Source organism: Dermochelys coriacea, chromosome 18 (assembly GCF_009764565.3).
Source record: "Dermochelys coriacea isolate rDerCor1 chromosome 18, rDerCor1.pri.v4, whole genome shotgun sequence".
NCBI classification, from domain to species: domain Eukaryota; kingdom Metazoa; phylum Chordata; order Testudines; family Dermochelyidae; genus Dermochelys; species Dermochelys coriacea.
The window spans coordinates 4,102,432-4,246,610 of NC_050085.1; the positions used below are offsets into that span (position 1 = coordinate 4,102,432).

General features: G+C 46.6%; 1 protein-coding gene across 11 annotated transcripts; it reads left to right on the forward strand.

Annotated features, from left to right (window-relative positions):
* The first annotated feature begins 45,352 nt into the window (after positions 1–45,352).
* Positions 45,353–111,801, forward strand: ZBTB40 (zinc finger and BTB domain containing 40). 11 transcript variants are annotated; one of them, XM_038376726.2, is made up of 19 exons: positions 45,353–45,507; positions 57,115–57,921; positions 58,587–58,720; positions 75,429–75,645; positions 76,246–76,388; positions 84,636–84,828; positions 89,466–89,602; positions 90,080–90,278; positions 91,765–91,898; positions 95,440–95,608; positions 99,396–99,812; positions 100,472–100,678; positions 102,702–102,866; positions 103,493–103,707; positions 104,490–104,652; positions 105,289–105,375; positions 108,544–108,770; positions 109,228–109,354; positions 109,771–109,906. In XM_038376726.2, exons 2-18 carry the CDS (start codon positions 57,177–57,179, stop codon positions 109,336–109,338), a joined length of 3,663 nt encoding a protein of 1,220 aa, XP_038232654.1. In that variant the 5' UTR covers positions 45,353–45,507; positions 57,115–57,176; the 3' UTR covers positions 109,339–109,354; positions 109,771–109,906. The 11 variants fall into 11 exon arrangements, with proteins under 11 accessions (XP_038232654.1, XP_038232656.1, XP_038232651.1 ...); XM_038376728.2 differs by having other exon boundaries at positions 75,450–75,645; XM_038376723.2 differs by lacking the exon at positions 109,228–109,354 and having other exon boundaries at positions 109,771–111,801.
* Positions 111,802–144,179: the final 32,378 nt, after the last annotated feature.

Below are 144,179 nucleotides of genomic sequence, written 5' to 3' on the forward strand. Positions count from 1 at the left end.
TTTTTGAGTGCATAAGCCACTTCATCTCCATTTGGGGATTTCACCCAGTAATGTGCTGGATGGAAACTTCTATTTTCATTGTGTGGCAAGATGGCTGATTTTAGTTTGGTGGGTCCTGTGCTTTTCTTGGCAGGGAGCTAAGATGCCACCCTTTACCCCTGCTCTTGGGTGCCAAGGGCCACACTACTAGCCCAGGAAAGTGATAGAGAAGGGAAGCAGGGGAAGGGTCTGGCTTTGCTCCTTGCTCTGAGTCCCAGCCCCTCTGGGTTTCTTACCCTTGTCCCCTTTAGGTAGGGCTACCCTTGGTCCTTAGATGCTGTGCAGGAAGGGAGTCTCCCTGTTCTGCTAGGCAGGGTCTCCCTTACATCAATTCTCAGGTCTTCCAAATCTCTCAACACACCTCCACACTCCAGTTCTTTCTCCTCCTCCTTTGTCTGCCTGACGCAGGGGGTTTTATTAGGTTCCTAACAGGGCCTTAATTGACTGCAGGTGCTCCAGTTAACCTGCAGCCAACTTCCCTAGTCTACAGGGAACCACGCCTTAATTAGCCTTGAGCTTATATATCTCACTGCTCCCTGGCCCTCCTGTATCACAACTGTCTTTGGGGAACATGAAGTTTTTCCACTTGCTGTGGCTAATGCAGTACAAGGAAGTCCCTCAGGCTACTGCTCAAGTGGGTCCACAGTCCTGGATCATCTAGACTTAAGGAACTAAACTCAGCAGCAGCAGCAGCTGTTTCTTGCACTTCCACCACACTCTTCTCTGATCTACACTTTTCTTCAGGAATGTGCATGGTTACATCCATTTGAGATGGAGATATGGATGATGCAGTAGCTGCCAGGTCACCTGCACTCTGACTGACTGGAAGATCAGGCATCTCCTCACCACTCACATCCTCACTGGGGCCAGAAGGTTCACTGTGAACATATGTGTCTATGTATCTCAGGAGAGCTCCTTCCTGCTTAGATAGAAAAGCTTCCTTTGCTTTCTTTCTTTTTGTGAATGCTGCCCCAGAGGGGCATTTTCTTCTTGCACTTATGACTGCTGTTCTGGGCCAGCTATAGTGGCTCTCAACACTCAATTGAAAGGGACAAATAAGCAGGTTGGTAGCAGGGTCTGAGTGAGGGAAAATATCAGTGTCTTAAGGGACTAAAAAAAAAAGGGGTACTTGTGGCACCTTAGAGACTAATAAATTTATTTGAGCATAAGCTTTCGTGAGCTACAGCTCACTTCATCAGATGCATTCAGTGGAAAATACAGTGGGGAGATTTATATACACAGAGAACATGAAACAATGGGTGTTACCATACACTGAAGTGAGCTGTAGCTCACGAAAGCTTATGCTCTAATAAATTTGTTAGTCTCTAAGGTGCCACAAGTACTCCTTTTCTTTTTGCGAATACAGACTAACACGGCTGCTACTCTGAAAACTGTAAGGAGAGTGATCAGGTAAGGTGAGCTATTACCAGGAGGAGAGCGGGTGGGGGGGGCACCTTTTGTAGTGATAATCAAGGTGGGCCATTTCCAGCAGTTGACAAGAACTTCTGAGGGATGGCGGGGGGGGGCATAAACATGGGGAAATGGTTTTATTTTGTGTAATGATCCATCCACTCCCAGTCTCTGTTCAAGCTTAAGTTAATTGTATCCAGTTTGCAAATTAATTCCAATTCAGCAATCTCTCATTGGAGTCTGTTTTTGAAGTTTTTTTGTTGAAGAATTACCACTCTCAGGTCTGTAATCGAGTGACCGGAGAGATTGAAGTGTTCTCCAACTGGTTTTTGAGTGTTATAATTCTTGACGTCTGATTTGTGTCCATTTATTCTTTTACGTAGACTGTCCAGTTTGGCCGATGTACATGGCAGAGGGGCACTGCTGGCGCAGGATGGCCCCTGAGGTGGCCGCCTCAGATTGCCTCATGGTAAGAACAGCCCCAGACAGGATACTGGAATAGATGGACCATTGGTCTGACCCAGTATGGCCATTTTTATGTTCTTATCTACTCATCTGGGATGTAGGAGACCTCAGTTCATGGCCCCGCACCTGAAGGCAAGCAGGAATTTGAATAGGGATCTGCTACCTCTCTGGAGAATGCTCTAAGGAGGGATATTCTAAAATTGGGGGTGCTCCATCTCTCCTGTTGATGCTGCTGCCCTCTGAATAAATAGTTACAAATATGTTATTGAAGCAGGGAGCAGTGCTCTAGCCCGCAGGGGACAGAATTATTCTCCTGCTTGTGCTGTGCCTCTCTCTTGAAGAGTCTTTTGAGACAGAGAGAGTGTTTGCTTGGCCATATTTTATGATTAGCTGAGTCAAGTGAGGCCTACCCTCAGGTGATGGCATCTCTTTGTCTGTCAAAAGGTCAGGGAATAGCCAGAAAAATCATTCTGGATTCAGTGAAGTCCCCTTGTCCCCCAGCTCTGGCCAGTTCCCACAGCTGGATCCCTTATGCCCAACTCCATCCTTTCCCCTGAGCCAGGCACTTTGTCCCCAAGTCCAGCCAACAGTCCCCCCCCCACCCACCCCAGGCCTCCATTTGCATTTAAAAAGTTGGCTAATACACAGAGCTCAGAAGACATGAGCAACCAAGTGTATGACATGCTGATTCAGGGTTTTATATAATTGTTACATCAGCAAAGACATTAAACAAAATATCCTGTGTTGGGCAAGGGACGTCCAGTGTGAAATTAACAGATGATCCATTCAGCCACATTTCAGTTGTGGGAACTACACTGGAGAAAGAAAAACCACCAGCAACAGCCCATTCCAGGCACATAATCACACAGCCGTCTTTCCCAGCAGTACCATATAAGAAATAGACAGATCTCCACTCTGACTCTGCTCAGACTGCCTGTAAGGGATAAAAGGAAAGGAGGACTTGTGGCACCTTAGAGACTAACAAATTTATTTGAGCATAAGCTTTCATGAGCTACAGCTCACTTCATCGGATGCACTTCATCAGATGCATAGTCTCTAAGGTGCCACTAGTCCTCCTTTTATTTTTGCAGATACAGACTAACATGGCTGCTACTCTGAAACCTGAATAAATGTACCCCTTTTGCAGTAGATGGGTTAGATACTGCAAACTTTACTCATGTAGAGTAGCATTTCTTACCCCAAGGGGACTGCTTGGATGAACTCGCAGGATTAAATAGAGCTCACTGCTACTGAGGGTTTCAGATTAGGGCCCTGTACATTCCAGCTATCCATCTTCGAAATACAATTGAAGATGCTGGGACGTGTCCAGGCTTAGAACCACAACAGCTTTAAAGGCAAAGTGAGGAATAAAGCAGTTTCCGCAAGTGCAGAAAGTGCTAGTTGAGGCTGCAAAGCTATTTCCATTTGAATCCCCCCTTTTTTCAGGTTGCTCATAATCTGAATTATTTTCCTTTGGGAACAGAACTTTCAGCCCAATGGGAACTTTTTGTTTCTTCATTTGGCAAACATATAAAAAAAAGCACTTTTCCCATGTAGAAATACTCTCTGCATTGGTTATTTTAGACACCAAGCGGGCTAAAGTACCATGTTTGGGGAATGAGTCCTTCATGAGCAGGGCCAGGGCCAGATCTGAGAAGGGATCAGCAGTCGAAACATTGTTTCTGAGCATGCTCAATGCCTGACACAGCCCGGAAGATTTTAGCAAAACCCTGCCCCCTTTCTGACATCACTACGCAATCACCCTGCAAAGCCTAACAGAAGGGGGATTCCTGGGCTTCCATTCAGTCAGAGACAGATTTCTGCTTGCAGTTACTTTTGTCCTCTAGTTAGGTTGTTGTAATGTCTCAGGCTGTGATTTGTAGGTGCAGATTTGGACCCCAGTTCTTCACCGGGGTCATGAGGGTCTGTTCAAACAGGACCCATTGCAGGATCAGGGCATTTGATAACTGAGTGCTGGCTCCGATAATTGCAGCTTGAGAGCTCAATGTATGCCCTTTGCTGTTGACAGTGCAGGAACATCTGTGCAAATGGGTTTGTATGCACACAGATCTGTGGGGAACAGCTGCTCTTTGCGAGGTTACTGGTATTCACCTGCTGGCAAGAGAAGCTGTGCACAGACCAGGGGATTTGCCATCCATTAGTTACTTTTTGCCTTCCATTGCCCTTCTGTTTAAAAAGTTTCAGTCATCCAGTGGATGAGCAGCTGCAGCAGCCTGTTATTCAGAGCCCAGGCATGCACCATGAGTAATGAACAGCGAATGGGTGAACAGTTCTAAAATAGCACGAGGCTACCCGTTATTTGCCCACAAGGTTTGACCCATAGCCACGAATAATGAATCCACTGGCAGAAGCTGGGCTCATCTTGGGAATGATTCAGAAAAGAGTGAAATTCACCAGATCATTTCTCACAATGAACAAGTCAGGCAGCCAAGCTTTCCTGCTTATCCAGCCATGTATTTCAATTGGTATCATACCTCCAGCTGAGTGGCGCTGTGTTCCAATAAAATACAAGCCTTTGTCCAACCCAACATCTCTAGACTTAGGACTGGAGACAAGTCAGGTGGAGAGTTATCAAAGCACATGACTGGGTGATGATGGATCCCAGTTCCAAATACAGAAATGACACAGACTAGTAGCAGTCACATCATGAAGCCCAGGTGCTGTGGACCCCTCGAGGAGGCTGTCAACCTTCTACATTGTAACCACCTGGGACCCCAAGAACATCACTTGGGAATGAGAAAGGGACACATTCTCCTTGCTCTGTAAAACAAATCAGTAACCCAGGGGTGGCCAAATCGTGCCTCCGGAGCCACATGTGGCTCTTCAGAGGTTAATATGCGGCTCCTTGTCTAGGCACCGACTCCGGGGCTGGAGTTACAGGCCCCAACTTTCCAATGTACTCGGGGGGTGCTCACTGCTGAATCCCTGGTTCTGCCACATGCCCTGCCCTGACTCCACCCCTTCCTGTGCCCTCCCTTGAGCCTGTCGCTCCTCCCTCCCAGAGCCTCCTGCAGGCCACAAAACAGCTGATCAGGAGGTACGGGGAGCGGGGGAGACTCTGATCAGTGGGGCTGCTGGTGGGTGGGAGGCGCTGGGAGCAGGGTAGGGGAGCTGATGGGGGGCTGCTGACATATTACTGTGGCTCTTTGGCAATGTACATTGGTAAATTCTGGCTCCTTCTCAGGCTCAGGTTGGCCACCCCGACCTGTATAACCCAGGTGCCACGCTTCTCAAATAAGCTTCCTCACTTGCAACTCTAACAGGGTATCTTCCTGATAACTGATCACTCAACTTACACCAGGCAATAGCTGGTCTGTTTTATGAAGAGCCATAGGTGCTGACTCCATGGGTGCTCTGGGGCTGGAGCACCCATGGGAAAAAAATTGTGGGTGCTCAGCACCCACCAGCCACCCACCGATCAGCTGTTTGGCGACAGGTGGGAGGCACTGGAGGGGGCGGACCAGGGGGAGGAGGTGGGCAAGAGTCCAGGGGGCGGGGCATGAAGAGGTGGAGCAAGGGTGGGGCCTTGGAGAAAGGGGAGGAGGTGGGCAAGGGTCCAGGGGGCGGGGCATGAAGAGGTGGAGCAAGGGTGGGGCCTTGGAGAAAGGGGCGGAGTGGGGGCAGGGCCTTGGGTAGAGCAGGAGAGGAGTACCCCCACTCAGAAAGAAGAAAGTTGGCACCCATGTGAAGAGCACTAGGTTCTCCACAACGTGTTGCAATCCCAGATCAAACGCTGTCCCCAGCTGGGATTCAGGCTGTAAATATGTGTCAGTAATTTAGGAGACAAACTTTAGAAGAACACTTGTGGGTTTAGAAAACTGAACCCTGGCAAGGCAGAGAGCCCCAGTATGGGTGGCGTGTGAACTGCCGGCTGGGGGAGGCTAGTCCCCAGCCCCCACCCCTTCCATCTGAGGCCCCAGCCCTTCCGCACTCCCCACTGGAGCCCAGAGCACCCTCCCCACTACAGCCGCTGGCCCCCACCCCAGGCTAGTGCCCCCAGCCCCGGAGTGCTCCCAGCTTCCCCCACCCCAACCTCAGAGGATGCAGATGGCTCCAGTCCCCTGAGCCCCAGAGCGATGGGAGGACGGGTGGTGCAGCCCAAGCTGGGGCCACCCCCAGGAAGACTAGAGGCGCCCTGAGCAGAAGCAGAAAGGGGGGCCTGGGGCAGAGCATAGGTTGGGCCACGTCTGGCTGTTTGGGTAGGCACAGCCTCCCCCAGCCTATGATACCCACCGCCCATTAGCCCCAGCAGGTAAAACCGACACACGGCCTAAGGACTGAAATCTGGCAAGGCTGAGCCAAGGCCCTGCAAACAACACCCCGAGCTTTACTTCGCCCGTATCGGAGTCCTGGAGAACGTCAGCACCAGTAATGTGAGCCACATGCCCTCACTAGACTGGATATAGCACAGCAGTAATGAATGCACCCCTAACCTGCCTTCTCCCTGGGATAGCAGGACCACAGTAAGTCTGTCTACATTGGAGCTGGAGGTGTAGTGTCGAGGCTGGGAAGACATATCCACACTAACTCTCATTGAGCTCGCACACTAAAAATAGCAGTGGTAGCAGGAGTGGTGCGAGGGGCAAGCTGCTTCACATATGATCCTGTCTGGGACCCTAGGCACAATCTTGGGGCTGCTATCTCATCTGGGTGCGCTGCTGTGCCTGCGGCTACGTTCTAGTTTTATCACTGATTGAGCTAGCATGGGTCTGGTTACTCGGGTTGGAAATTTTACCTCCAGCTCCAGTGTAGACATAACCTAAGGATTAAATTCACCTCAGGCCATGGGGGCCTTAGCACCACACAAATCATAGTCAGGCCCTCATTTATGTGGTGCATAGGACTTGTGCTACATGGTTGAACATTTCATACCAAGGCCTCTGCTCCCCAGGATGCGGGGAAGGAGACAGAATGTTCCTCTCGTCCTCTTTCTCCCCGAGGCCAGGCCAGCAGTAACAAGCGCTAAATGGCCCCTGTTTTTCTTTCTAAATGATACCATGAAGGTTACTGTAAGTCTCCCATTCAGGAAAGGACTCTTCAGGAGAGAGCCTGGCAGGAGACCTGCACAGTTGAGTGATAAGCTACTGTCCGGCTCAGTAACTCATGCAGTTACTAAGCCCACTGCTGCAACAAGGTCGGAAAACAGACCCTCTGGCCTATTTCCTCTCACCGAGTGTGTGTGTGCAGCAGAAGTCTGTCTAGCAGTACTGAGAGCTCTGGTGTGTACCACATTCACATTGTTGTCCCACATGCTGCTTGTGGATGTGGAGCCAGTTGTCAAAGACGTTGTAAATGTAACACAGCAAGAACTTCTGAAAGCTCTGGAGACTAGATGCCTTGATTTAGCCAGGGGAGAGATGCAGCCTGGACAGAGGCAGGGCAAACTTCCCACCCACATCCCTTGAGGCTCAAGCCTTCACCTATTGGAATCATCCCCGGGGGAGAGGGGAGGTCAGTCCTCATGGGCCAGTCAGTCCTTGAGCTCTCTGCTGACACTCCCAATCAGAGACGTGTAGAATTTCATCGGGATGAAACTAGTGGGGACCTATAGATATTACACTACAAGCCTATAGAATTGAATAGAAAATAAATCCTTTCCATGGGTGTTTTTAAAAGAATTCTACAGTAGAGCCAGAATTCCCCATTCAGTTCTACAGGATGGTTCAAAATCCTGTCAGGTAGGATCTCATCCTCTACTCAGACTATGGGACTTTTCCTTAAGGTGGGGAATGATGGTGGCTGGACACTTATCCACTAGGAAGTGAGCTGACTCCCAGATCAGCCTACACCACCGTCCATACCACATGCTGTGTGTGCCTAATGGTGTCTGTTTGCCTTCTGGATGAAGAGCTTTTCCCTCGAGATTACTATTCCCACAGCAGCCAGTACTGGGAGTTGAAAACATGAGTGACTCACAACGAAAGGACCTTTTATGAACTGTCTCAGCTCAGTAGAGAAAGCTACCATGGTTTTAATCCCAGCCAGGGGAACAGCAGAGGTGTGAGGTGTGATGGCAGTAACCTTGCTCTGGAGTCAGAAATCTCCCATCCAGATGTGCCGAACTGCTGGTCCCACATTGGAAAAGAACCTATCTCCAAAGTGAAGATAACTGTTGGGTCTAGAATGGGTTCATGCCAAACCAGATGGAAACAAAGGATGGTGAACTCCAGCTGTTGTAAAGAAAAAGAATTCAGTGCCAAGATCATAGGTGATCAAGAGCAACAGTGCAGAGTTCAAGAGAAACCATCAACATCTACAGTTTGCTGCTCAGAAAGAACAATCAACAGAGCAGACTCCACAGATGCCGAACAAAAAGAAGACTCAGAGATTCCAAACTGACCACAGCCAGTCGTTGCACCGAATAGACAAGCAGATGACCAAGTTGTTACATGTTCAGGTTGTGAAATTAGAAAACCAGTATGATTCAGAGACACTCAACAGTCGGATCCGTACTGAACTTCAAAGACAGTGTAATATTGTAAATGACAGGAATGTAGAATGTAAAGGGGCAGATGTAATAGAAAGCTACACTGTTCAGCCTCTAGGGGGGCTGCATGTGACATCACTTATTTATTTATTTATTTATTTACTTATTTATTTAAGCCAACCTCAGCCCTACCTGGCAGAGCATTCCAGGACCTCATAATGAACACATCTGGTGTGTATCTCTGGGAAGGATGCTCTGTGGCCAGTCCATAGCTGGTGCAGAAGCCTGACCTGCTATTAGCAGCCCTGCAATCTACCATGTACAAGTTGTACATGAGCTCCCTCCTGCTCCCCCTGTGAAGAGACTCCTCCCCACTCCCTCATTGCAGATGCCCCCAGTGCAGAGACCCCTACGACCCACCAAAGTTCAGAGACCTTCCCAGCTATCCCAGTGCAGAGACCCCCACCTACCCCCCCCAGTGGAGATACCCCCAGTGCTGGGATAGGAGGTCCTATCCCCACCAGGGTTAATGGCTCAGTAGAGGGGTTGGGGGTGGGGGGGGCTGGCTTTCCTGTCTTCCCCTGGGACTGGCCAGCAGCTCCCCAAGAGGCAGGCTATGGAGGGGTGAGAGGACTCTCTCTGCCTGCTCTGCTCCGGAGCCCTCCTATCTGCTGGCTGGGGCTGGGGCAGGCCTGCCCCTTAGCTGTTGAGTTGGCTCCTTGCAGATCCCATAAACAGCAAGCAGGGCCCTGACCTTTCCCTGCACACATGGCTCTGCTAAGGCTGGGCTTTGCAGACTCTGTGCTTTGGGACCTACTGAGTCATTCGTCTGACTCACTCGGCTGCTGAGTTTCCAACACTCCAAATTACTCTGATTTACTAATCCTGAAATCTCGTTCCCCAGGAACCCTCTCCCAAAGGCAGTGAGGAGCAGCCCCACAGCTCTGTTAGCAGGCAGGGAAGCGGCTGAGAAATGAGTGAGTGGTTCAGCTGCAGCACGCACAGAGCTCTCTGTATGCAGCTGCCACACACATGGGCCATCAGACACAGGCTCAGGGCTGGGCAGTCCCTGCCGCCCAGCCCGCTCCACTAAGGCTCTTATCGGGGGAGCCCTGTCAGCTGGCAGACACACTGCCACTGTCCCTGCAGAAGGACTAACTCTGCCTCCCGGTGCCGATGGAACAGTGTTAACTTCCCACAGTGCACTGATGGGTCACCTGACAGTGCTTAGCAGGGGTGGGGAGCTGTGCCAGGGGGCAGGTCTGTCCCCTGACAATGACCATGCAAGGGGTAGGGGTGGGGGTTAGGAAACTGTGCGGTGTGGGGCAGGCTCTGTGCCTTGACAATGACCAGAAGGGGCAGGAGTGGGGCTGGGGCAGCTGTGCTGGGGGAGGGCTGGTTTCCATGACAGTGCCCAAGAGAGGGTGGGAGGAATGCCATGTTTTGGAGGCAAATACTAGGACACTTACTCACTGTTGCACAAACTTCTTTAACAAGGTTATTTGCAGAGAGGCTTGACCTTGTTCAGGTGTGTGCAGCGTTGGCAATGCTGAATGGTGCGCCCCTGACAGTCTGGGGAGCGAAGCCTGTTGTTAGGTAAGGGAATCTCCTCTGAAGCCTGCCTGTACCTGAATCCATGGGGACGTCCTTTCGGAGCCCCCGAGGGAGCTCGCTCTCCATGGCCCGGCCCTTCTTAGCCTCTGCAAGTTAATGCAAAGCACAGTGGTGAGCGTGTGACACGGGCGCTGGAACTGAGACCCACCAAGCTCATGCCATGTACAGGCCACCAAACATCCATGAAATGGAAACAACCTTCAGCACCTACTGAATTGGGCTGCGTTCCAACTGGTGACCCCAAAGTGAATGGCTCCATGAGCCATTAGCATTGCCCTCAGGCAGCCATGTCTCCCAGCAAGTGCTGGCTTAATGGGGGGATCCCAGAGCTAGATGGAGAAGTTAACTTCTAAACTCCTCGGACTGAACAAACAGTGGGGCTGGGAGGGCAGCACTCAGATGCTGGTAAGCACAAGAATTAAGGTTACTTGGACCACCTGAGTTCTGCCCCCTCGTGCATATGCTTTAGGAGACAGTTTTTAATGACAGGGTCTCGTGCATTGGTGGGTTTTGAGCCCAAAGACACAGCGCAAGCGTCTAACCCTGAGCTAAAGGAGCAGGCTATTATCTCTGTGCACCAACCCCAGAAGGACATGTGACCCACACTCCACCAGTAGGTAAAAACTGTTTGCTAGACAGCCATGGAATGTTGGGTATCAGGACTCCTAGGTTCTACTCTGGATGGGGAGTATGGTCTAATGGTTACATCCAAGCTCAGCTATATGGCACATTCATTCCACAAGGCAGCATCACTGAGGGAACAAGACTTGCATCGGCCATAAAACAGACCTGGTTACTATTCCCAGCTCTGCCGGAAATGACCTCCCAGTTCTCTTAGTTGTAAAATGGGGGAGGGGGGAATGTTTGCTTCTCTCCTATGATAGGGATATGAGGTCTTGCTCAGTAATAAGGGACATGAGGTGCACAGAAATATTAACAGCAACCAGTGGGAAAAGTGAGACCAGAATTTCTAGTGTCCTAGCTCCCAGCCCAATGCACCTTCCCCTGTGCTAACTGACATGTGGATGGGGAGCGTCTCTTTCTTGCTAACCCGCACGAATCACAACACTGGAGGGATGGCTCTGCCTGCCTTCGAAAGCTCCATGTCCCGTGCTCAGGTTAATCCACCTGAGCTCAGCTGCCCACACTGTTCGTTAGCCATCTTCCTGGTGCCAAGGGTGGCCACAGACTTCCCAGGTGGGAGCTGCAGTTGATGCTGCAACTGGAGCTCTAAGTCCAAACAATTGACCTATCTATGGTACTCACCTAACCCCCATTACCAGGTTGGAATGAAATCTACCACCTGGTCCTTCATGCTTTTAAAGAATCACCCACTCAAGAGAGAGATTTCCAGGTTCTCCAGCCAGATGCAACCATACAGTCTGTGGCAGTGATGTACTGTTCTGTTTGAGTTTAGGGGCCACTCTTTCCATTGGGCTCTATGGAAAAGGTCCCACCCAGTTCTTATTCTCCGCGGTCACCTCTTTGGGGTAGGAACTGTCCTGTCGTTCAGTGCCTGGCACAGTGAGCGCCTGGTCCGAGACTGGAGCTCCTGGGTGCTATCACAAGAAGAAGAGGAATGAGAGGAGAGTTGGGTTCTTTCATGGCCAGCCCCTGAGGTCTGGGAGCAGGGTCTCCTCTCACTTTGCCTGCGCTTGGTCAATCTCTCCATCAGCCCTACAGCAGAGCGCCTGTGGCTGCCCTTGTATCTGGGATTTCCCTGCCAAGCACTTCCCGGGCTGATAGCAAACACATTGCGCTCTGGGAGGGGAGATGGTGCTGACTCTTATCTAGCTGGTTTGAATTAGGCGGCGAGGCTCTCTGGAAACATTGTTCTCATTAGCTCCCCGCGCCCGCCCTGGCGCCAGCTCGCTCACGTTTTATTGTGCAGTTTTTGTTACAAAATGTTCACCAGACCCCACAAAAATGCAGCCGCTCTGCATGCTCGCCGGGCCCTGGCCAGAGCCACAGACATTGCTGAGGGGCAGCCAACATGCCCTCTGCTCTACAGGCTGGCCGAGCCCTGCTAACTCAGCATCCTGTCCAGCCCAGGGTGCCTGCCCACAGCCCTGCCCTGCCCCAAGGCACTCACCCAGAGCCCTGCTAAGCCCCAGGGCAGCTACCTACAGTCCTGCCCTTTCCTGAGGGCCTGCCACAGCCCTGCTCTCTCCAAAGGGGCTTGGCCAGAGTACTGCTGCGTCCTACAGGCCCTGCCCTGCACTCTCTCCTAAACCGGGGCCTGATGGCACCACAGCTTAACACTGGGACCCGCTGCAAACCACAACTCACCGCTGATAGCTGCAGAGAATCGTTGCCTGGGTGCACTCACCACAGGGATCCTCCAGCAGTGGCGACACTGTAGACAGTGCTGCTGTCACCCTGCGATTAATTCAGAGCCCCGGGTGCTTGGTGCTGCCCAGATGCAGCACAGACAGGCCCTGGCCAAGAATTTACACAGCAGTTAGGCGGCACACAGCCATGAAGTCAGAGCTGCCAAGGCCAGAAGGGACCATTGTGATCATCTAGCATGACCTGCTGGGTAACATGGGCCAGAGAGCTGCCCCAGTGTCATCTCTAGAGCATGTGACAGGAAGGGACGACGCACCAGACTTCTCCTTTCTTTCCCAGTTCATGTCTGTCTCTGTTGGGTCCCCTACGCCATCCCCACTCTCGCTTGGTTTGTTCTAGCCTATTACCCTCCCCACAGTTCCAGACGAGCAGTCATTGCTCAGCCCTTGTCCCAGATCCCTTCCTAGCCCACTTCCAGACAGCTCTCGGCCGTGCCTGGCTCCCCCACATTCATGAGCACACTCACAGAGCGACAGAGCTGCTGGGCCTGTTTGGCTACTGGATTCAATGACTGGCCCATGTCAACACATTCTTGCTCCTGCTCTGGTGTCTCCCAGGCTCTGGTGGTGACTGTGCTGGGAAAGTGCAGAAAAGGGACAGGCTGCTTCCCAATTCCCCGGCTACTCCTGGCTGCTGCTGCTCCCTTTGAAGGAGCCTAGGCTGGTTGGGGCTGCCCTGGATGGATGGTGATGGAGCTGTTGCCTCACACGGAGGAACACAGTGCCAAGGGCCCGGGGTGCTGCAACAATGTGTATAGTGGGGGAGCTGAAAGCCATTGAACCAAACTGTAAACATGTATATGATGGAAACCACTTCAAGCCAGGGGGTGCAGCAGCACCCGTAGTTCCAGCCCTTATGCTGGGGGCAGGCAGGGAAGAGGTGCCAGTGGCTCTGCTCTCTCCCCAGCTCCTGTCGGCAATTTACATGCCCCCTTGGCTCGTATGCAAAGCTCCCTCCACTGGCACATAACACAGAAAAACATGCCAGACAAGGCATGTAGAACATACCCCTATGTAAGAACATAACACCCAGCACAGCTAGGACATCCAGAGGTAAGGGGCAAATGTCTTCTTGTCTGCATATCCCGTGTGTGAGCTATAGCAATACCTGAGCCCAGGTGGAGGGATTAAGGCCCAGTGCTAGTGTGCAGTTACATAGCGCAGAAATGTCCCCCAGCTCTCAGAAGCTAAAGTGGAGCTGAAATGGGTGAGCCCCCAGCAGCTTGGGAAGGGGCTGCCCATTCATTCAGTAGCTCTTCTCTCTAAGTTAGAACTGACTAAATGCTCCCCCTCCCCTGCCCAGCTAGGAGAAATGGGACCAGATTCTGCTGTGCTGCTGGTGGAACCCATTGCAGTCTCTGGGTTAATCTGGTGTAACTGCAAGCAGGGTCTGGGCCATTGCACTGTTTCCTGGAGGTGCCACTTCTGATGTAGCCATGGCCTGCAGGTCTGTGCTCTTACAGCCCTCTTCACAAGATCAGGCTGGTGCTCTCAGTAGAGTCCTGCTTGGTTAATTAGATTTTGTTTCCCTAAATCCATCCCAAGCTGCTGGGGGCACCAGCCCCGTGCAATAGCTGGTGCATTTCACCCCATCCGCACCGGCTATTGCCTTAGGGGAGGAAGTGGGCGTCTCTCTCTCTGTGACACAGCTTGACAAGCAGCTTGGGATCCCAGGAGAAGGAAAGGAAGGGATCCTCTCAATTCTGTTTCCTGGGCCTCAGTTACTCCAGCATAAATCTGGAGCCAATGGAGTTGATCCAGATTTATACCTGTGTCATTAAGGGTCAAATCTGGCCCCCTGTGTATTGTGCACTGGGTTAGAGCCCTCTGGCCAGAGTCTCCCTTCACCCCATCATGACTCCAAGTGTAGAAATACCCATAGAGACCAACCCTGCCCTCCTGCCCATGAACATCAGCAGGCACATGGATTTCACTGAGAGTGGGATCTGGCCCTAACCAGTCTCTGCACTGGGCATGAGAAATTATATAAAAGGCAATGACTCCCCAGCCTTCCCACTGCATTTCATTTATCTTCTATGCTTAGGGTGGGCTGTTAGAGCTCTTGGTTCTGGCTTAGCTACCATTCCAGCCTGGGAACTGCTGGGTTCTACATTAGACCTGTGGTTGCCACGTGTATATTCTAACAGAATACTGGTTCCCCTGTTACACTGATTCCATCTCAAAGGAATTTTCAGGACAGATGGTGAATTGGTCATCGTACCCCGCTGCCCAAATCCCTTTGGGGTGCATCTACACACAGCTGGGAGGGTATTTCCTTGCGTAGGTAGACACCAGGTGCCGTGCTGTGCTGGAGCTAGTCTGCTGATGTAAGCAGAGTCAGGATGAGCTACCGTGATATCTGGTGGCGAATTATGGCAAGTTGTGGAAAAGAACTTCAGGGGCTGATCTTGTTTGCATAGGCACACCCACCCTGCTGAGCATGAGCCCACAGCAGCCCAGATGGTCACTTGGGCTGCTGTGGGATCCCCAGTTTCTCTATTATTGGGGCAAGAAGAATAAAGTGTTGTTACCCTGATTATGTGAATCAAGGACAGTGGAACTGTTTTATGATGGAGGGATTCACCATCAACTTAGTCGTCCTCGCTAGACAAGGGACATGGGTTCCAAAACCCAGTGAGTTGAGATGCACTTGTGGCTTTTTTTTTTTTTTTTTTTTTGAGGGTCTGAAATGCTACTTGTGTTGCTTCTACTCTCCACTGTGGCATATCAGAGCTAATTTTGATTCTATTAGGAGTCTAATAACAGGCTACTGAGTTGAATTCATGTTGGACTAATAGTACAACCTTACTACAAACTGAAATCACTAAAGAGCTAACATTGCTAAGTGTGAAAATTCCTGAGTGCTGTGTTAAGTAATAGGGGGCCCTGAAGCTACCTTGCTAAGTGGCTGGCAGAGCGGGGCAGTTTGTGGGACAACTGGAGTGGCTCATGGGATGGCTGGTGGAGCGGAGTGGCTCATGGTGAAGGCTGCAGCAGAACTCCCTGGAGAGGTGGGGCAGCTGGCCTTTGACCACATAAGGTGCCCCTTAACACCCCCATTTTCACACAGACTGGGAGGTACGACTCTGCAGATAAACTTTTGAACTCTGAGATGGCACTGACCAGGGACAAATTTTTGGTTATTGTTGGACTTTTGGGACTTTGGGTGATTTTTGGTTGCTGGATTCAAGAACCAAAGGGAAAGGACATGCCCCAATTTGCTGGGGTGGGTCTTTGCTCATGGTTTGGTTTATGAACCCTAGTTGCGGTGTTTTCCCAATTTAATGCTGATGTCGTTTACCTCATGCTGTTAAAGATTTTCTGCTATACCGAGACTCTGTGCTTGCGAGGGGGGAAGTATTGCCTCTTTGAAGCATCCAGGGGTGTGTGTAAGATTTTCCCAAGTCACTGGGTGGGGGCTCGAGCCAGTTTTGCATTGCGTTGTTGAGAGGGAACCCCTATGCACTGAACCTGGCCCTTGCTGCTATCAACTCGGTCTTGCAGAAGGGTTACACTAAGAATAGCAGCATGGCCATGGTGGTCTGGGCGGTGGCTTGGGCAGTCACTGAGGACGTACTCTGGGGGCCAGGTAGGTTTGTACTCAGGCACCTAGGTCGAGCCACTGCCTGTGCTGCTGTGGCCTCACTGCTCTTTCTAGCCCACTAGCTCGAGAGCAGCTAATATGGGTCTGTCTGCACCCTGACCGCTGTGCAAACTAGCTTCAAACCTTTGGGGCAGGGGATTCAAATGGGCCCAGGCCAATGTGCTCACCACTCTGGCCTTACAAATGGGAAGATTGGCTCTGTCATATTTGTTTGTTTCATGTTCTCTGTGTGTGTGTATATAAATCTCTCCTCTGTTTTTTCCACTAAATGCATCCGATGAAGTGAGCTGTAGCTCACAAAAGCTTATGCTCTAATAAATTTGTTAGTCTCTAAGGTGCCACAAGTACTCCTTTTCTTTTTGCGAATACAGACTAACACGGCTGCTACGCTGAAACCTGTCATATTTGTTGTGGCTGTGTACGGGACAGAGGCATATTTTCCCAGAGCTATAATGGGCTGAGGGGTTTAAATCCCCAAGCCTGTAATGCCTGGTATAACATTGTTCTCCATACAATGAAATCTTCCAGTGAGGTCAGCGCAAGTAATGAAACCTACAGATCCCGGAGGGGGCTCCTAGCGACCCATTGTGAAGGGGATTCCTAAGAGGTCAGGAGGTTCAGCTCTAGCACTCTACGTGCCTCTGACAATTCATTCAGATCACAAGAGACTGATATGATCCATGGAAAAGGAAGTAGATAGCAGCCACACACAAAAACCCCAATTGTCGTGGGCCCCAAAGGAAGAAATTCCCCATTTCCCTGACTGGCACGTTGTCTCTCAAGCAACACTCATGCTCTCAGAAGCCTTGCAGGATATCTTCAGAGTTAACAGTTCTGGGCTATTTTGGACCAAGAGGAGTGCACCACAAAGGAAAGGTGCTCTCATGCAGAACAGCCGGCAGCTCCCTGTCCTGTGCACTGGTGGGGTTGGCTGGAACACCTTTGTGGAGCTCAGTGCAGCAGTAGCACACAGAAAGAGAGGTGTCTCACAGGTAGGAAGGGCCCAGGCTATTTATGGCTTTCTAGGTCATTACCACACCTTAAACTCTGCCTGTAAACCAACAGGCAGCCAATGATGAGCACTGAGCATCCAGAGAATGGTTACAACTTCCTAGTCAATGAGAATGATAGAAAGATATCTTGGCTTCTGCTAAGCGATGCCCATCTCATGATAACTGGGAATCTACCCAGATTCCGCTCCTTGGAGACACCTTCAATGGGTGGAACAGATACAATTTTTGTCATATCTTTTTTTTGCTTCCCTCAACCCAACCACATAACCTTTGTCTTCTCTGGACTGAGTCTCAGCCAGTTCACTCGTGTCCATGTCCCAAACGCTCCTGGAAAGGGCACTCATACTGCACTATCTATAGAGACTTGGGAGTGCATCAATTACACACGGTAACTCGAACCCCAGTGATGGTTTGAGTGATACAGAAGGAAGTGTGTATTTACCATAACCTGTTGCTAATGAGCATCGTGATCTATTTCTGGATGTCCCATCTCCCAAGGGGACCTGGAAGACAAAGTTTGGATCCAGGTCATCCCAGGTGAACCCCTATCCAATAGGGTAAGGCAGATCAGAGAATAGGGCAGTGAGCATGAACAGCCGGTAGGAGGCTGGAGGCAGGCCAGGAAGCAGAGCCTGATAGATGGCAGAAATAGAGGCTGGACTATCTGGAGCCTAGAGGAGCAGCCCTGCAGGTCTGGGGAAGTGTTGTGGTGGTTGCAATCGGAGGTGTGAGTGAAGCATGTGTAGACATACCAGTCCAGAGCTAGCTTTGATCCAGCTAGAGCGAGTACCAATAGCAGTGAAGCCATGGCAGCCCAGGCTAGCTGGCTGAGTAATTACCCAGGGTACCTTAAGCTGGCTGTGCTGCTGCAGCTTCCCTGCTATTGGTACTCACGCGAGCTGGACTAAAGCTAATTCAGGGGTATCTACACGTGCTACAATCACACATCAAATTGCAGTGTAGACATAATCTTACAGCAGTGCTGGGAAGGGGAGTCCAGCGGGGCAGCCACCTAAAAAGCCATGAGAGCCCCGGGGCTCCTGAGGAGGACCTAGAGTAATCTGATTAGACACCCCCGGAAAGCATCTCGATCACCCCAAAGAAAGGCCAGCCAGCCCTGCAGACACGAGAAACAGCCAGTGTCCTGGGACAGGCACACTCCTCCAGGGCCCCCAAAGGGCTCCAGGCACATGCCTCCACATTGTTGGCAGAGCCATGGGAAAGAGGGATCAGTTTTGAGAAGACGGGGATCTGATACAAGGTGTGAGTCAGCTGGGTCAGGTTCACCGTACACATGGGACAAAGCACTGAAACCCAGGCCCAGAGCAGAGGCCAATGGGCAAGACAAGAGGCTGTCAGAGGAGTTTCACATGGGAACCACAGGTGCTGAGTGACCTGGCAGGTAAGCTGGGGGCACAGTCTCACTGCCATCTATAGGAAAGAAGCTGCCAAGGAGAATTATGGGCCCTTGATGTGGCCAATAAGTAGGGAGACAACACTAATGTGACCAGAGGTGGGGTCAAACCTAGGCCTGGAGACCAAGGGCCTAAAGAACCATCTTCTTCCAAGGGACTGGTAGGCTTGAACAAGCCTTAAAGGACTTTGCATTGTCCTAGAATGCTGCCCCTAGGGGCCTAGTTAGGAATTTCTCTACTTTTTTTCTGCAAAGAGTCCTGTGGCACCTTATAGACTAAGGCCACCATCCGGCAGGTAGTAATTGATCTATCGGGGATCGATTTATTGCGTCTAATGTCGACGCAATAAATCGATCCCTGATCGCTCTGCCGTTGACTCCGGAACTCCACCATGGCGAGAGGCGGAAGCGGAGTCAACAGGGGAGCGGCGGCCGTCAATCCTACACCGTGAGGACGCGAAATAAGTGATTCTAAGTCGATCTAAGATACGTCGACTTCAGCTATGCTATTCTTATAGCTGAAGTTGGGTATCTTAGATCGATCCCCGCTGCTAGTGTAGACCAGGCCTAACAGATGTATTAGAGCATAAGTCTATAAGGTGCCACAGGACTCTCTGCCACTTTTACAGATCCAGACTAACATGGCTACCTGTCTGATACTCTACTTTTTTCGGTATTTAAGACATGAACATAAGAACAGCCACCCTGGGTCAGACCAATGGTCCATCTTGCCCAGTATCCTCTCTCCAGCACTGACTAGTGCTAGAGCTTCAGGGAGAGAGTACGGAACAGGGCAATTTAGAAGAGATCCACCCCTTAGTTCCCCTCCCAGCTTCTGGCAGTCAAAGATATAAGAACACTCTGAGCATGGGGCTACATCACTGACCATCTTGGCTATTAGCCATTGATGGACCTATCCTCCATCAAGTTATTCAGTTCTTTTTTGAACCCAGTTATACTTTTGGGCATCATAACATCCCCTGGCAATGAGTTCCACAGATTGACTGTGTGTTGTATGAAGTAATACTCCCTTACTGTTGCCTATTAATTTAATTGGGTGAGACCTGGTTCTTGTGTTATGTGAAGGGGTAAATCACCTTTCCCTATTTGCTTTCTCCACACGATTCATGATTTTATAGACCTCCATCATGTCCCCCTTAGTCGTCTCTTTTCTGCGTTGAACAGACCCAGTCTTTTTAGTTCTCTTCTTGTATGGAAGCTGTTCAATATCCTCATCATTTTTTTTGTCCTTTTCTGCATCTTTTTCCAATTCTAATATATGTTTTTCTGAGATGGGGTGACCAGATCTGCACACAATATCCAAGGTGTGGCTGTACCATGGATGTATATAGTGGCATTATGATATTTTCTGTCTTATTATCTCTCCCTTTCCTAATTATTCCCAACATTCTGTTCACTTTTTTAACTGCTGCTGCCCATTGAGTGGATGTTTTCAGGAAACTCTCTACAATGACGCCAAGATCGCTTTCTTGAGTAATAACAGCAAATTCAGAATCCATCATTTTGTTTGGGATGATGTTTTCCAGTATGTGTTATTTTGCATTTATCAACATTGAATTTCATCTGCCATTTTGTTGCCCAGTCACCCAGTTTTGTGAGATTTTCCTGTAACTCTTCACAGTCAGCTTTGGATTTAACTATCTTAAATAATTTTGTATCATCTGTGAACTTTGCCACTTCACTGTTCACTCCCTTTTCCAGATAGTTTATGAATATATTGGACTGCACAGGTCCCAGTATAGATCTTTGGGGACAGGCCCATCAACAGCAATTCCAGGCCCCAGGGCAGAACAGGGCAGAACAGTCAACTACCCACCTAGAAAGCAGCTGTCCAGCCCCCCTGCCCAGGGAATATCCCCATGGTGGGGTCATGGTGAGCCACTCCTCCCACACAAAAAGAAAAGGAGTACTTGTGGCACCTTAGAGACTAACAAATTTATTAGAGCATAAGCTTTCGTGAGCTACAGCTCACTTCATCGGATGCATTCATCGGAAGTGAGCTGTAGCTCACGAAAGCTTATGCTCTAATAAATTTGTTAGTCTCTAAGGTGCCACAAGTACTCCTTTTCTTTTTGCGAATACAGACTAACACGGCTGCTACTCTGAATCCTCCCACACAGGATCATCTGGTGCGGGGCCAAGCAAGACAACACTCCGGTTAGCTGCAGCCGAGGAGTAAGAGACTATGCCTGATGTAAGGCAGGAGTGAGGCCAGGGGCAAGGAGGAACTCACCAAAGGGGCCATAAAGCCCCACCCCACCCCAAAATACCCCCAACACAGGGGCCTCTGTGGCAGGTACAGAGCCAGTTATAGCAGCTCTGTGCTTCCCTCACCAGATCCCAGAGACAAGGGAGCAGAACCAGGGTGTTCCAAGGCGGGGGCAGGAGGGGAGGTGGTCCAGGTCAGCCTATGTCCTGGCTATTCCCAGCTACCTCCAGGCCCATGGGGCCACGGCAGCCAGAGCAGAAGAGAGGGCAGTCCTCAGGGCTCCACCCACCAACACTGAGGGCTGAATTGTGGGGAGGCACAGGCGTCACCCCTCGGACCCTGCATGGAGTGGGTGTGACCCAAAGGACCCGTGTCCCCAAAAGTGGGTGGATCTGAGTCCCAGAGGCTGTACTCCCCACCTGCACCATAGCAGGTGCCTCTGAGGCTGGAGCACAGTGCCCCTCCTGCGTAGTGGGTGCTGCTGGCAGACTATGCCCCTCTCTGCTCCCAGCGGGGAGATGAATAAGAGGAGCCATGATTCAGTGACACGGAATAATGACTGGGACAGAGACAGTGGCTGGACAGGAACTGGGGCCATGCAAGGAACTGGGAAGAAGAATGGCAGGAAATCCTCATCCACACAATGGCCTGTTTCAGTGCTGGGGTATATACTATAGTTAGTAGTACCCTAGCTCGTTCTGGGGACATCACTGCTAAATTTATCAGTTTGTTCCCAAATCTCTTGTACTGACATTTCAATCTGGGCCAGAACTTCCGATTTATTGCTCAGAAACAATAGATCTGATGTGGGTGTGTCCCCCACATCCTCTGCAGTGGAGACTGAAGTACTTGGTCCCTCTTTAATGCCAGCCCCAGTAAACAACTCTCCTTAGTTCATAGATGGGTGCGTGTGAGGGTTTATTGGGAACTGGCTACACAGCAGAGGGTCAATGGTTAATTACCCTCTCTAAGACTACAAAGAAGATAGATAGACAGACAGATAGATAGATGGATCTATGTTGTATATAAAAGATAGCTAGATCTGCGTATATGGAGACAGTTCGAATAAAGAGTGCTATCTACAGGCTCATATCTACAGGCTCGTATGACTGCAGACATGCCAAGTCTGATGAATTGCTTGTGAGAGTCACGATTTCTAGGTAAAGTTAGGCCTGTCTCATGGTAGAACTCTCAAAATGTCGGGATTTTTTTTTCCAGACGTGGCACATTCTTAAAATGTGTTTCCAGTCAAACAAGGGTTACCCCACCCTAAACAAAAGAAGGTGATTTCTCCATGGGGCAGTGACTTCCAGAGACAATGAGAATTCATTTACATGTCAGATAAACAAAGCTATCAGGCTAACAAATGGGGAGAGAGACAGCATAGCTACACCCCAGCAGGGAAGAGAAACTTCATCTGAGAGGTAAAGAGGTGAGGGAAGGCCAAACCTTAAATAAGCGATGGAATCAACTGATTGCATACAGTAATACTGTACCATGTAACATAAACAGTGAGTTATATGCGCCCGTAGTGCTCGTGCTCCACCAATATTCAGGAATGTGGGCCCAGCTCCACCAATGTTTGGGCTTATATTTAATCAGAGCCGTCCTGTCCATAGGACAGACTAGGACTACTGCCCTGGGCCCCACGCTTCAGGGGGACATGGGGTCCAGGGCAGCCTGAGGGGTTAGCGGGGGGTCTGGCGCCAGCAGCAGCGAGCTACCTGGCCCCAGCCTGCTCCGTTCTGCTCCGCCGAACCCTGCCCTGCTTCTTCCCACCCCTGCTCTGCCCCCACCCCACCCCCACTCTACCCCTTCCCCCAGTCCCCTCCCTGCATCTTCCTGCCCCTGCTCCACCCCCATTCCACCCCTTTCCCCAAGCCCCTGCCCCATCTCTTTCTGGCTTCCACCCCTTCCCCCAAGCGACACTGGGAGACAGTGGGGTGGGATGGGGCTGAGTCTCTCACTGCTACTGGCGCCAGACCCCCCCGCTAGCCCCTCAGGCTGCCCTCCACCCAATGTCCCCGTGAAGCATGGGGCCTGGGGCAGTTCCTTGCCAGTCTGGGAAATGGGAGAGAGGAGACTCCACTGCAGCCCCCCAGGCCTGGGGATGGTAAAGAACCCTACGGAGCAGAGGTGAAGCTGCCGGCTGCAGTGGGGCTGAAATGAGGAGGGTGAAGGCTGATGGGGTGGGGGGCTGTATTGATGGTGGGTTGTGAGCAGATGGGGCTAAGTTGGGAGGGTGAACTGAGGGCGGTGGGAGTCGATGGGGTGGTGATGATGGGGGCTGGGGGACTGAACTGAGGGGCAGCTGAATTGAGGGGGATTGGGTGGGGAGAGATGGGGACCTGGGGGGACAGGGTTACTTGCTGGGAAGGAGAGGAGCATATATGGGGGTGAGAGCCCTCCTGCAGCAGGGGCCAAAATCACCTTACCCAGTACATGTGGGAGTTACCAATTGTAACTTGCCCACTCCATGAGATGGGCAGGGGAAGTCCAAACATCAAACGACTGACCGAAAAAACACAATATGAAGTTTAGGGCCAATCACATGATGGTGGGGGGGAGGGGTCCAACTCCTCATTGTTGATCCCTTGAAGCTGGCAATCCTGTGACTGTATAGTATTGTTCATAGATGTGTAGGTTCAATAAACTTGCTGTGTGTTGTAAGTGCAACTCTTAGCAATCTAGGGAGTGGGTTTTAAGTGCTGTCCTGGTCAGATGAACAACCCGCTCACTGGCCCATCCGGAGGGGTCTAATGCTCTGATCCATTTCTACCACTCCTTTATCTGTTTCCCTCTGCATTCCCCAGGCCCATGCATGCACAGGGGCTGGTGGTGCCCAAAGTATCAGCCCCGTGAGTCGGTGGGAGAAGGTTGTTCCAGGGGCCGTGATAACCCAGGATAACACACTCAAGTCCAGGACACACAGGGCAGGCCAGCCCAGAGGCACTAACACAGACTGCTTACACAGCTGAGGGTGGGCAGTGGCCTGTATTCAGGGAATGCCCCTTTCACTGAGCGGTGAACTCAACAGGCCAGGCAGAAACACTTTCCCTTCCTTTCAAAGGGCTCCTGTGACAGACGGACTCTTTCCAGGTCCCTGCCCAGAGCAACCCCAGAATAAATATCCCAGTGGCGTGGAACAGCTGCTGAGACACTAGCGGAGTGAGGAAAAGTTGCCAGGAGCCAGGCACTGGCTCACACGCACCAGCCCCACACACAGGCCATTCACACAGATCCACACTGTTGACAGAGCCAAAAATAACTCCAGCGATCCATTTAAAAACCCTCCCTCTCTGAAAGGGGGAGCTTCCCGGAGGACAATATCAATATTTATAAACGCTGTGACTTCCGTGACCCGGTGATTTATACGGGAACTGGGCTGTCAGGCTAAATTCCTGCAGCCCCTGCCCGGTAGCTATTAATAACCTCAGTCAGGCTTGCTGCCTCCAGGGGAGATCTGCTGAGCGTTAGTAGGGAATGGGGTTCTGCAAAGACTGACGCTTGGGTGGGGAGGCAGGAGGGGAGGGAGGGGAGATGACACTAAACTGGGAGGAGAGGTAGATATGCTGGAGGGTAGGGATAGGATACAGCGGGTCCTAGACAAATTAGAGGATTTGGCCAAAAGAAATCTGATGAGGTTCAACAAGGACAAGTGCAGAGTTCTGCACTTAGGACGGAAGAATCCCATGCACTGCTACAGACTAGGGACCGAATGGCTAGGCAGCAGTTCTGCAGAAAAGGACCTAGGGATTATAGTGGATGAGAAGCTGGATATGAGTCAACAGTGTTCCCTTGTTGCCAAGAAGGCCAATGGCATTTTGGGATGTATAAGTGGGGGCATTGCCAACAGATCGAGGGACGTGATCGTTCCCCTCTATTCCACATTGGTGAGGCCTCATCTGGAGTACTGTGTCCAGTTTTGGGCCCCACACTACAAGAAGGATGTGGAAAAACTGGAAAACGTCCAGCGGAGGGCAACAAAAATGATTAGGGGACTGGAACACATGACTTATGAGGAGAGGCTGAGGGAACTGGGATTGTTTAGTCTGCGGAAGAGAAGAATGAGGGGGGATTTGATAACTGCTTTCAACTACCTGAAAGGGGGTTCCAAAGAGGATGGATCTAGACTGTTCTCAGTGTTAGCAGATGACAGAAAGAGGAGCAATGGTTCCAAGTTGCAATGGGGAAGGTTTAGGATATTAGGAAGAACTTTTAGGATATTGGATATTAGGAAAAACTTTTTCACTAGGAGGGGTGTGAAACACTGGAATGGGTTCCCTAGGAAGGTGGTGGAATCTCCTTCCTTAGAAGTTTTTAAGGCCCAGCTTGACAGCCCTGGCTGGGATGATTTAGTTGGGATTGGTCCTGCTTGGAGCAGGAGGTTGGACTAGGTGATCTCCTGAGGTCCCTTCCAATCCTGATAGTCTGTGATTCTATGATTGCTGGGTGCTCTGCCTCCTGTTCTGCCGGACCCAGCCTGCAAGATGGAGGTGTTGAGTGTGCTCCACTCCCATTGGGACTGGGCACTGTGCCGGGCCAGGAGGACAGCTCCTCACATCCTCAGGTCTCCCTCCCACTCCTGAACTGTCTTGGAAGAAACTCACATCACAAACATGCGCACCATCCACAGCCAAAAACCTCTATCTGTGTGGTGTTATTTCACAGAATTCTGGAGCCTTCGTGGGCAGATTCTCGGAGCAATTGAACAGCCCATGGGACCTTTTCTCCACTGGGAGCTGTCTGTTGCTCAGCCCTGGTCGCTGTGTGTGGTTAGTTATTTGTCAGCTGGATCCTTGGCCCACCCTCTGGCTGCTCTGCACCAACAGGGCAGCTGGAACATCCCCAGCACAGAAGGGGTCAGGGCGGGGTGGGAGGTGACTAGGATAAAGACAGTTGCCCAGGTGTTCCTGACTGGTTGAGCAGCCTCTAGGGCAGTGTTCCCCATACTTTTCACATTGCGCCCCCCTTATCCCTGTCTGCGCCCCCCCGCCCAGGAGGCAGGAGTGTGGTCATGGCTTGGGGTGGGGGGGAGTGGCTCAGACATGAGTAAGGGGGTGGAGGCTGGGGCCACAGTTGTGGCTGGGCTGGGAGCCAGGGACCGAGGCTGGGCATGGGTCTGAGGCCAGGATAGGGGCTGGGGCCAGGAGCGGAGCTGCGGTCAGGGGCCGAGGCTGGGGGTAGTGCTGCGGGCCGGGACCAAAGCTACAGCCAGGCTGCGGTTGGGGCCAGCATCCATGGCCACAGCCAGGTGTGGAGCCGCAGCTGAGCCAGGAGTCAGGGACCGAGGCCAGGGCTGCAGCCAGGAGCCAGAGCTGTGGCTGGGGGCAGAGTCGAAGCAGGGGTGGGGGCAGAGCAGGGATGGGTGGCTCTCCCTCTCTGCCCCTCGTGGGGGCTGGTCTGGGCCCCCCAGGCTCCTCCGAATGTTCCTCCATGCCCCTCTAGGGGGGCATGCCCCACAGTTTGGGGACCAATGCTCTAGTGGACTGTTCTTGACAATGTAATTTAGTTACACTTGAGGCCGGAATGGCCCGTGGCCAGGATTGGGAAAGAACAGCTAAGCCAGATGCAAGGATCTGGCCCCAAGGAAGCAAATGTTGGCTGTGACTATTTACTATTTTCAGTGTGAAATTTCTCACCCAAGTCACATGATATTGCTTCTACTCCCTCATTGGATGACTGAAGCATTTAAAATAGAATGCGGAGTGGCGATAACAAAGAATGCATGCATCATCAGTTAGACTCAAACTCATGGATCTCTTGGGATCAGTGACAAATTTCATGCACACCCCCAGTATGAACAACAAGCAACATGAGCCAGCAAGAACTGGGGAGAGTTTGCTATGTGGGCAGTCACAAAGCATGCTTCCTATTTGCTGACTAGCTCTAGTTATACCCACACAGCAGTGCCTGCAGGGTGAGCTCTAAAGAGGTGACTTGGCTCAAGCCTTTGCCCTCTTGAGAGCTGGGATCCATGTAGCAACCTGCATGGAATTTGGAGGGAGGAGCATAGGTTGCCGGAGGGCAGAGTTTGGTGGAGACCCCACGAAGTCAGTCTGTGGGCACGTGGCTGGCATGCTAGCTGCAGCTGCAGCCTCTCTGTCAACAGTTCTCTTAATAAAGATCCAATTTAGTTTTAAAAACATGGAATTGTCTCATGTTATTACCCATCACATAGTACATGAAACATGGAAGCAGTAGTCAGTCAAGTCAGTAGTGTAGCCAAGGGTAAACTTCTTATTTGGGGAGTTAGACTTTAGGTTAAGTTAATTTACCCACTTCTTTTTTTTTTTTTACCTCTACAATCCTGAATCTAGTGAGACCCACAGCCAGGAAGAGAGTGGGATTAACAGGCAAAAAAGTAGCAGCTAGAAACAGAACAAACAGGCAGTAAGGATGACCCAGACCACCAGGAACAGACAAAAAAGCCCTGCCCAAGCATGGAAGCAAGAACTGTGTCTGGCTACAGAGCTGACAATGGGGGATAGAGATAAGAAAATGAAGATAATTTTCTTTCCTAACATTGAGAGAAAAGGACAAGAAATGAGTGAGACACAGTTGCCAGAAATAATGCTCCAAACCCTGGAACAGCTAATAAAGGTGTCTGATGAGAACTGTGACCCCAGAAATAATGAGATTGTAGAGATAATCAGGTTTCTTCCCCGCCCAACCCAAGAAGCAGGTATTCTACCAGAATAGAAGGACATACTTCAAGGAGATGGACAGCTGGAGGCCAAGCTGAAGTTAGAAATAGACCCCAAGTGCAGCCCAGGAGATGAGTGACACACAAGTTCTACATTACATTAAAGAGATGAGAGCTCTGGCAACCACATGTAGCTTTGGAGACACTGAAGATTCTTTAGTAAGAGACAGGCTCATTTGTGGGACCCAAGATTCCAGCTTACAAGTGAGATTGTTGAGAGAAATAGTTCTAACCTGAAAGAAATGCCTCCAAATAGCAACAGCCGCTGAACTGTCCAAAGAAAAACAATGAGGAGTCACTACCCATCGGTCACTACAAAAAGTAATTTTCCCTCGGCTGATACTCACACTTTCTTGTCAACTGTTGGAAATGAGCCATCCTGATTGCACTGGCCTCATTAGCACTACAAAAGTAATTTTCCCTCCCTTGATATTCACTCCTTCTTGTCAACTGTTAAGAATAGGCCACTTCCACCTTAACTGGATTGGCTCGTTAGCACTGACCCCTCACTTGGTAAGGCAACTCCCATCTTTTCATGTGCCATGATATATATTCTGCTTACTGTATTTTTCACTCCATGCATCTGATGAAGTGGGTTTTAGCCCACAAAAGCTTATGCCCAAATAAATTTGTTAGTCTCTAAGGTGCCACAAGGACTCCTTGTTGTTTTTGCTGATACAGACTAACATGGGTACCACTCTGAAACCTGTCCAAGGAAAGAGCAAACCAATGACAACCATTGGTACCTACAAGTACACAAGGTCCAACTAAAAAACCCAGGTGGCAGGATAGAGACAGATTGACCGAGAATGCAGGCTTCATGATCCAAGGTATGTACTGTGGAAATGCCCAGCTTATGTGTGAGGGACGTGGGTAACAGAACCACTTTACGTCCCATTGCCATGACTACCTGGAAAGAAAAAGGGAACAGAACATGCTGTGACTGAGGATGTAGAGACTTGCACTGAGGAGGAGGATATTTGCAGTGTAACTTCAACAGATCCAAAGACTCTCTGTGTACACACACTGCAGATGAAGGCTGCCAGCCATTCAACTGCTGGTTTTGCAACTCTGTTATTAGATCAATTGCAGCTGCACTGTAGAACCAGTTCCAATGTAATCCCAGCAACACGGATAAGCAACAATATTAGACTGGAGAGATGTGACCACATGCTGGTGATGTACAATAAAATCATTCTGAGGCCACTGGACAAATACAGAACGTCGATAAGAAACCCATGAAAAAAGAGATGTAATCACCTGGAGTTTAGAACAGCTGACACATGGGAGAACCAACAACTGCTGAGTAGCTGCAGTGCAAGTCATAGATTTGATCACAGCTCAACACCAGAATATCCTCAACAAGAGAGAGGAGGGAGAAGAGTCACTGTGGGCCTAGTCCAGCATTCTGCCAGAATAGAAGGACATACTGCAAAGAGATGAAAAAAGAAAAGGAGTACTTGTGGCACCTTAGAGACTAACAAATTTATTAGAGCATAAGCTTTCGTGAGCTACAGCTCACTTCATCGGATGCATTTGGTGGAAAAAACAGAGGAGAGATTTATATACACACACACAGAGAACATGAAACAATGGGTTTATCATACACACTGTAAGGAGAGTGATCACTTAAGATAAGCCATCACCAGCAGCAGGGGGGGGAAAGGAGGAAAACCTTCCATGGTGACAAGCAGGTAGGCTAATTCCAGCAGTTAACAAGAATATCAGAGGAACAGTGGGGGGTGGGGTGGGGGGGAGAAATAACATGGGGAAATAGTTTTACTTTGTGTAATGACTCATCCATTCCCAGTCTCTATTCAAGCCTAAGTTAATTGTATCCAGTTTGCAAATTAATTCCAATTCAGCAGTCTCTCGTTGGAGTCTGTTTTTGAAGCTTTTTTGTTGAAGTATAGCCACTCTTAGGTCTGTGATCGAGTGACCAGAGAGATTGAAGTGTTCTCCAACTGGTTTTTGAATGTTATAATTCTTGACGTCTGATTTGTGTCCATTCATTCTTTTACGTAGAGACTGTCCAGTTTGGCCAATGTACATGGCAGAGGGGCATTGCTGGCACATGATGGCATATATCACATTGGTAGATGCGCAGGTGAACGAGCCTCTGATAGTGTGGCTGATGTGATTAGGCCCTATGATGGTATCCCCTGAATAGATATGTGGACAGAGTTGGCAACGGGCTTTGTTGCAAGGATAGGTTCCTGGGTTAGTGGTTCTGTTGTGTGGTGTGTGGTTGCTGGTGAGTATTTGCTTCAGATTGGGTGGCTCTCTGTAAGCAAGGACTGGTCTATCTCCCAAGATCTGAGAGAGCGATGGCTCGTCCTTCAGGATAGGTTGTAGATCCTTGATGATGCGTTGGAGAGGTTTTAGTTGGGGGCTGAAGGTGATGGCTAGTGGCGTTCTGTTGTTTTCTTTGTTGGGCCTGTCCTGTAGTAGCCTGTCCTGACTTATGGGTACTCTTCTGGCTCTGTCAATTTGTTTCTTCACTTCAGCAGGTGGGTATTGTAGTTGTAGGAATGCATGATAGAGATCTTGTAGGTGTTTGTCTCTGTCTGAGGGGTTGGAGCAAATGCGGTTATATCGTAGCGCTTGGCTGTAGACAATGGATCGAGTGGTATGATCTGGATGAAAGCTAGAGGCATGTAGGTAGGAATAGCGGTCAGTAGGTTTCCGATATAGGGTGGTGTTTATGTGACCATCGCTTATTAGCACCGTAGTGTCCAGGAAGTGGATCTCTTGTGTGGACTGGTCCAGGCTGAGGTTGATGGTGGGATGGAAATTGTTGAAATCATGGTGGAATTCCTCAAGAGCTTCTTTTCCATGGGTCCAGATGATGAAGATGTCATCAATGTAGCGCAAGTAGAGTAGGGGCATTAGGGGACGAGAGCTGAGGAAGCGTTGTTCTAAGTCAGCCATAAAAATGTTGGCATACTGTGGGGCCATGCGGGTACCCATCGCAGTGCCGCTGATTTGAAGGTATACATTGTCACCAAATGTGAAATAGTTATGGGTCAGGACAAAGTCACAAAGTTCTGCCACAAGGTTAGCCGTGACAGTATCGGGGATACTGTTCCTGACGGCTTGTAGTCCATCTTTGTGTGGAATGTTGGTGTAGAGGGCTTCTACATCCATAGTGGCTAGGATGGTGTTTTTAGGAAGATCACCAATGGACTGTAGTTTCCTCAGGAAATCGGTGGTGTCTCGAAGATAGCTGGGAGTGCTGGTAACGAAGGGCCTGAGGAGGGAGTCTACATAGCCAGACAATCCTGCTGTCAGGGTGCCAATGCCTGAGATGATGGGGCGTCCAGGATTTCCAGGTTTATGGATCTTGGGTAGCAGATAGAATACCCCAGGTCGGGGCTCCAGGGGTGTGTCTGTGCGGATTTGTTCTTGTGCTTTTTCAGGGAGTTTCTTGAGCAAATGCTGTAGTTTCTTTTGGTAACTCTCAGTGGGATCAGAGGGTAATGGCTTGTAGAAAGTGGTGTTGGAGAGCTGCCTAGTAGCCTCTTGTTCATACTCCATACAAAGAGATGGACACCTGAAGGCCAAGCTGAAATTAGAAACAGACCCCCACATGCAGCCCAGGAGACGAGTGACACACAGAGTTCAATTAGCCCTGACGGAGCAGCTGAAGGCAAGCCTGACATTCTTATTGCAGGAGAAGTAGATGTCTCGGAAGAAGCAATGCAGGACTCAGAGACTTTAAGGACAGAAGGAACCATCATGATCATGCCAAGCTGCAGCAACTCTGAAACTGTTGCTGGGCGAGGAACATTGGCTGAATGCAGACGAGCTGAAGCTGAGAAAGACCGTGGTCCTTTGCATTGGACATCTGTTGACTTCACAGGGACTCCAGCCAGATCCTGAGACACAGAAAGGGGATATGCTCAGGCAAGAGCTCCTGGCTGGGCTCTTTGGAACAGAATGATGCCATCGGCTCTCTCTGGGCACCAGTTGGACCTGCATTCTGAGCAAAAGCCATTAGAAAACAGCATGAAGAAGTCGCTACTTTGGTGCATCCAGCAACTTCAACACATCCTTGCAGCTCCAGTGCGACGAGGGGAGGATAAGGCACTGCCCTGGAAAGTCACTGCTGGTGGCAGATACCCGGAGCAGGCCAGGCCTTCCTGAGTCCGACACAGAGGGCTCTGCAGGACCAGAGATAGAGTCAATCAACATCCTGCAATCCTACTGCATCTCTGCTAGGAAGCTCCAGGAATCTAGCCAAGCTCCACACAGGATAGCGTGCCATGGACAGTGAACAATTCACACTGCAGGGCCAACCAGATCACAAGAAGCAAGTGCCCCAGGAGGTTCCCCCTACCGCCAGGGGAGGGATGAAGTGTGTGCGCAAGATGGGGTTTTGTTTCAAGGGGACTGAGCAGTAAGGTGACTAGAAACGGATACATGCCTCACACCTGGGGATAGAGCCTGCCTGAGACCAGCCAGGGAACATATCTACTGGCCAGACATGACAGCCCAATTGAGAGTGTATATGGAAGAGTGCGAGGTGTGCCGAGAGTGTAGGGATAGACAACAGAAAATGTAACAACCCCAAAAAATTCCAGCCTGATCTGGGAAAAGATCAGAACAGATCTATTCACTTTTAGTGTCAGGAACTATCTGGTCCCAATGCATCACTGCTCCAGCTTCCAGGTGGTGGACTATCTGGAGGTCACTTAGGCAAGATCTGTGATCAGGAAACTGAAGGCACATTTTGCTGGCATACCTGACACACTCTGCTCAGACAATGGACGCAGTATATAGCAGCAGAATTCAATGATTCGATAGCACATGGGGATCTGAGGAAGTTGTCCCTGGGGAACTCACAAAGCAACAGGAAGTCAGAATCAGCAGTAGAGACAGTGAAGAAACTGATGGCAAAGAAGACAGGAAGAGATCCCTACCTGGCAATGTTGGACCATCATAGTACACCCTCCCAACAACCAGACAGTAGCCCAGCACAGGGACTGATGGACTTGAGAACCAAGACTCTGCTTCTCAGGAGGGGTAGTCTACTGCAGCCCAGGTGAGGAACAACAGAGAGCACACAGAAGGAGCTAAGAGAACACCAGCTACAACAAAGGAGGGAAGGACCTTAGGCCACTCTGCACAGGTAAGCAAGTCGGGTTCCAATCACCAAATAGCCACACAAAGCAATGGCAAAAAGCAACAGCCCCAGCTGCAGTGGGACACAGCTCAGAAGTGATAGGGACAGACTCAGGACAGCAATGCAGATGAAACCAAATACAATTGTGGAATAGCGGCAGACACCCAGCACTCCTGGACAGACGGGGCGATGGTCAGGACCAGAAGAACTTAGAAAGAGCCTCAGCATCAGCTGGCCTGACGTAGGACAGTCAAAAACACCAGGTATATGAGCAACACAAAGGGCCAACAGAACACCACCCAATAGAATGAAGGCAGCGACTGGGTAGAAGCAAGTCCCTCTCCACACAGTGATAACACAAACAAGAAGTGGGAGACTGGTTCGAAGTCCAGCACACTTAAAGGATTATAAGGCCTAACAGGACCCACTTGATGGGCAGCACAGGCCATGTCCCTAGGGTGGGTCTTAAACTAGTAACCTCTGGCTTGCCCTCCAGCAAATCAGCAAATGCTGGCACTGCATGGAACTTGGAGAGAGGAGCACAGATTACAGAAGGGAAACATTTAGAGGAGGCACCAGGAAGTTGGTCTGTGTGTACATGGCTGGAATGTGAGCTGCAGTTGTAGCGTCTCTGTAAATAGTTCTCTTAATAAAGAGCCAGTGGGGTTTTAGAAATGTGGCATCTTCACATGTTATTACATAGCACATGATACATGGAACAATCCAAACCAGTTAAGTTCACAAATGAAAATAAAGGTAATGGGCCCAGATCCCTTCATATGAATATTTGTCCATCCCACAAACTACCTCATAGCTTAGCACTGATTGAAACCTTTGCTCAGCAGAATGCCAGCGCTGGACTAGCAGGGCTGCTGTGGGCCAAGACTGAGACCCGTAAGCACAGCTTGGGAGAGCAGTGGCAGGCAAGGGCAGATCCAGGGATGCTGCAGGTTGGGTTTGAGGGGCATTGACCAGATTTAAGGGTGCAGGGAGGCAGAACTAGAGAAGAACAAGTGGTGATGCAGAATTATTACGCATAAGACAAGCTGCCAAAGCAGGGGTAATATGGGCTAGAGCTGAGGTCCATGATGCAATGCTCTCAGCTCTCTGTTCTTAGGAATCACACTTTGATTGTTTTGATCCTAAATCAGATCGCTGGGGCTGGAGATGAAATTGTCACAGACCTGGAAGGGGAGTCTCCTTCTAGTCCATTAGCAGAGGTGTGAGTGAATAAATCTGGATTTTGGTACATGGAGAAGCATAGAACATGCACTTTACTTGGCAACCCAGAGTGTCTCTTTGGATCCATTTGGAGGGCTTGTTCCTGGTGTTCCACTCCATTAGAAGTTGTGTTATGCCAGCGAATGTAAATAATTATTCTGGCACTGCTTCCCCAATGGAGTGTTGTGTGATAATCCTTCTGCACTGTCGCAGAACTGACCCTAGAGCAGCCTGCACTGCTCCTCTGCTTCAAGCAGAGTCTGTTCTCAGCACTGCTGAGGTACTAATTCCCCAAGGCTACTGGCTTTGCTGCCCTGTGGGAACTGCACTGAGACAGATTGCTGGGTGTTCTCAGAAAAAGCACATTTCCAAGAGACCAAGCATGGGGCCTTTTCAGATCTGACCCCCAAGAAACGGATAGTGGAAAAAAAAATCTGAATCTCATTAAACTCCTCTTTTTTGTCTGAAAAATGGAGACACTTTAAAAACAAACAAACCAGTGTCACTGAGTTGAGATTTTCTTTGCAGAGATTCGCGTAAGAATGAATGCTCCTGTCTGCGCCATAAACCCTTGGAAACAGAGAGGTTTACAGTGGAAAGCTGAACCGTAAAAAGGCTGAATGTCCCCCAGAATATGGGGCTGCATAACCTGTGTGGTATAAATGAAACAGACCTCTCACAAAGTCATAGAAATACCCAATTTATTCAAACTCCAACAGTGCCCTCCAGCGTTGCAAATGGGGTATTACAACCTAGTAATGGGAATTATGTGTGCGGGATGGGCTAGCTGGACCCAGCAGCCACCCAGATCCTCACTTAGCGTATGTATATGCTTTGAGCTGCGGGCACGACTCCCAACAGGAGGAGACATACCCTCGCTAGCTGAGACTAGCTACTGAACTAAAAATAGCAGTGCATCCACAGTGAAGCTAGGGGCTAACCGCCCCAAGTACAGACCTAGTGTGTTGAACAGATTCGTACTCAGGTGACTAGCCCTCCCATTTCTTGCTCTGAAGCAGCGACACTATTTTCAGCACACTAGCTCGATCAGAGCTAGCTTGGGCATCTACTGAGGTGGGAATTACATGCTCAGCTTTTCTGTGATGATCTGACAGAATGTTGCAGTGACCAAAGCCTCTGCTGGGTGAAATGTATATCCGTGCCGGCGGAGCAGTAGTCAAAACAGGAATGCTCTAAAGGCGTGAATGTAGAAAGCTTGACACACAGGGCCAGCCCCAGTCATTCAAACATCCTGCACCTGCCCCGCTAGAATCTTGAGATTGGCTTACATGTCATGAGAGTTCAACAAATCATGCATCTGAGGGTTTTTTTTATTTTCCTTCTAGTTTCTGAGTCTTCAAGGTGTACTTGGGTCTTACCTGAAACCATAAGGGTACAAGGAAAGCTCAAATTCCCATATGAGTCCAGGAGCTGGGGCTTCAAGAAGATAAGCTTTCTGTGCTTATCAACACCTAGGAGATTATCTGAACCTCGAGGACCTGGCTAATGGGCAGGAATGATACAAGATCAGTCATGCCCCCCATGCCTGGCGAGACTCCAATGAAACAGGGGCAGGGGGTTAGGACGAGAACAGGCTCAGATCCCCAAACCTACTTTCTGAGTCGCCCTGTGGCCTGCATACATGCTAAGCTCTGCAGGCAAAGCCTGCCAGGGCCAGCAAGAGGGTGGGTAGGGTGTCAGTGGGGAAGGGCACTGTCGGCATCTGGGTCTTGGGGAGGAGGGAGATCCTGAGAGAATGGGGTGAGAGGAGAAGGGGAATCCCAGGGGAATGGGATAGATCATGAAGTGGTGGGGGGACAGGTAGTTCCCAAGGAAGGGTGGAGATGCTGAGGTCTCATGTCTGGCTGCACCAGGCCCAGTGGAGGGTGAGGGGGTGTGTCCCGGGGAGGGCCCTGCATTAAGCGATGTTGTGATGAACAAGAGCCAATGGGTCACAGCAGGGAGCTGGATCCAGCCCTGCAGGACAGGAGCCACCACCAGAGGGTGATTGTGGGGCAGGCTCAGTGCCCCTAGGAATGTTTCACCAGCTGCCTGTGCCCAGCAGCGAGTGAAAAGTGTCCTGGTTAGCGTCTGGTAAGAGCTTGGGGCAAAGGGTCTGGTTTCAGCACAACCAGTTCAGACCAATCTGTAGGGCCTGATCCTGCTCCCAGGGACTGCAGCAGAATCAGGCTGGGGCACGTGGTTTCCAGCTTGTCTATTTCGTGTGACACAATTGTGACACCTAGTGGTCAATCTGCAAATACACCCTTATAAATGGCTACCCTGAAAACTGGTCCCATTTCCTTAGCTGGGTGGCCTGAAAGCTCCCAGCATGGAGCAGCAGGTGGGTCTCTGGCATTGCCAAACCTGCAAGTTCTAAACTCCTGTGACACGTCCAAAGGCTCAAGAGAGTGACCTATACAGCAGATGTATTTAAAATGTCACGGTCCCTTGTCGGTCCATCCTCTGATGGTCTAACTCTCTGACCTAAGCCCCTGCCCTTGTGTGTGTGTGTGTGTGTTTTTCCAGTAGATACACAGACTGAAATGCATGCACCATGCCTCTCTTCCCTCTGGTGGTGAGTGGGGACCTCTTCCTCCTCCCTCAGCATCCTTCTAGGCACTGCAGGTTCCCTCGAAGCAGTGTCCCCTATCTTACCTGGATATGTTCCCATCAACTTCTTCCAACCACCGTCCCCTGCACCCCTCCCCATGGGCCATTGCCCCGGTGTTCACGGGAACTACCTTCGGCCCCCTATGCACAATCCAGCAGTTGCAGGGGGCAAAGTGCATCTGGGCTGGCAGAGAGCTACTCCTCTAAAATCTGGAGAAGCAGGGAGATTTAGGAATGATGGAGCTGGGAGACTGGATCTGGGAGCAGGATGAGACTAAGACTTCCTGACCAAGGAGACTGGGAATAGGCTGAGAAATCTGAGGAGTGGAAACTGGTCAGGGCCCTGGGTGGGGATGGAGGAGAACCAGGTACGTCCCAGCTCTGCCTGACTGTGAGTGATCTTGAATGAAAAACTCTGCTCTGAATCAGGCAGAGTGAGGGACAAGGTAACCAGGGTACCAAGTATATAGGCATGACACAGCAGGTTATGCTGGCAGGGGAGTGGCACTATATGTGAAAGAAAGTATAGAGTCAAATATAGTAAAAATCTTAAATGAATCAAACTGCACCATAGAATATGGATGGAAATTCCATGTCTGAATAATAAGAGTATAGCAGTAGGAATATACTACCGACCACCTGGCCAGGATGGTGATTGTGAAAGGCTAAGGGAGATTCCAGAGGCTACAAAAACAGAAAATCCATAATAATGGGGGATTTCAACTGTCCCCGTATTGATACAGAGATAAAACTTCTAGACACCATTAATGACTGCTTCTTGGAGCAACTAGTCCTGGAACCCACAAGGGGAGAGGCAATTCTTGTTTTAGTCCTAAGTGCCGCACAGCATCTAGTCTAAAAGGTGAATATAGCTGAACTGCTCAGTAATAGTGACCATAATGTAATTAAATTTTACATACTTGTAGGGGGAAAAATACCAAAGACACACACCACACTATCATTTATCTTCAAAAAGGGGAACTACACACAAATGCGGAGGCTAGTTAAACAGAAATTAAAAGGAACAGTCACAAGAGTGAAATGCATGCAAGCTGCATGGAAACTATTTAGAAACACTTCAACAGAGGCTCAAACTAAATGTATACCACAAATAACAAAAAAGCAGTAAGAGGACCAAAAAAAAAAGTCATCATGACAGAGTAAAAGAGGAGATTAGAGACAAAAAATCTTTTAAAAAGAGGAAGTCAAATCCTACTGAGGAAAATAGAAAGGAGCATAAATTCTGGCAAGTCAAGTAAAGTGTAATTAGGCAGGACAAAAAAAGAATTCAAAGAGCAACTAGCAAAAGACACAAACACTAACAGAAAAATGTGTTTAAGTACATCAGAAGCAGGAAGCTGCCAAACAAACAGTGGGACCCTTGTACAATCGAGCTACTAAAGGAGCACTCAGGCAGAACCCTTGCAGAGAAGCTAAACAAATACTTTGCATTGGTCTTTGCTGAAGAGATTGTGAAGGAGATTTCCACACCTGAACCATTCTTTTAGGTGACAGATTTGAGGAACAGTACCAGATTGAGGTATCACTAGTAAAGGCTTTGGAACAAATTGATAAATTAAACAGTAATAAGTCACCACGCCCAGATGGTATTCACCCAAGATTTCTGAAGGAGCTCAAATACGAAATTCCAGAACTGTAATATCTAACTTACTGCTTAAATCAGCCTCTGTACCAGATGACTGGCAGATGTATTGCCAATTTTTTTAAAAGGCTCCAGAGGCAATCCTGGCAAATATAGAGCGGCAAGCTAACTTCAGTAGGCAAATTGGTTGAAACTAAAGTAAAGAACAGAATTATCAAACATATAGATGAACATAATATGTTAGGAAGGACTCAACACAGTTTTTGTAAAGAGAAATCGTGCCTCACCAATCTATTAGAATTCTTTGGGGGTATCAACAAGCATATGGACAAAGGTGATCCAGTTGATATAGTGTACCTGGACTTTCAGAAGGTCTTTGACAAGATCACTTTCCAAAGATTCTTAAGCAAAGTAGGCACTCATGGGATAAGAGGGAAGTTCTTCTCATGGATCAGTAACTGGTTACAAGATAGGAAACAAAGGGTAGGAATAAATGGTCAATTTTCACAGTGGAAAGAGGTAAATATAGGTGTTCCTCAAGGATCTGTACTGGGACCCGTGCTGTTCAACATATTCACAAATCATCCAGAAAAAGGGGCAAACAGTGAGGTGGCAAAGTTTGTAGATGATACTAAATTACTCAAGATAGTTAAGTCCAAAGAAGACTGTGAAGAGTTACAAAAGGATCTCACTAAACTGGGTGACTGGGCAACAAAAGAACTAAAAAAGAGCCACTGTGGCTTAAAAACCATGTAAAAGAAGCAGTGAGAGATAAAAAGGCATCTTTTAAAAAGTGGAAGTCAGATCCCAGTGAGTAAATCAGAAGGAGCATAAACACTGTCAAATTAAGTGTAAAAATGTAATAAGAAAAGCCAAAAAGGAGTTTGAAGAACAGCTAGCCAAAAACTCAAAAGGTAATACCAAAATGTGTTTTAAGTACATCAGAAGCAGGAAGCCTGCTGAACAACCAGTGGGGCCCCTGGACGATCAAGATACAAAAGGAGCACTTAAAGACGACAAAGTCATTGCGGAGAAACTAAATGAATTCTTTGCTTCAGTCTTCACGGCTGAGGATGTTAGGGAGATTCCCAAACCTGAGCCGTCCTTTGTAGGTGACAAATCTGAGGAATTGTCACAGATTGACGTGTCATTAAAGGAGGTTTTGGAATTAATTGAGAAACTTAACAGTAGCAAGTCACCGGGACCAGATCACATTCACCCAAGAGTTCTGAAAGAACTCAAATGTGAAATTGCGGAACTATTAACTATGATTTGTAACCTGTCCTTTAAATCAGCTTCTGTACCCAATGACTGGAAGATAGCTAATGTAATGCCAATATTTAAGAAGGGCTCTAGAGATGATCCTGGCAATTACAGACAGTAAGTCTAACGTCAGTACCAAGCAAATTAGTTGAAACAATAGTAAAGAATAAACTTGTCAGACACATAAAAGAACATAAATTGTTGCGCAAAAGTCAACATGGTTTCTGTAAAGGGAAATCATGTCTTACTAATCTATTAGAATTCTTTGAAAGGGTCAACCAACATGTGGACAAGGGGGATCCAGTGGACATAGTGTACTTAGATTTCCAGAAAGCTTTAGACAAGGTCCCTTACCAAAGGCTCTTACGTAAATTAAGTTGTCATGGGATAAGAGGGAAAGATCCTTTCATGGATTGAGAACTGGTTAAAAGACAGGGATCAAAGGGTAGGAATAAATGGTAAATTTTCAGAATGGAGAGGGGTAACTAGTGGTGTTCCCCAAGGGTCAGTCCTAGGACCAATCCTTTTCAACTTATTCATAAATGACCTGGAGAAAGGGGTAACCAGCAAGGTGGCAAAGTTTGCAGATGATACTAAACTGCTCAAGATAGTTAAGACCAAAGCAGACTGTGAAGAACTTCAAAAAGATCTCACAAAACTAAGTGATTGGGCAACAAAATGGCAAATGAAATTTAATGTGGATAAATGTAAAGTAATGCACATTGGAAAAAATAACCCCAACTATACATACAATATGATGGGAGCTAATTTAGCTACAACTAATCAAGAAAGAGATCTTGGCATCATCATGGATAGTTGTCTGAAGACATCCATGCAGTGTGCAGCAGCAGTCAAAAAAGTGAACAGAATGTTAGGGATCATTAAAAAAGGGACAGAGAATAAGACGGAAAATATCTTCTTGCCCTTATATAAATCCATGGTACGCCCACATCTTGAATATGGCATACAGACGCAGTCTCCTCATCTCAAAAAAGATATACTGGCATTAGAAAAGGTTCAGAGAAGGGCAACTAAAATAATTAGGGGTTTGGAATGGGTCCAATATGAGGAGAGATTAAAGAGAATAGGACTTTTCAGCTTGGAAAAGAGGAGACTAAGGGAGGATATGATAGAGGTATATAAAATCATGAGTGGTGTGGAGAAAGTGAATACGGAAAAGTTATTTACTTGTTCCCATAATATAAGAACTAGGGGCCACCAAATGAAATTAATGGGTAGCAGGTTTAAAACAAATAAAAGGAAGGTCTTCTTCACATGGTGCACAGTCAACATGTGGAAATCCTGGCCTGAGGAGGTTGTGAAGGCTAGGACTATAACAGGGTTTAAAAGAGAACTAGATAAATTCATGGAGGTTAAGTCCATAAATGACTATTAGCCAGGATGGGTAAGGAATGGTGTCCCTAGCCTGTTTATCAGAGGGTGGAGATGGATGGCAGGAAAGAGATCACTTGATCATTACCTGTTACGTTCACTCTGTCTGGAACACCTGGTATTGGCCACTGTCGGCAGACAGAATACTGGGATGGATGGTCCTTTGGTCTGACCCATTATGGCCGTTCTTATGGCACTACATAATATTTTGATTAAAAGACTAGAATTATATAAAGTCAACATTGCACACATTAAATGGATTAATAACTGGTTAAATGACAGGTCTCAAAATGTAATTGTAAATGGGGAATCGTCACTAAGCAGATGTGTTTCTAATGGGATCCTGCAGCAATCAGTTCTTGGCCCTACACTGTTTAACTGTATTTGCACTGTATTTTTATCAATGACCTGGAAATAAATATAAAATCATCCCTGATAAAGTTTGCAGATGACATGTAGATTGGAGGAGTGGTACATAATGAAGAGGACAGGTTACTGATACAGAGCAATATGTATCATTTGGTAAGATGGACTCAGGAAAACAATATGTGTTTTAATACAGGCACATGTAAGGTCATACATCTAGAAACAAAGAATGTAGGCCATGCTCACAGGATAGGGATTCAAGGGTCACAGTGGAGCTCCCAGTGTGACATGGAGACCAAAAGGGCTCATGTGAGTCTTGGATGTATTTGGCACTGGTGCAACTGCTGCTGGAATTCTGTGACCAGTTCTGGTTGACAAATTGGAGAGGGTTCAGAGTGATTAAATGAATCATTTATTAAAAAACTGAAAAACATGCCTTATAGGGAAAGACTCAAGGAGCTTAATCTAGTTATCTTATCAAAGACAAGGTTAAGGGGTGACTTGACTACAGTCTATAAGTATCTACAGGGGGAACAGAAATTTGATGATAAAGGGCTCTTTAATCTAGCAGAGAAAGTTATACCATGAACTAATGGCTGGAAGCTGGAATTAGTCAAATTCAGACTAGAAATAAGGTATGCACTTTTAATTGCCAGGGTAACTAATCACTGGAAGAATTTACCAAGAGTTGTGGTGGATTCTCTATCACTGGCAATTTAAGATTGGATGTTTTTCTAAAAGATCTGCTCTGGTTTGAGCCCAGCTATGCGACTTGAAGCAGGAATTAATTCAGGGACGTTCCGTGGCCTGTGCTATGCAGGAGGTCCGACCAGACAATCAAAATAGTCCCTTCTGGCCTTAAAATTTATGAATTCTCATTCAAAGCCAACAGCCTGAGAGATTTCCCAACATCCTGGCCAGACTCCCTCACAGGGTCTTGCTTCCCACTCAGGCTGTCAAGAGAGCAGGTTATTTGGGTGAGATGGGGGGGGGGGCAAGTGAGGGCCAGGGAATAGCTCAGCTCCAGCAGTGGTAGTAGGGTAGACAGCATCGTCCATTGGGAAGAGAGTGGAGGGATTGTAGGGAGATAAGGCTGCACCCAAGGTCAGATCATGACCTACATGAGGTGAGGATGGCATTACCCATTGGGAGGAACATGAGGGGTTCTGAGGCTCCATTCCTGTCCTGGGTCATCCGTTCAGATGCACATAAGGTGGTGAAAGAGGCAAAAGGGTGCATTGGGAAGTTGGAATGGTACAAAGGAGGGTGGTTAAGCACTGGAATGGGTTACCTAGGGAGGTGCTGGAATCTCCATCTGTCAGGATTCTCTCCCCACTCTGAACTCTAGGATACAGATGTGGGGACTCACATGAAAGACCCCCTAAGCCTACTTCTACCAGCTTAGGTTAAAAACTTCCCCAATGCACAAATTTTTCCTTGTCCTTCGACAGTATCACTGCCACCACCAAGTGAGTTAGACAAAGATTTAGGAAAAGGACCACTTGGAGTTCCTGTTTCCCCAAAATATCCCCCTAAGCCCCTTCACTCCCTTTCCTGGGGAGGCTTGAGAGTACACAAGGTGAACACAGACCAGACCTTTGGGTTTTTAGGACACTAAACCCCAATCAGATTCTTAAAAACAGAACTTTATTATAAAGAAAAAAGTAAAAGAAGCACCTCTGTAATATCAGAATGGAAGGTAATTTTACAGGGTAATAAGATTTAAAACACAGAGGATTCCCTTCTAGGCAAAACTTTAAAGATACGAAAAACAGGGATAAACCTTCCTCTTAGCATAGGAAAAATTCACAAGCTAAAATAAAAGATACTCAAATGCATTTCCTTGCTATTACTTACTATTTCTGTAATTTTAGATGTATCATTCAGTAGGAGCTGGATTACTTACTTGGTCTCTCTCTTTGTCTTGGAGAGAATAACAAAGAGAGCACAAAAAATAATCTTTCCCCCCCAAATTTGAAAGTATCTTCTTTCCCCATTGGTCCTTCTGGTCAGGTGCCAAGGAGGTTAATGGAATTGATTAACCCTTTACAGGTAAAGGAGGGATTTTATGCTACCCTTAGCTGTTTGTTTATGACACCATCCTTAGAGGTTTTTAAGGTCTATCTTATAGAATTATAGAATATCAGGGTTGGAAGGGACCTTAGGAGGTCATCTAGTCCAACCCCCTGCTCAAAGCAGGACTAATCATCAATTTTTACCCTAGATCCCTAAATGGCCCCCTCAAGGATTGAACTCACAACCCTGGGTTTAGCAGGCCAATGCTCAAACCACTGAGCTATCAAAGCCTTGACTGGGATGATTTAGTTGGGGTTGGTCCTGCTTTGAGCAGGAGGTTGGACTAGATGACCTCCTGAGGTCTCTTCCAACCCTAATCGTCTATGATTCTATGAAAGTGGCATAGCCCTTCATAGAGAGGGCTGTACAGAGACACTAGAGGTGGCATTGCTCAGGTGCATCTGAGGAACCAGCAGAGCCCTTGGGAAGAAGGGAGTGGGATGTTTGGGTGTGTAGGTGGAGGGGCTTCATCAGAAAGCAGGAGTGTTTATGGGACTCAAGAGGTAGGGATGAGGGGAAGTTCATAGAGATGCCCAGGTAGTGCAGGGCATGTGTGAGGCAGGAGATGCAAGAAGATGACATGTACAACCCCCAGACGTAATTTGGTGATGGCATATGGGATCTTCCAGGTAGTGGGAGCGTACTTGGCCTGTCAAGTAGAGTCTTCAGGAGCCTAAACTGCAGGAATGAGGGGGTTTGAATTGCTTCCATAGTGTGGGGAGGGATGTATTCAATAAAAAGGAGTACTTGTGGCACCTTAGAGACTAACAAATTTACTTGAGTATAAGCTTTCGTGAGCTACAGCTCACTTCATCCGACGAAGTAGCTCACGAAAGCTTATGCTCAAATAAATTTGTTAGTCTCTAAGATGCCACAAGTACTCCTTTTCTTTTTGCGAATACAGACTAATACAGCTGCTACTCTGAAACCAAACATTCAATAGCAGCTTCTCTACAAGCTATGCCTGCAGGACTGACTCTGTCCTCTGAGCCATGGGGTTTTCAGATGGTCTCCATTCTCTCTCTGGGTGCACGTCACTATACAGAATCACACCAGTACGAAGTGTGAGTAAAATGCTACCATGCTGCCATTTCATGCTGCCTACTAGACAGTATGTTTGATTGAAGTGTTTGGGAAATTTCACTTGAGACAAGAAAGCTGGTGCATAAACATTATTCTTTGCTTGAATGTCAGACTTCATATGAACTTGTGCTACACAGTGAAGGAACTGGGCAGCCCAAGACACACATCTCTGGGGTAGAAGTCTGGGACTAGAGAACTTGCTGGCATTGCTCTGCAGTTTAATTCTTGAGTATCTAGCGATAGCACTCAATACTGTATACTTGGGGGCAAATTACATGCGAGAGGCTGGGTGTGGGTAGAACCTGGAGGGATGGCTGTTCACCAGCAAAGCACTATAAAAGGCATCTCAGGCTGGAGAGCTAACAGGACACAGCTGTTTTGTACCTGGGGAATGTCACAACCCTACCTACTTTTTTTTTTTAATTCTATAAACATCAAGGTCTAATCTTCTTCAAACAAAAACTAATTTCTAGAAAGTTAAAGGGAAGTGATGAAAACATCAAGGTCTTTGTCACGCCTATTACTCCTAGCAGACAACAGTAAGCATAAGCTTTAGTTTTATTTTGAAAGTGTAGATTTAGTGCTGGTGAAAAACATTAACCTATCTGACTTTCCATGGGCTTAATTCGGCCCTTGCGCATATGACTTAATTTACAGTTTTTAAATCTGACTGTTATATGCAGTGTTGTAGCTGTGTTGTTCCCAGGATATTAGAGAGACAAGCTCCTTTATCCCAGATGGCCTGTCACCAGTGTGTGAACACCATCCCAAACCACTTCGGCTAACCTAGTAACAGCAGGAGGCTGTCAGTCCATGGGGAGGTGGACTAACCCCTGGGGAAAATCTGACCCACATTTTGCCAGTGGGTTACACACATGTTGCTGGACCATGGCTCCAGCCTAAGCCATAGGCTTGCGCCCCACGCCCCACGCCCCAGCCCCCGGAGTCAGGCGATCACACAGGAGTCCCAGCGCTCATTCCCTGGACAGGAAGGATCCAGGCCTCCCGACTGCAGGAACCCACTGAAAACGCGAACCAAGCAACACAGCTGAGAGCCGGGCCCTAGCCAGCAGTCGCCCAGAGCCCGCACCCCGGGCTAGCGGCCCGGCCCGGCCCGCCCACTCCCCGGGGACAAGCCAACCCACCACGCCACCTGCCCAGGTCCGACCCGAGGGGGTTTCCTCGTGTGCTGCCCTCGTCACGTGACCTAGGCCGCCGCCCCGCCCCGCCCCCCCCGAACGTCACGTGATACGGGAGCTAGCGACTAGGCGTGCATCACGTGACCGGCCCAGCCGCTTCCGCAGTGGTACTCGCCAGAGCCGCTCTCGCCACGTGACATAGGCGGCCGTGCGGGGGCGGAAGGGTAGCTGTGGCTTCAAGATGGCGGCGCGCAGGCCGGGGCCCGGCACCGCCGGGGGGAGCCTGTTGTTGAAGCTTTATTGTTCCTGCTGCTGCCGCGCCGCTCCCAATAAAGGTAACCATGGAAACGGCCGGGCCGGGCCGGGCCGCAACAGCCACAGGCGCCGGCCAGGCTGTGCCGGAGCCGGGCGGGGCCTCAGGGGAACGGGGGATTCCCGCCGCGGTCTGAGGGCTCCATCCACACAAGCCGAGGGAGACCCCCCCACGCCCCTGCTCTCTGCGCCTCGAGCCCGCTGTGGGGGCGGGGTTGTCCCTTGTCCCCCTCCCCCCCCCCGTGCCGGCTGAGGGAGCCCCGGGCTGGCGTGGGCCCTTCTGCCAGGCGCTGACCTGCCGCAGTGAGAGCGAGCCGGGCCTTGCCGCGGGGGCCTCTTTCCCCGCTCCTCCCCGCCCCCACAGCGGTGTCCGCGGGGCCAGGCCCTGGCCCTCTGTCGTGGGGCGGGGCGCGCCGGAGGCTCGGCTTCAAATCCAGACGCGGCGCCAGGCCCGGAGGCGCTTTTGCGCCGCCCCGGTGCGCTCTGGGCCTTGGTGCCGGGACTGGACCGTTCAGGTCTCTGGGGGCCTCCGCTGAGAAGGTCCCTCGCGGTTTTTCACATGTTAGCTGAGAAAAATGGGATGGACATAATTAGCAAGGATCGGACTTTGTCATGGTTATTTCTAGTCGAAGTCAGGGACAGCTCACGGGCAATACACAAATTCCCGGAAGCCATGACCTGCCTGTGACTTTTGCTGCTGCGGCTCCCTGGTTCCCCCAGCGCCGTGGTGGCTGGGAGTTGTGGGGTTCCTGCTCCGCCCAGGGCGGCTGGAGCTGCAGGCTGACCGTGCTTGCTCAAGAGCAAATGGGACACCCCAACCGCTCCCCCTTTGCGAGCCTGCTACCATCGCTGGAACCCTCAGGAATCTGTCACTTGTCACCTGTCAACTTTGGGGGGGCCCCTGTCGCTGCTTGTCACTCCCTGCCGGGGCCCCACTGGCTGTCAGCCCCAGAGTCCGGCAATCCCTGGGGCTGGAGCAGAGAATGTCAGGGAGGTCTCTGGAAGTCAGGATTCAGTGACTTCCATGACCACTGTGACATAAACATGGCCTTAATAATTAGGTTTCAGAGTAGCAGCCGTGTTAGTCTGTATTCGCAAAAAGAAAAGGAGGACTTGTGGCACCTTAGAGACTAACAAATTTATTAGAGCATAAGCTTTCGTGAGCTACAGCTCACTTCATTGGATGCATTCGATGAAGTGAGCTGTAGCTCACGAAAGCTTATGCTCTAATAAATTTGTTAGTCTCTAAGGTGCCACAAGTACTCCTTTTCTTTTTAATAATTAGGGACATTCCCAGATCTCTGACTCTGGGCCTGCAGCCCTGTCTGCTTTTCTAAAATGTTGAAAACCAGATTGTCCTATTTGTCTCATCTGACAACATGAACTGGCTTAAAAATTGCTGCACTGGTTGCTGGGCGATAAAAAATATTTTAAAACTACTTAGTGGGGTAGGAATTAAAATCCCAGTTGCTGTATGTGTGGAGTTGTTCCAAGGATTTCACAATAGTGTTCCAGATGGAGGCATTAATTAAGTCATTCTTAGAATGCTGTTAGGGTTCAGAATTATGCTGTACACTTTAGTATGATCTTGTCCCCATTCTTAAACATATGTAAGGCACACTTAAGAAAGCTGAAAAGCCTGTCCTACTCAGTCGGGTGTGCCTAACTAATGAGTGTTACTCAGATTCTTTCTTTCTTTGCAAAGTGGGGAGAGAGGTCACTTTATTTAGATTGTTAAATACAACGTTTATTTAAGCAAATAAATTTAGAAAGTAAATTTATGAAGAAAAAAACTAAATATCTTCTTTAATTACACTTTTCAATATAAACTCAAGTATAATTTAATTCCTGATTGAGGACCTTTATACTTGCATTAGGATGATGTATTTTATTTTAAAAATGTTATAGATATTTTCTCCCTTCTTCTTTAAGCATTTCGTTCATAGATTCCCACCCTTGGGATGTACATATCCCTCCCCATATAAGCTTGTGATCTGGAAAGCAGTAGCCAGTAGCGACTGCATTTATGCCTTCATATCTCTGGTGTTACAAAAATAAAAAATGAGGGTTTATAAAGAGCCATGGTCCTTAACCATCTCGCAATTCTTTTTGTGTACCATAAAATCAGAACCCTTGCTAATCCCAGTAATCTCTGCTTTGAGCCATCTTTAGTGCTGTTTTAGCTAGTGGGAGGAAGGAATGGGCTTATGTTTAAGGCACTAGACTGGGATGCAACAGGCTTCATGTGTGACTTTGGGGATGTCACATGGGGCAGATTTTGTGGGGGGGAAAAAAAAAACGTTCAGCATCCAAAAGCTTCCCTTGGGACACTCAAATAAATGGCCAGATTTTCAGAAAGAGTTAATTTCCCATTTGGGCATTGTTCTCAAAGGGAGCTGATGAATATTAAGTATTTTTGGAAATTTGGCCCTTAATTGCTCTGTGCTTCAGTTTCCTATTTGTAAAATGGAAATAGTAGTATTTCCAACTACAGAGGGGAATTGTGAGGATACATTCGTTGATGACTGTGATGGTGGCTATATCAGTACCTAAAGAGAGAGATTTTAGGGTATAAAATCTTAGGAGATGTCTCCATGGCCAGTGCTGAGAAGACAACCAGCTGGGAATCCTCTGAGGCCAAGATGCTTCTCTTGTGGATAAGTACTCCTGGGAGAATTCTCCAAAAAATTAAAAATTCTGCTCACAATATTTCAAAATTCCGCATATTTTATTTGTCAAAATAACACAATATAATCACACCACTTTCAATTATTTTTGGTCATTTATTTCAAAATACCTGTCAGCAAGTATGTCTGTAACAATACAGACAACAACAAAGATTCAGGAAATGTTTTCTGACAAATAGAGTCCTTACTAGACATATTAATACAGAACTCTGAGTAATAATTCATTTAAACTACAATACAAAACTGTATTTCCCGCACTCCTCAGAAGCAGTGTAAAGGCTTAGGGGAGTCAGGGGTAACAGAGGAGCTGAGGGAGATAGAAGTAAATTGCTGGGAAGGAGCCTGGGTCTGAATTTGGAGGGTTGTTGGGTATGGGTGGGAAAAGTATGGAACAGGTTTTTTGTGGGGTGGGGAGGGATTGTTAGGGAGTTCTGCCATGCAGACCCTGGGTGACCCCTAGCTTCTCCCATTCAGTCAAGCACATCTGCCCCTGTCCAAATGTGTCCCTGCACCCCCTATCCATATGTGTCCCTCCACCCCCACTCAGACACCCACTTCCCCATCCCCATGTGGTCCTGCACTCCTCCTCCTGTCCCTATGTGGCTCTATACCCTTTCCCCCCATCCCCATGTGTCTCTGTGCCCCCACCCAGACACTCCCCTGTCCCTATGTGTCCCTGTACCACTCCTCCTGTTCCCATGTATCTCTGTGCCTCCACTCAGCCACCCCCATCCCTACATAGCTCTTCACCTCCCTCCCCACTGTGGACCTGTGCCTCCACTCCTATTCAGCTCCTGCCCCAGTCTGTCTTCCTTCCTTCCTTATGAGCCCCTGTCTGACCCCTCTCCCCCCCCCAGGACCCTATGCTGTCTGTCTCCCCATAGCCCCTGTCTCCTGACATGGCCTGACAGGCGCTGCAAAGAAGGCAGGTTCTTTCTCTTTCCTAGCTGGCCTGGAGCTGCTGCTTTGTTCTATCACCACAGCACCCTCTGGTGGGCAAAAGGCAGAACTGCAGCAACATTTCGGGAGAACCTTTTTTCTGTGCAATAAATTAAAAATACGCATGTCTCATTAATTATGCACACGCACAGTAGCACAGAATTCCCCCAGGCATAGATAAGGGAGTCTCACGTACTGTTCCATCTGGTCCCGCCCCACTTCTCTTCTATTAGCTGGACATGCTGGTTGTTGTGAAGTTGCTTATGAGAGCAGAGCAGCTGGTATTGCTTTTATAGAGCAGTACTGAGGGATTTGTTTTGGAATAGGATAATTCTATGGACTTTACAAACAAATATGAGGAAAATAGGCACCATTTTGGACTGACCATTCTTACACTGTGTCCTTCCAAAAGGTTTTCCTTTAGAAGACTTTCAGTGAGGATCATTATGGACTGCTTCATGCCCTGTCTGATATCCGTCTCTGTCAAGGCTAATTCCCCACTCTGGCACTTGGAGTGCAGAAGGTGGGGGCCTGCAAGGATTCTAAAAATTAATACTGGCCACTCCAGGTTTGTATTAAATTCCCAAGGTTTTCTCTGACCTTGGATTGGTAGATGCTGCCACCACCCAAGTGCAGAACCCCTTTAAGAACTGAGGAAGGTGCACTCGAGAATTCCTTTCTGTGAGGTACCCTAAAGCCCTTTCACACATACACCCCCTCCAGGAAAGAGCTGAGAAAGAAAGAAAAAAGGAAATCAGCTGTTGCCACCAGCTAATTAAACAACGTGTACAAAAATCCAATTCGGTTCTTAAAAAAGGTAAATTTTATTAATAAGAAGAAAATACATCTGGAAACTTAGGCTACTGCTAGATTTTAAAAGAGTAACTACAAGAATTAAGCACCAAGAATCACTTTCTTGAGGTCCAGCTTAAAGGTTATAAACAAAACAAAAACACCTGGGGTTAGCACAGAGTTGTCCACAAGCCATAACGAAATAAAAAGGATAAACCAAATTGCATCTTCCTAGACATTTCCTGACCTACTTATGTATCTGGGGTTTTAAATGAGTAGTTTCTAGGTATGATATTGATGATTTTTTCATACCTGGCCCAAGCTTCTTACAGCATAGCTGTTGCCCTGTCTTTCTCTCCCCTGGAAAACAACAACAGACGGACAAAAGGGGATTCTTTTTTCAATTTTAAAAAGTTCTAGCCTTCCCGTTGGCTCTTTTGGCCAGGTGCCCACTCACTTCCTTTTACCTATCCATAGCAGTGAGACTTTTAATCCTTCACAGGTAGACCAATTAGAGAACAGCTACTAAGAAGGATTTTATAGCAACTGGCTGGCTGGGTGTCCATAAAAGGCAGCTACTCTCACACCCCCTTTCATTTATCACAGTCTCACTGGAAGAGTACGTTCTGTGCTTTATTGAAAGCAGACTGGCACAAAGGAGCTGGTCAAAACAGTGTAAACACCACAGTGAATTACAATGTGGAATCTGTATGTCTGATGTAAACTTGCACGATGAACAGAAATTGAAATTTGCAACTGGCATCCTGTATGTATTGCAGGTGTTACTGAAAACCTGTATAATCTCAGTATCTCTCTCAGCATTTTTGGGCACAATGAAGCATGCTAGGAACAGAGTTTCAAAGCAGACTTTCTTTCAGAGTAGCAGCCATGTTAGTCTGTATCCGCAAAAAGAAAAGGAGTACTTGTGGCACCTTAGAGACTAATACATTTATTTGAGAATAAGCTTTCGTGAGCTATAGCTCCGATGAAGTGAGCTGTAGCTCATGAAAGCTTATTCTCAAATAAATGTATTAGTCTCTAAGGTGCCACAAGTACTCCTTTTCTTAAAGCAGACTTGACTTTGTTTTTTGTTTTTTAGATTTCAACAGGACTTCCATGATTGTAGTTTTGTACTTTGATTAGGGCTACAGTGTTCCAAGTAGGATAGATGGCAACCCTTGTTTCAAAGGATAATGGAAAACTCACTGTGAAGAGCTGGGACATACCAATTTGTTTTTCAGTCTATTTTATTTCCATTCAAAGCATCAGTACAGACAGACAGCCTAGGAAAACAAGCAATGCTTTGGCTGTATTCTGCCACGTTTAGAGATTGAGGAAGACTGAATATAGTCAAAGTGTTGCTTGTTTTCCTCTATCTGTCTGCACTGATGCTTTCAACTGAAATAAAAATAGATTGAAAAACAGATTGGTATGCTCTGGCTCGTCATACTGAGTTTTGCATTATCCTCTGGGAGCACTGCCTGCTCCAGCACTTTGGATCACCCAATAGGAAGGTAATGACCCCTCAGTTTCTTTCAACTGTTCAAAAGACTGTCACTTTTGGTGGGAGAGGAAAGAAAATCGATTCATGTATGTGGTGTTCTGGCTTTCCAATAACTCTTTTTCTAAGGTCATCATCTTGATAACAAGAAGACAGGAAACTAGTAACATGCACACAAAAAAATATTTAAATTCTGAGTTAAGACAGTCACTCTGTCCTTAACTCTCACGTTTACACAGCACTTGATATGGAGCCTCTCTCACTTTTCAGAGACTGCTGCAATGCCCAAGGGACAGCACAGTGAAAGAATGTGATGGAACAAACATTGGCTTTCTGTACACTTGTGTTTATTGGTTTAGATGAGAACCTTTAAAAACATGATTTGAGCAGGTGCAACATGGGCATTGACAAGGCAAGCTCACCTCTCACTGAGAGCGGTCATCTTAGGAGAGAGAAGGACGTTTGCCCCAATGACCAATTCAAGGCTTAGCTACTGTAAGCAGAGTGCAAACAAGGGGGCCCAACTAGTGACGACAGTGATAGGATATTTCATGATATGGGCTTTACTCATCAGCTGTCAGACCAAAGTGATTTTTATTTATAGCTGGCAGTCTGGATTATTCTCTTTGCTGATCAGTACACCTTCATTTTATATACTTTGCATGCTTTGTAATTTTCTATAAGCTTGAATATAAAATATTTTCCCCTAATTTCTTACACTCAAAGTGTTTAACAGCATTCCCTTTTTTAGCCCCTTATTAGGCAATATTATCTTTTTTTGCACATTGGTTTTATCACCAATGTCTGCATTGTCCAGGTCTGGCAAAAGCATTTGTTAGCAAAGCTCTGTCAGTGGGGGGAGCCCACAACTGTGGATCTGTAGATTGTTTAAAAAGTATTGCTGAGTTATTGATTATTAATTTCTTGGTAATGCAATGGTGGTTGATTTTCGTTTTTTAAAGGGTCGACAAATAAAGACACTTGAAATCCTGAAGAAGAGCTTCTCTGTCATGTTATACATTTTGAAGTTAGTCACTTTAGTTCTAATAATCTTTAAACACAATGTTTAAAGCAAGTTTTGATATTTTTATCGGTATCGGTAGAGGTGTTGGTCAGAACCTTATATATGTTAGTTATGGCAGTGCCAAGGATATGAGATCTTCATGAGTGCAATGGCACTGGCCCTCTGACAATCCCTGATGTTAACAGCTTTCTAATGGCATGAGAGCACCAGGTACTCCTGAGGGAATTCTGTGCCAAAAAAATTAAAAATTCTGTGCACAATATTTTAAAATTATGCAAAATTCTGCAGATTTTATTTGACAGTAAATAAACATAGAGACTCCAGCAGTGGGGAGCACAGGCCATTGGCTGCATGGAGGTGGGAGATCACCCTTCAGTTCCCCCTCTCTACTCCAGAAGGATGGGGACTTGGCAATGAGGCTGTACCTGACCCTGACACAGCACAAGGTCCTGCCCCTTCACGCCAGGTGCACCAGGTATGGGCAGGCAGGCTTAGCCCAGCAGGATCCAAATGTAGGGGGGCTTAGTGGGGGGGATCCAGCTGTAGGGTGAGAGGGTTCTGTGTGGAGAAATCTGGGTGCGGAAGGCTTGATGATGGGTTCAGGGGGGATCTGGATGCACAGGGGCTTGGTGAGAGGTTCCAGATGCAGGGGCAATGGGACTCTGCAGGGGGGTCCAGGTGACGGTGGTTGGGGCTCAGCAGGAGAGGTCAGGGTTTGGGGGGCTCTAGGAGTAGGGGTTCAGTGGAGGGAGGGGGTCCAAGTACTGTGGGAGTGGGGCTTGGTGGGGTGGGGAAGTTCCTTATGCCTGTGTTATACTAGATATAGTTCCATATGCCTTATGTCAGACTAGATGATTGCGTTTGTCCCTTTTGGCCTTGGAATCTGTGAAAATGGTCCTCAGTTCCCCTCCAAGGCAGGAAGCTCCCTGCATGAGAAGGCATGAAATGGCCTGCTTTTCCTCATATGGTTCTTCCTCTCTTGATCCATGAAGAAAGATAACTGGGGGGCTAACTCGGCTCACCAAGTGTCTTGGCCTTCTCTCCAGGAGACTCCCTCACACAGCCCCTTCTTTTGTTTAGATTGCAATGGAGTAGCATTGAAAATGAACAGAAGCAGCTTTCTGATCAGAAGAGGAACAATGTTCAGATGGCTCCCATGGCCCAGAGGAACCAACAACTGCACAGCTAAGCTGTGCTGTACAGAGAGTTTGAAATTCCTAAAGAAGTGAGCTCTCATATCCTTGAACTTGGCTCAGAAGTGGCCTCAGCGATTCAGGCTGAAAAAGCAATAAAATTGCCTTTTCCTTTCAAGCAGGGATGACAAGAGGCACATAGAGAACATGCTGTCAGTGCTTAGTAGATAAATAACAAGTAATAATGATGACCTGAAAATATTCCCTGTACAGCCCAGACAGTAAGCCAGCTTTCCCAAAAGTCATCCATAAAATGTCTGGAAGCTGAAGCCAGATAAGATCAAATTAGCATTAAGACACACATTTTAACAGTGAGTGTAATTAACCATTGGAACAAACTACCTAAGGAAGAGGTATATTCTCCATCTCTTGATGTCCTTAAGTCAAGACTAGACACCTTTCTGGAAGATATGCTTTATCCAAACATAAGTTATTGGGCTCGATCCAGAGGTAGCTGAGTGAAATTTAATGGCCTGTGATATACAGGATGTCAGACTACACGATATAATGGTCCCCTTTGGCCTTAAACATTATGAATAAAAGATATGTAGTCTGCCCAGGGAGCTTATGCATCTTGGACAACAGTCCTGAGGGTGAACATAGCAATCACCTTTAGTGTAAAGAAAATGTCCATTCTCTTTGGGATCACAGTGGCTCTTTAGGACTCTGCAAGTGGATGACTGCAAAAGGGGCTATGACTTAGTGGCTCAGAAGCACTGGCAGCCGTGGTCTATGACCCTCTGCTTCAATGTTGTCTGTCTTGGAGAAGCGGCAGGGGCCTCTGAGGCTGGTCTTGGATTTCCTGTATAATATCTTGACCCTGCAACCTTATCTTCACTACTCCTGACCATTAGCATGGTGGGAAGAAGACTCTGGCTTCAGCCTTGGCACCGTGATGTTTAAGCAAACAGGTGGAGGAGACTGACACTTTGGAAAAGATTTGAGGATGGGGCTGAGTAGAGAACTCTTCTTCCAGGACATAGATGCTCCCTATTCTCCTTTCACAGGGAATATCCCATCTTTTATTCCACACCAATCATGATCAAATCCCATTTCAGATACTAGAGATCCTTCATCTCTAGGCAAGCAGCAGGTGGGGTAATGCTGCTGTTACATTGAATCTGGGAAGGAAAATGCACCTCCTTCTCCTCTCGCATATGCCAATGTAATTCCACTGGTGTGAGTTGTTACTCCTGATTTACAGTGTTGTGGGAGGATAATTGAGCACATATGTTTAGTAAACCTGAGCCTAGGTAGCCGATCTGGCACTTCCCACGTAATGGAGAAGAGTTACAGACAACCAGCGGTAATAGTAACACACAGAAGCCATGTCTACCTTGGCTCCAGGGAACCAGAAGGTTGAGCTGTTCGGTGTTCAGATTTATACGTATTCATGGAAAGGAGCCTCTACGCTGTGCTCTAGGAATTCCTTGACGCATTTTGAAAATGCATTCATTTCCCCAGCTCCCCTGCATCTTGTGTAGCTCAAAAGCTTGTCTATCTCACCAACAGAAGTTGGTCCAATAAAAGATATTACCTCACCCACCCTGTCTCTCTACTATTCTGGGAGCAACACAGCTACAACAGAACTGCAAACAACTCTGTCAGTGAGTCATGCTGAACCCTAGAATGTCTGAGTCAGTGTGAAGCGATGGAAATCACTACAAGCATGGTTGAGAGCTCTCCAATCATCACTACAATTCGGGGTCTGTTCTCATATGTACTGGTATAGTGAGGCACATGACATTATGAATTGCACCCGTTTGACAGAATGGGCGTTCATCACCAGGCAACTGAAGACATCGATGTGGGGCCCACGATGGGAGTTAGGTGCCTAGAAAATCACAGGAACAACACTGCAATCCACAAAACCTGAGTTCTCACTACAAAGAATGGGGAGAGCTGGGCGCTTAATAATGTGATCCACAAAAGCCAGCACACTAGGCAGGGAGCCACCTCAGCTAGCCAGTGGAAGATGATGAGCAGAGGAATGTGTCCTAAGCCCTTCCCCAAGTCTGGGCTACAGAGATGTGCCTATTTCTGAGAGCAATATACAAGTGGGAGCTCCTCTGCTGGAGTCAGGTGGCTTAGGCATCTAGTGGGTTTCTTGTGAGAATGAGTTAGGTGCCTGACTTCCTGACTTTTCTGACTCACAGAAAACAGGGGGGAGTGTAGGTGCTGCCCACCATATAACTTTTAGCCTAGTGATTAGAACACTTACCTGAGATGTGGGAGATCCATGCTCAATTTCCCCTCTGCCGGAGGAGGAGAAAGGATTTGAATAGGGGACTTCCACCTCTCAGGAGTGTGTGTTAACTACTGAGATATAGGATATTCTGATATGGGGCTCCCTTGGTGCCTCCTGTTGAAGCTGCTGTCCTGTGTATCAATAATTAAAGAGTCATTGGGCCAAAAAGCAAGAGAGATATTGACTTTATAGTCAAATGGTAGGGCACTCACCTTGGAGGTGGGAGATCCAGTGTCCAGTCCCCCTGCTTCCATGATATTTTAATTATTTATCCAAAATGGAATGTTTCTCTTCCCCGGTACGTGGATCACTCTGGAGTTTAGGCAGGAAATAGGCATCTGGATGCCTACAATGAGGCAGTAGTGCACATGCTCACAGGCAGAAACAAAGGCATCTAGGGAACTTTTATTGTGGAAATTTAGGTGCTGAGACAGTTTAGGTGCCTACAGTTGTTCAGCGGGAGTTTTGTGGACCACAGTGGAGCCTAAAATTGAGATTTGGGTGCTAAAGTACCTTTGTGAATCTGGGCCACAGTTTATATCTTTACAGTGTCAAGGATGCTGCACAACAGGCCTCCCACCTGCATTTCTTATCAAGGAGGCAGTAGCTAACACTAGACTCCTCACACCTTAATAATTCTGTGACTTCTGAGCCCCTTTGCACTGTTGGTAAGTATTTCATAGGTGTGTTTTTCAGGAGTGAAATTCACCTGTGTGGAGTGGCCCAGCAAAAGTCATATATGCCTTCAGGCTTGCTTGAGCTCCCAAGACAAGATTTAATGGGACTCGGGTGGTGCATAGGCTTTGTATGGGCCCTCTGCATGCGGCAAACTTCATCCTATGAGTTTGGCAAGAAGATCCCTGTAAGATGTTGTATGTAATGTTTAGATGGTGGGCATAACCAAGTACAATCAAAACCAGTTTTCACTAGAACAACTTGTGCTATTTCTCTGCCAAATTTAAACTCTGAACAGTTATGAGTTAAAAGCAGATTTAAAAAAGAAGTCACAAGACTGTTTTTATGATGGGGAAAAATGTGATTTTGTTTGTATTGTCTGTTCATTCTCCCCATTCTTAAATATACCTTAATTATGGTGGCCATTCCTGTTATAATTACTGAATTGATCCTTAGAAAATTAATGAAAATTTTAAACAAAAACAGGAAGGTTTTTTTTTTTTTAGCTGTTTCTTTCCACCTTGCTATTGGCTGAGTAAAGTGCTAACAAGGTATTTTGTTTTATCTGTAGCTGGTTCGCGTTAAAGCAGTGTGGCATCTGAAGGAGGAAGAGGCCAGTAGACCACTGGAGCAATGGAGCTTCCCAATTACAGCAGGCAGTTTCTACAGCAGCTTTACACGCTCTGCAAAGAGCAGCAGTTCTGTGACTGCAACATCTTCATTGGGACTGTGCACTTCAGAGCACACAAGCTTGTGCTGGCTTCTGCCAGTCTGCTCTTTAAGTCCTTGCTGGATAGCACAGACACCATCTCCATTGATGCTTCTGTGGTGGCTCCTGATGAGTTTGCTCTTCTGCTAGAAATGGTGTATACCGGCAAGCTACCACTTGGCAAACATAACTTTACCAAAGTTATCTCTGTGGCTGACAGTCTGCAGATGTTTGATGTGGCTGTTAGTTGTAAAAACCTTCTCAGTGACCTCATCAGCTGCTCCACTCAGAATCAGGTAGTGAGGGACAGCTCCATTCAGACACTAGATTCATCCAGAAATAATACTGATGCTAATGAGCCACCCCAGACTGAAAACCCTCCTGCTGAAGATGCTATGGATGCTCAGCTTCCTGAAAAGGCTTCAACTTCTGTTGGCCCTGAAGAACCTGAAATGGAGACAGTCACCTCCACCACAGCGCAAGAAATTACTGTGACTCACACCTTGGGCCATGAGGAGATTCTGGAGGAGGAAACCCCAATGGATTCAAAATCTCTCAACAAGGATTCAAATGCCCATGCTGACCACTATTCCTCTGCCAGGCAGGACAGCTGTGAGGAAGGGGAGGCTACTGAGCCCGTGAAGAAAAAAGGAAAAATTGGTGATCCAGGTGAGCAGTTGAGACTCCAATCACAGCCCTGTCTTTCAGCAATTTGCAACTGAGCTGCTTAATTGGTTCCGTGTGTGTGTGTGGGGGGGGGGTTAGTTTGGCATGTGTGCCTCTGGTAATGCCTAACTCCGAAGCAAGGATCCCCTTCTAAGAATTCAGTGGATGCCCTCTTCTCCTTTGAACCCAAACAGATCCCTTCTTGCCTTGGGCGTTACAAAATCTGCTTCCTGATGTACTGTTGTTATTTCACCTGAACTGCTGTGAGCAAAGCCTGTTCTGCTTATATGTGGACTTCTGCATCTGACATACAGTAGAATCCATTTTTGGTGCAGAGGAAGGGAGTGGCAAGGGTAAGGCAATCTGCAGAGCAATAGGTGACCACAGAAGTCTGCTAATAGTACTTTAAGCCTTTTAAACTTCTGTTCGCCATGGGAGGAAATAAAGGTTGCATTTTAAGTAAATGCTTCTAACTAGTGTTAAACACTTTCCCCCCGTAGGCTGGATGGCCTGTAAAAGGAATCTGTGAGTCAGTTTTTCCCTATTATATCAGAGGTGATATAAACCCTGTGTAAAGTGCTATTTATAAACTGATGACTGTCCATCATCTTATACTTCCCATTAATCCTTTCAATAAATGAGTAACTCGGCTCACTTCTTACATGCAGAAGCAGAGAGCAAAACCTGTAAACTGGATTTCCTGCTTCAGTATGAAGGTGTTTTCTCAGAGGCCCTTTCTGATACCAAGACCGTGCTGAAGAGACTGGATGAGTGCAGGGGAATTGAAGGGTCTCAGAGAGAGGTAGGTGGTTTGCCAGACAAGCAAGAGGCTTTTCCCCTTCCCTCACCCTTTTAATGGTCTCTGTGTAGGAAATCCCTTCCTGAAGTTTGCCAGAAATTCTAGCAAGTCAGGTGTATGTCTCTGTGTTCCTGAAAATTTTTGACCGCTGGTAGGCATCAGCCGTAAGCTTTTGATTCCAAGAGCCTCTCTCAGTAAAGTATGCTTGTTCTTCAGATGGACAACACAAAGCAACAGATCTACAAAACCAAACAGCAGGGAGATTGGAGTGGGCTTTTTGGAAACAGACTCCTGTGTCATGTTGCTTGAAGGACAATGCCCTTGAGAGAACGATGCCTGTGAGAGAAGCAAAAAGAAAAGGAGTACTTGTGCCACCTGTCTTTCAGCAATTTGCAACTGAGCTGCTTAATTGGTTTGAGCATTTATTTATTTGAGCATAAGCTTTCGTGACGAAAGCTTATGCTCAAATAAATTTGTTAGACTCTAAGGTGCCACAAGTACTCTTTTTTTTTTTTTTTTTTTTTTTTTTTTTTTCTTTTTGCGAATACAGACTACCATGGCTGCTACTCTGAAACCTGTGAGAGAAACGTGTGTGAAAGCAAGCTTGCTGGGGCATGTAATCCAGAGATTTAAATTTATACAGCTCTCTGAAGGCACTTTCGTTTGTACTCTAGTCCTCACTAGTAGTGGCTGCTTGCCTCCTATTTGTGGTGTTCTCTTCAGGAACGGTATCAGTTTATTATTGTAAAGGACTGATATATGAGATGGAAAAATTAAACTTGGTATGGTTGGGTATACAGACTCCTCACTTACCAAGAAAGAGTTCATGAGAGCCTGTGGGGCCAGTCATCCTCACCCCTTTATATATGTACAAGGTGTCAAGCCTGGAGGGAGGAGATAAAAGAGGAAAAGTCCAGCTCAGTGGTGGGTGATTGGGAGAGGGAGTAGACCACTGAACAGGACTGGCAAGTCCCTGCAGAAAAACTAGTTTAGGACAGGACTTTGGTAAATACTACTTTAAACTGGGGAAAATAAAATTGTTGTCTGAGAAAACTAATGAAAATTACTGAAAAATGCTTAGCATTTTGATGATGATTTTGCAATAATGTGGGGTGTTTAATTTTATAAATAAAATAAAATAAAAAAAGAGCCTTAACCTAAAGCTGTATGCTATTGCCTTGGCTACTTCAAACAGAAACAAAAACTTTTTAATCTAAGAATTCCTCTTCTTTGTTTAGCAATGAATATTACATATTTGTTTAGCAAGGAAATTCCCAGATTTAGAAGTTTCAGTTTCTGTTTCAAGTAAACTGCCAAACTAACTGTCTAGTCAAAGACTCCATGTCTTGATCTGGCTGGCTGGAGTTCAACTGCTGCCGTTGGACTCAGTGAGTACGGTGACTCAAGTCAAAATATTTCAGCATGAGCAAAGATGGAAACCACTTCATAGAATCATAGAATATTAGGGTTGGAAGGGATCTCAGGAGGCCATCTAGTCCCAACCCCCTGCTCAAAGCAGGACCAATCCCCAACTAAATCATCCCAGCCAGGGCTTTGTCAAGCCTGACCTTAAAACTTCTAAGGAAAGAGATTCTACCACCTCCCTAGGTTACGCATTCCAGTGCTTCACCACCCCCCTAATGAAAAAGTTTTTCCTAATATCCAACCTAAACCTCCCCCACTGCAACTTGAGACCATTACTCCTTGTTCTGTCATCTGCTACCACTGAGAACAGCCGAGCTCCGTCCTCTTTGGAACCCCCTTTCAGGTAGTTGAAAGCAACTATCAAATCCCCCCTCGTTCTTCTCTTCCGCAGACTAAACAATCCCTGTTCCCTCAGCCTCTCCTCATAAGCCATGTGTTCCAGTCCCCTAATCATTTTTGTTGCCCTCTTTCAAATTTTTCCACATCCTTCTTGTAGTGCGAGGCCCAAAACTGGACACAGTACTCCAGATGAGGTCTCACCAATGTCGAATAGAGGGAAACAATCACGTCCCTCGATCTGCTGGCAGTGCCCCCACTTATACATCCCAAAATGCTATTGGCCTTCTTGGCAACAAGGGCACACTGTTGACTCATATCCAGCTTCTTGTCCACTGTAACCCCTAGGTCCTTTTCTGCAGAACTGCTGCCTAGCCCTTCGGTCCCTAGTCTGTAGCGGTGCATGGGATTCTTCCATCCTAAGTGCAGGACTCTGCACTTGTCCTTGTTGAACCTTATCAGATTTCTTTTGGCCCAGTCCTCCAATTTGTCTAAGGCCCTCTGTATCCTATCCCTACCCTCCAGCATATCTACTTCTCCTCCCAGGTTAGTGTCATCTGCAAACTTGCTGAGGGTGCAATCCACACCATCCTCCAGCTCATTAATGAAGATATTGAACAAAACAGGACCGACGACCAACCCTTGGGGCACTCCACTTGATACCGGCTGCCAACTAGACATGGAGCCATTGATCACTACCCGTTGAGCTCGACAATCTAGCCAGCTTTCTGTCCACCTTATAGTCCCTTCATCCAGCCCATTCTTCTTTAACTTGCTGGCAAGAATACTGTGGGAGACCATGTCAAAAGCCTTGCTAAAGTCAAGGAACAACATGTCCACTGCTTTCCCCTCGTCACCAGAGCCAGTTATCTCATCATAGAAGGCAATTAAATTAGTCAGGCATGACTTGCCCTTGGTGAATCCATCCTGACTGTTCCTGATCACTTTCCTCTCCTCTAAGTGCTTCAGAATTGATCCCTTGAGGACCTGCTCCATTATTTTTCCAGGAACTGAGGTGAGGCTGACTGGTCTGTAGTTCTCAGGATCCTCCTCCTTCCCTTTTTTAAAGATGGGCACTACATTAGCCTTTTACCAGTCATCCGGGACCTCCCCCGATCGCCATGAGTTCTCAAAGATAATGGACAATGGCTCTGCAATCACATCCGCCAACTCCTTTAGCACTCTCAGCCCCATGGACTTGTGCTCAGCTTTTCTAAATAGACCCAAACCACTTCTTTCTTCACAGAAGGCTGGTCACCTCCTCCCCATGCTGTGCTGTCCAGTGCTTGACCCAATTCAGGGCTATTCTGAGAAAGTTCACAAAGATGGCAAAGATAGTCTTAGGTGCAGAAATTGCAAAGAAAAAGTGAGTGTAAAGGCAGACTGTATGAGGAAACATTTTGCAAAACGCAGTGGAAAGAACAAAGACACCAGAACTACTGACTTTGGCTAAACGTATGGGAGTTAGAATCAGACTCTGAGGATGAAAGTATTGATATTACTGAATTGCTATTGCCAAGAATATTAAAAAAAAGCCGGGGCCAGGGCCACATCCATGGCCATGGGCGGTTTGCTAGCAGGGACCAGGAGCATTGAGGGACCTCCTGGCTGGTAGCTAAGACTGAGGAGGGACCGAGCCTGGCAAGGGCTGCGGCAAGATAGTGTCTCCAGGGAGGAAGCCCTGGGGATACAGCCCAAAACCAGGACTGGACTACTTAAACACCACAGCCCAGGGATGGCTAGAGAGACATGTCCAACCAGAAGGGGGCACTCCTGAGAGGTGGGTGCCAGTCCCATTATGCCCCCTGTGCCATGCCCAGCTGAGAGGGGGTGCGTCTTTGCAGAGCAGACTTCCATACTTCCCTGTGCTCAGTGAAGCCTCACAGTGGAACAGCTGCTCAGTTCTCTGTATCACGGATTTATCCTGAGACATGTTAGACTGTTACAGATGTGCATCACTCTGGCTGGTCGTTTCTGAGTACTTCTAACAAAGAAAGTTCCATTCTAAAAACAGTGATTATTGGTGACTTTGCTCGATGCTCATTTTGTGTGAAAGGATGTTTCATGTCCTGAACAGCGGCAGCCTAGCACCAGCCGTCATGTGAACTCAAAAAGCCACTGAACAAACTGTGAGTCAGTTCTAAAACAACAATACTATTATTTTCAAATATGTATGTTTCTGTTTAACTTTTCTTTCCAATTCATTTCCTTACTGTGGGCCCAGATGTGTTTCCGATGGAGCAGTTGCTAAGACAGTCTGTCCTGTTGCATAAAGTGTCCTCTTTACATTTTCCCATGTATGAGAGTAGGAGTCTAACTATTTATTTTTTAACAAGGATTACTTTTTCTGCTGAGCATTCCACTGGCCTCAGTGACATCCTGCCTTTCAGTATGTGGCCACAGACCCACCCACCCATCCCAAATTTCCTGAGATGCTCCAGACTGCAATGTTGTTCTTTCACATCCTGCAGGGTTGCTCTATGTAAACCTTCCTACTTCCCCCCACATTTGATGGACTAAGGTATCACTATGACAGTATGACATGCTGTCCTGTGACAGTGTGACATAGCATCCTGTTATTAGGGCAGGTTTCCCTTTTTTTAAAACCCAAACCAACGTGTTTATTCACTCGAAAAATCTACATTACTGAGATACTAAGGAGAAGACCTTAACAGCTCAAAAGTCAGGATATTCAGAGTTCTTCTCCAAAGATCTCTGAGTGTTCTCAATCACAGGACTGTTGCCCTCAATGCCTCGAATTCTGGAGCTCTGTGAAAAGCAGTGCTTGTTGCAGCTGCACAAGTGCTATTTGGTGGCACTGAACATTCAGCATCCCAGCTTAGAGGAAGGAAGTGAAACTCCCATTTCTTCTCTGCAGGAGAGAGCCCAGGAACCTGACTGTTGCACCCTCGTAGGCCATGTCTGAGCAGCTTCTCTCATAAAGTTTCTTGTACAGTTAGTTTCTATAGATTAGTTTGGTTTTCTAGATTCTTTCTAATTTTCGTCAGTTTTAGATTGTTTTACACACTCTGATGCCTTGCAGCTCAGCTCAGGGCCTGCACCGTGACTGGAGCAAAGTCTAATAAAGGCTTTAATGCATGTTCCTCCTGTCCTCCCTTGAGCCTGATGTGCTTGTTTGATGCCTCATCTGTCTGAGGGAGGCTCATTCATCAGTTCAGTGTTCTAAATGCTGGGCTTTCATTCCTCAGATCTGCTTAGCTTGAAGCCTGCCTTATAGTGGAGGTATTTAAGGCCAAAGCACAGCCTTCAAAGAGCACTTGGGCCACCATTCTGTGATGGACCATGAACAGACATCCTTGGCACTTAGACATGTCACTTCTCTGTGGACTAAATCACTGGCTCCACCTTCAGCTTCTGCACTGTCCTTGAAGAGAGGCCTTGTCAAGGTTCCTTCCCCACTCTAAACTCTAGGGTACAGATGTGTGGACCTGCATGAAAGACCCCCTAAGCTTATTCTTACCAGCTTAGGTTAAAAACTTCCCCAAAGTATAAACCTTGCCTTGTCCTTGAACCGTATGTTGTCAGCACCAAGCGTTTTAAACAAAGAACAGGGAAAGAGCCCACTTGGAGACGTCTTTCCCCCAAAATATCCCCCCAAGCCCTACGCTCCCTTTCCTAGGGAAGGCTTGATAAGAATCCTCACCAATTTGTACAGGTTAACACAGACCCAAACCCTTGGATTTTAAGAATAATGAAAAATCAATCAGGTTCTTAAAAGAAGAATTTTAATTAAAGAAAAGGTAAAAGAATCACCTCTGTAAAATCAGGATGGTAAATACCTTACAGGGTAATCAGATTCAAAACATAGAGAATCCCTCCAGGCAAAAACCTTAAGTTACAAAAAGACACAAAAACAGGAATATACATTCCACCCAGCACGGCTTATTTTACCAGCCATTAAACAAAAGGAAATCTAACGCATTTCTAGCTAGATTACTTACTAACTTAACAGGGAGTTGTAAGGCTGCATTCCTGATCTGTTCCCGGTAAAAGCATCACACAGACAGACAAACCTTTTGTCTCCCCATCCCTGCTTCCAGATTTGAAAGTATCTTGTCCCTCGTTGGTCATTTTGGGTCAGGTGCCAGCGAGATTATCTTAACTTCTTAACCCTTTACAAGAGAAAGGGTTTTGCCTCTGGCCAGGAGGGATTTTATAGCACTATACACAGAAAGGTGGTTACCCTTCCCTTTATATTTATGACAGGCCTAATTACTGGGTTTTCTAAATCTTGGGCCCTTACTAGTGCTGAATCCATGAAGAAGCCAAAAGCATTCATGTTGGTGCCTTAGCCCAGGACTTCAGTTCTTAAATGAATATCTGGTACCTTAGTGCCAAAAGCTTCAAACTGGGCTTCCACTTAGTGCAGAATTGCCCAAAAATATCCGGGGAAAGGATTACAAGCAAGGTACTGGATCACAAAGAAAGAAGTGGATCTGAGAAGTCAAAGCAGGTTCATTAATTCCTTCATTCTTGCCTATCCTGAGGAGACTGGAACATGGCTCTTGAGCTCAAGGATGCTTACATGCATGGAGCCATCACAGGAAGCTGATGTTCTGTGGGGAAGAGGCAGGGTCAGGGCAGAGTGTTGCCCTTTAGTCTATCCTAGAATATCAGGGTTGGAAGGGACCTCAGGAGGCCATCTAGTCCAACCCCCTGCTCAAAGTAGGACCAATCCCCAACTAAATCATCCCAGCCAGAGCTTTGTCAAGCCTGATCTTAAAAACTTCAAAGGAAGGAGATTCCACCACCTCCCTAGGTAACACACTAATGGTGTTTGCCTCAATTCTGTGCTGCATGGACATAGTGGAGAGCTGCAGCTGCAGAGAGCCAGTTGCAGCTCCCTGTTCCTTGGCTGCTTGGCCCTGAAGGACGTTGGAGCAGCAGGGGACCTACTCAAACTTCACATTGGTGTAAGGTCTGTAATAGAGCTTATGCCAGTGGAGGATCAGGCATGGTGGATCTTGGCTCCATCACATCCCCCAGCACACCTAGCCCACCTCCAGCATGCCCTCTCCTCCAACTGTCCCAGGACATTACACCATCCCTGTAGGCTGTGTCCTGCCTTCATTTTCTCTGACTTTGTAACTCTGCTCCTTTTATTTTTCAAACATAGTGAAGTTTGCATTCCTTTGATCCTACTGTGAGTCGGTGCGTGTGGACCCCTGAGCCCACGTAAAGCCCTTTTGACTTCACTGGGGCTCCTGCAGGCACAGAATTCTGCCCGCACCAGATCAGTTTGAAATGCAAACTATTTTTTAGCTGTCTGACTGCACAACGGCGCCTGGACAATTTTTCAGCAGCTATATATAAATGCCAAATAAATGAGAAATGGATTTTCTTCAAACCTTCCAGAAAATCATTTCTGGGCTATGAACAAGCATGAAAAAATTCTGTCCCAAAGATAATTGTGGAGGAGGAGGAACCTGAACCCATTGTAACTGAGAGCTTAGACTAAAACTCCCCACTCAGCCAGAACTATCATTTCATGAGCTTCCTGCTGAGATAAACAGGCTCTGTAGACACCTACTCCAAATCCACACTTTATTTCCAGCGAGGGAGTCCTGGTGTCGTCTTCAGGGAAACATAGTGCTGTGTTTTGAAGTGATGCTTAAAGTGCAAGTTCACCTCAGAGAAATCCAGCTCAGGACATGTAATTAAGGCTGTAATTGTGTCAATGGCAGGATTGAAAGAGTTTTCTTTCCTTTGTGTTATTTTGCCAGTCGCTTGTTGGAATCTTTCATATATGCCTTCTGGCAGCAGTGGAAAACCTGGGAAACTTCTGGATTTCTATGAATATTGTGTGCCTCAGTTTGCCAACTTGTATTGCTATCTATGTGGGGCATGTCTACACTACAGCAGCTACAGTGGCACAGCTATGGCTGTGCCATTACAGTACTGTGGTATAAATGCTCCCTACATTGACAGAAGGGTTTTTTCCATCAACGTGTTAATCCATCTCTGAGAGGTGATGGCTAGGTTGTGGAAGAATGCTGGGATTAGGTCAGCCTAACTATGGCACTGAGGGCGCAAATTTTTTCACAGTCCTGTACGATGAAGCTAAGTCGGTCTAATTTTTAAGTGTAGCCCAGGCTTTGGTTTCGAGGGGTACATCTACACTGCAAAAAACAAACACCCCACCTTGCAGCAGCAAGTCTGAAAGCCTGAGTCTATAGACCCCTAGTCTACAATCTGTAGCTCAGGCTGAAGGTTGGGCTCTGAAACCCTTGGGCTATTTTTAGTACTGTAGCATGAGCCCTGCAAGCCTGAGTCCTGGGCTCTGAGACTCACTTGCACTCCTTATTTTATTGCCATAGTCATACCCAAGGAATTAACATCTTTCCAGAGACACACTTTTTGTGCTAAAGAGACAGGGAGGGGTGCCTGAGTCTATACTTCTGAATCAGACAGTCCTTAAGAACTGTAGTCAAGTGACTAAATTGGTCTTGGCAGAACAAAGGGGTAACTGCAACCTAGGTGAAACCAGCCCTCCAAATCTCTAGAGGAGAAGGAGTGGAAAACAGACAGCAGTGTTTCTAAAGGCCTTAAAACCACAGAGACTGAGACGTTCAAGAGAAAGGAAGAAAAGGACATGTTTCCTGAGTGAAGAGGAAATCTTTTTTGGTCTGCTCTACATGATAGAGATAGGTCAATGCAAGGCAGCTTATGTCAACCTAACTGTGGAAGTGTCTACATTTAAATTTCACTCCTGCCAATGTAACTACCTGGCTACACCAACTTAACTCCATCTCCACAAGCAGTGTAAAGTAAAGCATGATGTAGTTAGGCCGCTATAGTGTCAGTGTAGTCCAGTAGAGATAAGAGAAATATTAAAGCCATTGTACAAGGCTTTGGTACGACCTCATCTGGAATACTGTGTAGGATTTTGCTCACCTGTGTTCAAGAAAGAAAGAATGAATTCAAACTGGAACAGGACAGAGAATGGAGAGCCTGTCTTAAGAGAGAAGTCTGAAAGAGCTTGGCTTGTTTAGCCTAGCAGCAGGGCCGGCTGGCTCTAGGGGGTGCGGGGCCTGGGATAAATCAGCCTCCCTGCTAGTCTCCTTTCCGTCCGGCAGCACCCCGCATCTGCCCGACCGCCGCTCTTCTCCTCACCGCTGCCCAACTGCCTGCCTCCTCACCTCCCCTCCCGCCTGCCCACCTGCTGCTCGCCTCCCTGTTCATCTCCTCACCCGCTTGCCCACCCGCCTCACCTTCCCACCTGCTTCCTCACCTGAATATCGGGACAAATGGCATCCCTATCATACATCAGTCGGGATGCGGGACAAAGAGTTAAATATTGGGACAGTCCTGATTTTATCGAACTGCGGGGCCCCTCAAAGTGCAGAGCCCAGGGCGGTCACCCCAAATCACCCTACCCAAGGGACAGCTCTGCCTACCAGAAAGAAGGCTGAGAGGGGATCTGATTGTTTGTTTTTTATAAATACATTGGGGGAAGAAACCAGTGAGGTAGAGACCTATTTAAGATAAAGGAAGTTGTTCACACAAAAATAACTGGGGATAAACTGGCCATAAATAAATTTAGGCTGGACATCATAAGAAGGTTTCTAACTATCAGAGGGGTGGGGCTCTGAAACAGCCTCCCAATAGAATCATAGCATTGTAGGACTGGAAGGGACCTCGAGAGGTCATCTAGTCCAATCCTCTGCACTTGTGGCAGGACTAAGTATTTTCTAGACGATCCTTGACAAGTGTTTGTCTAACCTGCTCTTAAAAATCTCCAGTGATGGAGATTCCTCAACCTCCTTAGGCAGCTTATTCCAGCACTTAACTATCCTGACAGGCAGGAAGTTTTTCCTAATGTCCAACCTAAATCTCCCTTTCTGCAATTTAAGCCCATTGTTTCTTGTCCTATCTTCAGAGGTTAACGAGAACAATTTACCTCTCCTTGTAATACCACTTTTTTGTACTTGAAAACTTATGTCCCCCATCAGTTTTCTCTTCAGACTAAACAAAGCCATTTTTTTCAGTTTTCTCTCAGAGGTCATGTTTTCTAGACCTTTAATCATTTTTGTTGCTCTTCTCTGGACTCTCTCCATATCTTTGCTGAAATGTGGCACCCAGAACTGGACACGGTACTCCAGTTGAGGCCTAATCAGCTCAGAGTAGAGGGAAAGAATTACTTCTTGTGTCTTGCTTAGCTCCTGCTGATACATCCCAGAATGACGTTTGCTTTTTTTTGCAACAGCGTTACGCTGTTGGCTCATATTTAGCTTGTGATCCACTATGGTCCCAGATCCTTTTCTGCAGTACTCCTTCCTACGCAGTCGTTTCCCATTTGGTATGTGTGCAACTCGTTGTTCTTTCCTAAGTTGAGTGCTTTGTATTTGTCCTTATTGAACTTCATCCTGGTCTATGACAAGGCCTTTGTCCCTGGTTTTAGTTTGTCAGCTGATTGACATTTTGTGGGCTGAGGTTGAGATGGGGCTTCTCTAGCAACATCACCATTTTTTTTTTTTAAGGATCCTCTTGTCAGTTGTCCATGAGAATGCATGTTAGAAAAACAAAAAGACCTCTGGTGTCTGAATTGGCAGCATTGGATTCGGAGTGCAGATTTTCTCTGACTTCTGTGTGCATAATGACATTTGAATAACTTTATAGTTTGGTTATAGCCTGCTTGTTTTTTCTATGGTTCAGATATGTAAAATTAGTCCCTGTGCCATCCATGCTGATAACAATTCTCTGTATTGAGCGGGGAAGGTTCTAATGAGTCTTTTACTTTTGCTTCAGTGTGTGCACTTCAAAAATTGCTCACTAAAAAAACAACTTCCTTTCACAGAGGATTCATCATTATGTCTCTGAAATTTTCCCAGCAGAAATCTTCCTTTTATAGATGGTAAGCCTTGTGTTGCAGGAGACTTTACAGCAACACTCAGCCAGAACTCTGTGTGCAGCCTGTCTCCGAGAGAATATAAATAGGATTGAATTATGGAAACAGCAACTACCTTGTTTAGGGATGACTTTGTTAACCAAATATACCTTGGATTGGGGTGTGGTAGAGTGGGATGGGGGAAGTCCTACATTGAGAATGACCCTTATATCTTGTAGTTTTCCTGAGTTTCATAGATTCATAGATACTAAGGTCAGAAGGGACCATTCTGATCATCTAGTCCGACCTCCTGCACAACGCAGGCCACAGAATCTCACCCACCCACTCCTACGAAAAACCTCACCTATGTCTGAGCTATTGAAGTCCTCAAATCATGGTTTAAAGACTTCAAGGAGCAGAGAAGCCTCCCTCAAGTCAACCATGCCCCATGCTACAGAGGAAGGCGAAAAACCTCCAGGGCCTCTTCCAATCTGCCCTGGAGGAAAATTCCTTCCCGACCCCAAATAAGGCGATCAGATAAACCCTGAGCATATGGGCAAGATTCACCAGCCAAATACTACAGAAAATTCTTTCCTAGGTAACTCAGATCCCATCCATCTAATATCTCATCTCAGGGGATTAGTCCTATTTACCCTGAATATTTAAAGATCAATTAATTACCAAAATCACATTATCCCATCATACCATCTCCTTCATAAACTTATCGAGTAGAATCTTAAAGCCAGATAGATCTTTTGCCCCCACTGCTTCCCTTGGAAGGCTATTCCAAAACTTCACTCCTCTAATGGTTAGAAACCTTCGTCTAATTTCAAGTCTAAACTTCCTGGTGGCCAGTTTATACCCATTTGTTCTTGTGTCCACATTGGTGCTGAGCTGAAATAATTCGTCTCCCTCTCCTGTATTTATCCCTCTGATATATTTATAGAGAGCAATCATATCTCCCCTCAACCTTCTTTTAGTTAAGCTAAACAAGCCAAGCTCCTTAAGTCTCCTTTCAGAAGACAAGGTTTCCATTCCTCGGATCATCCTAGTAGCCCTTCTCTGTACCTGCTCCAGTTTGAATTCATCCTTTTTAAACATGGGAGACCAGAACTGCACACAGTATTCTAGGTGAGGACTCACCAGTGCCTTGTATAATGGTACTAAAACCTCCTTATCCCTACTGGAAATGCCTCTCCTGATGCATCCCAAAACCACATTAGCTTTTTTCACAGCCATATCACATTGGCAGCTCATAGTCATCCTATGATCAACCAATACTCCAAGGTCCTTCTCCTCTTCCGTTACTTCTAATTGATGCGTCCCCAGCTTATAACTAAAATTCTTGTTATTAATCCCTAAATGCATAACCTTACACTTCTCACTATTAAATGTCATCCTATTACTATTACTCCAGTTTACAAGGTCATCCAGATCCTCCTGTATAATATCCCAATCCTTCTCTGAATTGGCAATACCTCCCAGCTTTGTATCATCTGCAAACTTTATTAGCACACTCCCACTTTTTGTGCCAAGGTCAGTAATAAAAAGATTAAATAAGATCGGTCCCAAAACCGATCCCTGAGGAACTCCACTGGTAACCTCCCTCCAACCTGACAGTTCTCCTTTTCAGTAGGACCCGTTGCAGTCTCCCCTTTAACCAATTCCTTATCCACCTTTTGATGTTCATATTGATCCCCATCTTCTCCAATTTAACTAATAATTCCCCATGTGGCACGGTATCAAATGCCTTACTGAAATCTAGGTAAATTAGATCCACTGAGTTTCCTTTATCTAAAAAATCTGTTACTTTTTCAAAAAAGGAGATCAGGTTGGTTTGGCACGATCTACCTTTTGTAAAACCTTGTTGTATTTTGTCCCATTTACCATTGACTTCAATGTCCTTAACTAATTTCTCCTTCAAAATTTTTTCCAGGACCTTGCATACTACAGATGTCAAACTAACTGGCCTGTAGTTACCCGGATCACTTTTTTTTTTTTCCTTTCTTAAAAATAGGAACTATATTAGCAATTCTCCAATCATTCGGTACTACTCCTGAGTTTACAGATTCATTAAAAATTCTTGCTAATGGGCTTGCAATTTCAGGTGCCAATTCCTTTAATATTCTTGGATGAAGATTATCTGGGCCCCCCGATTTAGTCCCATTAAGCTGTTTGAGTTTCACTTCTACCTCAGATATGGTAATATCTACCTCCATATCCTCATTCCCATTTGTCATGCTACCGTTATCCCTAAGATCCTCTTTAGCCTTATTTAAGACTGAGGCAAAGTATTTGTTTAGATATTGGGCCATGCCTAGATTATCTTTAACCTCCACTCCATCCTCAGTGTTTAGCGTCCCACTTCTTCTTTCTTAGTTTTCTTCTTATTTATATGGCTATAAAACCTTTTACTATTGGTTTTAATTCCCTTTGCAAGGTCCGACTCGACTCGACTTTTAGCCTGTCTCACTTTATCCCTACATGTTCTGACCTCAATAAGGTAGCTTTCCTTGCTGATCCCTCCCATCTTCCACTCCCTGTATGCTTTCTGCTTCTTCTTAATCACCTCTCTAAGATGCTTGCTCATCCAGCTTAGTCTACAACTCCTGCCTATGAATTTTTTCCCCTTTCTTGGGATACAGGCTTCCGATAGCTTCTGCAGCTTTGATTTAAAGTAATCCTAGGCCTCCTCTACCTTTAGATCCATAAGTTCTTCAGTCCAATCCACTTCCCTAACTAATTTCCTTAATTTTTGAAAGTCAGCCTTTTGAAATCAAAAACCCTAGTGCAGATTTATTTTTGTTAATCCTTCCGTTCAGTTTGAACTGAATTAGCTCATGATCACTTGAGCCAAGATTATCCCCTACAACAATTTCTTCTATGAGGTCCTCGCTACTTACCAAAATTAAATCTAAAATGGCATCCCCTCTAGTCGGTTCGTCAACTACTTGATGAAGGAATCCATCAGCTATTGCATCTAGAAAAATCTGAGCCCTATTATTACTACTAGCACTGGTCCTCCAGTCTGTATCTGGGAAGTTAAAGTCTCCCTTGATCATGCAGTTTCCATTAGTATTTACTTTATTAAAAACATTAAAAAGGGCTCTAAGTTCCAAGGATCCATTCTGCTGTGCCTCAGGTAATCACTTACTTTCTTTATGAAAGTGCTGTGCAGGAGCAAATTGCATAGTAATGGAGTCATGTGAGTTGCTCTGTAGCTAAGGTGTGCTAGGTATCCTGTTCTAAACTCTGGTGTATGGTTTTTTGGGTTTTTTGTTTTTATCCCATCTCATTATAACTTTTGAGAAAATGCCCTTTTGACTTTCATTAGGTTAAGTAATTAAGCCATTTTGGGGATAGTGCAGCTGATTTTAGAGAGTACTACTTACTGCCCCAGCTAACTCTCATAAATGTGTCAAAAAGAACAGGAGTACTTGTGGCACCTTAGAGACTAACAAATTTATTAGAGCATAAGCTTTCGTGAGCTACAGCTCACTTCATCGGATGCATTGATGCTGTAGCTCACGAAAGCTTATGCTCTAATAAATTTGTTAGTCTCTAAGGTGCCACAAGTACTCCTTTTCTTTTTGCGAATACAGACTAACACGGCTGCTACTCTGAAACCTGTCATAAATGTGTCAGGATTTGTCTTTCAGGAGAAGTACACACGATCTGACTAATAACAAGACTTGGTTTAAAACCGAGGAAGTTATTAATGTTGTTGCTGTAGTACTAGTTACTAGCTGACCAAATTCAGATTTAAATAGGAATTCCAGCACACTTGTAAGGAATTCCTAGGGAACTTATAAGTTCTGCATTTTCTCTTGCATGAGTTTCTGTTAAAACTCACTGGACCAACTGTTGTGTGCAGTGTTGTTCTTCATATTGGTCTCAGGAGAAGGGTTTTATGAGCATTCTAAACAATGCTGGAAAAGCACCAACTCTCTGATGTAGATGGGGTGTTTGGGAACTTAACGTTTTATTCAGAAAAATTGGTTTGATGTGTTCAAGGCTCTTTACAATGAAAAGGGTTTAAAATGTTAATTTATAATAAGTGAAAGCTTAGATTCCATCTAAATGTGATATTTCTTAAGCTTTTCCAGGACCTGAGGCATTTTTAAAGTTTCATAGCCAATAACTGTAAAATGCACTATTGAGTCTTCCCCCAAAATGCTGGAAGGTTTTAGTTCTCATGGAGGGCTGTGTCTGAGAGAGGCTGTTCTAGAAACACTGAGTACAGTGGGGTTCTTCATCTTCAGAAAACTCATCCTAACAAGTCCCAAGCAAATTGGAAAAACATTCATCAATATAGAGACAAGGTGGGTGAGATAATATATCTTTTATTGAACCAATTTCTGTTGGTGAGAGAGAGAGAGAAGCTTTCGAGCCACACCTTGACCAGTCCCTTAGCATATGTGCTAACTACTTATTCTACACAAAATCTGTTGTATCTTGCATTTTTCTGTGATGCTTGGAGTACTTTTCCCAGACCTGTGACTCAAAATCTTCTCTCTCACCAACAGAAACTGGTCCAATAGAAGATATTACCTTGCCCACTTGGTCTGTCTGATCTCCTGGGACCTACACAGCTACAAGTGCACTGCATTCACCAAAATAGTCCATTGAGAAAGACCTGCAATCAGGAGCTTGGGTTAGCTATTCTGTTTATCTTTTAAAAAAAAAATTACGAACAATGCTACTTACTTTCTCATATAAGCAGTGAAAGTCTGATCCTGGGAAGTGCTGAGCACTCTCAACTCCCATTCACTTAAGTGGAAGTTGGATGTGCTCTGCATCTCACAGCATCAGGCCCTTAAAGAAAGGGGCCAGGTGTGCAAAACCAGAGAATTTACTAGGTCTAGTTATCAATTTTTTATTCCAAAATGCTCTTCACATTAAAGATCTTTAAGTCAATACTCCAAACATGTCTGCATCACCATTCTTCCCACAGGTCCTTTATAACGGAACCCTTGATGTCCATGTTCTTCTCTTTGGTAATAAAAATGCCATTAGAAGGGTAAGAGCTGGGGCTCATGCAGCTCTCCCTCTCTGGATACTCTTTGCAGTAGCTCATTGCACTGTCACACAATACTAATACATGACATTTACACCTGTTACAAAAAGCAAGTACACCATCCCCGATGGGGCCTAAAGCAGCTATCTTCATCTTTTTACCATAGAAATGAAAGTGACGATGATAGCAGAAAATGGCCATTCTCCCTGGAGCTGGGCTATGCGCTCAACTTCAAAGGTACTTTTGTAACATCCCTGGAGTCTTTAATAAAGGATGCCTGCTCTGAAGGGACGCCCTCTCTCCTTGAGAGTGAGACAGCTTGTGTCTTAAAAGGCGGCATTTACAACATTAATGGGCTCTAAGGAATGGCCATGAGAGCTCCAGCTTATTTTTTTCCCCTGTTATATCCCCGATTAATAATTTCCCTAGCAGCACAAGCACATCCACCCTATTGTGCTGGTGTGGGACATAGTGATAGACTTTAGAACCCCACATTCTGATCTTATCACTACCAACTGAAGCTCTCTGTGCTTGGCATTGCTGAAAATCAGGCACCAAAACTTTTATGGTGTGGTGTGCCTCGTTTTCTGATTTGAGGTCGAAGGTTCCCAGATAGTCTTGCTTAAAAAAACTTCCCTCTCTCCATGCACACAAGTGACCTCTTTGTTTTGCAGTGAAACCTAGTATTCCCCACTCCGGCCTTGAGTTGCCAAAACTGCTTTGAATGCGTTTTATTAGGTCCCTCAGCACTGTTGGAATCTGGCTCATGTACAGGCTCCTGAAGAGATGTATTCAGGCCTGAAATAGGGCCACTTGCCAGCTGCAATTTGTCAGACTGACAATAAATATAAAAGCTGGTCAAGTAGGCTTGTCGTTCTCCTTCCTGAAGGCTTATGGGTGAATTTAAAGAAGTGTTCCTGTAGCCGAATACAGAATTTGGTGTGGTTGGAGAGAGGAATGTGCCCCTCCACTGGGCACCTCACCAGTCGGTGGGCTGAAGCTCTCTGCTGAGCTAGGGGCTGTGGGTGGCTGACCTTTGTGTACGTCCACACAGGGCAGTTAACTGTGTTACTAACCCCGGCTAGCGTTTTCCTGTTGTCCTACAGATGCTAGTGGCATGCTTGGAAGACACCAAAGAACAGTCAGCGTTCAAGAGCTTGCTCAGCAAAGTGAGGGATGAGCAGAGTCTGGATGCTGAGACTGTTGTGTCTGTACTGGAGCTGTTCCGAAACACGCATCCCAAGATAAAAGCAGCACTGCTAGAGAGAGAGCAGGACAGTGGAGAGACCCTGCAGCAAACAGGTAGGAGGGCAGGCACACCCCATGGGCATGAGAGCAGCTCTTCACCGAGTCCTCCAAAACCTTTCTGCCGCTCTCCCAGCAGGCTGTTATTCAAGCATCCGGATTTCATTTCACTCAGGCCCTCACTCTCTGTTGTGTGTGATATAGCCACAAACGTAAACCAAGATCTCCACGCTTTTCGGAGCAGGATTTTGCATTTCCGCTCTGACTGCCTGCAGTGGAGCAATCTCAGAAATTTCTTTGCCCTTCGCTCATTGTAGGTCTAAATCAATGGCTAGGTGGCCAGTGTGGGCCAGTTCTCTGACTGTGCCTCAGGATTGACAGTTCCTTTCTTATTTGAGTTTGACACAAAGCAGTGGCCTTGCAAACCTGTCGTTAACCTCCAGTTTGCTTTGCGGCTTTGTGCTCTGTTAGATAAGTGAAACATTTTCCTTTCATAGAGTTTAAAGAGAATAGTAAAGTTGTTTTTCTCTGCTGCTTACGCTCAGGATAAGCTTTGCTATTCACTTAGATCTTTCTGTCACTGGAAAATATCTTGCTGTCACTTTTTTCAAATGTGACTTGTTTTTTCTCTTGCATTTCCAAATCTTTCTTCCCCAGGGAGCACAGAAGAGGGAAAGACCCTGTCTGCTCTATTACTGGAATACAGGGAAGAGCTGATTCAGAGCGTAACACAGCTGAGCCCCATCATAGAGTTCCTAGAAACAGGAGAGGAGGGATTCCTGACTGGCTTGGAGAAGCGGGTAACAAATCTGAAATAAGGAAAGCTCTGTATGTGTGAGGTGTGCGTGTGGTTGCACAGCACTTATCACATGATTTGCCAGGTCATAGTTGCTTCCCTGGGCTGGTAACCACCTTATTTACCCTGCATAGCATGGAATAGAAATAGTTCAGGTCCTCCCATTAACTTTCTAATTGAATCATGTGAATATGAGAGCTGAATTGCAAGGGTTCATCACTGAGATGAGCATTCCCAGGTCTATGCGCCGAATGCCCCACTGGCCAAGCTGGGGGAGGGGAGGCAGCTAGTGTTCTTTATAAGTTCTGTGAAAGTCCACTGTAGTGAACCCAGAGAGCGATGCACTACCACAGGGTTGTGAAGGTCAGGTCAGGAAATTAAAACACCAGTGTTGAATTCCCCCCCCCCCCCCAGCTTGATTAGTAGGCATGTCATTTTGTCTGCGTTTGTCTCAGTTGTTGTTACCTTTCAGGTAACTCTCCAAAGCTCTTGGTTTACTTAAACTGGGCAAACAGTTGTTCATACGTGTAGAACATCCCCATATATGCAGAACATCCTCGTCTCAATTTTTGATATTCAGCATAGTTGAAATTTACAAAGTGCAACGCTTAGTATTTCCTGGTGGATTAGCAGTGCTCACCTGTGAGTGACTGCATTGGGCACACAGACTGGCCTGGCCTAAAGGACCTTCTGTTTTATACAGTTTAGCACTTTCTGCATTGTTTGGGGAGGGCTGTTTACAATCCATCTATGTACACCAAAACTCTGAATTCTCTTGCGTGTGTCCTGTGATGTATTTGGTAAAGATGCCTGCAACCTCATTTCTGTTGCAGTTAGTTGGGCCTGTTTGTTCCCCTATGACACAGTATTGCAATGAATAGAGAGTACCCTTGGGGCCATTGGTGTGAATGAAGCCTGCTTTCTGTGTGAGTAGGTTTGACTTGAGGCCACAGCACCTGAGCTGAGAATCTCTGTTCTTACCTATGATAGTCTCCTAAATTACTGTTTGTTACAGGCTCCTTTTATTAACTGCTCCCAGCAAAATATCTCTGAGCATGAACTGTGCTGTCAGCCATTCTAGATGGCCGGAGAAGGTGCTGTTTTCAGAATCCCAAGTTTACCCCTCCTGGATTTAGAGATTAGCCCAATGTTTGGTAAACTTCCTCCATTGAAGGAGACATGATTAAATGGGAGTGGGTACATGAGAAGGAGTCACACATGAATGTAGTAAAGCAGTGAGCATCCACCACAGGTATTACAAAGCCTGAGGCACAGATGCTCCAAGTGGTTAAATGGATCTGAGCTCTTGGTCCTTGATGCTGCATCAGGAGTGTAGATCTGTATGCATTAAGAGCAAGTGGAGCTAGCTGAAATTTTTCAAATTTTTTTTGTTGAAAAACCATCTTTTTTTGAAATCTTAAGTACTCCCCCAAAAATTCTGTTGTTTTTTTCTTTGTAGTGGTGTTTTATTTATGAAATTGTAAAATGTAATGCAGACTTCTTCATTGAGTGATGTCCCTATGGGCGCCCCGAGCTCATAATCGGAGATTTATGGTAGCAGTGCCCAGTTGGGTTGCACATATGCGGTCCCCATCTTGTGCTGCTTTAGGCAGTTAACTGGCGTTGTGCGATCAACTGCCCTGAGTTCCTTCTTTACCACCATTGGCTGTGAGTCTGTGCACTCAGCAGTGCCTCAGAGCTTATTTAGTGTAGAATAACCCCAGTTAGTTCTAGTACTATTAGAAATAGTCAACCTGTTTTCATTTATTTTGTCCCTGTTTATTCCCCCTCCCTCCCCAAAATCCTATTATTTCCTGACTGGAAGTAGGTTTTCGTTGAACCTTTATTCCCAGTTCTCCCTTCATGGGGGGATGAAGCTCTCCTCTCAGGGGCATGCCCTGTTCCCCTGGCTTTAAACGCTGCCTCATCTGTAAGGCTATCGATACCAGTGTTAGACGGAACACATCTCTCAAAAGTGTCCGCACTGCCATAAGTTAACAGCCAGGACCAGGAAAGCCAGGAACTTGCAACCAAAATTACTCCTAATGGAGAAGTCCTCAGGCCAGCATCTGAGCTGGAAGCAAGGACACCCACCCCCTGCCTTCCCCCCACTTCTCCCCCCACCCACAGCCCCACACACCCCAGACACAAATCACCTATGGCAACCTCTGACAGAGACTCTTCTACTAAGGCTCAGACAACAGACCACTCAACTGTAAAGGCAGCTAAAAAGCATCCTGCAAAAAAAAGGCGTTCCCCGCCCTGGCATGCTCAGTCAGTACCGACTGCACCATAAGCCTCTACAACTGAGGTAGCAGCACCCTCCGGTACCATGGATACTGCGAGAGCTAAGGACTCTAAATGAGTCAGCTCTGACACAGTCAGTAAGGGGAAAATGAAACCCCATGCTTCTGCACTGCCGGAGCCAACCTGGCACCCAGCGATTCCCCGCTAATGCAAATCATGCTGCCACCTACTGGTGGTATACTGCAGCTGGCGTGCATGCCTGTACCGACACAATCAGCGGCACCAACTGCTACGACCCCAATGGCACCGCCATAGTCGGTACTGAGTCAGTTCTTGCTACAAAAGGATTTGATGATCTCTTCAATGCCTGAATTGCCCGTCTTCAGCACCAACATTCCCCCAGCTCGCTCAGTACCAAGTCACCTTTCCACTACACCTCATTCAGCTCCCCCTGAGGTCTGATGTTCAATGATGTTCCAGAGCATTCCTTAACAATGTTCAATGTGTTGGTCGAGGGCCCGAGAACACTACATCTTTCAACGCTGGAACCCTTTCCCATCTCGGACCTTCTCAAACTGTCTTATCCCATACTACCCAGACTTGCAGTCCATCATAACAGACGGATGTGTATTGGAGAGAATCAAGATCGGATACTCCATCCCATTTACTTCCATCCCCCCATCCACCCTCCCTCTCTATCCTCCTTAAGGGACTCCTCTCACAAACATCTACTTTAACAAGAGGTTGCCAATCTCTTGCATCTAGGAGCAGTAGAACTGATACCATCAAAATAGAGAGGGAAGGGTTTCTATTCATGTTATTTTCTCTCTCAGAAAAGAAAAGGAGGATGGAGACTCATTCTCGATCTCAGACTTCTCAACAATTTCATAAAAACCCAACACTTCAAGATGGTCACGCTAGCCACCATAATCCCGGCATTTAGAAAAGGGAGACTGGTCCTCTAGGATGTGTATTTTCATATAACCATCCATACCTCATGTTGGCAGTTTCTCTGGTTGGCAATAGGACAGGACTGCTTCTAATACAAGTTCCTTCCTCTTGGCCTATCCACTGCCCCTCAAGTTTCTTCAAAGGTCCTTGCTGTTGGGCTGCCTGCCTAACAGAAAAGGAATTATGATATTCCCATACTTGGACGATTGTCTGCTCAAAGCACTGACACAACAAGCAGCACTAGATGCCACAGAACAGACACTCATGCTCTTTGAGGTTAGGCCTCCAGATAAATGCACAAAAGTCTACACTGACACCATGGCAAGAAATTAAGTTCATTGGAGCGTACCTCAATTCTCCCGAGGTGATGGCCTCTCTACCACGACAACGATTCCTCACCTTAACCCACCTGATTTCCATGGTACAAATCGGTCCTCAAGTCACTGCCAGGACATGTCTGCAACTACTAGACCACATGGCCTCCACAATGTATGTCATCAGGCATGCAAGACTCCATATGAGGTGCCCACAAGCCTGGTTCCAATTAGCTTATGTCCTCCACAGACACAATATAAACAAGTGCCTCACAATATCAAACAAGGTAAAAGAGTCTCTACTCTGGTGGACTCAACCAGACAATATCTGCCTAGGAGTGCCATTCACACAAACTCCCCCAGTGATGACTGTCACGACAGATGCTTCACTTCTGGGCTGGGGAGCACATTTACGCCTGCATTCTATCCAGGGCCGCTGGTCCTCAATGCAAATTCTTCTGCACATAAATCTTCTAGAATGGAGAACTGTTCACAATGCTTGCTCCCAGTTCCTACTGATCATCAAAGGCAAGACCATACAGATCCTCACGGACAATGTGGCTTGCATGTTTTATATAAACAGACAAGGGGGAGCACAATCACATTCCCTCTGTGTAGAAGCCATAAGACTCTGGCAGTGGTGCATCAGACACAATATCCACATTACAGCACAATATCTACCTGGCTGCCAGAACACTATGGCAGATACACAAAGCAGGAATTTCTTCCAGGACCACAAGTGGGAACTGGACACACGCATTCTCCAGAACATCTTCAAGAATTGGGGATTCCCTATGATAGACCTGTTTACAACGGCACAAAACACCAAATGCCCACTGTTCTGCTCCAGGGCGGGACTCGGTCACCGCTTTCTGGGTATCGCTTCCTTGTGAAGTGGAAAGCTCCTCTCCTATACATAATTTGATAACCTGATTTTGGCAATTAATTGATCTTTAACTATTCATGATAAATAGGCCCAATGGCCTGTGATGGGATGTTAGAAGGGGTGGGATCTGAGTTACTACAGAGAATTCTTCCCTGGGTATCTGGCTCGTGAATCTTGCCCACATGCTCAGGGTTCAGCTGATCGCCATATTTGGGATCGGGAAGGAATTTTCCTCCAGGGCAGATTGGAAGAGGCCCTGGGGGTTTTTCGCCTTCCTCTGCAGTATGGGGCACAGGTCACTTGCTGGAGGATTCTCTGCACCTTGAAGTCTTTAAACCACAATTTGAGGACTTCAATAGCTCAGACATAGGTGAGAGGTTTATTGCAGGAGTGGGTGGGTGGGATTTGGTGGCCTGCATTGTGGAGGAGATCAGACTAGATTATCATAATGGTCCCTTCTGACCTTAATATCTATGAATTGACACGCATTTCCCCCAACCCTCCTCCTAACCCCGGTGAGCCACAAAATCAGACATGAAAACACCAGGGTAATTCTGATTAGCCCGCACGTGGCCTTGCCAAACTTGGTACCCTTACCTTCTCAAACTCTCGGTATGCCCACCACGAACACTCCCGCTTCTGCCTCATCTTCTGTCTCGGAACACAGGTCACATTCTTCATCCGGATCCCCAAAGACTCCATCTCAAAGCATGGCTACTTCATGGCTCAAGGGATCTGAAATAATGTGTTCGAATGAAGTACAAAACACTTCGCTACATAGCTGCAGAACAAACACCCGCACCACCTACCTATACAAATGGAAAAGATTTGATGCATGGCACCAACAAAAATGAACTGCAGCAATATCAGCCCCTTTGCCACTAATACTGGACTACTTATTACAACTTAAAAAGTTGGGTCTTTCCATGAGCTTGATTGCAGTGTGTCTCTCTGCTATCACAGCGTTTCACCACAAGGTAGACAAATTGTCTATATTTGCTCACCCGCTCACCAAAAGGTTCCTCAAAGGCCTCAACAACTTCTACCCTGAAGTGAGAAAAGTTACCCCACCATGGGACCTTAATCTAATCTAGTCCTTCAAATACTCACCTGCCCTCCATTTGAACACAGGATGACGTGCTTTTTGTTGTATCTTTTCTCATGGTGATTACATCTGCCAAATGGATGGGAGAATTGAGCGCTCTCATGGTAGACCCACCATACACAGTCTTTTTCAAAGATAAAGTTTCCTCCTAAGTTTTTGCCTAAAATTGTCTCATTGTTTCACCTCAATCAACCTATCCACCTACCGATTTTTCTACCCCAAACCCCACGAGAATAGATGGCAGTCCAGACTACATACCTTGGATGTACGCAGGGCAATAGCCTTCTACATAGACAGAACAAAAGCGTTTGTAAGTCTCCAAAACTGTTTATTTCAATCACTGAACGATCAAAAGGGAATGCCATATCCACACAAAGGCTATCCAAATGGATTTCGGATTGCATAAAACTGTTACCATCAGCATGTCCAACAACCCCATTTGGGGATTCGCATTCATTCTACCATGTCCTTATCTACCCCAGAGCATTCCTTAACAATGTTCCCATTACAGAAATCTGTAAGACTGCAACCTGGGCCTCAGTCCATGCATTTGCTCAACATTCTGCTTTAGAACAACATGCAACCTCCGCTACCCTGTTTGGACTCTCTGTACTCTCATCTGCTATGACTTCAACTCTGAAATTCCTTCCACTTACCGGAGGGCAGAAGAAGAAGAGAAAGTTACTCACCTTGTGCAGTAACATAGGTTCTTCGAGATGTGTCCCCCTGTGGATGCTCCACTACCCTCCCTCTTCCCCTCTACTTCGGAGTTTCACACTAGTGCTCTGCAGTAGAGAAGGAACAGAGAGGGGGTTGGTTGCATGGCGCCAATTAGCCTTCTGAAGTGGTGCAAGATGGGGACCACGCATGTGTGACCCAACCGGGCACTGCTACCATAAATCTCCAATTATGAGTGCAGGGGGCACACAAACACCTAAAGTGGAGCACCCCCAGGGACACAGATCTCGAAGAACCTATGTTTCTGCAGAAAGTAAGTAACTTTCTCTTTTTTTTTTTTTTTCTTTTCCCCCCCACAATGCTGATTCACCCAGAGAGCAGTTCCATCCTGTGCATTGAATGAGGCAGGGGTCCCATGGAAACAATAGTATGTGATCATGTAATTAAAAGCTATCATAATGCATACAGACAAGGGGGCTGAATTAGGGTTGCATGTGGAACCTTAACTGTGGCATTTCCTAATTTATGAGAGCTTGACTTTTCAATCCTAATATTCTTTTAACATAACTTTTTGATGCAGTTTCCTAATTTAAAAAACAGATTGAAAAAATGCAAATTCCATCATGTAGAACCATACTGACCCCCAGACTGTGTCATTAGCAGGGTCTGGACCTTTTACAGCCACAGCACAGATCTACAACTTGAGCTAACAGAGTAATTGGTAGCAGTAGCAGGAGGAGATGAAACGCACTGTTCCAGTGGGTTTCAGAACTATTTGCTGACAGCAGAGCAATGTAGAGTCTGCTGTTTGTAAAGGGTTTTCTTGCATAGTGTCTATGCTTGCCTGTGTTTGGAATGTGGTATATGTTATTCCTTGTGAAAAGACCATCTCTTCTGCTACTGCCTGTATTCGAGAAGTGCAATCTTGTATTCAGAGTGTGTTTTTAATCTTGTGCTAAGTATTTGTTATACCATGCATAAGGGATGGTCCATGGCTGGGTCATATAAATAAATCACTGTTAACAAATAAGGTATTTATTAAAATACTAAGGTTTCTCTCCCTTCCACCCATTTTCCAGGAGCAAAAAAAGAAAAAACAAACCAAAAAAAAACTAAAACCAAATTTTTTTTTCCAACCCTGATATTCTATGATTCTATGATCTGACCTTGTGCATAGAGGGAGGTCAATAAACTACATATACCTATGTGATGGGTTCCCCGAGGTGCCATCTGGAACTGGGTGCCACTGAGCAGTCTGTGCCACCAACCGGGGCTCCCTGTGATGCTGTGACAAGCTGCAAACCTTTCCAGGTATTGCACTTACACAACAGCAATAGAGAGACTCCAGCCAATTCCCCCCAGCTTCCCAGCCTCGCAACCCAGGGCTGTACCATCTTGCCCTTGTCAGAAGCCTGACCACTGTAAGTTTATTACTCAGTCTGCCACTTCTACAAAGGAAAGTGGACGTCCACCAGCCCTTACAACCTGAGCAGATTTCCCAAGCTCTTCAACCAAAAAGCACTGTTTTAGATAATATATAAAACAGGTTGCTTAACTATAGAAAGACAGACTGTAAGTGATTATACGTAATAAGCGTACAGATCAAAGTTGGTTACGTAAGAAATAAAAGTAAAATTGCAATCTGAGTTCTATAAACTAGACAGGATTAGAATCAAGCAGTGTCTCACCCTGATAGATAATACAAACAGGTTACAGATCTTCCATACACAGGTTGGAAGTCTCTTTCAGCCTGAGACCACCCTCCCCAGTTCAGTCTTTGTCCTCCAGACGTGTTTCTTCACAACCTATTTTTCTGGTTGACAAATGTCAGTCACATATAGTGTGCTTAGAAACCAAAGTTACAGGCACCTTATAAATACTTCAGAGTATGATGTGAAATACAGCTGAAGCAATGGATACAGTAGGTGCAATACTAGAAAAAGTGTAAAAAGATTATATAAAATTAAGAGAGCATGTTGTAATCTTATGCCATTTTAGGCCATCTTAAGTCATTCAGACATAAAAGTCATTAAGAATTTCTCATAACTGGTTGTTTGCTTGTTCCTGCAGATGATTCTGGATTGCTGTGAAGGCAGCTCCCACGGGGGGGCAATGGAGAATCTGCTCAGGAAGGTGGTGGAAGAGAAGACCCTGAAAGCTGAGAGCTTGGTAAAACTCCTTGGGGCTGTAAAAGCATCATTCCCTGATCTGCACCTTCTGCTAGACAATTTGGTGGCAGCAGCAGTTGTGTCTGATGGCACAGGTATTAATGGATTTAGCTCAACAAAGAAAAGCTACGGGGTGACTTGATCACAGTCTATAAGTACCTACATAGGGAGCAAATATTTGATAATGGCCCGCAATCTGTCAGAGAAGGATATAACAGAATCCAGTGCCTGGAAGTTGAAGCTAGACAAAATGAGACTGGAAATAAGATGTAAATTTTTAACGGTGAGGGAATTAGCCATTGGAACAATTTACCAAGGCGAATTCTCATCACTGGCAATTTTTAATTCAACATTGGGTGTTGTTCTAGAAGATCTGCTCTAGGAATTATTGTGGGGCAGTTCTGTGGCTTGTGTTACACAGGAGATCAGACAGGATGATCACAGTGGTCCCTTCTTCCCTTAGAATCCATGAGTCTGTGAAATCTTCAAAGTGTTCAGATAATGGCCAGAAAGTTTGGATGTTTGTCTGGACTTCAGTGCACTTCTGAAAGCTTACTTTTATGAAAGCAGAAATGGAGACTATTTTCACAAAACACCAGATGAGTGAAAGAACAATGGGATAAGAGGACCTTGCCAGTGACAATCGTCTGTCCCTCCCCAGGCCCATGTTATGATACAGAGCAAGTGTTGCCATATGCAAGCCCATAACTGCTCCTTGGTGACATTTAAATCTAATGATTTAAAGCTAATCTGTTAAATACAAGACTGTTTCTATCCAGTACCTAATTACAAATAAGCTTTTAGTTAATCACATGAACATAATAGCACTGGTATCTGTGACAAACCTAGGGTTGCATACAATGTTCCTTTTATAGGCAAAATTGCCGAACTCCGCTGTTTGATGCACTGATGTGTTAGTGGCATATTTGGCTGCTGGTACAGGTGCCCCCCTTATGTGAGAAAAGCAGATACCAAAATCTTGCAGATACCAAATCTTAAAGATGCCAAAGCATTCAAGCACAAACATTGCCTTTCATGCCCAGTATTTCAAGTTAGCCAATCTCATTGCTGAGGGAAATGAGTCTCTCTCCAGGGCTCAAGTTGTGACTAGCTTTCTTGTAGAAGGCTGGTTTTGAGTGCCCTTCCCCATGGCTTGGGACTCATGTGGAGATTGTGGGCTAGATTTTCAGTTGGTGTATATCCATTGAAATCAGATGTCAGCTGAGAATCTGACCCACTAAATTCTTTGGTTCTGAGAGCATGTAAGCCCCACAGTCTCCCAGAGCTGATGGGTGTCCCTGAGATCTCTCTCGGGATCTTACAAGGTTTTATAAGAGAGCTAGATATAATTTACAGGACTAAAGAGAGAACCAGAGCTGGAGAGTGGGCAAAGCTATAACCTCTGCAGCAGATGGGCCACTTAAACAGTTACACCTTCCACATCATGAATGACCATATGAAATATAGGTTCCCATACTGAACCCAGGCCCTCCCTTGGAGCTCTTTCCATTAGTGGCTGCAATCCTGCAGTATTTAGTTGGCATTTATACAGTTTGGTTTGTAAATTTATAATGTTGTCCTATGAAAATCCAGCTCTAATAATCTAATCTAGAATTGGTGTTTGGCCTTGCCCAGGAGGGTCCCACAGATGTGTCGTGGGGTAAGTTAAAAGGGAGGGGCTTTCCTGTGTCACTGGTAAATGTCGATATAGTAACATGGGAGAGTCAGTAGTTCCTTCCCAGGGACAGGACATAGGGCTGTCGCATAGACTGGCGCTGTTACTGTGTTTAAGCATCAGTATGTGGTAGTAATGAGACCTTTTGAAGCATCCCTATGTGATGGCTGCTGCTGGAGTCCTTGAGTCTGCATTAATATCTGTTGAGTGCAAAGCCTTTGAGTAATTGTGCTGCTGTGTTTTGCCACAGCTGCCGTTTGGAGTAGGTGGCTGGGCAGTCTCAAAGTCTAATTGCAGCTCGAGACCACAAAAGTATGGATCACCACAGCATTGGGGAGAAAAGAGTGTAACTCCCAAATAACCACTATGAATGCCTTTGTAGTCATTTCTATGAAAGATTTCAGGCTCCAAGGCATTCAATCCCACATAGGAGACTCTGGCAGATGCCTACCTCCGTGTGCCCAGTTGCAGGCCCTATTCTGGCTCCTCTATAACCTCCTGCCGAGGTTCTCTGCACCTTCTCTATTTAGGCACTCCCTGTCCATGGCTGCACAGAGTCACCGCACCTCCTCCTCAGCAATGTTCCCTCTAATTTCTTAGATCCTTGTGCGAAATGAATTTTGTTATGTGCACCAATATGGAGGAGATGTGTGGCGGGGGTGGGGTCAAGGGTTTGGAGTGTGGGAGGGGGCTCAAGGTGCGGCAGAGGGTTGGGGTACAATGGGGTAAGGGAATTTGGGTACAGGAGAGGGCTCAGGGCTAGGGCAGAGGGTTGGGGTATGGGGGGCGAGGGCTGTGGCTGGGGTTGAAGGCTCTGGAGGGGGCAGGGATGAGGAGTTTCGGATGCAGGTTGCAGCAGGGAGAGAGAGGACTTCCCCCAGTCCTCTCTTGCTGCAGCAGCTCCAGGCCGGGGGAGGGGTGCCTCTCCCCGGCCACAGCAGCTCTGTCTTTTGAGCTCTGAGGACCATCCTTCATTTGAGTGGGGTTGGACCTTCTGTCCTATGTGGGCCTAGGTCCTCCCTCCTGGACTTCAAATTGGCCAGCATCTTTCATCAGTGCTGAAGCCACTTAAAAATTAAAAACTAAATTGAAATGCAGCGATATGTAAATGAAAGTTTTAATAGAAAGCAAATTTGTGCTCATAATACCGAGAAATCCCTGTGTGACAAACATTCCAGGCAGACAGTTTGCCTCATCATTTGTTGAGCACCATTGCTTCCCTTGAAACATCAGACTCCGAATGTTGTTAATTATCTAATGGTAATACCCATTCCAGGGAGGAGCATTCCTTCATTACATGAGTTGCATATCCTGGAATTGAAATTGGAATAAATAGAAGCACAATGTTCTTTACCATGGAAATAAAGAGTGAGGGAGAGTCCATTGATACCGCACTGCACTGTGTGTCAAATTGAACAGCTCTGGATTTGGTAGAGTATTAGTGTGATGTGAAATGTACCTTATTTCTATGGACAGAGTTTAAATGACTTGTACTAAGTGTGCATGCATTTTTAGGGCTAGACATGATTACAAGGTTTGGAATCAATTCTAAGAATTAATGTTTGTTTAATGAAATCTTAAACATTAAATATGAGAAAAAAACCTACTAGTTCTTAGCCCAGCTCCCTGCTCAGTGTAGGATTGTTCCTTACAGCTCCAGGATGTTACATTTAAAGCTAGATTGGGCAATGAGGTTTTCACCGCTTCCCTTGGGAGACCAGACCACTGTCTCATTTAATTCACTGGCAGGAAGTTTTTTCTGATGTTCACTCTGAATCTTCCTTTTCTTAATTTCATCCATTAATTCCCATTGACTCCTTTCCCCACCCTAAAGAGTTGTGCTCTCTCTTTACAGTGTGTACATTTCCAGTTCTTTGAGACTCTCTATCTATTCCCTAAAAGCCCAATAGCTCTGTAATTGTAACTCATGCCTTCCTTCAGCATCTGAATCGCATTTGGTGCTCTTTCCTGATTCACTCAAGTTTTCAACTACGTTCTGGTGTTGCTGTGCCTACAATGGAATGTGGTATTCTAGGTTCATCATTTCTCAGGTCTTCAGAAGAGACATTGTTTTTGTTTGTTTCGTTTGTTTGTTTGTTTTGTTTTTTGGCTGCTGTTTTGCAATCCACAATTTGCTTTACTTTCCCCTAAATATTCTCATCAAAGATAACCCCGCCTACCCAGACCCAGATTATCTTGGCCATGTGGTTGTTTGGGAAATGGTGTAGTGTACTTAATACATTACTTGTACACACTGAAGAGTTACTCACAGCTTGTGACTTATAGACCATGGCACCCTCAGTGTAAACTAAAGCATAGGACCAACTAAAAGTCAGCAATGGAACCTTCTAACTACAGGGGAATTGAAAGGAGAAACTGTGAAGGATCATCTCACAATATTGTCTTCATATGCTGGACTATATGGTCTGTTTAAGAAGCTGAGCCTTTGATCTTCTGAACTAGGAGGACTGTGACTGATGCTTTGAATAGACTAGGAATATCTATCTGCAGCCAAGAGACTTGTGTGTATACACACACTGTACAGTTTATAATGTCTCCTTTTATATAGATAAGTTTAGAGCTCAGACAACTGAATGGCTAATAGCATTTGGCTAGACCTCACTAAAGGGCAGGTGAACACTGCAAACTTCTGTTACACAGCTCAGCCAGTGCACCTCATGCCTGCTGCTGTTCATTTCTTCTGATCCCCGAGGCTCTGCCAGTGACACTCCATCCTGACTGGAGTATCTACCCTCTGATATTCATAGCACAGTACTACCAAGACACCTCAGACCTGTCCTGGAACCCCCTGGCCTCCAAGGCTGTTGTGAGGAGAATCTGTGCTTCCTTCAATTTTCAGTTTACAGATCATTAGTGATTATAACTGAAACCTATTTTTTCCTTGCATCCTGTGCTTGGATTTGGACCCAGATCTCCCAAATGAAAGGCTACTGCAGTAACCTAGTGTGCCAGTGTGGTCCCCTGTCTGCTTTATCCCCTTAGCTCTGCGCACAGAAAGGCACAACATATTGAACTGTTGTTTTCATTTGCATTCAGCCAGATGGACCCCAGAGGATTATGGGACCCAATTACTGAAACGATACCAAGAAAACTTTGCAGAGCTCTTCATGGACACACAGATGCTGCTGCGAGGGATCTCAGCTGCACAAAACTTAGCTCCTGGAGAAAGAGAGGTGAGAGGATTGTCTTCGTATTTGACTAGAGTATGGTGTCCTAAACCCTGATTGTATGTGGAAGGCTAAAGAGCACCTGATTATTTCATTCATCATTGCAACATGGTGCAGGTTTTTTTACTGCAGAAGTTGGGTTAATCTCTCGTTAGCTTTCACCAGGTGCAGCATAACACAGCAAAAGTTGGATTCATGGAGCTAAAAGTTGCCAAATAGCAACTACTCGCTCCACAACCAAGGGAATGGCTTCAGTTTCTCTTGGTACTTGCATTGGTGCTCCTGTAAGTACCCAGTCTGGCTGCACATTAGCTGCTGCATGGCGCAAGCATTTTGGTCACGTGACACATGTTCCTGGTATAGGTCTCAGCAGGGCAGTATCAAAATGAGAGTCCAGATCTCCAGCAGGCAGATGGGTAGTTGGCTAGTTTGTGGCAGATGCATAGAAGTTCTTCTTAGTGTCTTGGTGCCTGTTTCTTGAAGGTAATGGAACAGATTGTGAAGAGGGAGACTGACTCGAGTGGTTTCAGCTCACTCGTATCTGCAGCACTGGAAGAACAAACTGTGTCGGTGACTGCCGTTTGGCAGCTGCTCCTGGCAGCGCGAGAGGCAGAGCTTTCTCTGAACCTGCTCATTGAGGAAATCCGGAAGGAACCCGATGCAGAGTTTTTCTTCCAAACAGGTAGTGATGTTGTATTCTGGACAAAGATGTTTTCCTTCTAGATCCTACCAGATCCTCCCTGAGGTGCCTTTCTCATTGTTCCCACCCGATCCTTCTTCCCCTCATCCCCACAGACATAAGAAATGGATTATCTACAGAGCCTCCCTCCCCCAGTCAACAACAAATCCTCACAGATCTCACTCAGTCTACTTTCCTCCTATGCTTTAGAGGTGCTTTCCTCTCAGATCCCACCAGATCTTCTCACTTCCTGCGCTCCCCCCTGCTGCAGATGTAGAGATGTACATCAGCTCTCACCCCAATCCTGTGAAGTGGTGACTAAATGCTTCAGAGCTCAGATAAGCATGTAGAGGTTTGGCTGTGTGTCTGAATCCCTTGAGTCACCCCCCAACTTGGCTGGAAAAATGGTGAAAGCCATCTTTCTTGTATGACTTCCAGCGCACATTCTTTATAGTTGGAGCCGGAAACACCAGAACAACAGCTTTCCATGTGGTGTTATGCATTGCTAGAATTGTGTAGCATATTGTTCATTGAAATGAGAAATAAGGGGGCACAGCAGGATTGGAGAACTGATATTTACTGAACTCTTTCAAACAATGCAGCATTTGTCTCTAGAAATCAAAAAAGCTTTTGAGGCCTGGGGAGGGTGTTTGTCTTTCCCTGACTCAGTTCCCCCTCTCTGGTGTCCTGCCAGGTAACGAAAATGCAAGTTTGTCACCTCCCTGCACCTGGTTAGCACTTTCAGTAAAAAAACTGATTTGAAAGAATTCAAGAGGTACCATCAAACTGAAACCCTATCAGTTTGAAAACATAAGCTAATCGTAGCTCCAAGGCCACAGCTGGTACAAGTCCACTGCCTGACCCTCTACAACTTATTTCTGCCTCGGAGTTTCCCTGCCAACTATAATTACATTTTCCTACTTTAAAATGCTTTTCTTTACCCACTTACTGAATAATAATCTCACACAAACAAGAGTGGCGCTCAGCTGGCTGACTCGCAGTGTTGGGAGAGAGTGAAGCTGACTGTACACAAAGTGCTATTAAATGTACCAAGTAAACACACTGGAAAAACTAGAGAAAATATATTTATCCTCTAATTTGTTCCACTGCAGCAATCTTAGGCACTGCTGGTTACAAAAGCAGGCAGGATGCACTCAAAGAGAAGTGTGATGATTGTTTAAGTTGACAATGTTTCTTTAAAGAAATTCCTTCAAAAGAATCACGAAATCTGTTCTTCTCACCCCACACTCCAAAGTGGACAAGCATTGAACACAGTTACTCCTGCTTTATTTCAAGTTGGATTTATTGTTGAATGGTGTATTCACAGCCATAACTAATGCCACCAAAGTCTGCACCTTAGTCCTTGACCCTCCCCCAGCTCCCAAAGGGAAGCATTCCCACTGAGGGAGGGGCCCCGTCTGAAATGGGGTGAATAGAGATAAGAGCCTGCAGGAACCCCCTCCATTCTTAATATATTCTTTTCCTTCAGTGGCCACCAGTGAAAGTACAGCCATCGAGATAATACTGAGACACAGCAAGCTGATCACGGAGGCCATCAAGCAGAGAGCTGGACTGGAGGGCTTGGCTCCAGGAGAAGTGGGCCTCACAGAGGTGGTGAAAGAGGTACTGATGGGGTGGTAAGGTGGCCCACAGCTATCCTCTGCTTTAATGCAATGTACATTCCATGATATTGACGGCTCCTAGCTTTAAATGTTCCATCCTGATTCAAGTTGAAGCCACTTAGATCAGAGTAGAGCATGGCATACTGGCATCTGTGTTCTCAGAGCTACCCTTCTCTGAGAATGAGGGGTTGACAGACATTTTATGCAAGATATGCATGCAGCTCTGGCTCCTGGAAGTTACCAATAGGCCCTCATTTGAGCAAAATGTAGGTGCCCTGCCATACAGTACCAGCTCATCTCTGCAAAGTGGCATAGATGCCTTAGGGAAAGCACAGCTGTCAACTAGCATGGTGTGGACTGTCCTGTGGGTCAGCAGCCTTCAGACTGCCTGTCAAACACGTGAAGTATTCATAGGGGACATGCTGAGAATGATATAGCTGTTGCTATGATTTGGTGGATTTTAGCTGTCTTGTAATGTTGGCGAGCCCACCTTGGCATTCACCTCTAGGAAAGGGAGACTAGGCCACATCGAGCCTGTAGAACTAAAAGAGGCAAAAGCATCTGCTGGGCTCCTCAGTGGCTGGCTGGCGCTTGAAATTTATTCACAGAGCAGCCTTCACCTGATCAGCTCTGCTCTTGCTAATTGATGTTGCAGCCTCTCTGAGGATTTGGTGTTATTTAGACTGATTATAAATATTTGTTAAAATGGAAAGTTCTCTCAAGCCTTGACCTGATGCAGACTTCCTAGTAACATCCTCAACTCTTCCCATGCTGTTGCTTATCCCATACACAGTTAGTGCTTCTATGGCCAAGAAGAGATACAGTGGGTATAGTACCATGGGATCAGGGTTGAAGGGGAGGGAAACACCCAAAGGCCATCGGAATGATTTGACTTTAATGTCCTATAAATCACAGCACATCAGTGCTATCTCCCAATGAAAGGCTGGAGTTACCAGTTAGCTAACAATGTCATTACCCTCAAGGAAAGTGAGCTATTGGGGATTTAAATGGTCCCCACTTCCTTGGAGCAGCAGGGCTAGTTTGGCTCAGTCCAAAAGCAGCAAACTGAAATTCTATAACCTTTTCTTTCTAAATCCCCAGAAGCCCTTTCAGCTGGTGCAGAGTTATAAACTAAGTAAAACATAATATCTGCCAAAGGAAAGTCAGCAATAGAGGAGGTTTTGGAACAAATAAATAAATTTAACAGTAATAAGTCACCAGGACCAGATGGTATTCACCCAAAAGTTTTGAAGGAACTCAAATATGAAATTGCAAAACTATTAACTGTGGTATGTAATCTATCATTGAAATCAGCCTCTGTTCCAGATGACTGGAGGATAGCTCATCTAACACCTGTTTTTAAAAAAGGCTTCAGGGGCAATCCTGGCAATTACAGGCCAGGGAGCCTGACTTCTGTACCAGACAAATTGATTAAAACGATAGTAAAGAACAGAATTATTGGACGCACAGATGAACACAATATGTGGGAAACGTGGCTTTTGTAAAGGGAAATCATGCTTCACTAAATCTAAATCTATTAGAATTATTTGAGGGAGTCAACAAGCATGTAGATAAGGCTGATACAGTGGATGTAGTGTACTTTGATTTTCAGAAAGCCTTTGATAAGGACCCTTACCAAAGGCTCTTAAGCAAAGTAAGCCGTCCTGGGATAAGAGGGAAGGTTTGGATCAGTAACTGGTTAAAAAATAGGAAGCCAAGAGTAGAAATAAATGGGCAATTTTCACAATGAAGAGAGGTAAATAACAGGGTGCTCCAAGGATCATAGAATATCAGGGTTGGAAGGGACCTCAGGAGGTCATCTAGTCCCACCCCTGCTCAAAGCAGGATCAATCCCCAACTAAATCATCCCAGCCAGGGCTTTTTCAAGCCTGATCTTAAAAACCTCCAAGGAAAGAGATTCCACCACCTTCCTAGGTAACACATTCCAGTGCTTCACCACCCTCCTAGTGAAAAAGTTTTTCCTAATATCCAACCTAAACCTCCCCCACTGCAACTTGAGACCATTACTCCTCGTTCTGTCATCTGCTACCACTGAGAACAGTCTAGATCCATCCTCTTTGGAACCCCCCTTCAGATAGTTGAAAGCAGCTATCAAATCTCCCCTCATTCTTCTCTTCCGCAGACTAAACAATCCCAGTTCCCTCAGCCTCTCCTCATAAGTCATGTGTTCCAGTCCCCTAATCATTTTTGTTGCCCTCTGCTGGACACAGTACTCCAGATGAGGCCTCACCAATGTCGAATAGAGGGAAATGATCACATCTCTGGATCTGCTGGCAATGCCCCTACTTATACATCCCAAAATGCCATTGGCCTTCTTGGCAACAAGGATCTGTACTGACACGTGCTATTCAGCATATTCATAAACGATGCGGAAAAAGGGCTGAACAAAATTTGCAGACAATACTAAGCTACTGAAGATAGTTAAGTCCAAAGCTGACTGCAAAGAGTTACAAAGGAATCTCACTTGACTGGGTGACAAAATGGCAGATGAAATTCAGTGTTGGAAAGTGCAAAGTAATAGGAAAAAAAAAATCCAAACTGTACATACGAAATGATGGGGTCTAACTTAGTTGTTACCACTCAAGAAAGCAATCTTAGAGTCATTGTGGATAGTTCTCTGAAAACATCTGCTCAATATGCAGCGACAGTCAAAAAAGCTAATGCTGTTCGGAACCATTAGGAAAGGAATAGATAATAAGACAGAAAACATCATAATGCCACTGTATAAATTCATGGTACACACGCATCTTGAATATTGTGTGCAATTCTTGTTGTCTCACCTCAAAAAAAGATAAATTATAACTGGAAAAGCAGAGAAGGGCAAAAAAATGATTAGGGGTGTGGAACAGCTTCCATATGAGGAAAGATTAAAAAGGCTGGGGCTGCTCATTTTAGAAAAGAGATGACTAAGAGACGACTAATTATATATTATAATTACTATAAAATCACGAATGGAATGGAGAATGTGTTATTTATTTACCCCTTCACATAACACAACTTAGGGTCACTGAATGAAATTAATAGGCAGCAGGTTTAAAACAAACAAGAGAAGGTACTTCTTCCCACAACTCACTGTCGTGCTGTAGAACTTGTTGCCTGGAGACGTTGTGAAGGCCAAAAGTATAACTGGGTTCAAAAAAGAATTAGAGAAGTTCATGCATGATAGGTCCATTGATGGCTATTAGCCAAGATGGTCAGGGATGCAACCCCATGCTCTGTGCATCCCCAAATTTCCAGTTTCCCGAAGCTGGGACTGGATGACCGGATGGATCACTCAAAATTGGCCTGGTTTGTTCATTCCCTCTGAAGTATCTGGTGCTTGCCGCTGTCAGAAATGAGTTACTAGGCTAGATGGACCATTGGTCTGACCCAGTATGACTGTTCTTATGTTCTGAGTTCTGTGGCGAAAGGCATGTTCTTCTGTTTCTCATACAGGGGTCTAAACCAAGCTAAAGCAAGTACAGGAATGAAAAAAATATAGTCTGCCATGTGACTACTTCTTCTCTCTTGTGTTTCTTTAGCTACTGAGTATTTCTTCTAAGAAGGAGAGTTCAGAGGCCTCCTTGAAAGCAGCTCTGAGCGCAGCACAGGAGAAGTCTGTACCTGCCATCAAGATCTGTCAGCTGTTATGCACTGTTCATGAGTCTTTCCCAGGCCTACAACCAGTGATGCAGGAGCTGGGGCATGTGGGTAAGAAACCTGCTGGTACCACTCCAGTTCGCTTACACCAGTCTCTGGTAATTGGAGCTGTGTGTGGTTTAATGTGGGATCACAGCATGGAATTGCTGCCTGCCCAACCCCTCTATTCTACTATTAGAATGGGGCATTCACTAAAGGCGTGCTTGGGATCCTAATGGATTCATGCATATCCCCTAGTACTAGGAAATGTACTGTAAGGTCATTCCTACATTAGCAGGGACATGAATTGGTTGGCTTAATAGGTGTTGACCATCTCTAACTTCAGTGTTTCACCCACCATCTTTATATGTGATTTCATGGGCTAGGCTTTTGCTCAGGAAACACTCAGGCTGTTTGTTAGCTGCATTGCATATTCACTGATTTACTTTCATGTGGAGCTATCTCAGCCCTGGCTATTCACATGACTCTGGATCCATGTAGGTTTCTGTGTTCATATTGTAAATATATTAGCCATCTCATAGGTTGACCTAAGGTAACAGTATTGTCCAGCACAAGTCTGTAGTGACATGACAACCCTATAGCACAAGGACTGTGCAGTTTAGTGGTTGTTTGAACATTCAGGTTGTTTTTCCCAGTGTATTCTTAATTTGGCCCTATTGTACGTATCCTTACCCTCTAATTCCATTGATCCAAAGTGACCAGGCTGCATACAGCCAGAATGATCATGGTAGTGCCAGCATGGCTGAAGCTGTTCTGATTCTCAGACCCATCCAAACTCCAATACAGATATGATATCTCAAACAGATGGACAGATCCTCCATCCAGATTCACATTCCCTATCTGTCATAGCATGGATACTGGTTGGCATACATCAGTACAGAGAATCTGTTCAACTTGGATACAAAATGTTCTCCTCCACAGTAGAAAGGACTCTGAGACTTAGTCTTCAAAGTGTAAAAGATTCACTATCTCGGCACAACAATGCCAGTTATTGCCATCTCTGCTTCTGATACCAGGCATCCTTCAGTCCTACTGTCATTGATAAGCTCTCTGAGAGTCCACCTAGCAGCCATATCACCTTTCCACCCTACAGTTCAGGGGTATTCCACCTTTTCAGACCCTACCATGACTAGGTGTTCCTAAAAGGCCATATGAGGGTATAGCCTCCAGACAGAAAACTTTCCCCCTGCTAGGGATCTAATTATTATATTGGCAGGGTTATGGGCCCACCTTTTGAGCAACCAGCTATATGTTTCCTGTTTCATCTTTCTACCAGAACAGATGTTCTAGTAGCAATAACCTCAGAAGGTAAGGATGATAAAAGCACTAATGACAGGGTCCCCACATATGTTTTTTAATAATGACAGGGTATCCTCGAGACCTCATCCAAAATTTATATCGAACATAGTTTCTGACTTCCACCTAAACCAGGTTATACATGACCTGTGTTTTCCCCAAAACCAAATTCAAACAAAGGCAAGCCTAAGTGTCACACCCTAGCTGTTCGCAGAGTGCTCCTTTTACACTGATAAAACTAAGGCATTGAGGGTATCCCCCAGGCTGTTCATAGCTTATGCGGATGAAAGGTCAGGCCATTTCAACACAGAGACTTCCTAACTGGATTTCTACTTATTCTTAGCCCACATAGACCCACCAGTGAGAGTGAGAATGCGCTCTGCTAGAGCACATGCAGCTTCTGTTGCTTCTTTGAGCAATGTTCTGATGCTAGAAATATGTCCGGCAGCAACCAGCTTTACTCAATAGTGGAAGCATCAAGATCTGATGCTCATTTTGGTTGGTCTATCCTGTAATCATTATTGAGGTATCTGGGTGTGGAGTTGCTCAGAGCACCTCAGAAAACGGGGCTTTCCTGTTTAGCTTACAGCAATGGTGGCTCTTTGAGATGTGTTGTTCACATCTATTCCAGTATTTGGTGCAATTGATTTCAGCACCTATTGGCCAAAGGTGGCTGTTGGGGGACTAAGTGTCCTGGTGCTCCCAACCAAGGCCATAAAGGGCAGGGTGACCCCACCTGCCCCTCAGTTCCTTCACCAATACAGAGTCCAGGCTTAATCAGACCTCACAGTAGCAGGAAGAAGGGCAGGTTATGGAATATATTTGAACAACCAGTCTTGAGGAACTACAGCTCCTGTAATTTGAGTAACCATTTCTTCTTCATTGAGTGCTTGTCTATATACGTTCCACTGCTGGTGTCTCACAAGTAGTGACCTAGATTACAGGAGGTGGGTGCTAAGAGTCTTCCTTACGCACCTGCCTCATATACACATCCTATGCGTTCTTTGGGTAGTTTAGGTACTATAATAAGTATTGCAGCTCAATGGCAAGTTCAATTCAGGGGGTGAAATCCTGGTCACAATGAAGTCAATGGCAAAACTCCCACTGACTTCAGTAGGGTCTGGATTTTCACCCAGGATGCTGTATCAGTCAGCTAGGGCCTGGGAACATCTTAAGTCCCAAGTTCATTGCTGCTCATATCTTAGAGAATGTTCTCTGTAGCATATCCAAAAGAGTGTGTATTGTCTAATCACAAAAATCTATTTAAGATGATTTAAGGTGCTGAAGGCTACAGGGAGCCTCAATGCTGTGAGTGGGAAAAGCTTCCTGTGCTGGTGTCAGGGGAGTAGATTTGGTCTGTGGGATGGGAGTAGAGTGGAACTTTAGTGGGACTGCAATGGAAGAGGTGAGATATGGATGGTGCTGTCTTGGCAAAGGAGGGTGAACTGGAGCTAGTCTTAGAATTTATTTTACACTCACTACATTTTCAGTATGCCACAGAGTGACATCTTTAGGTTTCAGAGTTAATGGTGCATTAAAATACATGGGTATTTAACATCCCTCAGCTGTTTTTCAGGCTGCCTACAAACTCAGGGTGACAACACTGCATTGGTTACACTCAGTTTACATTTGCAAGGTTCGCTCCATAACCACAAAAGTTAGAAACATTCTTTAAAAAATGCAGCCTTGAGTTCCTGAGAACCGTGCTGTGGCAAGGGGTGAATTCTGCACTAGTTTCCATGGCCACAGATTTGCAGAATTCTACCTATAATGAAGAAGCCAAATAACTGTTTGTATTTGTATTGCCTCCCCCACACTGATTACCACAGGGGGGGTTCCTGTAGGCTGGAGTCTGGTGTACATTTTCCAGTTTGTGCCTTTTGGGATTGTGCTGTTGCTGGGGCTTGAAAAATTGTTAGAATCTCTAGAAAGGGGGCACCAATGAATGATTTTAAATCCAGTAGCGGCCTTCCAGAAGACCATGAAGCACCCCAGAGTGTTAGTGTGTCCTCTTAGAAACAGGCTATGATGGAGAGGGATTCCTGGGACTTACCCTGTTCAATTAAGGAATCTGTATTCACTTCAAATGGAAAATGCAGTGCTGCCTTATCTCTGGTGCCACTAGGGTGCCATCAGAACAAAGGCCTCAAACCTGCAAATCTTTACCCACACAGTAATTTCACTCATGTGAGTAGGAGGCAGTTTCAGAAGTGCTGAGTTCCCTGCAGCTCTGGTTATTCTCATTGGTGCTGAAATGAAAGCTGAGTCCTTTTGAAATTCTGCCCAGGTGCTCTGTCACTTTACCCAACACTCTGTAGATATTGGCATTTTTGACAGAGAAATTCAGGCCTGATGCTCCACTTCCTTGCACCTGATATTGTCATTGCGACCTTCACAAAGTGAATGTGAAGTGCTGCCATTCAGATGTGACAGTGTTCTGCACACATTCAGGCATCCATTCACACCTCTTAGTAGGCATGGGGTGAGGAAGGCCAGAACCTGGAGTTGTCAGTATGCACTGAAATGGGAGTTGTGCACACAGGGCTCCTGACCGAGGGAAGTGGGGAGAAGGCTGGAATCAGGAAATGGAAGGTGAACAGTGAATCCCAGATTGAAGCTATGGACAAGGAGGAGGAGAAGGCTGGGAGTGCAAGCGCCAAGGAGCAGAAGGAACCCCAAGAGAAAGCTCCCTCCAAGAAGAACTTTGTCTGCAAGGCCTGTGATAAGAGCTTCCATTTCTACTGCCGTCTGAAGGTGCACGTAAAGCGGTGTCGCGTGGCCAAGGGGAAGCAAGTGCTGTGTAAAGAGTGCAGTGAGATCAAGACCTCCAAGAAGGAGCTGGAAAAGCATCAGCTGGAGGCCCACGGAGGGCCTGGAGCTGCAGGGACAGCCAAAAAGAAGAAGAAGCGGCTCCCAGTGACATGTGACATCTGTGGAAGAGAATTTGCTCATGCCTCAGGTAGGGTTAGACCTGGGAGAGATTCCACAAGCAGCAGGGGAAGAGGTGCTTAGATACCAGGGTAATGGCCATGTTGACAACACATTAGATAGCTTGAAATCAGAACCCCTTTCTCTATTATGCACTGGGGACTCTAGGGGAGATGGAGAAGCCCTGAACTGCATTGTGGAGAGGGGAATGCAGTTCAATTCATTTCACCTGCCCTGCTGATTGCCCCAGCTTCTTGCGTGATTGTTTTTTCCACCATTGCATGAAGCTTATGTCGGAAAAGTGGGGCTGCTGGCAATTTAAAAGGCCTCCAGAAATAATTGCACTGCAAGATGGCCTACTCATTTCTTCAGGTGGTGGTAAGAAAAGGGCCAAAGCTTCTCAGTGCTCTGGGTTCTTTTTCCCCTTACCCCAAGCCTCCCTGCTCTCAGCATGGTGGATGGGGTAACACTGCTCTATGGGCAGAAGGAGTTCACTGCCATGTCATTCTTTCCTCTATCAGCAAGTGGCAGCTAGGGAAGCAGTCTGGGACTGCTGGCTGCTAAGAAAATCAGCTCCTTGGATGTGAAGTTAGGCAGTCACCTGGTGTCAGGGCTGGGATGGGGTATTGCTTTTGTACAAAATACCTTTGTGCCGGGCATTAACTGCTGCCCTTGGTCTCCTACCCCCAGGAATGCAGTACCATAAGCTGACGGAACACTTTGACGAGAAGCCCTTCTCCTGTGAAGAGTGTGGTGCCAAGTTCGCAGCCAACTCTACCCTGAAGAACCATCTGCGGCTGCACACCGGAGACCGCCCCTTCATGTGCAAGCACTGCCTCATGACCTTCACACAGGCGTCCGCCCTAGCCTATCACACGAAGAAGAAGCACTCTGAGGGTAAGCCTCCTGGAGCCCTCTGCGTCCCTGTTGTGCCCCAGGGCCTGTGTGCCTTTGTGTATGCTTAGAGGAGGAGCACGGCCTGGCAGTTAAAGCACAGGGCTGCACTACAGGTGCCCTGGCTGCAGAATGGAATATTAGTATTTACATATGTGAGGGGTCATGGCTTCATCCATCCACGCCTGGCTACCTCTACTGCTCCTGCCTTGCTGGTGGGTTGTTCCCTCAGCCTCCCTTGTAATGGCTCCTCTGCTTTTGTCCTTGGCTGGTGCCTGTCTCCCTGACTGCCTGCCTTTCTCTAACCTTATCTGCTGACAGTGGTTTCAGCTACTCACACTAGCAGTTGATGCAGATCATTCCGCAGCTCCAGCTGCCTCTGGCATCACCCTGTCACTGCCCAGCTGCCATCTCACTCTGTCTCTCAAACAGACCTTCCTGTGTTCCCTCTCTCTCCCTTTGTTCTCTGTGTCCACTGTCCTTCCTGTCTTCTGGGCCCACAACTCCAGTGTCAGTTGACTCCTCCCCTCAGCCCTACATTGAGTCCTTCGCTGAGTTGATGCTTCTCCCTGTCTGGTAAACCTGCCCTTTCCTCTCCATCCCCACTGCTGAAACCCCAATCCCCACCTGGGTCATATCTTGCCTTGATTATTGCTGGCTTTCCTGCTTCTCTAGTCTGTCCCAACCACAGCTGTGAAACTCCTCTGACCTCAGTACCCACTCCTGGAATCCCTGGGTTGGCATTCTGACTTCTACAGTCTCCCATACAAGCTCCAAGACCTTGCCTGGAAGGCAGCACATACTGTTGCCCCCACCTAGTCCCCATCTCTTTTTCCTCCCCCACTCCCCCCCCATTCTCGTCCCAGGCCTCTGCCCCACTCTTCCCCCTTTGTCTCTTCCTCCTGTTCTGAGTTTTATACCTTCTAAGCACTGCCCTCTCTGCCTGGAACAGCCCTGCTGTCCTTGCCTGCCTGATGCCCTCTCTGCCTCCAGTCTCACTGTTTCAAACAGGATTGAATTCATGGAAGTTCTTTGCAGGAGGTCAGACTAGTACAGTTGTCTCTTCTGGCCTCATCTATGAAAGCAACCTGCCTTCCCCTGTTCTCTGCAATAGATTTTCCCATGATACATTTTGATAACAAATTCAAAACACAACACATTTCCATTTTGGTTTTCAAAAACTGAAAGTTCCTGCTTTTTTTTTTTTTTTCCCCTTCTGGAAAAAAGTACAAAAAATAGGAAATAGGGAGAAGGTGAGGGGAACCCCCAAAATCAAACCCCATTTTTTGGAAAGTTTTGAAAAATTAAATTAAATGAAAAAATGTTGCTTCATTTTAATTTTTGTCACTGAAAAATATAAAAATCAAACTGTTTTTTTTTCCAAAACATTTAAATTTCAATGAAATTGCACGTTAAACTGGAAAATGTTTCAGTAGAAATATTCCACCTCGCTCTATTCATCAATGCTTCCTACATCCTCCCTCACAGAATCATAGGACTGGAAGGGACCTCGAGCAGTCATCTAATCCAGTCCCCTGCATTCATGACAGGACTAAGTATTTTCTAGACCATCCCTGACAGACTGCTGCCTTGGGTGTGTTTCCTTGTCTTGTGGAAGCTTGTAGCTCCTCTAAGCAGAGAATGTGTTGCTATGTTTGTAAAGCACATTGCAAACTTGTGGCACAGCATAGATGTTTTACAATAATAAATCTGTGTCTATAGAACAGCTAGTAGTTAAATGGTCTGCATTGTAGCTGCACGTATGGTATTATCTGTGTTTATAGTCAGAAAGAGCTCACCTTTTGCACACAAGGTTTTGTGGTTCTGATGCCAGCGTCTTTGGGAAGGACTGCTTTTGTCTGGAAGTTTGTGTTGGAACTGGCACCTTGCTCACATGAGAGCTTTTGTGTTCCATAACCTCCGGCCTCCTTTCCTGAGAAGTGAGCTTACATTGTCCAGAAATCCTGTCCCCCTTGTCGGGGACAGCTGGAGAAGTTCCAGCCTCTGAACTTGGCTCTCACTGCAGGGAAAATGTATGCCTGCCAGTACTGTGATGCGGTATTCGCCCAGTCCATTGAGCTGTCTCGTCATGTGAGGACTCACACCGGAGATAAGCCATATGTCTGCAGGGAGTGTGGGAAAGGATTCAGGCAGGCTAATGGGCTCTCCATCCATCTGCGCACCTTCCACAGTGAGTATCTGAGCCCTACCATGCCTCAAATAGAGTCCTTCCCATAAGGCGGAACAGAGCCGTTGGAGCTCCTTAAACAAATGGCCATCAGAATGTGACTGAGAGGTAGAGATGAAGGGGCAATGCCATGTTCAAGTGCTTGATGTTCCAGACCACAGCAGTCCTTGCTCTGCCAGGGGATGCAAGGGGCAGTCCTGGTGTCCTGGAGCTTCATGGGCACTATAAAGGACTGCAGTCTGGCCTTTTACTGGTGCTTCCATGGTGGGACTTTCCCTCCTGGAAAGGAAAAGGCTGTTGTTAAGCTTTACATGCTGGAGGTTGGGATGGGATCTTCTCAAGGAAACAACAGCACCATCTAACAACACAGGCCAAGGGAAAGTGGGGCTCCAAAGAACCAACTGGGAATCTTCATCAGTGTAAGTGACAGGGGAAGAAAGAGGGGAATAGTACTTACCTGCAAAGATCCTAAAACTCAAATGTTTACTGTTGCCTGGAAATAACTAGCATTTCTTTTCCTCTTTTGCTCCCCTCTTTCTTCTGCCTCTTCTCATTTCTTTTCTTCTTGATCTGTCTGTCTTCCTCTCTCCTCCCCACCCCTGCTTTTCACCGCCTCTTTATGGGAGCAGATATTGAGGATCCGTATGATTGCAAGAAATGTCGGATGAGCTTCCCCACCCTGCAGGAGCATCGCAAGCACATTCACGAGGTCCACTCCAGGGAGTACCATCCCTGCACTACCTGTGGGAAAGTCTTCAGTGCTCCATCCCTTCTGGAGCGCCACATGGTGACTCATGTTGGAGGGAAGCCATTCAGCTGTGAGATTTGTGACAAAGCCTATCAGGTGGGCTGGGCTCAGTGCACATGTTACCCCAACATCCCAAGTACCCTAATGCACATGTTATCCCACCCCTCCAGCATACCCCATTGCATGTTGCTTTTCAGAGAAACCACTCACGGACAGTGTGCAATTAGACACTCACACAGGGCATTGCCTCCATTGCAAAAGGAACAAGACTCCTTGTTGTTCAGAGCAGGGGTAGTCTTGTGACCAGTAGAAAGAAGGGAGGCGTACAAACAAGGACAATAGAAATCTGTAGGCTCTGAAAATGTGCCAGTTGCAAAGATTTAGATAAATTCCTGCCCTGGACTCCCCAGAATCTGAGCTTTGGCTTCAATATAAAGTTTCTAGCCTTCTTGGCTGCTAAGAGCCATTAGAATAGAATTCCCCATTTTGCAAATAGCTCCCTAGTGAAGCAGCAGGTATGAAAATTTAGCGCCAAATGGGCCCATAGTAAGGAAGATGGGAGAGAACGAATAGTGCTGGGTTTTTCAGAGGCTGTGGGATGAATTTTGTTAGTAGAGCTCACATGGTCTCTAAGCCCCACTCAGGATGCTATACTGCTGTTGTAAATGAGTTACAGTAATACAAGCAAAGTATCAACTGTGCTGAGTGGCACAGGGTGGGTTGGGATCAGATTAGATGAGCAGTACAGTTTGCTGTGTCTCTTCCCACGGAGCACAGCTGCTGTATCCATTTGGCCTTATGACCACAGCCTGTTGCTGTCACATTACCTTGTGGAACAGCTTTGCCATTGTAACATGGTTTGCTTTATATCTTTACAGCAATTGTCAGGGTTATGGTATCACAACCGGACCCATCACCCTGATGTCTTTGCAGCTCAGAATCACCGCTCTTCCAAGTTCTCCTCACTGCAGTGCAGCTCCTGTGACAAAACCTTCTCCAGCACTACTGCTCACAAGAAGCACGTCAAGGCAGAACATGCAGGTAACCATCCAGCACTGTGTGCTCTGGGGAGCCAGTGCTGTGGAGTTCGAAGTGAGTTGCATGAATAGCCCTAACCTGGCAGGATTGTGCACCGCAATCTCCTGAGACAGTACTAAAATTCACTGTATCCCATCAAACCAGTCTCTTCCAGTGAGTCCCCTCTCTAGGTATGTCTACACTATAATTAAACACCCACAGCTGGCCCGTGTTAGCTAATTCAGGCTTGCAGGGCTCGGGTTATGGGACTGTTTAATTGCAGTGTAGACATTCGGGCTTGGGCTGGAGCTAGGGCTCTAGGACCTCATGAGCCGGGAGGGTCCCAGAGCCTGGGCTCCAGATCAGGTTTGGACATCTACACCACAGTTAAACAGCTCCACAGCCCGAGCCCAAGTCAGCTGACACAGGCAAGCCATGGGTGTTTAATTGCAGTGTAGACATTAACTAGTTCTGTAACAACTTCCCTTTGCTAAGTCATCTCTCCCAAGATGCTTCTTGTTACTGTAGTGAGATGGGCTCTTGCTGCTATGGCCCCTTGAGAAATGGCATGTGTCTAGGTCGGGAGCCCTGGTCCAGAGTGACTGTCTGATCTGGAAGGAACTTTGAGCCCACACCTCTCCCCATGCTCTTTTTTTTCAGATGTGAAGTTCCATGAGTGTGAGAAGTGTAATGAGCTCTTCCCCACACTGGCTCTGCTGCAGGTCCATGTCAAGTGCAGGCACTCAGGTCTTTTTTATTGTTATTTGTATTCCCATAGCACCTAGGGAACCTGTGTCATGGACCAGGCCCCCATTGTGCTAGGTACTGTACAAACCCAGAACAAATAGCCCTTGCCCCAGAGCACTTGCAATCTAAATATAAGACAACAGACAACTGATGGCTACTGAACAGAAGGGGGAGTACAAGGAAACAGTCAGACACTATTGGTCAGCACCAGCGGACTCAGCTCACCAGCAGCCTAACTGTGGTCAAGTGTTTTGTAGGCATCATGGCAAAGGAGAGTTTGAAGGAGGGATGTGAAGAAGGCTAATGAAGTGGCTTTGCTGGTGTTTATGGGGAGCGCCTCCCAGACATGCGGGGCAGTGTAATAGAAAACACAAAGGTTCTTGTTTGGAAAATTTAACAAGTGGGTGATGGAGGCTGGCATCACGAGCCAATCAGAGGTGTAAGTCAACATCTCAATAGTAAATGAGAGATGATGGGTAGAGTGGGATAGGCTGTGATGGGTCTCGAAAGTGAATACAAATAGCTTGTGTTTGGTACGGTAGAGAAGAGGGAGCCCGTGGAGGGACGCAAAAGGCAGGGGGGATGTCATGGTCAGTGCAACGAGCTAAGAGAATGATCCTTGCAGCAGCATTCTGAATGGATATGAGTGAGGCAAGGTTGCCTTTGTGAAGGCCCAGGAGAGAAGAATGTTGCAGTAATCAAGACATGAGATGAGAGCCTGGAGGAGAGATGTAGCTGTGTGGATGGATAAGGAGGGCCGTATCTTAGGGGTGTGATGGAAGAAGAATCTGCAAGATTTAGACATAGCTTGGATGTGAGGCCCTAGAGAGCATTCCAAGTCACAGATGACGCCCAGTTATGGGCCTGTGTGACAAGCTTGGTTGGTTTGTTGTCCACAGTGATCAAGAAAAGAGGTAGGGGAAAGGATTGGAGGGCTGGGGAGATTAAGAGCTCTGTTTTTGCCATGTTGAGCCTCAGTTAATGGCTAGACATCCATAAGGAGATGTAAGAGAGGCAGGCTGAGATTTTAGTTAAGACAGAAGGAGACAGGTCTGGAGTAGTGAAGTAGATCTGTGATCCCTCAGCACAGAGATGGTAGTTGAATATGTGTTTGCAGATGAGATTATCCACAGATGAGGGGTAAAGGGAGAGGAGAAGGGGATAAAGACAGAGCCTTGTGATAGCACCACAGACAGCTGGGGTGGGGTATGAGGAGGATCCTCCTAGGATATGCTGAAGGAGCAATTAGAGAAGTACGAGGAGAACCAGGAGAGGACAGTCAGGGAAGCCAAGGGAGAACATGATTTCAAGAAGAGTAGCATGGTCAGTGGTGTCAAAGGTGACTGGCAGGTCAGGGAGGATGAGGATAGAGGACTGGTTCTGAGATTTAGCTAAAAGGGGGACACTGGAGACTTTGAGAGCAGTTTCAGTAGAGCTGAAGGGGAGGAAGCTACTGTGGAGAGGTTCAGTGATCGTAGAGAGCAAGGAAGGAGATAGGGCACTAGTTTGTGAGGTAGGTGGGATCAAGGGTGTGTTTTTAAGATGGGAGAAACTAAAGCATGTTTGTCTTATGCGGAGAACGAGAGAGGAGAGTGAGAGTATAAGGAGAAGAATAAGGGAGGGGTTGAGGGAGATCAGGAAATGGGATGGAGTCACTGGGGCAAGTGGAGGGGTTGGAGAAGGAGAGCAGATGAGAAACTTCTGTGTCTGTGAGCAGAGGAGGAGAATGTTGTAGGTGGGGAGGCAAGAAGGGAAGGCAAGCTGAGGGGAGGGGGAAGGTCACTGTCATATTTTGTCAATTTTCTCATGGAAGAAATCAGCAAGTTCCCATATAGAAAGAGAAGTGGAGGCAGGACGAGAACGGAGGAATGAGTCAAAGGTGGCAAAAAAGGCGGCTGGGATAGAGGAGATGGTGTTCAGTTAGGTTGAAGAAGGAATGTGTTTAGCTAGGAAGATGGCAGAACTGACGGAGGAGAGAACAAATATGTAGTGGAGGAAGTCACCTTGGTTGCAGGAATTTGGCCCAAGACACACTGAAGCAGGAGTGGAGGAAGCGGATGTTGGGGGTGAGCTGGAGCTGAGCGTTGGGAAGGCGGATCTTGCAATGGTCTTTTTAAATCAAAATTGGAAGTTTTTTCTAAGTGATCTGCTGTAGTTCAAACAGGAATTAATTCAGGGCAGTCCTATGGCCCGTGTTGTGCAGGAGGTCAGACTACTTGATCACAATGGTCCCTTCTGGCCCTATGGTCTATGAATGTATGAGTTGAGATTGGAGAGGAAGGCTGGTGGATCGTAGATGACAGCAGCATGGCAGGGGAGAGGAGAGAAGGGTCAGATGCAGGACTGCTCAAATGAGGAGAAGGAGTGAGGAGAGAGAGGCTGGCAGCAGTAGTAATGGGAGAAGAGAAGTCCAACAGCCCCACCACAATCTGATACAGGGTAAGGAGTATGAGAGAAAGAGGGCAGCTGTAGAGGCAGTATCAGGTGAAGGGATCCAGGTCTGTGTGAGAGCCAGGAGCTGGAGAGAGCGAGGTAAGAAGAGGTTGTGGATGGCTGAGATCTTGGTGGAGATGGAGTGGGTGTTCCAGAGACAGCAAGAGAAAGGGGAAAGAGAAAGATGGGTATGAGGGGTGGAGGTGGTGGCAGGGATGGGGTTGGCAGGTAGAGAGGTTGGGAGATGGAGGGAGGGCCAAGTTTGGGGCAAATATCTCCCGAGGTGAGAAGGAGTGTGGATATGGGATCTGGATTTGAACTGGTGGAAGGAGATGGGAAGAGAAGCAGGCGGGAGCTGGTAAGAACTGTAGAGGGGTGAGGGTAACAGGAAGAGGCAATTGAATCAATGTAGGGAAGAGGAGGATGGAGGCTGTGATGCAGAAGGGGGGTGGAGAGAGCTATGGGTGAGAGGCAGATGGGCAAGATAAAACCAAATCCCCACAACAGTCCACACCATAGTGCATCACAGAGTGCAGGCAGGATCCCTCACCATCACATTCGGTGTCCCACCCCTGCACACACCCCACTGTGCGGCTCATTGCAGAGCCTCTCACACACTGCTCCCCATTGTCTCCAGCATCGCACTTCTTCCTCCCATGCCTGCCCCAGCCCTGGCTCTCTGCTCCTCCAGTATGTTCCACTCAGCGTGATGCTTTCTCCATGTCTCTTACACAGGGACCCAGCCATTTCGCTGCTTGTACTGCGTGGCCTCCTTCCGCTTCCCAGGGGCCCTGCAGCACCATGTCACCACAGAGCACTTTAAGCAGATAGAGAGCACCTTCACCTGTGGGCTGTGTGGGGAGCTTTTCACTACTCGGGAGCAGCTGCAGAGTCATTACAGCGCTGAGCACCCAAAGGTGACATTCACGGAATGCCAGGCCACCACTGCCCAACTTGTGCAGGTAACTGATTCCTCCAGTCGCTGGCAGTCACCATGAGTGCCAGGCAAACCTCATGTAGGGGAGGCTGGAATAAGCTCCAAAAGTTGAAATGCCTCTGTTGAGGGGTCCATCCCTCTCCTTCCTCCCCTGCCTCCTCCCAGCCCCATTATTCTCTGCATTGGTGGGCATCCCCAGCTCCCTTACTTCCACTCCTGCTCCACAGCTCCCCCACAAAAAAGCCTGACTCCAGTGAGCCCCATGTCTGATAGGTCCTTAGGCTGCTTGGAGCTCCCTGGGCTCTGGTATGCAAAGCACAGGGGTGTGACTGGTTTGGTGGGTAGGAAGGAAGGAACCCTGTCAGTATGTTACTTTATCATCAGTCAGGGTTTGGGTAAGCAGGAAGTGCTGAGGCTTTGTTCAAACTGAATTGGTTCCCCATCACGAACAGCCCTTTACCTCCACGCTTTCCATTCCACAGACCCGGACTCCCGTTCTCACCCATACTCTCGGGGAACTCAGGCGGAGGTGTTGGCGGGATGTGCGGAGCAGACTGATTACTCAAAGGAAGAGTCTATTGGAATCCAGATGACATTCCCCATTAGATTGTAACTATTTTGTAGAAGACCAAATTTTAGGCCTGGAACCCCATACTGTCCCTTTTAATATTGAAGCTATCAGTAGAGAATAACTCTTTGGATGTGGGAGCCCGGTGTGTGAGATTCCCTGGGATTGTGTTCCACTCGTGTGTTATCATAGAATCTTTATGATCCAAGACTGCATATGGTGCTAAATTATAGCAGTTTTGTGAAGAGAAATATTTAAATTGCTTGCCTGACTTCTCCTTTGCATCAGAGGTGCGTGCGGCTTGGAGTTTCCCATTAGGCTCGTGCCTATTGTAATTGCGGTCCTCTGGCGTGACAGTAAATATTATCATTAGAGCTTGGGCCGAGAATGAATGATGCAGACGTTGGAGTAATTTAGAGGAAAGCTTGCTCTAAGTGTCTCCTTGACTCTCATTCAGGTGATTCAGACATCGGAGCAAGGAGAAGCAGCTGAGCAGATGATCACCTTGGACGAAGCCCAGCTTGCTGACTCCCAACTCTTTGTGACATTGCCAGATCCCCAAACTAACCAAGCTGGCTCGGAGCTGGTGGCAGTGACTATGGAGGACTTGTTTGATGACAAAGTAACTCTGATTTGTGAAGAGGCTAAGTAAGCCATGACCAAGAGCACTTGGAAGGGAAGCCACCAAGCTGGCTTATCGGCTGTACGTACCGAGGTGTCCTGCTCTGGCAGTGAAATTCTGTTTTGTTTTGGGGGTTTTTTTCAGCAAAAAACTGGGATATGTGAGACTGGCAAAAGAAGTGACAAACACTGCAGGCCCAGCACGTGTGAGAATGTGAGAGATTGGCAGTACTCACCCTGCTTGGAAGTCATGGATCCAGGATGGCGTCCTTCCCTAGCGGGGCGGTGGGCAGCAGTTTTTGGTTCTGAGGGAGCGGGCCATATGTGCCTTCCAGCGCAGGTTTGAGTAATAGGAAAAGAGAGAGATGGAGCACAGCTAAGCAAAGGCTCTGCACAAGCATGTGTGGGGAGCAGAAGAGGGAGATGGAGGGAATTTCAGTCAGTTATAGAAAGAGTTAGGGGCTGCCCGTTCAATAATCAAGAACCAGACTAAGCGCTGCTCTCAGCTTTGTTGGGGTGCTGGTGACAGATGCTTATGGAAAAATCGGAGTGTATAGGCTGTACACGGACACACACGATATTTGCAAGAGCATAGATCTGTGTGGATAAGGCAGCTTCTGGTACACTGCTTCATTTCTTCTCTTGCCCCCGCTCACATGCTACACTGCTCTTGAGCCCCTCTGATGTGTCTACACTGCATTTTAAACCCCTGACAGCAAGTCTTAGAGCCTGGGTCTACAGACTCAAGGTCACAGGGTTCACTCTACAGCACTAAGAACAGCCATGTACATGACTGGGCTTGAGCTCTGACATCCAGACAGACCCATAGAAAATTTGGCTGCAGCTGGGCCATCCCTTTGGATCTCTGCTCAAGCTGAAGTTTCAGAGGCATTGCCCTAAGTGTCGTCTTAACCTGACAAAGGGAAATCCAAAGCTTAGTCATGGGAATGAAAATAAAATGTCTGGGGCTGGCAGCTGTAGGGTCACAGGATCAAGCATGTGGGACAAACCATTGTGCACAGCTGCAGGATGTTGGGTCATCTCTCTCAGCAGATGTAACATATCTAATTAGCTGTCTGTTATTCAGAAAGTGGCTGCTATGCAGGTGGGAATGGCCCAGCCTCATTCTCTCCTTTAGTCAGGACAGTTAAGCACCAATCTTGCTAATTTGGGGACTACTTGGAGCCTTATAGGATTTCAGCAAGTGATCCTTGCCTTTCTCATGCAGAATCCTCCTGGGAAAGCTGGCTGTCCATCCATCCCACATCTTTCATCCCTCTCAGCACTGCGAAACTTTTAAAATGATATACAGGAAGCTCTAACCCAAAGTAAAAAAACACTAGCCTCCGATAGCCCCTAATAGCTGCAGCTGGCTCCGTTAACCTGCCTCCAGCAAGGTTTAGCAATGCCTTGTGTAGGCAGAGCCTAATCCTGGCCAAATCTTTGCCAAGGCTATCAGAACAGTTCATGCCCTACCCTAAGTAGTAGGGTCAACCCACAGCTGGACAGCTACAACTTGTAGCCTCTTTGTAAGATGACAAAAGCCACAAGATCTCCCTGCCTCCTCTAGTTCAGCTGAAGCTGCAGTGTTTGAAGAGAGAAGAAGCTAATCTGAGTGCTGTGGCCCATCATTTCTCAGGTGTTTAATACCATTACCGATGAATTGGCGCTAATGCAAATATTTCTCTTTAAGCACATAATGGTTGTCAGAATTGCACACAGCCATTCCCCTGCGGCACACAATACATGGCTTTATAAAATGCTTTCAGATACCTTGCATAAAGCTCGCTGTCTGTGCCAGCACAATGCAAAACCTTCATTGCTGTGTAATGGCCCCTTTAAGAATAAATTTCACAAAGCTTTCTTATCTGCAGTTTCCTAAAATATAATCTGATAATTAATGGTTTGCTGAATCCATTATGAAGTGCAATTAGATGGATGTAGGGTTCCTGCAGCTCAGAGGGAACTAGTAGCATTTATCTTCCTTTCCCTCATGCCAAAAGGTTGAACTCTGCCACTGCACTATTTACATACTGAACAATGATCCTCACTGTGCCTCATTGACTGAGCCCCCACGGTGAGCTATACCCATTTAATCATACTGCCCAGAGCTACACAAAAGCAGAAGATGAACAGATCCTGACTTTCCAACAGCATCCTGTGCTGGTTCCTTGCAACCACTAGCCTGAGACTGTTGTTAAATAGTCCACACTTTTCTTGCCAGTCACCTTGCTTGATGCCCCTATTACAACGTGAAGGATGTGAGCAAATGCCCAAGGTGCCATTTTCCTTGCTGGGAGCAAAGGCCCCAGAGAAGCAGACATTCTGCAGCATGAGTTTGAGGGTGACAGATGATGATGTCGCTGAAATACTGCACAGTGTAGTGATGTGCTCCTACCTCTGAATCTCTCCCTCAGGCACGCACATGCTCAGGCTGTCTGTCCCTGGGGATTTTAAGTCAGAAGCAAATCAAAGACACTTGAAGTTAAATTAACCCTGAATCCAAGAATGGCCAGGAGATGGTGCTCAAGGTCTTGGGAAGTCTGGGTCTCATTCTAAACACTGGAACGTCAACCTTGGCTCCCACTCAAAAAATCAAGGTCACTGGGATCCTGTTATATTCCCTGACATTGAGAGTGTTTCTGCCAACCAACCATTTTCAGATAATTTGCCATCTTTGCCTCAGTCTGCAGTCTCAGTCCTTCATGATAGTTCGGACATGTCTGAGGCTCTTGGACCACATGTTTGCATGTGCATTGGTAGTCCATTTTGCAGAGATGTGCCTTCACCCCTTTCAAATGTCTCAGGATGATCTACCATCCTATTCTTCATCCTCTAGACCAGCGTTTCTCAAATGTGGCCACCAACAGCCACCAGCGGCTGTTTTTGCAGCCATGACAGCTTCCTGGGCTGTGATTGGGAAACTGGGGGACAAAGCAGTGGCCCCTCCCCTCCCTGTTGCTCCTGGATGTGCCGACTTTGTGTTTGCTGGTGCTGCCAGAATGGAGCGGTGCCTTGCAGCACCTCTGGAGCCACACAGGGCACAGTGCCGGGGGAGCCTTGGACTCCACAGACATCTGGTGAGTTCCCAACCCACCTTCCTAGGGGCAGCAGGACTCGGGCTCTGGCTCTAGCGTGGCAGGGCTTCAGGCTTGAGCCCCAGGGCTCTGGCAGCAGGGCTTTGGGCAGTGGCAGATTACGGCATGGGCCAACAGGGCCCGTGCCTAGGGGTCCCGGACAATTTGCTCCTTCTCTCTCTGGCCCGGGCTCCTCCTCATTGCTCCTCTTCTTCCCCGTGAGGCCCTGCTCCCTGGCTTGGCTGGAAGTTGGAGCCTGAGGTAAGGTGAGCCTATTCCTCCTGCCCCCACACAGAGCTGGCTGAGCTGCTCACCAGAGCCCTTCTCCCTTTGTCCCCCATGCTGAGCTGGCTCTAGCCCCTCCATACCTCTGTGCAGGCTGGCCTGAGCCACTTGTCCAAGTCTCCCTCCTCTCCCATGCAGGGAGCCTGAAGACCTGCTACCCTGGGGCCAGAGCCTGAGCCCAAGCCCTGCTGCCTGGTGATCAGTTGCCAAGAGCAAACTGGACAAATGCCCAGTTTTGCCAAAAAAGTTGGGACATCTGGGGCCAAAATGGGACATATGGTCACCCTAGGCTGGGGTCCCCAAACTTTTTTTGGTCATACCCCTCCCTGGGAGCCGGGACCAGGAGGAGGGCTGGATTTGTGGGCCAGGAGTGGAGCCGCAGCTGGGAACAGGATTGGAGCTGCAGCCAGGAGCAGAGTCACAGCTGGGGCTGGGGGCAGGTCTGGGTCCATGCCCCCCCCCAAACATTTCTCTGTGCCTCCCTAGGAGGTGTGCCCCACAGTTTTAGGGACCCACTGCCATAGGCTGTGGTCAGAGCCACCCAGGGAGCCTGGGCTGCTGTGGGGAGCCCTGCACCCTCCTTCTGCCCTGGGCAGCATGCCTTGGGGGTCAGGGACATGGGCCAGGGGCTGCTGTTGGGGAGAAGCAAGGGGCAGGGCCCATGGCGGGGGAAAGGGAATGTGGGGGGCCCAAATGTTCTTTGTGCCCAGGGCCCCAATAAATCTTAATCCACCTCTGGCTTTGGGCTCGGGCTCCAGTCCCAGGATGGCAGGACTCACCACTTATCCACCCCCACATCGTCTTTGACCCCCCAACTGCCACCTGGGTTTCTCTCCCATCCCATCACTCATGTCCCCCACTGCCTCTCCAGTCTCCCCACCCCTCCCATTGCCCCGGCCCCCACTGCCTCTCCGGATTCCCCCCACCAATCGCCCACCGGTCCGGCTGTCGCCCTCTCTCCCCCATTGCCACGGACTCCCTTCTGCCGCCTCACAACCCAGTCCCCACCCGCCCGTGCTCCTCGCCTCTTGACCACGGCCCCCTGACAGTGGCACCCTGGGAGGTCGCCCACATCTCCCTCCTGAAACACCAGCCCTGGTTAAATCCGCCATGCCTGTCCCCCTCTCCCCCAGTATAGACATCAAACCATGGTGTTTAGGTCCACTAAAGAATAGAGACAACTGTGCATTATTTTTATTACTGAGTCTGCAAAAAAATAAACCTACATAAATAAGTTGCAATGATTTGGGTGTGTATATGTGCATAGTTTGTTTTTCCTAAAATAATTAATTTTAGGAAAAACAAAGTGTCAGAGCAGCCACCAGCAGGAACTCTGAGCATGACAAATTTTGTTGTGAGAACCCCTGCTCTAGACAGATCTTCCTCCAGGGTTCCTGGACTCCTTGTAGTGGTGGATGTGTCCAGAGAACTTTTGCCAAGGTGTTCCCTTTGTTCGTCCCTTTCCAACCAGGTTGGTTGTTACCAATCCCTGATGGGTGGGGGGGGGGCGCACCTAGGGAGTGCTGAAAGTAGGGGGACTGTGGTCAGAGGCCTCACAACATGCTGGAGATTTGGAGCAGCTACATTGCATGACACACCTTTTGCGATCGTATCAGAGACTCGTAGTTCATATGCTTATCAACAGTGCCACTGTGATGTATTATGTGAACAAAGAAGGGGGAGCATGCTCCAGGTTGCTCTGCCTGTGGAAGCAACAGGCTGTGGAAGTGCTTCCGCTGGCTGTGGAAGTTTTGCACTGAGGAAAACATTACTCCAATAAGTGTTCACGTGCCTGGGGTATGGAATCATCTTGCGGACCATCTCAGCAGGTATTTTTCCCTGAGTCACAGATGGTCCCTAAAGAAAAGTGTTCTCTGGGTCATCCCAACAATCAACCAGTTTGCTGCAAGGGACAACAGGAAATGTCGTTTCTGCTCTTGAGCGGGCCTCAGTCCAAGCTCCCTGTCTGATGCTTTCCACCTCAGCTGGCAGTCGGCTCTCCTGTATACCTTTCTCCTGATCATCCCTCAGGTCATCCTCAAGTTTAAGGTGGATTTGGCCTAGCTCATTCTTGTTGCCGCAGCATGGCCCAATAAGTTCTGGTTCTCCAACCTTCTCACACTGTCTATTCAGCCTCCCATCCTGCGTCCTCTCCATCCTGACTTACTCACTCTGAACCAAAGCCGCACCTTTCATCCTGCGCTTAGCTCCCTGCATCGCACGACATGGCTGCTGATTGGCTAAATCTTCAGTGGCAGCAGGTGCTCCTCAACTGTAGAAAACCTTCCACCAGATGGCCTATTCAGCTAAATGGAAGCAATTTGCAGTGTGGTCATTAGATCACGGAATCCAACTAACACTGGCCTCTATCCAGGACATTTTGGAGTAACTACTGCACCGTCAGTTGTTGGGGCTTGTGTTTAGTTCATTAGAAGTGTATCTGGCAGCGATATCAGCATTTCATCCCCCCATTCAAGGAAGATCACTCTTCTCCAATGCCATGGCAACAAGACTCTTAAAAGGTCTCTGTCTACATCCTTGAATCCGAAAGCCAATTCCTCTATGGACCCTTAACTCAGTCCTATCAGTCTTAATGGGACCTCCATTTGAGCCCCTGTCATCTTGTCCCTTTCTGTTTTTGTGTCAGAAAACTGCATTCCTGGTAGCAATAACATCCACCAGGAGAGTATATACATTGCAGGTTCTGATGGCCGGGCCTCTTTATGCACAACTCTCCAAAGACAAAGTCGCTTTAGACAAACATTTTGGAAGCTGTTGTAAAGTGGTTTCTCGGTTTCAGTTGAACCAGGTGATATATTTGCCTTTGTGTTTTCCTGAGCTGCATCATCTCAGGAGGGGTAGTGTATCCATACCCTAGATGTCAGGCAATGTCCAGCCTTATTTCTGGTGAGGACTAAACCATTTCATGCTTCGCCTCGTTTGTTTGGGTCATGTGCAGATCGCATGAAGGGTCGCATGGTCTCTTCACAGATGATCTCCAAATGGATAACACCCTTCATCAAGACTGCATATCAGATAGCCTTGGCTACCCCCTCTCAGCAGGTGCGAGCTCATTCTCCAAGGGCAGAAGCAATGCCTGTACCATCCCTCACTGACGTTTCCATATTGGACATTTGCAGGACTGCTACATGGTTGTCAATACATATGTTCATGGACGATTATGCCATAATCGTGTCTTCCACGGGAAATGCAAGCTTCGGTAGAACAGTCCTGCGTTCCTTGTTTAGTTGGACTCCGAACCCTGCTTTCTGGGGTGAGGGTACTGCTTGTGAATCGCCTAAGAGGAATACATAGCTGCATCTACTCGAAGAAGACGAAACGATCACTTACTGTAACTGTGGTTCTTCAAGATGTGAAGCAGAAGTGTATTCCTTGACTTACTCTCCATCCCATCTGCATTGCAGTCTCGTTCCCAGGTGCAAAGGAGCTATGGGAGGGATGGGCAGAGCCACCTCATGTAGCCAGGAGTGGGGCTACAGCCACGAGGGGCAAGTACTCTTTAAGTACTGCTAGGCAAATTTCTCTGGCTCTGGTGCTCGGGACATGCACGGACATCCAAGTCACATCTCGAAGGACCGCAGTTGTGAGTAACTCTTTCTGACTGCCATGGATTAGGCCTCAGGCCCCCAGTACTATGATCAGCATCTCAGCTGCGAGTTGAGCACTCTTGTTTAATGCCTGAAGCTTCCCTCTACAGTGCATGAAATTAGAGGTTGGGGCGGGAGCCATGACTGAGAAATTTGTTACTGCAGTGACGGCTCCTGAGAGGTGGACACTTATGGTAGGCCTGGTCTTTCCAGCCCTGTGTTCGGTGAAGTCACTCACCAGCAGGACAGCCGAAGGCAGCGCTTTTTCCATTCTTGGTGTTCTCACCCAATCTAACAAAAGGTCTGATTTAACCAACAGACTAGGCCACCTATTTAGGGTGTCGGCTTCTTGTATTTGTACATGGGCTTTTGGAAACAAAATACCCTTCCCTCTGGGGATGCAAACCCCCAGGAATGTCCATCCTGCAGGATCTGCGATCCCATGGTGACCTTGAAGGACTCCCATGGCATCTGTTTAATCTGCTCAAATTTCCTGTACATTGGGCAGTTATTCAGGAGGAGGTTTGTACCAATAAGCTCCTGCTGCTCTCTGCAGACTGTGGCCTGAGGGGTTTAAGCACCTCTCTCCCACACTCCCTCTAAAGATCCAAAGGTTCCCACTCCCAACATGCTCTTCCCCTATGGAAATCCCTTCCATTGGGCTTTCCTCCCTCCCAAGGTCCAGATCCTGTCCTTGGATCCTTGTGCTGCATGGCAGACTCCTGCTCCCTATAGCAGAAGACCGAACCTAGTTTTCATAGGAATCCTTGCTGGTGTTCAGAATGGGTAGGGTGATAGCAGAGTCAGTTGTGCTGCTGCAGTCCCCAGAGTATTGATGTGCCTGCATCCTTTACTCAAATACAGGCGCATTTCTGGAATGCAGGCGTTTCCCCGAACACGTGGAAAAACAGGATTGTGCCCAAGGGACAGTGTTATCTAAATTCTGTAGGTGTCTTCTGCACTAAGTGGCCCAGAGCCTGACCCTAGAGCTGACATCCCAAATCAGGCCCAGACAGTGCAAGGGATGAAGAGCTAGCCTTTGGGTCAATGCAGCAGGTTGTCTTCACTGCTGAAAATCTCTGAAGAAGCCAGGGCAGGTGTTAGAAGGGAATTCACTGGCAGGCAAGCCTTAGCTAATGGAGCTGGGTTTTTCAGCTGACAGTAAAGCCTCCAGTTTTTAGACTTGAATATTCTGGGTTCAATCCCCACTGCTGACGATTTTACCAGAGGTGTCGTATTATGCTTGCAGTGGATCAGAGTGAAAGTGGTCCTAGTAATGTGTAGAAATAAGCAGATTTATCATGGTGAAAAGCTGGGAACTAAGAGCCCTACACATAGAGTTTGACTCAGTTTGTAATAAGTTGCTTCTGTAGACTATTCATGGTTAGAGGTAGAGATAATACCAACAATGGAGTGAGGGTGTGGCTGGCTAAGGATGTCCTTATCGAATGTGAGCGAATCATTTTGGGAAAGGGAGTAGCTCTTTGCACGGTTCTGGTTCTGAGCTCCTCCATCACCCTCAGCCAGGAACCATTCCACTGAACCGGGCGGGGGGGTTGCAACAGCATAAACCCCGTGGAAGACCTGAACAGGGCCCTATTGCATGTCTTCCTGGGCACAGTCACATCTCCCCTCCAGACTCCTGCATTGTGCTACTGTGTGCAATAGCACGGCCTATCCCAGAAAGGAGATAGAGGATGGCACCAGCATCGTGAACTGTTAGCCAGAGTATTGCCATTGTAAAAAGTCCATCAAGCACCTCAACCCTCCCACTTCCAGCTCTTTCTGCAGTGATGCAAAATATATATCAGAGCAAATGGCAATATTAAAGGCACCTGCATTCTATCTAGAAAGACCGTGTATTTTTCAGAGCATATACTAGCATGGAATATATACAACGTAAGGTATTGATTGCCAATTTCTTACTTTATGCTGCATTTGTTTTTCGTCTGTAAAAAATAAAATGTGTAAGATGAAATATGTAACTACACTGTAAAATGTAAATGAATTGATTGGGAGGAAAATGTGGTTTTAGAAATTGCCTGTATATGGGATTTTCAACTGCCCTCCCAGATGTGGGGTAGAAAGTGGGCACCTGGACTTCCTGAATGCAACCAGGCGCTGGGCCTAAGTCACGTGCAGACTTGCATAGAACTACCAGACCTTTGCAGAACTGGGCACATCTAGCCCTTTACACTATCTCCAACAGTGCCCAGTATCAGATGCTTCCAAGAAAGAACCTGCAAAAGAACCTTGTAAAGGACAGTAAGGGAATAATGTGGCAATTGGAAAAATTTCTTCCCGACCATGATCAATTAATGGTTGTTGGCTTATGACCTGAATAAGGAAAGTTTATAGCCCTTATTGTGGAGTTGTTTTTTTAAATCTGTTACAATGATGATATTTATGTTTTAAAATTGAGTATCTGAAAGTTAGGAAACGACTGTTTCCCTTCCCTTTCATGTGTCCATGGTATGCACTGTGTGAGGCAGGATCCTGTTGAAAAAACAGTCTGTAATCATCTAATTAAAAACCATGTCATACAGCAGATACCCAAGGGGCCCATAGTAAGGTTGCACAGTAATAGTAAAGTGGCATTTCTTAACTTCTGAGTGCTTGACTTTGCATTCTAAATTACATTCTTTAGTTTTTTTCTAGAAAATTGCCCGTCTTCGGTTGCGTTTTTGTTTTCTTTTCTTTTTAGACAGTTTAAAAACTGAATTCTAGTACATACAGAATACCTATCAGGCATCTCAGCAGAGTTGTAACCTGAACATTCAACATTACAGCACCAACTTAGACGACATGCGCTACAGGACTAAACCTGCGTCTGATTTCAAGTCTAAACTTCCTGGTGGCTAGCTTATACCCATTTGTTCTTGTGTCCACATTGGTGCTGAGCTGAAATAATTAGTCTCCCTCTCCTGTATTTATCCCTCTGATATATTTATAGAGAGCAATCATATCTCCCCTCAACCTTCTTTTAGTTAGGCTAAACAAGCCAAGCTCCTTAAGTCTCCTTTCAGAACACAAGGTTTCCATTCCTTGGATCATCCTAGTAGCCCTTCTCTGTACCTGCTCCAGTTTGAATTCATCCTTTTTAAACATGGGAGACCAAAACTGCACACAGTATTCTAGGTGAGGACTCACCAGTGCCTTGTATAATGGTACTAAAACCTCCTTATCCCTACTGGAAATGCCTCTCCTGATGCATCCCAAAACCGCATTAGCTTTTTTCACAGCCATATTACATTGGCAGCTCATAGTCATCCTATGATCAACCAATACTCCAAGGTCCTTCTCCTCTTCTGTTACTTCTAATTGATGCGTCCCCAACTTATAACTAAAATTCATGTTATTAATCCCTAAATGCATAACCTTACACTTCTCACTATTAAATTTCATCCTATTACTATTACTCCAGTTTACAAGGTCATCCAGATCCTCCTGTATAATATCCCAATCCCTGTCTGAATTGGCAATACCTCCCAGCTTTATATCATCTGCAAACTTTATTAGCACACTCCCACTTTTTGTGCCAAGGTCAGTAATAAAAAGATTAAATAAGATTGGTCCCAAAACCGATCCCTGAGGAACTCCACTAGTAACCTCCCTCCAACCTCACAGTTTGCCTTTCAGTAGGACCCGTTGCAGTCTCCCCTTTAACCAATTCCTTATCCACCTTTTGATGTTCATATTGATCCCCATCTTCTCCAATTTAACTAATAATTCCCCATGTGGCACGGTATCAAACGCCTTACTGATATCTAGGTAAATTAGATCCACTGCGTTTCCTTTATCTAAAAAAATCTGTTACTTTTTCAAAAAAGGAGATCAGGTTGGTTTGGCACGATCTACCTTTTGTAAAACCTTGTTGTATTTTGTCCCATTTACCATTGACTTCAATGTCCTTAACTAATTTCTCCTTCAAAATTTTTTCCAGGACCTTGCATACTACAGATGTCAAACTAACTGGCCTGTAGTTACCCGGATCACTTTTTTTTTTCCTTTCTTAAAAATAGGAACTATATTAGCAATTCTCCAATCATTCGGTACTACGCCTGAGTTTACAGATTCATTAAAAATTCTTGCTAATGGGCTTGCAATTTCAGTTGCCAATTTCTCTAATATTATTGGATGAAGATTATGTGGCCCCCCCCCCCCATTTAGTCCCATTAAGCTGTTTGAGTTTTGCTTCTACCTCAGATATGGTAATATCTACCTCCATATTCTCATTCCCATTTGTCATGCTACCATTATCCCTAAGATCCTCTTTAGCCTTATTTAAGACTGAGGCAAAGTATTTGTTTAGATATTGGGCCATGCCTAGATTATCCTTAACCTCCACTCCATCCTCAGTATTTAGCGGCCCCACTTCTTCTTTCTTAGTTTTCTTCTTATTTATATGGCTATAGAACCTTTTACTATTGGTTTTAATTCCCTTTGCAAGTCCAACTCTACTCGACTTTTAGCCTGTCTCACTTTATCCCTACATGTTCTGACCTCAATAAGGTAGCTTTCCTTCTGATCCCGCCCATCTTCCACTCCCTGTATGCTTTCTGCTTCTTCTTAATAACCTCTCTAAGATGCTTGCTCATCCAGCTTGGTCTACAACTCCTGCCTATGAATTTTTCCCCTTTCTTGGGATACAGACTTCCGATAGCTTCTGCAGCTTTGATTTAAAATAATCCCAGGCCTCCTCTACCTTTAGATCCATAAATTCTTCAGTCAATTCCACTTCCCTTACTAATTTCCTTATTTTTTCAAAGTCAGCCCTTTTGAAATCAAAAACTCTAGTTGCAGATTTATTTTTGTTAATCCTTCCGTTCAGTTTGAACTGAATTAGCTCATGATCACTTGAGCCAAGATTATCCCCTACAACAATTTCTTCTATGAGGTCCTCGCTACTTACCAAAATTAAATCTAAAATGGCATTCCCTCTAGTCGGTTCGGCAACTACTTGATGAAGAAATCTATCAGCTATCGCATCTAGGAAAATCTGAGCCCTATTATTATTACTAGCACTGGTCCTCCAGTCTATATCTGGGAAGTTAGTCTCCCATGATCACGCAGTTTCCATTAGTATTTACTTGATTAAAAACATTATAAAGGGGTCTCTCCATATCCAGGTTAGATCCCGGACGTCTATAGCACACCCCAAGCACTATCGAAGGAAAGGCTTTACTACTTATCTTCCCCAATTTAATTTTTGCCCAGACATACTCTGTCTTATCTATTGCATCGCTTCTTATTTCTTTACATTCTACCTCATTATTGATATACAATGCTACTCCACCACTTTTAACTTTACCTCTCTTTCCTAAACAGCAAATACCTTTTAATATCTGTAGTCTAATCATGACCGCTATTCCACCATGTTTCTGTTATCCCTTTAATATCTGGTTTCACTTCCTGCACCAGTAGCTCTAGTTCCTCCATTTTGTTACCTAGGCTCCTCTCATTGGTGTACAAACATCTTAATTTTTGCTGTTTGGCCTTGCTCACATTTTGTACCCTATTAGGCACAGTCATTCTATAGCCAGTATAACCTATTAGACTAGTATCCACACCGCCTCCCTCCTTATATACATTCTCCTACTCACGGCTGTATCCTCTCTTACTTCGTCTTCTTCCCTCTCAATGCTAAAATCCGGCGTGGAGATTACCTGGACATCTCCCAACCATCTCCCCCTAATTCCTAGTTTAAAGCTCTCTTTATCAGTTGTGCCAGCTTTGATCCTAGAAGTCTATTTCCTTCCCTACTCAGATGAAGTCCATCCTGAGAGAACTGTCCTCTGTCCGTGAATGCCTCCCAGTGGCCATACATCCCAAAGCCCTCCTTATAGCACCACTGCCTAAGCCATCTGTTGACAGTCATAATCTTGTCACACCTTTGTTGCCCTTCGCTAGGAACAGGAAGGATCGCACGAAAGATCACCTGAGCCTCAATTTCCTTAAGCATCTTCCCTAGCCTAGCATAGTCTCCCTTAATACTTTCCAGCTAGAATCTAGCCGTATAATTTTTACCAGCTGAAGAATAATTAAGGGATTCTTTCCTGCTCCCTTTAGGATACTTTTCAACCTCAGGTCTACATCCCGTATTTTAGCACCCGGAAAGTTTTCCTCTCCAAATATACTGTATCGTACATGCCTTCTTGCACTTATTCACCAGCACTTTGCAATATTTGTCATTATTAGAAAACCATAAACAAAGTCTTATGCCATCTTGAGACTTAAGGTCACTGTTAGTTTACTTTTTTATGCTGAGTTATTGAGCATCTACTTCTACTCACGCTAGAAGGCCATATACTCATACTATCTGCTTAAGCTGTTCTGAGAGCTCTCCTCCTCGTGTTCTCTCAGGATATCTCCGTGCACTTGTTGGTATATAGCCTAACGGTGCAGAGACAGCCACTCGGCCAGTGGAACTTGGGGCTACTATCGGCCCCACACTGGACTTGCCTAGACAGAGTCCCACTTGCCTTCTCTCTTGGCGGCAGCAATAGAAGCTGAAAAGCAGGTCCAGCTTGACAAAATTTTTCTCGTCCAGATGAGGGTGACGGGTCACCATTCTGCTGTGGTTACTACTGCACAAAATAAGTCTTGAATTCATTGGGCATCGCATGGCTGGACTGTATTTCCTTGTAAAGCCAGAAACACTGCAAAGCCCAGCAATCATCTCTGAAGACAGTACTCAGAATCAATTCGAAAACACTCTCCAAGAATTTGCTTGCTGCTATCCAAAATTTCCACCACACTCAAGCCCTCCCAGCACGTTCCCGATGTGGCCAGAAAGATCTTTGTGCACGAATGCCTTATGGTCTCCGGATTATCGCAGGAGCCCCTGGGAGAATAACATGAGGGGGAAAGGAGTCCAGGATTGCTGGCTGCATTTTAAAGAATCCTTATTGAGGTTACAGGGCAAACCATCCTGATTTATAGAAAGAATAGTAAATATGGCAGGCGATCAGCTTGGCTTAACAGTGAAATCCTTGCTGATCTTAAACACAAAAAAGAAGCTTACAAGAAGTTGAAGATTAGACAAATGACCAGGGAAGAATATAAAAACATTGCTCGGGCATGCAGGAGTGAAAACAGGAAAGCCAAATCACACCTGGAGTCGCAGCTAGCAAGAGATGTTAAGAGTAACAAGAAGGGTTTCTTCAGGTATGTTAGCAACAAGAAGGTGGTAAAGGAAAGTGTGGGCCCCTTACTGAATGAGGGAGGCACCCTAATGACAGAGGATGTGGAAAAAGCTAATGTACTCAATGCTTTTTTTGCCTCTGTCTTCAGGAACAAGGTCAGCTCCCAGAATATTGCACTGGGCAGCACAGCATGGGAAGAGGTGACCATGCTTCTGTGGAGAAAGAAGTGGTTCGGGACTATTTAGAAAAGCTGGACGAGCACAAATCCATGGGGCCGGATGCGCTGCATCCGAGAGTGCTTAAGGAGTTGGCAGATGTGATTGCAGAGCCATTGGCCATTATCTTTGATGGCGATCGGGGGAGGTCCTGGACGACAGGAAAAAGGCTAATGTAGTGTCCATCTTTAAAAAAGGGAAGAAGGAGGATCCTGGGAACTACAGGCCAGTCAGCCTCACCTCAGTCCCTGGAAAAATCATGGGGCAGGTCCTCAAGGAATCCATTCTGAAGCACTTAGAGGAGAGGAAAGTGATCAGGAACAGTCAGCATGGATCCAAAAATACCGGCACATCAGTCATCCATCTGGAAGGGAGGCAATTGTTAAATCTCACAATTCAGTAATGATTTGTTGAAAGGGATTCGGAAACAGGTTAAAAGAAAAGCAGTACTTGTGGCACCTTAGAGACTAACAAATTTATTAGAGCATAAGCTTTCGTGAGCTACAGCTCACTTCATCGGATGCATTTGGTGAGCTGTAGCCACAAGTACTGCTTTTCTTTTTGCGAATACAGACTAACACGGCTGCTACTCTGAAACCTGTCAAGAAACAGGTGAGATTCACTCCATCTCTGCCTCCCAAACTCTTAAATACTCTTTTTCAAATGACTGATGTGCCGGTATTTTTGGATCCCATGGCGAAAGCGCTGTATATTTGAGGGGGAGACTCTGTTGTTCACACGTAACAGAAACAGACTCTGTGCTTTAAGTGCAAAACTCAGCTTCTTGAATCTCCGTTAACATACTCTGGCCTTTAGCCTGGCTTGGAGCTGGGAGTTACAGTTCTGTGACTATTTCTAACTCAATATATCCCCCTCTTCCCAACCAGCGGTCTCTTCCATGCACCGCTGTTGGAGGCTCTTTTATTTAAAAAAAAAAAAAGGCTGGTTCCCTTTCCCACCTCATGACCTGTCCTGCCCAGGACTCTCCTCACGAAGAATCCCCGCACATCCACAAGGTCCTCTCAAGCAGCTGCGCCTCCCTAGGGTTCAAACCTCATTATCCACCAGCCCTGTCTCATTAGCTGCTCTCCTCTTGGACACTGGCAGGTCTCCCGCAGACCTGTGCAATTTTTTGCGTCCATCCTGAGTGACCCTGGTGGCTCCTTTTACCTCTCAGGGCTGACACCACCACTTTCGCCCACCCCGCCACCCCATGTCTCGCTGCCAGCAGCTCGGCTCCTGAGTGAAGAAATTGGAGCCTGTTGTGATAAAAGCGACATCTCCATAAATCTGCTCTTTCAGGATGGGGGTCTCCTGCCCCAAAGGGTCCGCAGTGCCTGAGAAACCTGAATCCTGTCCCCACCCCCCCTTCCCCAGACACGGAGATACTTTAGCTGCACCTGAGTGGCCCTACTTGTGGATCCTAGTGCTGAGTGTGTCCCTTCCTGGACCTCCCTCCTATGCTGTGATGCTGTGGGGACCCCTAGCTACCTTCATTTCCCCACTTAGCTGGATTCTGCTTTCAGTTCCTGTGAGCCATGGCTATTGCAGACACCGCAGTGGATGCGGCTTTGTTTTAGACACTGCAGGCTGCCAGCTCACCAAAGTGATGAGCTGTGGGGTGCTCAAACCCTATCTCCCCGCAATCCCTTGCCCCTGTGCTACGGTTAGCCCAGAGAGGGAAAGCCTGAGCTATTTTGCTGGTGAAGTATCACTAGTCTCATCGGCTGGGCCAGGAGCCTCTGTTTTCGCGCAGGTAATTCAGGTGGCATTGAGCAGCTGTATCCATCCTTTTGCCCTGCCTGCTATTATTGGCAAATGCCAATTGGCAGTTTGTGTGAGTTTCTTATGCACAGTGGGATTCCCCTATCGATTGCTTTATTTCTTACCTTTGCTCGGAGGCGAACCCCTGAGGCTGTGTCCTTAAATCTCAGCTCTGTCTTTGGGAAAGCAGAAAGGGTAGCGAGGGAGCAGAGCGCATGCTGCTTTTGATGTGTCCTAAACAGGCTTTTTAAGAGTTAGGAAATAGAGAAGGGAAAGTTTTTTTCCATGAGAGCTGCTTGACTGTAGCCCAAGAGCTGCCCTTGAACTGATCTTTATGGCGTCCTTCATGTGCTGGCACTGCAAAATTCCTCAAACCCTGCTCCGCAGCGTGGTACTGGATCATCGGACCCTCCCCTCCCCTGCTTCCAATACCCCCTCCCTTCCTTTGCTGCACAGACCAATTAGCTGTTTGTGAACAAAGTGTAAATCTCACTTAATAAGTTTACTTAATTGCTTCACTTAAGTTAATTACTTCTTGCTTGAACAAGAAAGCAACATAATTGATGTCAAGGCATATTTGTCATTTCGATTAATTTCCCCTAGTATTGGGAGCCTCGCACTCTCACTAACTGCCAGGGTCCCAGGCCCATTTTCCCACCCAGCTGTACTGATGGGATAGCTGGGCTGGGGGACGGGAAGGGGCCCATGGCTAGCAGCTGGCATTGCAGCTTGGAGTGTAGGGACAGTTCATGGGGAGTCAGAGGGGAACCTGGTTTCTAGCTGGCTCCAGCACATTTTCCTACGAGTCATGTCTCCCGTTTCGGCTGCAGCGTGGCGGCGGAAGCAGGTGATCGCCCATTTACATACTGAGCAGCTCAGTCATTAACCTATTGATTGGAAAAGAGATGATCTTCTTCTCCGTTCCAGGCTTCCCTGAATGCAGAGCAGCCAAATAGGCTCCCAGGGAAAGAGACAGGCCAGATCCAGATCATAGCCACACAGGGCTAAAGCCACAACAACTGCGCTGGCTTCGTCAGGGTTACTCTGGCCGGCATATCCCAGAGCAATGGTCCATGGCCTCTGGCGCTGACTGTCCCTGGAGTCCAGTGAGTGCTACAAGAGCTCAGCAGAGCAGCCTGTCTTCTGAACAGAGAGGAGAAATGGGAGCGACTGGCCAAGGGCTCTCGCCCTGTCTGTTGGTAAGGGTGGCTGCCGGTGATACCAACATGCATAGTCTCTGAGCCTGCACTGCGTGACTTTTTCATAGATTTCCCCCCCCGTCCCGCACGTGAAAGGATGTGGCGTGGAGGGTTTGAGGCAGTAAGTGAGCTCATAAAAGGATTTTGCTGGGAGCTGCTGCCAGCTGGACTCTGGATGAAAGCCCCTGAGAACCATTTTCACTCAAGTGAAATCCTCCCTCCCGTGACCCATGCAGAAATATGACCTTTTTTGTGCAAGGAAGATTATCCTCTCTGCTCACCAGGGCTGAAGTCTCTGTGATAAAAGCTTTACTCGAAATCAAAGCCGCATGTTTTCACTACCACCATCTGAAACAAAAAGTTTGGTTTATGCTGGCTCCAAGCACTGAAGTGGTGACAGTTCCTGAGCTCATCTTCCTGGCGTGCATGTGCCAGGGCCTCGGGCCAGGAGGCTGGGATGTCGTGATTATCCCCGTGCCCAGGGGGCTCATCTCAGTTTCCTGTTTCACAAAACCACCCAGGGATTCAGCTCCCCCTTCACCCTGAAGGATTCATCAGGCAGCTGGGGAAAGAAGGGAGGGGACCCACGAATGGCTCAGGTTTGATCTGACTGAGCAGTTTCAATGGCATGCACACACCAGGCATCGGCTTTGCTTCAAGATCCGCTGATGCTGCCAGAAGACCTTCTGGACGAACATAAGAGGTGAAGGAAACGTACAAAGTCCTTTCTCTGCAGTGTGTCCCATACACTGCATGGCCAACCCAGGCATTCAAAAACCACGAGACAGGCCCCCAAAATCAAGAGATTGATTGATATATATATCAATTTGAATCTCATGATTTTGAAACCAATATTGGGAGAAACAGGCTGAAGTAAATAAGATGAAATTCAATGAGGACAAATGCAAAGTACTCCACTTAGGAAGGAACAGTCATTGCATACAAACACAATGGGAAATGACTGCCTAGGAAGGAGTACTGCAGAAAGGTACCTGAAGCTCAGAGTAGACAACAAGCTAAATACAACTCAACAGTGTAACTCTGTTACAAAAAAATGGAACATCATTCTGGGATGAATTAGCAGGAGTGTTGTAAGCAAAACACGAGAAGTGATTTTTCCATTCCACTCCACGGTGATTAGGCCTCAACTAGAGTATAGTGTCCAGCTCTGGGTGCCACATGTCAGGAAAGATGGGGTCAAATTGGAGAAAGTCCAGAGAAGAGCAACAGAAATGATTAAAGGTTTAGAAAACATGACCTATGAGAGAAGATTGTAAAAATTGGGTTTGTTTAATCTAGAGTAGAGAAGGCTGAGAGGAGAAGGGATAACAGTTTTCAAGTATATAAAAAGTTATAAGGAGGAGGGAGAAAAAAGGTTCTTGTTAACCTCTGAGGATAGGACAAGAAACAAGGGGCTTAAGTTGCAGCAAGGAGGCTTTAGTTTAGACGTTAGGAAAAACTTCCTAACTGTGAGGGTGGTTAAGCACTGGAAGAAATTGCCTAGGGAGGCTGTGAAATCTCCATTGCGGGGGATTTTTAAGAGCAGGTTGGACAAATACCTGTCATGGATGGTCTAGAAATACTTAGTCCTGCAGGGGAACTGGACTATGACCTCTCAAGGTCCCTTCCAAGTCCTATGACTTTTTTTCTCTGCCTTCTGGCTCTTGAGCCTTTAGGTGTAACGTTTGCTAAGCTTATCTCTCGAACCAGGAGGGCTAGAAACTCTCTTTTGAAAAATATGCAAACTGATATTCTCCTGAAGTCCTCTGAGTCTAGGAGCTGGGGCTTTTAGAGACGCTTCACATACTTCATGTAGGGAACAGCAGCTTTGTAGCAGGAACAGTCACCAGCAGGAGGAGGTCAGATAGGGCAACGACTCATACAGTCCCAAGCACACTTTGATTTACACCATCTCACACCCTCCTAATGCTTGTTTCTCCTGTTACAACCTGCCCATCTGTCCCTTTCTGCGACAGTTATGCCCACTTACTGCTTTACACCTTTTGAATCTCCTCTGAAATTGGTCTTCAATAAAAATGGGGTTATTGGGTCAAGTCCTATGCTTGGGGTAACTCCACTGAGGTTAATGGACCTATTACACAATGGTTAAATTTGACCCTGTGTTTCTAAGGTTAAGTTCAATAACAGCTGACGTCTGTTCCTCCTGCAAAGGAAGCCTCTCACCAATAATGCTAATTACTCCAATTTTCCTCAAAGGAGCTAATTTGCTACAGAGTTAAACCACCTTTCCATCTTCATTCTGAATCCTGATCAGCACCCACATGCCCTTCCCCTGTATTTGGGTGCCTATTCTTGCCACCTCTTGCCAGAGGTGGAATTAACCTGCCCCGGCTCTGGCATGTCGGAGCCCAGAGGGAATCAGCTGGACAGACAGGCACTGACTGAGGGAGAATTTGACGATGTCTGTCAGCTTGTTCCAGTAACAAACAATGGGAGCTAACTCTGGGCATTGGAAAAGATCAGCATGCCTTAAACTGGGGGGGGGGGGTGGAGGAGAGGACTCTAACATTTGATGCATTTTTAACAATGCAGCTTTGACTTTTCACCCATAGCAATGGAAATAGTTTTTTTCTTCCTTTCACTTGATTTGTAACTCAATTCTACACATGCACATGAGCACACACGAGCATATACACATGCACACACACGTGCTACTTTTTTGTTTCTGCTAAGTCTGCTGCTGTGCTTTATTTTCTGTATCTTTCTCTCCAGGTATTGAGATCCCGGTGGGGGCTGAATACTTTGCAGATGCACTCCCAGGTATCTGTTTCTCTTCTTTGCCAGTGGCAGAGGGCTGCTCCTGGTATCGAGGGAGGAAGAGCTGGTCTTCACGTCCCTCTCTTGATGCACTGAATGTCATGAACATGCTGACCAGTCTGAGTCCCACATTTCTGGACCAGCTGTGCAAGAAGAGCTGCTCCTGTACCAGAGTCACCCTGCAGCTGCCATGGCCACAGCACTTGTATCGTGTAGCTGCCTTCGGGGAATTTGATCTCACACGGGGCTCATCCCCAGTGAGAGATGCTCCCCGAGCATTTTGTGATAACACAGGTCCAGCCGGGATGGCTAAAATATCAACGCAACATGGAGAAATTCACCTCCGAGCACCGTGACTGAGGGCCATCTCTTATTAGAATCAGACCCACAGTGCCACCCTCTAGGCTGATGACAGCACAGCTTCCAGCTCGTCATGCCCTCTGGGCCCTCTGGTCATGATGGGGACACTCCACCACCTGCTGAATTTAACCTGGCCTGAGGATAACGTCTCTGATTGGTTGCCTGCCCCCCCCCACCTCCTTTGGAAGAGCAGCCAATCAGAACTGTGGCGGAGAGCAGGTAGGGCTCCATCCTAGGATGGGATGCCCTCACAGGATGGGAGGAAGGAGCTAAGGAACCCAGCATCTTAAAACGACTGTTCCCCCTCGTCCCTTCTGTGAGCATCATGGTCATGATGGTCTCACTTGGGGGCTGGGGAGGAACTGATGGCGGACAGGGGGCAGAGCTTGCAGGGGGGGCTGGGTACAGAATTAATTGAAGGAATGGGCAGATGTAGGGTGATAGATTTTGCAGCAGGGCCCAAGATCACCTTAGTTAGTACATTTGGGAATTTGGGACGTGCCAATAGCCTCTTGCTCTACGCCGGCCAGGGGGAATTGAAACATCAAAAGACAGATGTATACCTAAGATATTTCTTTTAAAAATCCCGTTATTTTGGGGATTTTTTCTCATATTTCTCATATTTCTCATATTTTTTTGCCTCCGGGGCTGGCATTACTGTAATAATATAGTGATTAGCTGGTGAGTGCCATTCACTCGCAGCATTACTCCCCAGTAATGGAAGAAGGATAATCAACTGGGCATCGGCCGTTTCCAATAGAGGCCGGGGAGGAATTTCTTCCATGTGAAGAACTGCTGTTGCATTGTGAGTAATTTTCTCCTTCTGCCGGATCACTAGCTGGTGGTGCCTGCTGGTGGCAAGATTCTGACACGAAGGACCAAAGCTCTGAGCTGGGAAGGCAATGCTAAGTTACATCACTCCCCAGAGTGTGCTAGAGGGGCAGGGGTTCACCACTGTGTTGCACATTACCCATTCCATGAGGCTGTGGGACTTGAAACCTCAGGAAAGGGATGTTTTTCATATGGGGGAAATGGACAGAGTGCAGCAGTGTGCGTCCTTTCAGGATAGAGAAAGAAAGGTCTGCTGCAATGTGAACCCAGAAGGACTGCAGAAGGACTATGCCATTCCAGTCCTTATTAGCTCTCCAATCTCAAGACCAGGTGAAGCTGCAGTTTGTAGTGAGGAGTTCCTGGGGGAGCCATTTAAAGTAAGTGGTTTACAGCAAGCAGGCTGCCTGTGGATGGGGGGGGGCAGGGGGTTGACTTGGGCTGGGCCTGTTCAGGGGAGATTGTCCTTTCCTCTTGAGTATCAGCGCTGCTTTCGTGGAAACCAGAAAGGCTGGCAGTAAGGCAGTGTTGGGATGCATTCTCAAAGGGGAATCCAGGAGCTCTAATGATCTGCCTTTGATCTTCTATTCAATGTGAAGATTTATTACAGCTTTTATTTCAAGCCAAAGCGATGAATTTCACTGGACCTCTCAAGTGGCTACAATCTGGAGGCATTTATCTTCCGGAGGGAAGAGACAATCGCCTCTCTTATCTTGCTTCCTTGATGTGGGGGCAGATGGGACTCTCGGATGCCAGCTGTTAACACTGTCAAAAAGTGCCAACTATGTGGTAGCCAGAGGGTTCTGCATAGTCAGAGTGAGGCCCCCTTGCTCCAGCTGCAGGATTGCACCTGGGGAAGATACACAACAGTCATGCCTTGGGGAGCAGGCCCAGACGCAACTAAGTTTTGAAAATTCTCTGCAATCTATCCTTGTTTCTATTCTTTCAGTGAATTCAATGTTGGTTGATGTTTCCTTCTACATCTCCCAGCCTACATTGCATGGTGCCCGCAGAATCCACTGGCACAGTATCTTTCAATTGTAGCTGAGCATTGGCACAGATCTAGAGAAAGTCCTTTTGTCATTCTTGGAAGAGAGCAGCAGAGTTAGGAGATCTGGATTCAGCAAGGCCTCTCAGAGCACCTCAGCCTGAATTCAGTGAGATGCTCCTGGTTTTAGCTTCCCTTATTAGCCACTGTTGGAGGTTTACTGAAGGTTACTTTGATCTGACCATTGCGTTGTAAAGTCATCACCTATGTCGCACCATGATGTTTCTTGATGACATGGTCTCATGGTGAGGCACTGTAATGATGTCTCACCCTAACTCAGGGACTCAACAAGTGTGTAATGCAAATCCAACAGCTGAGCTGGCAGCTTTAGGCCCAGTGCTTCCCCAAATGTCCTCCTTCTGCCATGAGCTTATTAACTTTCCTACTGCTAGTATAAGACCTTACTTATATACATAATATTAAAATTAACATTTAATGTAATACAAAAGTTTAAACAGAGAAAATCCAAATGGGAAAGTTGAAACATTTTATTTATACTGTCTGGTCAAAAAAATTTTCAAAATCAACACTTTCCAACAAAACATTTTGATTTTAACAAAAACACATTTTCCCATGGAGTCCAAGAGTTCCATGGAGTTCCAAGAGTCAACCTGTGGAACTCTTTGGCACGGATGTTGTGAAGGCCAAAATTGTAACAGTGTTCAAAAAAAGAACTAGATAAGGGGAATAGGTTCATCAATGGCTATTAGCCAGGATGAGTAGGGATGCAACCCTATGCTCTGAGTGTTTCTAGCCTCTGTCTGGATCATTTGATAATTACCTGTTCTGTTCATTCCCTGTGAAGCACGTGGCATTGGCCACTGTCAGAAGACAGGATAATGGCTAGGTGGACCATTGGTCTGACGCAGTATAGCCATTCTTCTATTCTTATGGTCTTTGACCATCTCTCATACATAAACAGATGGCTGTGAGTAGGGATAGATCACCTTAAAGAGACATAGTCAGCTTCTTTTTGTGGTTTTTAATTATGTTTATTTCAGACTCTTCCCTGTAGCTGAGTATCTTTCGCCTTTAGAGAGAGACAAGGTGGATGAGGCAATATATATTATTGGACCAACTTTTATTGGTAAGAGAGACCACCTTTAGAGCTTACAGAGAGCTCTTTTTCAGGTCTGGGAAATGTACTCAGTTTCACAGCTAAATTCAAGGTGGAATAGATAACACATATTTCAAGGTGAAGTGGCCTGTTGACACGTCTCCTGTCATAGGTGGGGGGGGGGGAAAGCTTGGTGGTGGAGTTTAGTGGATTATAGATTGTTGTAATAAGCCATAAGTCCCGTGTCTCTATTCAGGCTGTGATTTTTAGTATCTAGCAAAGTTATGTATTTAAACTCTCAGGTTCGTCTTTTGAAGGTATTACGCAGGTTTCTTTTGAGGACAAGGACTGATAGCTTAGCAGTGACGTGATCACTTTGTGAAAAGTGTTGACCCAGCGGTGATATAATGTTTTTGTCTTTTTTTCATTTTTCTGTGTGAATTCATTTGAGACCATAGTAATTGTCTGTTTTCACCCACATAGTTATTATTGAGATATTTAGTGCACTGGCTGAGGTACACTTCATGTTGTGATAGTCATGCGTAAGAACCATGAATCTTGACAGGTGTGTTGTGGGAGTTGTGTTGATCATCATAGCAGTGATGCATACTGCACATGCAGAAGGCTGTGAGTAGGGATAGATCACCTTAAAGAGACATTGTCAGCTTCTTTTTGTGGTTTTTAATTATGTTTATTTCAGACTCTTCCCTGTAGCTGAGTATCTTTCGCCTTTAGAGAGAGACAAGATGGATGAGGCAATATATATTATTGGACCAACTTTTATTGGTAAGAGAGACCAGCTTTAGAGCTTACAGAGAGCTCTTTTTCAGGTCTGGGAAATGTACTCAGTTTCACAGCTAAATTCAAGGTGGAATAGATAACACATAGCATCTACAGGTTTTGCATCTGCTGTTCTCGCAGCATGGCATACTACTTTGAGTTGTTTCAGAGTAGCAGCCGTGTTAGTCAGTATTCGCAAAAAGAAAAGGAGTACTTGTGGTACTTGTGCATCCGATGAAGTGAGCTGTAGCTCACGAAAGCTTATGCTCTAATAAATTTGTTAGTCTCTAAGGTGCCACAAGTACTCCTTTTCTTTTTGTGGTACCTTAGAGACTAACAAATTTATTAGAGCATAAGCTTTCGTAAGCTACATGCAGCCGATGAAGTGAGCTGTAGATCATGAAAGCTTCTGCTCTAATAAATTTGTTAGTCTCTAAATTGCCACAAGTACTCCTTTTCTTTTTACTTTGAGTTGGTATGTCCTGGCCTATGGGGAAACCTAATTGTGGTGATGAGCTTGGAAAGGCCAGAAGAGAGGGTTCAGGAAAGATTTATTTCAGGGTATGGTCCGCATTGAGTATGGGGTGTAATTGGTTGCTGATACCCAATCTGCGTTCCAGGGTGAGGTGGCAGGTGACAATTAGGCGTGTTCTGTATTTCTGAATTGAAGCGCATTTTCTCAGGGTATTTCGGTGGCCTGTTCCATGAAGTGATCTATTTCTTTGGTGGCGTGTCCTTGTTTGGTGCAGTGTGTTATGGTGTATATACTAGACTTTCTCCTTGGAGCATATTCTGTGGTATCTGGCTGCAGATAACACTTTTATTGGTGTGTTTAGTGGTGGTTATTGGATCTGTGAAGGTAGGTTTGATGATCCACATGTGTCTTATATATAGTCTGTAGGCTCAATTATTGAAGCTGATAATATCCAGGGAGTTGACGCTGGTCTAGGAATGTTCTAGAGAGAGTTTAATGGATGGGTGGTAGTGGTTGAAGTTGTGATGGAAACCTATGAAGGAGTTTAGGTTGTTTGTCCAGAGGATGAAAATATCATTTATATATCTAAGGTACATCATGGGTTTCGTGGTGCATTTATCCAGAAATTCTTCTTCAAGGTTGGCGTGTTGGGGAACCATCCTCGAACCCATGGCTGTTCCCATGGTTTGGACAAAATGTTTGTTGTTGAATGTAAAATTTTTACGGGTGAGGATGGAATGGATGAGGTTGGCAATGTGTTTAGGGTAGATATCTGGGGATTGTCCATTATCTTGTAAATATTTGAGGCAGGTAGCGATGCCGTCATTGTGTGGGGCATTGCTTGTATAACAAGGATAATGTTTGTTGAGTTTATGGAGGACTCCAGCAGAAAGTCAGTAGTGTCCTGGAGGAAGCTGGCCTTTTGAGTGCTGTTCATCAACTGCTCACTGTTCATTGTTGGTGATTGGTCCCCAAGTCATGTGTTATTACTCCCTGACTGACTGACCCTAAGTTTTAAAGCAAATAGTAAATACTGCATCTCCAGATGTACATTTTTAGAGACATGAACATTTGGACTAAAATGAGTGACATTTTCAGGACATGTGAACTTTTTCACTAGTATCTGTTGCCAGTAGGAGTCTGTGACGCTGTAGGGAATTGAGACACTCTATATTATTATTAATATTAATATTATAAAATTGCAATGGATCATGCCAGATATGCCATATAAGGTGTCAGTTAAAATGTTATGATTTCCCAAATATGATAATCTTGTTTATATATTTGTATCACCTTTGTATTATGAGTTATAGATATGTATTTCCAAACTTGTGCTGTGTTTCTGAGTGACACCCTCAGACAGGTTGGCATCAGCACTGCATTGCCTGTTAGAAGGCCCATCAAGGGTCATCAGTGGTACAATGAATCCATGGAAAAGAGCCAGGGGATACACCTTATGACGCAGCAAGACATAGGGACATTCCTGTAGACAGAGAACTCCTAAGGCTTTTCAATGCCATGTGCTGCGAAGCTTGTGTTTGGGATAAACGAAGTACATGCCACATGCAAAAGAATGTAAAAGGCATCTTCTCCTTTTTGTCTTCATTCCTGCTTCTTAACCCTGGAGTAATTTTTCTACAAACTGAAGCTCTGAACAAAGGACTGACTGACCCTTACACGTTTTGGTAGTCTTGTAGAGGGACTTCCAAGCCAGCAAACTCAATAAGAACCTGATGTATGGACTTCCCAATGACAAGTTTATATCCATTTATTATTGTGTTCACATTGTTACAGAGCTTAAATAATTCCTCTCCCTCTCCTGCATTTATCCCTCTGATATATTAGAGACCAATCATATCTCCCCTCAACCTTCTTTTAGTTAGGCTAAACAAGCCAAGCTCCTTGAGTCTCCTTTCATAAGACAAGTTTTCCATTCCTCGGATCATCCTAGGAGCCGTTCCCTGTACCAGTTCTACTTTGAATTCATCCTTCTTAAACAAGGGACACCAGAACTGCACAAACTATTCCAGGTGAGATCTCACCAGTGCCTTGTACAAAGGTACTAAAACCTGCTTATCTCTACTAGAAATAACTCGCCGATGCATCCCAAGACCGCATTAACTTTTTTCACAGGCATATCACTTTGGCAGCTGATAGTCATCCTATCATCAACCAATAATCCAAGGTCCTTTTCCTCTTCTAATCGTTACTTCTAAATGATGCGTCCCCAGCTTATAACTAAAATTCTTGTTATTAATCCCTAAATCCATAACCTTACACTTCTCACTATTAAATTTTATCCTATTACTATTACTGTAGTTTACAAGGTCATCCAGATCTTCCAGTATGATTACCCGGTCCATCTATGAATTGGCAATACCTTCCAGCCTTGCGTCATCTGCAAACCACTTTTTGTGTCGAGGTCAGTAATAAAAAAGTTAAATAAGATTGGTCCCAAAACTGATCCCTGAGGAACTCAGCTAGTAACCTGCTTCCAGTCTGATAGTTCACCTTTCAATGTGACCTGTTGTAGTCTCCCCTTTAACCAGTTACTTATCCACCTTTCAATTTTCATGCTGAGTCCCATCTTTTCCAATTTAGGTAATACTTCCCCATGTGGAACTGTATCAAATACCTTACTGAAATCAAGGTAAATTAGATTCACTGCATTTCCTTTGTCTAAAAAAATCTGTTACCTTCTCAAAGAAGGAGATCAGGTTGGTCTGGCAAGATCTATCTTTCGTAAAACCATGTTGTATTTTGTCCCAGTTACCATTGACCTCAATGTCCTTAACTACTTTCTCCTTCAAAATTTTTCCAAAACCTTGCATACTGCGGATGTCAAACTAACAGGCCTGTAGTTACCCAGATCACGTTTTTCCCTCCTTTCCTAAAAATAGGAACTATGTTAGCAGTTCTCCAGTCATATGGTACAACCCCCGAGTTTACAGATTCATTAAAAATTCTTGCTAATGGGCTTGCAATTTCATGTGCCAGTTCCTTTAATATTCTTGTATGAAGATTATCTGGACCCCCCCATTTAGTCCCATTAAGATGTTCGAGTTTGGCTTCTACCTCGGATGTGGTAATATCTGCCTCCATATCCTCATTTCCATTTGTCATCCTACCATTATCCCTAAGCTCCTCATTAAAATCTGAGGCAAAGTATTTGTTTAGATATTGGGGTATGCCTAGATTATCCTCCAAAAAGAAAAGCATTATTTATTAGAGAATAAGGTTTCGTGAGCTACAGCTTACTTCAAGTGAGCTGTAGCTCACGAAAGCTTATGCTCTAATAAATTTGTTAGTCTCTAAGGTGCCACAAATACTGCTTTTCTTTTTACGAATACAGACTAACACGGCTGCTACTCTGAAACCTTAACATCTACTCCATCCTCAGTGTTTAGCAGTCCTACTTCTTCTTTCTGTGTTTTCTTCTTATTTATATGACTATTTAACCTTTTACTATTGCTTTTAATTCTCTCTGCAAGGTCCAACTCTATATGCCTTTTGGCCTTTCTCACTTTATCCCTACATGTTCTGACCTCAATAAGGTAGCTTTCCTTGCTAATCCCTCCCATCACCTTGTTGTCTTTCTGCTTTTTCTTCATCACCTCTCTGAGATGCTTGGTCTACAACTCCTGTCTATGATTTTTTGCCCCTTTCTTGGGATGCAGGCTTCCGATATCTTCTTCAGCGTTGATTTAACGTAATCCCAGGGCTCCTCTTCCTTGAGAGCCATAAATTATTCCGTCCAATCCACTTCCCTAACTAATTTTTGAAAGTTAGCCCTTTTGAAATTTTGCAGATTTATTTTTGTTAATCCTTCCGTTCAATTAGAACTGAATTAGCTCATGATCACTTGAACCAAGATTGTCCCCCTAGCACCATTTCTTCTATGAGGTCCTCGCTACTCAACAAAATTAAATCTAAAATGGCATCCCCTCTAGTCGGTTCAGCAACTACTTGATGAAGAAATCCATCAGCTATCGCATGTAGGAAAATCTGAGCCCTATTATTATTACTAGCAGTTGTCCTCCAGTCTATATCTGGGAATTTAAAGTCTCCGATGATCACACAATTTCCATTAGTATTAAAAACATTAAAGAGGGCTCTATCCACATCCAGATTAGATCCCGGCGGTCTATTGCACACCCCAAGCATTATCCCAGGGGAGGCTCTAATAGTTCTCTTCTCCAATGTAATTTTTGCCCAGACGGACTCTGTCTTATCCATTACATCACGTCTTATTTCTTTACATTCTACCTCATCATTGATATACAATGCTACTTCACCACCTTTAACTTTACATCTGTCTTTCCTAAACAGCACATACCCTTCAATACCTGTAGTACAGTCATGACTTCTATTCCACCATGTTTCTGTTATCCCTATAATATCTGGTTTCACTTCCTGCATCAGTAGCTCTAGTTACTCCAGTTAGTTACCTAGGCTTCTCGCATTGGTGTACAAACATCTTAATTTTGGCTGTTTGGCCTCGCTCACATTCCGTACCCTATTAGGTACGGTCATTCTACAGCCAGTATAACCTATTAGACTAGTATCCACACAGCCCTTCCTCCTTCTATACATTCTCCTACCCACGGCTGTATCCTTTCTTACGTCCTTTTCTTCCCTCTCAATGTTAAAATCCGGCGTGGAGATTACCTGGACATCTCCCAACCATCTCCCCCAAATTCCTAGTTTCAAGCTCTTAATCAGTGGTGCCAGCTTCCATCCTAGAATTCTACTTCCTTCCCTACTCAGATGAAGTCCATCCCGAGAGAATTGTCCTCTGTCCGTGAATGCCTCCCAGTGGCCATACATCCCAAAGCCCTCCTTATAGCACCGCTGCCTAAGCCATCTGTTGACAGTCATAATCTTGTCACACCTTTGTTGCCCTTCTCTAGGAACAGGAAGGATCCCACTAAAGATCACCTGAGCCTCAATTTCCTTAAGCGTCTTCCCCAGCCTAGCATAGTCTCCCTTAATACTTTCCAGCGAGAATCTAGCCGTTTCATTTGTTCCCACATGAAGGATAATTAGGGATTCTTTCCCGCTCCCTTTAGGATCCTTTTCAACCTCAGATCTACATCCCGTATCTTAGCACCTGGAAGACAGCACACCCTTCTATTCTCTGGATCAGCTCTAGTTACAGGCCTGTCTATTCTTCTCAATAAAGAGTCCCCTATCACATAGACCTGCCTTTTCCTGGGGACAGTGCTATTCTCCAGTCTCTCCCCTGTTCCCTCTGGCTGCAAGTTCTTTCCATTCTTATTCTCCCTTGCAATCCTCTTCAACCCATCCTGTAGCCTCTATGGCTCATATTTGCTGTAGTCTCCATTGACTCTTCCCCTTTTCCTATCGGTACCCTGCTTTGGTTTCCTATAGCTACCTGAGCAAGGTATCTAGAATGAAGCAGGGCTGGAAGAAGGCCTTGGAGTTGGGGAGCTCCAGCCTGGAAAACCTGCTAAAGGCCAGGAAAGGTACTGGGACTATAGAGGTGTAGCGTCGGAATAGGTAGAGGCAGCTGCCCAGATGTCCAACCCCCCCACCGCTGATGATGAGTGGTTTACAGACTGCAGTCTGCCCCGTGAACGGGAGCTAGATGGTTACTGGCAGTAGCCACTGAGGCAAGGAGGGGATAGAGCGTTGGGGGTTCCCGTGGGTGAGGAGACCCAGATTGTGGGTTACAGCTGGGGGAGAACCCTGACATAGCGAGGCACTGGCGAGATACCAGCCTGCAGAGGGCGCTCCGTGCTGGAAGAGCTAATTCCGGAGACAAACATCATGAGGCGCCGCACCGGTCAGTCATCGCTTTGCTACGCGCTCCAGCCTGGGACTCAGACTCTTGCCATGATCTGATATCCCATCAGCAACTGTACAGCCAGCTGAAGGGCAGGAGGGTAATTCCAGGAAAGGGATGGGACAGGCAGCAGGGGAAGGAAGGCTTGAGAATAAGGATGGGCTTGTAGCTAAGACTGGGATGCAGCAGATTGGAGGTGGCTTCCTGTGCAAACCAGGACACATAACAGATTCTCTCTGGGCCCCAGTTCCTGTCACCCAGCCTGTTCTGTCTCGTATATATTTAGTTTGAGAACTCATTGGGTCTGTCATTCTGTGTCTATGCAGCGCCCAGCACAACAGGGCTCTGATCTGGGCTAATATCTCTAATGCTCTTGTAAGACAAATACACAAGAACAAGGTTGAAGGAAAAGGACCACAGTGGGTTGGGAATTTATTGACAAAACTTTTGTGGGCAGAAAATGCTGCTTTGCGAAAAGTGGAACTGCTTTCGGGAGAGGGTTGTGTTCAAGGAATTGCCTGTTTTGGGGTTGGGGGGAATCGAAATTGTCAAAAACGAACAGTTTGCCATTTTAAAAATGAAAAGTTCTGGATTTTCAGCTCACAACAACATTGGTTTTGACATTGAAGTTGATTTATAGTAAAAGAAAATGTAAGTTATATTGGGGTTGTTTGTCTATCTCAGTCTGTCTGTCTTGTCTTCTACACAGTGAGGTCCTCAGGGGAGTCTCTGTTTGTTCAGTGCTAGCCCAGCACCATGGGTCCAACCTGGTTGGGTGTCTTTAGGTGTGGAAAGAATACAAACCTTAATCCCAGTTAGGCAGACGGGGCAGCGGGGTGGCATGCCTGATGGCTGGCAGTGGATAGGACAACAAGCTTCCTGGAAGTGAGTAGAACAGGCGGAAAGGAGGCTACTGGGGCAGAGCCCTCACTGTGAGCTTTAGCTCATGAATTTTACACACAAGTGAAGAGCCATGGGTCTGGGGCTCCAGCCTGAAAGTTGAGGTGTGGTGAACCCGCTCACCAGTACTAGGGCGGAATAGTTCTTATGATCTGGTGTCCTGCGGAAAAAGAGATTCTCTAATCACAAGTATAACTATTAAAAATCCAGAGTGCAGCTGAGCGAGATGCAATGCTGCTCATGCATTCAAACCCCAGCTCTTCCTGACACTAATTAATGCCTTGCCGTGCTTTGAAGAGGAAAACTGCTTATCGTAGATAGCTATCAGTATTATTACTATGATTTTATTACATCAACCTTGCAAAGTTATATTTTCTCACTTGCTTAGGGCAAGTACTTTTTTTTGAACAGGCAAATAAGATATCATTTTTTTCATTTTCATTATTAGCTTCCTTGTTGGTATGATAAAGGGCAAGGGCGAGGATTTGGGTCTATTTCCCATGGGAATTTTGTAAGGTTTCATTATGTGAGTCCAGCCCGGTAGGGCAAAGATACACAAGACCTCTAGCTCCAGCTGGCAGCAGTCCCCAAGCAACCATGCAGCAGCTGGAGATGGCCAGAGCGCTGTGTCCTCCAGCTACACTGCTCCTGCCAGGCCCTGCCTCTTCTTGATGACCTCAGTCCTGACAGCTGCAGGGAGGGAGGTGTAGGATCCGCTGTGCACCTGCTGGGGGGGGGGGTCTCCCCGCCCTACACACACACACACACACACAGCTAGGAGCTGCCATTCCCTCTATGCCACCTGAGAAAACCTGCCCCAGTACTGATGGCCTGTGCTATGCCAGAGGTCAGCTTGTGATGGTCCCTGCTGGCCTGAAATCATAGATGATGAAACGGGGGGTGCTGTAGTACCCGCGGCTGGAAGTGGTTTCCATTATATCCAGGGCTTACAGTTTGGTTCTATGGCTCTCAGCACCCCCACCATAACAATTGTTCTAGCACCCCTGCCTTAAACTCCAGGGACAATGGATCTTTTAACAATAGGTTTGTCCCTCAGGCTGGAAATTACTGCCCGAGAGACTAGAGACGCAAAGGGCTTGGTTCCAGTCAGCAAGGACAGATAAGCGTGGTTATCAGGCACACAGGGATCATGGGGCCTCAGATGAGACTGGTATCGTCTGCACTGATTGGCCCTCAGTCACCCCAGATCCATGAATTCCCCCTTGGACACCAAGCTGAGAGCAAGGCCAGGCTGTAGTGGTGCCTGTGAATTGAGCTAATCCTTAGCAATAATCCTTCTCGTGAACCTTGCCCCTTTCGTGGTCAGCGAGTGGTTCTTATTACAGTCTGATTATTCCTAGTCAGTCACTGAATGTCCAGGAGAAATCATTCCCAGTCTGAGGGTGGTCTGCAAATTAGTCACTTTGACTCTGCTAATTTCCATGTCTGGTTGGTCTCCTGAATTGATTCCATCCCTGGTTGGGTGACTGCAACATTTGCAAACGTCATACAAATAGTGCCTTTTCTGGCCTGAATTTCCAGGCCAGTCACTGTTTGAGCTAAAGTCGGTGAAAGTCTCTGTGTGATTTGTGGCTGCCCAGAGCTGTATGTACAATGAATGGTCGGACCTCCCTTAGCCTTGGGTTGGGCTTTCTCAGTCTCGCATGTTGATGCTGTTCTACTCTTTATAAGATGTTTAACTAGTTATCGGAGCAAGGACTTGAACTCAGGTCTTCTATGTCCCCAGGAGTGCCCTAATCCACAATCTATAGAGTCACTCTACTGGCTTGCCACACTGTTATTTCCTCTCAGCCAGTGGGTGCTACCTAGTGGGCACTACCTGAAAACTCACTGAAGGAACCCTTGAGCTAATCTGTCACTCCCATTTTGTTCATCACAGCAGCCTCTAGAGCCATGCCAGTCTTCCAGCCCCTTTGTGAGAATGGCCATTTTCCCGTTTTGCTGTGCCACCCATTGAACACCAGTCACTAAGGCTGCTCCGCAGAGCTGGACAAATAATGGGGGGGTTTGGTTTGCCGACAGTTCAGGGGAAAAAAATCGGTTCATATTGAGTGTTTTGAATGTTTGCTGAATTGGAAAAAGCCCGTTTTGGGTTGAATGAAGCATTGCTTTCAAGTCAAAACATTTTATTTCTGAGCATTTTTAAAAGGCTAGAGTCACAAAGCTGCCAAGAAGGGTGGAGGTGTCGCCTCTAGCACCCTTCCCCGTTGTAACTTTCAGCCCAGTGGTCCATGACGGGGGAAATCTGGCTTTGTCTGACATGAACCAGGGCTTTGAACTGTGTTTTCAGCAAGTAAAAAGTATTTGTCCAGCTGTACTGACTCTGTGTCGCGCTGGAGCTGCCAGTCTCCACAAGGGGGAGGGCGCTCCTGACCCAAAACCAGCGCGCTGGGCCGGAAGCATCACATCACGCAGCCAGTGCTGTGGGGGATAGGAGAGTTGTCTTTCCAGACGGCTTGCCGCTGAGAACAGCGGCGCTCATTTTAAAAGACCCTCTCAGTGTCTTGGGCTCTCTCCTCCAGACCCCCCAGTGGGTCCACCTGACCCTTGGAAAGTGGCTTGTGGCAGGCGCAGAAAAGGGTTTGAAACCCAAGAGCATCTATTTGTACTAGAGCTGGTCACACATGTTCCATGCAAAGGTGGGGGGCAGGGAACGTGTTTTTGAGCAACAGAAACGTTTGTAGAGTATGTTGCCCATTCTCAGATTTCTAATGAAAGTGTAACGTCCTTTAGTCTTTGACCACCAATTTTCACTTGCCAGACAAGAAATCGTTTTTGGTTTTCAGGTTTGCTTTTCCTGACAAACTCCTGAAAAAGTCAAAGGAATTTTTTTTTTGGCAAAAATTCAGACCCCCCCCTTTTTTTGTTAAAGTTCTGCACAGCAGGGCCGGGGGGGGTC

Bases quoted from the DNA above. Each gene is read 5' to 3' on its own strand.
- ZBTB40 (XM_038376723.2), top strand. From the start codon at position 57,177: ATGGAGCTTCCCAATTACAGCAGGCAGTTTCTACAGCAGCTTTACACG. The intron at 84,829-89,465 runs GTATTAATGGAT...ATTTGCATTCAG, and splicing joins AGTTGTGTCTGATGGCACAG to CCAGATGGACCCCAGAGGAT. The intron at 91,899-95,439 runs GTACTGATGGGG...GTGTTTCTTTAG, and splicing joins TCACAGAGGTGGTGAAAGAG to CTACTGAGTATTTCTTCTAA.